Consider the following 118,655-nt stretch of genomic DNA (forward strand, 5'->3'; position numbering starts at 1 on the left):
ATTATTATTATTTTAAATCAATAAATAATACAATGGTTTAACAACCCTGTTTGTAAGCTTTCTAATGATGTCAACCTCAACCATTTATATTTTCCATTAATGAAGACATGAATGTGGGGTATGCAAAATGGGTCAACTTTCAGCATCTTTAGCGCCTGAATGTTTTGGCATTCAAATCCAAAAAGTCTCTTTCTGAGCACTTCTACGAATCACAAATATGTATGGAAGGTTTCGTTCAAATCAAAAGGGCTGCTTTAAAAAAGTGATTGAATTCAAATGGATTTTCCCCTAAACAAACAGCAACTCGGCAATAGAGATTAATAGAGAGTAAAGGCGTCTTTTTGTAGGCACCAACTGACCAACAAAGCCTATGTCAAAATATAGTTTTTTTTTATAAAGACCGAAGATAAGGCCTGTGGTAAACATAAGCTTAGGAGATCATATATACGTTTTGTTCTATGCTATAATCTTCATCAGCTAACATCACTTTTTGTGAATTTTGAAGAATTTGTGAACTTCTTTAAAGTAATAGACTAAGGCTTCATAATTCAAAGGTCATGTGAACTGACTGATGTTATATCATAGAACAAAACATATAAGATCTCAGAAGCCTGTGTTAACCTCAGACCTTATTTTTGGCATTTATTCCAAAACTCTATTCTTTCTGCCCATTAGGAAGGGCTGAACGAACCAGAGGTAAATCATTTCTGGTTTTTAGGACTTCAAGCTGGCGAGCTCTATTACTCGGCTGTTTGTGCACTGCAGCCATGATGGGTCAATACATCAACCAGGGACATTGTTGAGAAATGGCGACCAAAGTCAGCTGAAACTGGGACTCATTTTTCTCCCCTTCTGTAGCTCATTTATACTTTGTGATTTTGGCAACGAGGCCCTCTATCTACTTCCCCAGAATCAGATGAACTCGTGGGTACCATTTTTATGTCTCTGTGTCCAGTATGAAGGAAGTTAGAGGTACTGTATTTTTGTGAGCCAATGCTAAGTAGCATTAGCACATTGACTGGAAGTCCATGGGTATCTGCTAGCATGCTAGTAGCAAACCAGTAGATTTCCAGTCCTTAAACTAATGCTAGTTAGCAATTTCTCTAGCGCTACTTCCTTCAAACTGCATGAAGACGTAAAAATGATATCCACGAGTTCATCTGACTCTGGGGAAGTAGATAGAGGGCCTCGTTGCCAAAATCACAAAGTATCCCTTTTGGGTTAACAAGGTTTTCATAGGCTTCTTCATCTTAGGATGGAAGGCATGTAAATAGTACAATACAAAGCCCTGTGTGAATAGAATAATTGCGGAGTTGCTCCCTCCCTAATTTGCGGGCCCTGTGGTGGCCAGTGCTGTCACATGCAATAACATCCATGCCAGTTAGTGGCTCGAGCCGCTTCACTAATCTGATAAAGGATAAACAACTCTTTCAACCTTGGCATCTTCACTGTTCACAAAAACAAAAAGGAAAGAAATTGATGTATCAACATTGATGTATCATTGCTATTAATCCCATTGAACTAATATGTTTACCCTCCAGCTTCCACATTGACAGAGCTGAATATTGATACATTTTTGATAGTGTCATTCAAATCTGCAAGAAAAAAGTGGTTGATTTCCATGCTCTGCATTTCAAGTACACTACTTTTCAATTGATCTTGTATCTTGACTCTCCAATTATTAAACCTACCAGGGGATTGCTTTGTTTTTAGTTGATTTAGTTAATTGCTTAAAGTGTATATAGATCTGTATAATACAGTAATCACTAACTACTCTTATTTTCTCTCACACAATATATTCTTCTTTTTCAGACCTGGAGGAGTGACAGTGCACTATTCTCTGGTCTTTCAGACAATGTCAGAGGATGACACAGGGACTCCAGTGTCAGCTGTGCCCAGCCTGCGGGAAATGGTGACCAAGGCCTTGAGTGAAGAGGTCTCTCTGCCAGTGGATCTACAGTCATTAAACTTTCAACCAGGTAGCCAAATCACTGTGAATAAGTTGTTATATTTGTGAAATACATGTTTTGCATCATTGTTGTACGTCTTTCCACAGTAAAAGGGATTCCACCAACTACAACACCAGTTGAGGAAGCTGTTGAGGAAACGATTGAAGATGTAAGTACTGGCTTATTAATCTAGACTAATGGTAAAATACCATACTTTGCATCAACATGCCTTTTTTTGTCTGTTTCATCAACAGTCCATTGAGCCAGCTTTCCACAACGATCTGGACATATCCACAGATGAGCCAGAGATTGCCATGGAGAAGCCTCGTCTGGATGTTCCACTTGGCCCTGTGGAAAAGGAAAATGCGCTCATCACCTTCCTGGACTCTACAGATATTCCAGAAAAACAAGAAGAAGCAGCACCACCAGAGAGAGGAGATGTGCCCTACATCTACAAGGACGCTAGTGATGAATTAGTGGAGAGTGAATCTGAAGCAACAACTGAACCAGAGGAAGAGGTGCCATTTATCACACACATGATTGAAACCATTCAAGCCATTGATGAGGGAACTGGTGAACTTGTAAGAGACTATTTCCCAACCTCTCCTGCGGAGGAATACCCAGAACCACCTTTTGGTAATTTAGTCCCTACTAATGGGTACCCTGTTTTACCCCATGAGGATTTGGATATTACCTCCGCCCATGAAATAAAAAGTATAGAAACTTATGCTCCAGCTAAACTCCTTCCTAACTTGATATCAGAGGAGGAGGCTGTTGTTGAGAAGGAGGCTGAGCCTACTCCAACCACTCAGATGAAGCTTACCACAGTCATTGCCACTGATGAAGAGGTATCTAACCCTGAATTACCTGTGACGACTCTCTCAGCCATCACAGATCAGCCTGCCACTGAAGCAATAGAGGACTTTGAAGTTGAGGATGATATTATCCATATTCCGATTGAAGGGGAAGAGGTTGAGGAACCAGAACCTGAGGAAGAGGTAGTTGGGATCTCGGAACCTGAAAAAGCGATAGTTGTGGAACCAGAACCTGAAGAAGAGGTATTTGAGGAACCAGAGCCTAATGAAGACGTAGTTGAAGATCCAGAACCTGAGGCAGATGTAGATGAGGTCATGGTAGTTAAGATCTTGGAACCTGGGGAAGAAGTAGTTGAACCAGAACCTGAGGAAGAGGTAGTTGAGATCTCGGAACCTGAAAAAGAGGTAGTTGTGGAACCAGAATCTGAGGAAGAGGTATTTGAGGAACCAGAGCCCAACTTAGTTGAAGATCCAGAACCTGAGTCAGACGTAGATGAGGTCTTGGTAGTTAAGGTCTTGGAACCTGAGGAAGAAGTAGTTGAGAACTCGGAACCTGAGGAAGAAGTAGTTGAACCAGAACCTGAGGAAGAGGTAGTAGAGATCTCGGAACCTGAAGAAGAGGTAGTTGTGGTACCAGAAACTGAGGAAGAGGTATTTGAGGAACCAGAGCCCAATGAAGACGTAGTTGAAGATCCAAAACCTGAGGCAGATGTAGATGAGGTCATGGTAGTTAAGATCTTGGAACCTGAGGAAGAAGTAGTTGAGAATTCTGAACCTGAGGAAGAAGTAGTTGAACCAGAACCTGAGGAAGAGGTAGTTGAGATCTCGGAACCTGAAATAGAGGTAGTTGTGGAACCAGAATCTGAGGAAGAGGTATTTGAGGAACCAGAGCCCAACTTAGTTGAAGATCCTGAACCTGAGTCAGACATAGATGAGGTCTTGGTAGTTAAGGTCTTGGAACCTGAGGAAGAAGTAGTTGAGAACTCGGAACCTGAGGAAGAAGTAGCTGAGGAACCAGAACCTGGTGAAAAGATAAATGAGGTCTCGGAACCTGAAGAAGAGGTAGTTGAGGTCTTGGAACCTGAGGAAGAAGTAGTTGAACCAGAACCTGAGGAAGAGGCAGTTGAGGTCTCGGAACCCGAGGAAGAGGTAGTTAAGGCACCAGAACCTGAGGAAGAGGTAGTTGAGGAACCAGAGGAAGAGGTAGTTGAGGAACCAGAGGAAGAGGTAGTTGAGCTCTTGGAACCTGAGGAAGAGGTAGTTGAGGAACTAGAACCCGAGGAAGAGGTAGTTGAGGAACTAGAACCCGAGGAAGAGGTAATTGAGGAACTAGAACCCGAGGAAGAGGTAGTTGTGGAACCAGCAACTGAGGAAGAGGCATTTAAGGGACCAGAGCCTGAGGAAGAAGTAATTGAGGAACCAGAACTTGAGGGAGAGGTAGTTGAAGAACCGGAGCCCAAGGAAGACGCAGTTGAGGAACCAGAACCTGAGGTAGAGGTAGATGAGGTCTTTGTAGTTGAGGTCTTGGAACCTGAGGAAGAAGTAGTTGAGAACATAGAACCTGAGGAAGAGGTAGCTGAGGAACTAGAGCCTGGTGAAAAGGTAGATGAGGTCTCAGAACTTGATGAAGAGGTAGGTGAGGTCTTGGAACCTGAGGAAGAAGTAGTTGACGAACTTGAACCTGGGGAAGGGGTAGTTGAGTTGTCAGAACCTGAGAAAGAGGTACTTGAGGAATTACAAACTGAGGAAGAGGTTGTTGAGGTCTTGGAACCTGAGAAAGAGGTACTTGAGGAAATAGAACCTGAGGAAGAGGTAGTTGAGCTCTTGGAACCTGAGGAAGACGTAGTTGAGGAACTAAAACCTGAGGAAGCGGTAGTTGAGGAACTAAAGCCTGAGGAAGCGGTAGTTGAGGAACTAAAGCCTGAGGAAATGGTAGTTGAGGAACCAAAGCTTGAGGAAACGGTAGTTGAGGAAGAGGTAGTTGAGGAATTAGAACCTGAGGAAGAGGTAGTTGAAGAACCAGAACCTGAAGAAAATGTAATTGAGGTTTCGGAACATGAGGAAAAAGTAGTTGAGAAAACAGAAGAAGAGGTATTTGAGGAACTAGAACCTGAGGAAGCGGTTGTTGAGGAACTAGAACCCGAGGAAGAGGTAGTTGAGGAACTGGAACCTGATGAAGAGGTAGTTAAGGAACCAGAGCCTGGGGTAGAGGTAGTTGAGGAACCAGACCCAGAGGATGAGGTAGTTGCAAAACCAGAACATGAGGAGGAGGTGATTGAGAAATCAGAGCCTGAGGAAGACATAGTTGAGGAACCAGAGCCTGAGGAAGAGGTAGTTGACGAACTAAAACCTGAGGAAGAGGTTGTTGAGGAACCGGTAGTTGAGGAACTAGAACCTGCGGAAGAGGTAGTTGAGGGACTAGAACCTGAGGAAGAGGTTGTTGAGGAACCAGAGCCTGAGGAAGAAGTAGTTGAGGTCTCAGAACCTAAGGAAATGGTAGTTGAGGAAGCAGTAGATGAGGAACCAGAACCTGAGGAAGAGGTAGTTGAAGAACCAGAAACTGAGGAAGAGGTAATTGAGATCTTGGAACATGAGGAAAAGGTAGTTGATGAACCAGAGGTTGAGGTTGTTGAAGAACCAGCATATGAGGAAGAGGTAATTGAGGAATCAGAGCCTGAGGAAGACATAGTTGAGGAACCAGAGCCTGAGGAAGACATAGTTGAGGAACTAGAACCTGAGGAAGAGGTTGTTGAGGAACTCGAACCTGAGGAAGCGGTAGTTGAGGAACTAGAACCTGAGAAAGCGGTAGTTGAGGAATTAGAACCTAAGGAAGTAGTAGTTGAGGAACTAGAACCCGCGGAAGAGGTAGTTGAGGAACCAGAGCCTGAGGAAGAGGTAGTTGAGGAACCAAAGCCTGAAGAAGAGGTAGTTGAGGAACCAGGGCCTGAGGAAGAGGTAGTTGAGGAACCAAAGCCTGAAGAAGAGGTAGTTGAGGAACCAGAGCCTGAGGAAGAGGTAGTTGAGGAACCAAAGCCTGAAGAAGAGGTAGTTGAGGAACCAGAACCAGAGGATGAGGTAGTTGAAGAACCAGAATATGAGGAAGAGGTAATTGAGGAAACAGAACCTGAGGAAGAGGTAGTTGAGGTCTTGGAACCTGAAGAAGAGGAAGTTGAAGAACCAATGCCTGAGGAAGAGGAAGTTCAAGAACCGGAGCCTGGGGAAGAGGTAGTTGAAGACCCAGGACCCGAGGAAGAGGTAGTTGAGGTCTCGGAACCTGAGGAAGAGGAAGTTGAAGATCCTGAACCTGAGGAAGGGGTAGTTGAGGAAACACAGCTTGAGGAAAATATTAGTGAGCCACTAGCTGAAGAAATTAAAATCATCCAACCTGTGGATTCTTTAGAGGACACTCTATTTGGAGGGGAAACCTGGAAACCTGATCCTGTTGAAGAGGACAATATTGTCCCAATAGAAGACCAGTCAACTGATGAAGACATGGAGGAACTGTTGCCTGAATACCACGGGTATGAGGACAACTATCCTGAGGAAGCTGTTGACACTGTGGAAGAAACAGGTGAGTAATGTAGGTTATAAAGGCTGTTTTTGACCAGTAAAGAACAGATAACAGTCATATATAATTAAACATTTTCAACGATGAATTTTGTTGCTGGAAGAGTGCAGTTGCATCACAACTAATAATTACAGGCCGGTCCAGGGAGGAGATGTATTAATGGTCTATATTTGGGCTGAATGCTGTGCTGCCTGCTGATTAATATTTTTTTCGTGTTTATCATTTTGTATGCAGTAAACACAAGGCTTTTGACAATTCATTCATTACCAATGCTTATACCGCTGAGAGATACTTTATCAAATGATGCTGATTGATTTTTATAAAATAAATCAGACAAATATTATTCACTGCAAGCCCCCGGCAGAAATGAATGGCTCGCCTGGAACGGTTTCATTCCAGCAGTCATACAGGGAATGAAGCTCCACATTCAGTATAAAGCAGGATAATGTATTATGTATTGGACAGTTGGCAGGCATTTGCAGTATGGGTAAAACACACTTGTGATGGTTAGTGACTTATTGAAATATCCTCTCCTATTACAAAGATGACACAGCAGAGGTCAGTGAAGTGGAAGTGGCTCCCTTGCCAGAGGAGAGTGAAGAGAAGATAGCAGAACCCATCCCTGACTCTACGTCAACACCCCCTGCAGAATCTGACACTGTGCCTGTGGTAGATGTAACAGAGTCTCCTTCAGAGTTAGAGCTGATGGTGGAGCATACTGAGGAGCCTGAGGTGGTTGTTATCGATGAAGAGGCTAAAGAGGAGGTCGTAGAGGACTCAGAACCTGAGGACGAGCGTGTGCAAGACCTTGCAGACGAACTTGATCAAATGGACCTGGTAAGCACAGAGCCCATTAACCTTCCAGAGGCCAGTGGATACTCATTGGCTCCTGAGGAGCACCCCGTCGAGACCACAGCTTCTCCACCACTGAGATACCTGACCACTCCCACCATGACCACGGCGAGTAAAGGCAGGGAGCTGGTGGTGTTCTTCAGTCTACGGGTCACCAACATGAGGTTCTCAGATGACCTCTTCAACAAGAGCTCTTCAGAATACAGATCCCTGGAGAACACCTTTTTGGAACTGGTGAGTGAGAATGAAATATGTTCATAAAGGGGGGAATTCCGACCCAAGTTAAGCGTGTAAATGGAGCATAATTCTCTTTACACGTATTCTGACCTTGAACTTAAGCATGAGAATAGCATTCTATTCATCCGCTATTCGTTTGGGGTGGAGATTAAGGAAATGAAGGTGTGAAATGAAAGAAATTAAGGTGTGGCGGAAGTGTGTCTACAGATATACTGTATTCTGACCTGGATTTAATTCCCTCATAATTCCACAATCTTTATGCGTGATGAAGCGATGAATGAGGTCGAGCAACCTGTCTGTTCCAAGTGGAATAACATCTACTTTATTGTTTTTCAATAGAAATAACATTCTCCATGCACTGTAATTTACAAATTGATCAGCGTTATTGATAAGAGCTAGGTAAATTATTAAACTGTTTGGATAAGGGGATTGTAAATATCAATGACAATTGTTTTAGATCTATTTTACCTTATGATCACTGGAGACAAATGTGAAACCAGTCGTACAGTACGGAGGCAAACTGTAACATAACATATCACCTTTTCCACAGGGACATTTATGAAATACTGGCCTTATAACCTTGCAGGGATGACATTTCGAGACCCAAGCTATAGGCTTCTGTAGCCATTAGCAAATGACATTATAACACCAAACCTACTCAGTTGATTTATGATTTGCAGAAATGTTTTAATTATATGTTCGAAATGTTACAATTTGTATTGTGTTGAATATTCCCCTCTATCGGTAGCCTATTTTTCCTCAGTCACCTTTGTGTGGTTGCTCCTGAGGATCGCTTGCCATAGTGGATCATATTAGGCTAACGTATTACGAGCTGTGCAATCATTTGGGACATGTAGCCTATTCGAATCCTTACTTGAACACAGACCATACGTAGCAGTTTAAACCTGGAGATTGGACGGTTGTCATCACAGTCCCATGATTAGTGAGGATTATTAAGGTAGATTTATAGGACTACCGCTTCACCCCTATTGTACTCTTTTCTCACCTTCCAATATTTAACGGATTGAACAATTGAATATGTCAACTTTCAGGATGAATACTGTAATTTTGATTCACCAAGATATTTAGTCTGTAAAGATTCTCCAAAACTCTTTTTTATTATAATTCATAAATATTTTCCTAACCCTAAATAATATACAAGATCAGAGTATGTTTTTGCCGGACGGTAATGACACAGCCTGGGATCGAACTCCAGGCTGTAGTGACGCCACAACACTGCGATGCAGTGCCTTTTTTTTTAGCAAATGCATCAATTCAGCTATGTTCATTTTTGGAGTGACGTCTATTTAAGAGTGACGTCCATATTAAAGGCCTGCACTTTGCATGACTCCTTTTTCCTCGGACTAAACTGACCTGCCTGCTTTAACGTTGAGCGAATTTAGCAACGAGTCATGAGATGGCAGATTTAGCATACAGTGCAATGACTCAGCTTACAGTTAAATACGTTGTAGAAGATGAGGGCTGCCATGTTGACAACCGAGCACGTAGACACTGGTCTGGTTCCTTTTGACGTGACAAGATGTGGGAGAGAGAGAAGGAGCAAGAGAGAGGGAGATGAAATATTTCATATGTCAAACCAATTTTTGTTGTTGCTGTCATTGACCCCATAGCTTCATCACTAAAAGCGTGCTGGTAACCCCTCATCCTCTCCACATGTACAGACTCCAATGGAATCGTTTGTTTGGGCTAATTTCAGGCTTAAAAAATAACGCTATTTGTAAATTGAAGGGCCAGACTCTCTGAGAAGTTAATGGATTTGAAATGGACGGCTCATTGTAAACATATGCACGTTCTGTATGTGTATAAATGAATGATAGAGCCATTATGACCAGCTGCGTCATAATAACATGATACTTCAACACCAAATGCTCCATAGAGCCTGATCTGATCTATTCTATACTGCACCCGTAGAGCCTTAACTAGGCAACCTTTAAGGTGTTTCAACTCTTGAGGATATGTATTTTCAAAAGATATGGCACTTCACTCACAATTTGTGCATAATTAACATATAATTGCAGAGTGGGTCATGCTCTCTGTTTGTCTAAAATGGTAGCTTTGAATCCCTTTGACAAAACCAAGAAGTGAGAAAAACTATAAGGAAGATTGCTGTGCTGACAACAAAAGTCTGATGAACTGCCAAGCTCCGAGATCTCAACCAGCATCAAAGCTGTCCTAAGTTTTCCTCCAAAGATCAAAAACTATTCAATGTGCTGCCTGCCAGTAACGGTTCTACATTCAATATTTCCAATTGAAAGAAATCACTGAAGGAAAAGTTTTTTTGCCCCCGAACTTGTCTGATCAGGAGCCGACGAATTACATCCTTTTAAATGGTTTATTCAACTCCGAGGGAAGGTGCTGGCTTAGACCTGGCTTAGACCTGGCTTAGACCTGGCTTAGACCTGGTTAGACCTGGCTTAGACCTGGCTTAGACCTGGCTTAGACCTGGCTTAGACCTGGTTAGACCTCAGACCTGGCTTAGACCTGGCTTAGACCTGGTTAGACCTCAGACCTGGTATTATCACTTCATGGCTTTGAATAATGGGACACTGCCACACCGGTCACAAGTAGAAGATTTTAGTAAAAGGGCTTCGTTACACTTCAATAGTGTATAAAAACATCGGGAGTAGCGGGTAGAACTCTTTGAACTACCACATGGTTATTACGGACAGTGATTAAATGTCACTGTTATGAGAAAGTCATTCAAGTCAGTGAAGGCCAATAATCCCTTTCTATGCCTAAGAAAAAAAGTTAAACACATTGAAATGTCAATTGAAAATAATTTGTCCTCAACGCTTTAGTCACTTTTCTCTTCTGTTTCTGTTCAGCTGCTGCCTTACCTGCAGTCCAATCTAACAGGATTCAAGAAGCTAGAGATTCTTAACTTCAGGAATGGCAGCATTGTGGTCAACAGCAAGATGAAGTTCACCAAGTCAGTGCCATACAACGTGACCCAGGCCGTCCACTGTGTCCTGGAAGACTTCTGCAACGCTGCAGCCATGAGACTCAACATTGAGATTGACAGTCACTCTCTGGACATAGAGCCTGGTACGAGACGAGGCCCGGGGTTGTGTCCCAAATGGCACCCTATTCCATATATAGTGCACTACCTTTGCCCATAGGCAGGGCCCATAGGTAGGGCCCTGGTCAAAAGTAGTGCAATACATAGGAATAGTGTGCCATTTCAGACTCAGACCATGTTTCACTGCAGTTGCACTCATTTCAAGATGTTTACAGAACATAAGAAATATACTGTAGTAACAGTCTAATGAATGACATTTTGCATTGGAGACTTTTACAGCTTCAAACAATAAAGCAGTTTTATCGTAGACTATAAATTGTTGAGAGTGTAAAATCTATAGAATGCAATGGGCCATCATTGCTAGACTTTTCAATAACTAAAGTGCTAAACCTTCAAATTAAATTCAGACAAAAACAGAGGGGAAACCTCATTAAAATCGAACACGTTTTGACCACCTCCCTGAGAAACAAAAGAGGAGAAGACAGCGTCACAGATACTTTGGTATTTGATGGAAACTGATCCTAACATTTCCCCTTCCTCATTCTTTTTGAACAGCCGATCAAGCAGATCCCTGTAAGTTCTTGGCGTGCAACGACTTCTCTCACTGTGTGGTGAATCGGTGGTCACGGGAGGCCGAATGTCTCTGTGACCCGGGGTACATGGCTATGGACGGCCTGCCCTGTCAGAGTATCTGTGTCCTGCAGCCGGACTACTGCCAGAACGGGGGCCGTTGTGAGATAGTACCAAGGCATGGAGCCACCTGCAGGTACCTTTAGAATACTTCAACTATCTGAACACATAGGAAGCATTGCAGTAGGTTTCTATACGTGTACCAAGATTTGTATTAAAACATACATTTTTACTGCTACCTAATATTCATAATATCCACTGTCATCACTTGTTTCTCTCACCTGTTACGTTGTTCTACTTGTTTATGTTGTTTACTTAAAGTGTTGCGAGGGAAGCAACACAACATGACAATGGAACACCACAGGCAACACTACACATCCTCTTCATGAACTGTATATTATGTGCTCTAACCAAGTGTCTTTCACCGCTTTAGATGCCCAATAGGTAAAGTCTGGCACTTTAACGGGGAGCGCTGCACTGAGCTAGTGGCTGTGCCAGTAGACCCCTTCCTTTTCATAAGCTGCTTTGTGGGCTTCCTGTCCTTTGTTTATGCCGTGATAGCTCTCATGTCATTCATGTACACACAATGTAGACGGACCAGAGAGACAGTGACTTTGGCGTGAGCAAAAGTCTTTTCTTCACTGTATGGTACATGTACTTAGCTGTACTATATGTATTCTTACTTCTACACTTGCTAATATATATATATATATATATATATATATATATATATATATATATACACACACACACATACATACATACATATACACTCTGGTTAGAGGTAACATACATTTTGTTTTGAGAGCAGCACTGGTACTGTAGTCTTTAATACTAGTGGACTTCAGTGACGTTATCTTGACGCTATAAGCTCACAGCTCGCAGTCATCCAGACAGCATCATGCTGACACTGGAACCTACAGAAAACATTTCTGTATAATCATTTTTTCCCTTAATATAATTTTGTTTAGACCCGATTAAACATACTCACCTTCTGAAAAAAAGGTTTTATTTTTGGGGATTAAATCTTTAAAGTCACCACCACTCAAATCTTGGTTCTTATTTAACATACACATTCAAAACTAATCATTATGTCTTTACTGGTATATGCTTAAAGATGTATTTCTGTATGGGGGCAACTTTTTAGTGTTTATTCTTCAGTAAAGCCCATATCACAAGAATCAGAAACGTCCAAATATCCTTCACTAACTATGCTACCACTTAACTAATCCCTCGGCACAGTATATGTAAAAACAGCGATAAAGTACTTACAGTGACAAAGTACTTACAGTGACAAAGTCGTGTTCAAGCAAAGGTTGAAGTGTCAGTGGCTTTAGTTCCCCTCTGATCCAGTTAGTTCCATGTGAGAGCAGCTTTTCTGCTTGTCTGGGGATTTGAGGGCTTCAACCCTACAAGGAACCAGTCAACCCACCCACACAGACCTAGATTTGCCATCTCCCATTAACACAGTGTACATCCAAAATGGCAACCTATTCCGTATATTGTACTAATCTAGCTCCTAGACCAGACAGCACCACAGACAGTCAACAATATCAAGTCTTAGAACATCTAAAAGGTTCATACGTTATTTAGCTTTCCTGTAATCTTATTGTAACTAGTTTAAGATTTCTCCAATCAAAGATAAAGAGCAATTTTGTCTCAGCAAATTCTGTTCTATGAAACCATTTTATTTAGACATTTTGAATTTCTTGAGATGCAGCAGCTCGTTTTCAAGGGTGGCTCCCCCCCAAATAAGGTAACACTTTACTTGACACCTAGTATCATAACAGTCATAACAGCTGACATAACCTGTCATATGTTCATGACACATATTTAGACCTGTTGTGACATATAGTACAAGTCGAATGTTTGGACACAACTACTCATTCAAGGGTGTTTATTTATTTTAATGATTTTCTACATTGTAGAATAATAGTGAAGACATCAAAACTATGAAATGATACATTTGGAATCATGTAGTAACCAAAAAAGTGTTAAACAAAATCAAAATCAATTTTAAATTTGAGAATCTTCAAAGTAGCCACCCTTTGCCTTGATGAAAGCGTTGCACACTCTTGGCATTCTCGCAACCAGCTTCATGAGCAATGCTTTTCCAACTGTCTTGAAGGAATTCACACATACGCTGAGCACTTGTTGACTGCTTTTCCTTCACTTTGCGGTCCATCTCATCCCAAACGGGTTCCGGTCGGGTGATTGTGGAGGCCAGGTCATCTGACACAGCACTTCATCACTCTTCTCCTTCGTCAAATAGCCCTTACACAGGCTGGAGGTGCATTTTGGGTCATTGTCTTGTTGAAAAACAAATGATAGTCCCACTAAGCCCTAACCAGATGGGATGGCGTGGTGTATCTCTGCAGAATTCTGTGGTAGCCATGCTGGTTAAGTGTGCCTTGAAATCTAAATAAATCACTGACAGTGTCACCAGCAAAGCACCCCCACACCATCACACCTCCTCCATGGCTTCACGGTAGGAACCACAAATGCGGAGATCATCCGTTCACCTACTCCGTCTCACAAAGACATGGCGGTTGGAACCAAAAATCTCAAATTTGGACACATAAGACCAAAATAACAGATTTACACTGGTCTAATGTTCATTGCTTGTGTTTCTCAGCCCAAGCAAATCTTTTCCTCTTATTGATGTCCTTTAGAAGTGGTATCTTTGCAGCAATTCGACCACGAAGGCCTGATTCAGTCTCCTCTCAACAGTTGATGTTGATGCGTCTGTTACTTGAACTAATTTATTTGGGCTGCCATTTGAGGCTGATAACTCTAATGAACTTATCCTCTGCAGAAAAGGTAACTCTGGGTCTTCCTTTCCTGTGGCGGTCCTCATGAGAGCCAGTTTCATCTTAGCGATTTATGTTTTTTTGCGACTGCACTTGAAGAAACTTTCACAGTTGACTGACCATGTCTTAAAGTAATGATGGACTGTTGTTTCCCTTTGCTTATTTGAGCTGTTCTTGTCCTAATATGGACTATCTTCTGTACAGCTCCCCCTCCCTTGTCACAACACAACTGATTGGCTCAAACGCATTAAACTTTTACAAGGCACACCTGTTAATTGATATGCATTCCAGGTGATTTCTCATGAAGCTGGTTGAGAGGATGCCAAGATGTGTAGAAATGCTGTCAAGGCAAAGGGTGGCTACTTTGAAGAATCTCAAATATAAAATATATTTAGATTTGTTTAACAAATGTTTTTACTACACAATTCCATATTTATTCAATCATTTTGATGTCTTCACTATTATTCCACAATGTAGAAAACAGTAAAATAAAAATGTTTTCACTGGAATGAGTAGATGTGGCCAAACGTTTGACTGGTACTATATATATTGTGTTATTTTATGGCTGATTATGACAACATAAGAGTGCCCAAAGAAAACCTACCACTACAAAGCAAAACATTTTATTACACCATAGCCTACTTGTCCACAATATTTTTTATATATATAATTTTCTGAAATTGACCATATTAAGTAATCATTGTAATTGCACACACATTAATGTCAGAGATGCACCTACCCCAATGCTCTGTTGCTGATGACTGAGATGAATATGAAATCATATTGCAGGAGCAGGACAACACACCCTCTTTTATGATGGTCATAATACTTCAAGAGTGTCATGAAGTGCATTTTTCTCAGTCTAAGTGACACAGGATGGCTATAATGCTTCCTGACAGTGCCATAAAGGTCATTTTCTTAATCCAAGTAAAGTGACAGGATGGTCATTATGCGTCATGACAGTGTCATAAAGTGTATTTTCTACAAGTTATTTAAAATATGAAAAAAACATGACTTTAAAGAACTCATTACAACAACAACAAAAACGAGTAAACAAACTTTCAAATGAAAGGAAACTTCTTGGCAGGAAAAAAAGCATTTGAATAAAATGTGGGTTTTGAAACGTATGTAGGTGTCATAACCAGACATAAAATAACGCAATATCACAATGTCTAAATATATGGGCCATGACAGTGTTATGACCATATAATGACAGGTTAAGACAAGTTGTCAGCTGTTATGTCATTATGACATGGTTATGACCATGTCATAATGTGTTATGATGCTAGATGTCAAGTATAGTGTTACCCTAGAACTAATAAAAACTACTGCTACAACTATGAATAAAACAATGCTAAGTAGCTATAATATACAGTTGAAGTCGTAAGTTTACATACACTTAGGTTGGCGTCATGAAAACCACTCCATACATTTCTTGTTAACAAACTAGTTTTGGCAAGTCGGTTAGGACTTCTACTTTGTGCATGACAATCATTTTTCCAACAATTGTTTACAGACAGATTATTTCACTTTATCACAATTCCAGTGGGTCAGAAGCACTGTTGACTGCCTTTAAACAGCTTGGAAAATTCCAGAAAATGTGTCATGGCCTTAGAAGCTTCCTATAGGCTAATTGACATAATTTGAGTCAATTGGAGGTGTACCTGTGGATGTATTTCAAGGCCTACCTTCAAGCTAATTGCCTCTTTACTTGACATCATGGGAAAATCAAAAGAATTCAGCCAAGACATCAGAATTTATTTGTAGACCTCCACTAGTCAGGTTCATCCTTGGGAGTAATTTCCAAATGCCTAAATGTACCACGTTCATCTGTACAAACAATAGTACGCAAGTATAAACACCATGGGACCACGCAGCCGTCATACCGCTCAGGAAGGAGACTCATTGTCTCCTAGAGATGAACGTACTTGTGTGTGAAAAGTGCAAATCAAACCAAGGACAACCCGCAAAGGACCTTGTGAAGATGCTGGAGGAAACCGGTACAAAAGTATCTATATCCACAGTAAAACGAGTCCTATATCGACATAACCTGGAAGGGTGCTCAGCAAGGAAGAAGCCACTGCTCCAAAACCGCCATAAAAAAAAAACAGACTACGGTTTGCAACTGCACATGGGGACAAAGATCATATTTTTTGGCCATAATGACCCTCGTTATGTTTGGAGGAAAAAGGGGGAGGCTTGCAAGCCAAAGAACATCATCCCAACCGTGAAGCACAGGGGTGCAGCATTATGTTGTGGGGGTACTTTGCTGCAGGAGGGACTGGTGCACTTCACAAAATAAATGGCTTTATGAGGAAGGAAAATGTGGATATATTGAAGCAACATGTTAAGACATCAGTCAGGAAGTTAAAGCTTGGTCGCAAATGGGTCTTCCAAATGGACAATGACCCCCAGCATACTTCCTAAGTCAAGGTATTGGAGTGGCCATCACAAAGCCCTGACCTCAATCCTATAGAAGATTTGTGGGCAGAACTGAAAAAGCGTGTGTGAGCAAGGAGGCCTACAAACCTGGACTCAGTTACACCAGCTCTGTCAGGAGGAATGGGCCAAAATTCACCCAACTTGTTGTGGGAAGCTTGTGGAAGGCTACCTGAACCGTTTGACCCTAGTTCAACTATTTAAAGGCAATGCTACCAAATACTAATTAGGTGTATGTAAACTTCTCACCCACTGGGAATGTGATGAAAGAAATACAAGTTGAAATATTCACTCTCTACTATTATCCTGACATTTCACAATCTTAAAATATAGTGGTGATCCTAACTGACCTAAGACAGGGAATTTTTACTTGGATTAAATGTCGGGAATTGTGAAAAACTAAGTTTAAATGTATTTGGCTAAGGTATATGTAAACTTGACTTCAACAGTATACATATTTACAAATATCTTCATGGAAAAAGAGCTTTCTTAAATTCACTCATTTTAATGCTTGATTTCAATAGGTAAATTATTCCAGTCATTTGGGCCTTTGTATCTGGAAGATCGTGATGTACCCTTGGAATGTGGAATTGCTGCCGTTGTCGAAAGGAGTCGTGCGAGTCTTGTGACGTTAGGTGTTCCTTAATATATACAAGGAAATGTAAGTTGATACACTTAAAAAAGAAATTGGTACCAATGCAGTCATCTCCTGTTTGGGAGTAATAGACAGTTTAGTTATTCATACATTGTGCAATGTGTCTTATAACGGCATCCAAGAATGAATCTGCAAAGATTGTTATAAATGACATTAATTCGTAAAGTAAGGTGTTGGTTGTGTTTTGATAGTCACCATAGTAACCCAACTGCTGCTTCCTATCCTTGACTAAAGTCTTTCTAATGGATATAAGAAAACAATTCTTACAGTAGATCTGTATAGTAACCCAATTGTCTGATGTGGAGTGTATTCTTTGCCATGTACTAAACAGCATATAGGACTTTGATTTAAAACCAGTGTTAATATCTTGGAGTATTGCTTGGATCTGCAAAATATTTTAACCTGATGTATAGGGAGCTCTGTAATAGCATATATGTGAGCATGTGTGTTCTGACAAATGAGGCAATTCAATTATGAATACTGAGCCTTGAGGTTGTCAGTCCAAGAAGTTGTGATTTGTGTCTTATGAAAACAGACACGCATGGAACCAGTTTCAATTTTTGTTGTGAAACCAAATGTTTATTCTATTAAGATAGAATAATGAAATAAATCAAATGCTTTTTAATTTATTTTTAAATAGCACCAGGTAGTTTGCCTTGGTCAGATGAAAAAGGTCCATCACTATGTTTCACTAATGCTGTAGTTGTAGAACGGTTGGGTCTAAAGCCAGATTAAAATTCAATGTATCTAGTACTGATACATTATGGAATGTATACATTTCTCAAAGACGTTTGCTATTGAACAGCAATGTAGGCGTCCAATCAGGATATATTTGAAAATGATTGGTCTATAAGCAACGTGAAGGTAAAGTACTCTGTTTTCGCCAAGAGGATATACTGCACCATATTTCACTTGGTGTCCTTCCATCTCACAGGTCTTTATAATGTACACTAGAAATTCCTGACTAATACATCTTTACAGAAAAAACCTCGTTGCGCTTCACCCCATGTGACTTTGCCCCCTGGGATTATGGTTTTATTTTTTGCTGCTTCCTTTGCTCGTTTTGTCTCAATATCAGTTCTCTTATTATTTTGTAGATACCCAGAAAAGTATACGTCTTCCAGGCCTGACAAATTAAGAACATCGAGTGTTGAATGACAACCCTCCGTATTGAGGTAAGGACTTGTTAGGTCATTTGTTCTCTCTGGACAACTTTGACTTTCATTTGACCTCCATTTCTGACCCAGACAGAGAATGCCAAGGTATCAAATTACATTATCGCAACAAGAAAGGAGAATCAAACCATGACGTTATTATTCAAACTGTTCCATTATATTTAGATAGTTTACAGGTGGATCTCAAATGGATTTAGAGCGGAGTGCATTTCTACACGACAGTAAGCCGGACAGACAGACAAACACTTCACACAGACAAACTAAACGTAGCAAAGGGAAGGCTTATCCCATGTTATTCACCTCTTGATGGAGGAGAGGCGGATTGTCAAGCCTGTTTATGAGCAGAAGCCGTTGTTGCTTTCGGAATGTAGGCTTTGTCGGTAGTCTGGCTTTGTGATTAGTCTGGCCTTCTTTGATCCTCTTTCCGGGTCAGTGTTAGTTGAGGAACAGGGTCAAATTGAATTAAGAGTTAAATGAAAGGAAACGGAATGCAGAATTGAGTTTGTCTAACTTTCATTCAAAAGATAATACAATTCAAAGCATCAGACTTGGGTTTATACAGTATCCCAGTTAGATTAATAATACACATTTTAGCTTGCACTGTACAGTCTTTGAGAAAGGTAACAACTGGAATCTGTGTCTCTCTTTTTTTAGACTTGGCAACTGCAGAAGAGACACAGGAATGTTAATAAACGATAGCTAATCGCAGATGCAGATCACGGACAATGTTGTGATTGCAGAAAGACATTGACCTGTTGGCTACTGATGGACAGACAGGCACTCAGCCAGACAACCCCTTCATTTGACCTTTCCAAAGCCTGTGTTCCACCAGAAAGGATACTCCCATTTTCTGTCAAACAGACATTCAGGCGAACTCTGGACAGCCGTACTCAGCCATTGTCATCAGTGAACAAATGACTCGGAAACGACAGATGAATGTCAAACGGATGTTATCATTTTGCTATGGCATCCAAGGACAGCCAACTGCTTTTATACACATGTGCTGACATTTATTTTAGTAGTGAAAGTGTTAACGTAAAATGCCAGACGCAAAGTTACAAGAAATGTTTTCCTCATAATGAGGTACTTATGTTGCAACGTTGTATAGTGAATAACACGTACTGTACACCTGTGTGGGTGATGTTAATTATACATCTGTCTCTGTAATAATGTAATGGTGTTTCCTCAGTGTTGTAAAACTACTGTTCTGTACATGTCGGGGAAATGAATTGCTCACCATCTTCAATAGGGCTTTTTAAAAACTATTTCCTCACAGAACTCTATTTGTGTTCCTGTAGCATTGAGTAACAGAACGTAAAACACGAGGAGCAATACCAGTTGAGTGAAAGAATGCGTTTATTTCAACAGTTAGAGATCAGCATTAGAAAAAGTGACAGTGAAAAGGCAGTATTTGAGGAATGATTGTAACGCGTGGAGAGACAGAGCATATCGAAGCCAGTCAGTAATTGGTTGTACATCACAAGAGATATTCCAGGAGACCACACAGTACGTACAGTAGTATACTCTGGTGTTCAAGTCATAAATAAATACTTAGATCTAAACTGAAGACATGCCTCAGACACGCGCATGAGTGGATAGATCTCATGCATTCAAACAACCACGACGTCGCCTTTTCGCTTGTGCAGAGCGTCAAAGGGAATGAGATGAAGCGCTAGAAAACAAACCCCAGACTAACAATCAGCCTTACCTGAAGAGAGTAGTTCTAGTCTCCCAAGAGATTGTCTCTAAAACACACAGTACTGTACATGACAAAGGCTGTCCTTCTCGTAGCTTTGTTGAGGAATTATTGCTTCATTTTAAAGTAGTTATTTTTTTCAAGAAACACGAGTCATGCGCCCAAACCCTTTGATTTTAGAGTAGAAAGATTTTTTGAAAATAAATGAGTACATTCCTGTAGAAACATTACTCTCTTTGTATCATAAAATATCCTGTACGTAAGTGTCTATTGAAATATGAGATGATATATCCAGGAGAGGGAAGACTAGCTGAATACTGTATCTGAGCTTGAGGTCTTCTTGACCCCTCCTATTTTATTTCTCCATTCAGTACGACTTGAATGCTATTTGAAATCCTAGAGTATCTCAAGATTTGTATGGTTCACTTCTGGTAATCCACATCATAAATTAAATTTGATTAGCACATTATTTTTCTCCTTAAGACAATATTTGGAATATCATAGCCTTGTGTGGACAACATAAAACAATGCATTTAAATTTCAACCATGTGGCTTTAGGAATGAATGGTTGGGGAATGTGAAAATGAAAACTTCTTTCTTTAGCTTTCTTCCGTTCTTTCTCTCATTAGCATACCTAAATCACACAAACAAAAAGTAAAGACTGAAGGAACAAAATCGACTCAATTACATTCTGTCTGAAAGTCAGAGGTAAAAATAAAAAAAAGAAGTTTACAGTATTATCAAATATAATAATTTGAAATGAATATGAATTTATGTGCAGTTACTGAAAATAATCCTTAGAAGAACCTGACGCTCAAGTATAACTGCCTCACATGAGAGAACATCATCATCATCATCATCCCGCCACCACCCCCAGAATGCGTTGAAGCCCATTTCCACCCATGGATCAAACATCTCTATTGTGCAAGTATTGTCCTGTAATAACTACATGAACAGAAAGTATTGGTTTAGGTGAGATCATCAAACAGCTGTTATTAAGACTGCAGAGAGAAAACGATGAGATGTCAGGTTAAACCACCAACACAGTAATAAACATCTACGGTTTAATACTCTTAAAACTCTTATTTGGAGGCGCAGCTTTGAAAACAGTCCCTACTTTCAGCAAATGACCCTGTTAAAGTCGTTTTTATTTATAAGGCCTCGTAGTTAAAGTAGCAGGAATATTAAAGAAAGACCTCACATTTGCTCAAGAAACAAAACTAGATGTAATTAGTGTCTGATTACTCTGCATAGGTTCACTGCAAATTCCTCTGCTCCCACCAACAAATAATAACCAACAAGAGAATTGAAAGCCGGCAAGAACATGAAGAAAAAAAAAAATGGACAATGAACAAAAAGCAGTTCACTTATGACTTGAGTACCTCCAGTCAAAACATGGTACAGTATGCTTGAATGCCCGCCGTGTTCGGTACAGTAGCTAAATGCATTCTTCCCTTTGCTGTAGTGAGATAGAGGCCTGTGGTTTGGGACAGGGGATTTAGCGCCAGGGTGGAGGTTTCCCCTACGTACAGATCTAGGATCAGCTTCCCCAATCCGAACCATTAGTGGGAAAATGAAAAACTGACCCAGAATCAGTGACTCGGGGGAAATTCACCCGACACCATTTACTTGAGGAGGCTCTGCAGCATGGCTGTGGCATAGGTGGGACGGGCCTGTCGGCTCTCGATAGCACTCCGGAGGTACTGGATGCCCCCGCAGCGCTCCCAGATCTCCTCAAACTGCCGGGGCAGTATCTCAGCTCCCCTCTTCCTTGTCAGGCCGGTTTCCTCCAGGCTCAGTTCACACATCTCCATGTCATCTTTCCCTACAGACACACAGAGAAAACAGCAAAACAAGTTTTATGAGGCAGTAACAGTATGAAAAGAACAAACAGGCACATGCGCGCACAAAACGCACACAAAGAAACACCCCTCCCCCCCGGGTCAGGTTGCTGACCGACCTGCCACCAGCAGGATGGGTTGCTTGTCCGGATGCAGCTCCATCTGCCTGGCGATCCAGGGCCCGTCAAAGTGGGCATACCACCAGCCCTTCTTCTTGTTCTGGGGGTCCTTGTACTGGTCCCCGGGCCTGATGAAGGGGATGCGGAAGTAGCGCTGCTGCCTGTTCATGGCCACCTCATGCTGCCTGGCTGGGACGGGTGGGGCTGGGTTCGCCTGGGCTGTTGGGCAAGGGGTTAGTTAGAGAGGCTAATGATGCTGGCTGATTGCAATGGTAACAGAAACCAATAGGGATGGGAAGGAACAGGAACAGGGGGGGGGGGGGTGTCAGTATTAGCAGAGAGCAAATCAGTGACAAGCGGCATGTCAGATGTTTGTTAGAGCCTGCTCGTATCAAACCATAAAGAACACACATTTGCATATTCTACGCAAAGTGGAGCATAAATAACTAAGGGAATACATAGGCCAAGTGATTGAAAGGGGTGGGAGGCTCTATGGAGAAAAGGACCAGGGAAAGACGGGGGTTGGTGCAGTAGCCTCAGTCCTGTTGACAGGCATGGTACAGTACATATTTTCCTTTAGTTTAGAGCAACCTCTCCCAGGCTCACTGCCACCAAAAACGGATCCTTTACTAAAAGGTGAGAGCCGAAAAGGTTGTGCCGTTAACTATGAGGATGACACTTTGCAACCAACGCCATTGCGGTACAATTAACTAGAGAAACAATGGCCGCCCACTCATTCCCAACACCTTTCAGAGAGTCCTTCCCTCGTATAAACAGTTGATTTTGTCCAGAGAAAAAGCTTGTAAAAAGCTGCAACCGAGAGAGACTGACAGAATTTTTGGTGGGCGTTTGTTCCAATGACGTGTACACAATCTCTACGTGAATACACATCATTCCTTTTGACCATACTCCTTGACATACGCACTATATGGGAATTATTTTCGTTGCAAGGATGTCAGTCGATTTGTACGGCCAGCTACTCATTGTCTGATGCACTTCAGTGAATGAGAGGGTCTGAACTGACAGGAAAATGAGAATATACAGTAAATGTGCACCCAACAATCTCCAAGGTATAAGTACGTGTTGTGTAGCAAATCCCCTGCTTTCTGCTCCAATGACAAGTCAACTGCTAGGTTTCTCTCCCAATCAGCAGGCAGACGTGCTACACCGTCATACTCCCAAAAAAACGATGAGACAGTTTCCCAAATGGCACCCTATTCCCTTTATAGTGCTCTACATTCATGTCATTTAGCAGACACTCTTATCCAGAACAATTAAGGTTAAGTGCCTTGCTCAAGTGCACAGACAGATCTTTTTTACCTAGTCTGCTCAGGGATTAGAAACCAGCAACCTTTCGGCTGCTGGCCCAAAAGTAGAGCACCATCTACAGAATAAGGTCCCATTTGAGAGGCAGGCACACATCCATCCAAACACCAGTTAGCCTAAGTGCCCTGAATGATTTTAGCTCCAATTGTCAAGCGTAGCCACATAACATTTGCAGCAACATCAATAACAGCAGCCATTTTAACACTTTGAAATCTCTTTGTGCCCATCCTCATTCTCTATCAGCTCGAGTTCGACATTTGAAAACACCATCCAAATCGAACACTGCCTTGTAAAAAAAAACGAGAAGTCTGTAGCATCTCATACAACAGCCTACACTTACAAAGAATTCCAGGTGCACTTAGTTGAAACCCCTTCTGTTATAAAATAACATGCACACCAAAGACGATGACATTTAGAAAGAAACCAGTTGCTGTAAGATTCCTCACGCCATCACCAAGGTTACGTCCCAAATGGTACCCTATTTCCTATATAGTGCACTGCTGTTGACCAGAGCCTTATCCCAAAACAGAAAGTAAAACCCTTCCACACAGGCGAGTAGTGACCACCACACACAGACAGCACTCCCCTCCATTTCCCCATGGTTAATAGAGGGCTTAGCACTGGGCTGAGGTTAGTGGTGCTACTACATCATGGTGAACCACTTACGTGCTTGTCTCACATGAGGTGCGAGATCTGAAAGTAAACATACCAGGTTACACTTACAAACACATGCAGTATGACACAGGTATTAAACAAATCAATGCAAGACAATATTATGGAACTACAAATTCATTTCCTAGAAAGACCAGGCTATTTTGAGCCGATCACCAATATCAATGCCTCTTCTTCATAGATATTAATGATAGTGTTATTACCATGTCTTTACATGTATTTACTGTAGCCATGGCCTAAATGGGTGAGACCATAGGCATGGAAGTACATTCACAAGCAAAACCATTCAATTGTAGGTTACATTAAGCTTGGAGCCTGAAAATATGAGCGCTCTCCTCAGCCTCTGCCTTGTTAATGTGTCAGAGAGCAGGTAGGCATAGCTGGCACTGTGCTGTGTCTGACACTACGGGCTTTATTTGAACAAACCTAACGCAATGGTAAATCTAAGCAGTGGCTGTAGTGCTATTGGTCCGGGCAATATTGTTTTGTTTGTTGCTATTTTCACAGCCGTTATTATGCGCGCAATAGCTGGCAGTGGCGCGAAAGGGCTGGGTTTTGATGAATAAACAAGTTGTGACGAAGGCTTGGTCACTCACTAGCCAATCATGGCGTTCCATGCCTTAATACCGCATGCGTTATGGATAGGCTACTTGGCTAATGCATGGCCAGGACAAGATTGACACCAGATGTATTGCTGTTGAACCAGCTTTTGTTATAGTAGGGTAAGGGTAGACTACTAATGGTTTTAATTATTATATATATTTTTTAATTAAACAAAACGGAAAATAACAAAATGTTTCTAAATACTAACGTCACCGGATTATCTGATCTCTCATTCCATGACGGGTAATTAGTCTACAGGGAGGGGTTTTACGCACATCCAAAATAATAATAAGAGGCGCTGGCTAAAATAATGTAATAGCCTACATAGATTTTTAAAAAAAAGTGATGTCCGCTCACAGTTTTGCTGCTGCCAAACTTGATCTTTGAATAAAACTTTGGTGATCAAGATTCATTTCTAAGAAGTTTCACAATCCTCACAACAAAAATGGGGGAAAAAAAGTTTCTAAATAGGAGATTCATGGGCACAAAGCACATCTCTTGCTCCATGTGTATGTGGGCACTATGCATCATGGCTGGATAGGCTGAGCTTCTGCTGTCAAAATCCATGCCATAACCAACCGCGTTACCGCTAAAACCAGCTTTCGGTTGGTCTTAAAATATCCCCACCAGCGCATACTGAAAACAGCACTTTGGCGCATATTTTTAAGAACACAAATCAGATATTGCTACCCCTCCAACCTCAGCGCAAGCGAGCTCATATAAGACAGGTAAATTACCAATCCTGGAGCTAGGGTTTGAAAATAGAAGAGCGTTGGGATTTAACAGGTCGAAATTGCAAACAAGCACACGTTTGACAATAGCGCGGTCTTAACGCCAGATGAAAATAGAGCCCTAAGTGAAAGGAGGAGAGGTGGGGGCATAGCTACAGATCCTAGAATTACACATGTCATTCTATGGGGGCTGTGTATGTGGTATGCAGCTGTCTAACAAACAGCACATACAAAGTGGATCTGCAATCTGCCACACAGGAAAAATAGCTGTTTGTTGTCATGGCGACTCCATGTTTTGTACATGGAAAGGACCCATTTGCGGCTCACAGAGTGAGACAGCATGGGATGCTATGGAGAACAATAAGAGAAAAGGTCAGGCTGGAGGATGAGAGCAGGCACCAACAGGATGTGTCCCAAATGGCACCATATTCCCTAGATAGTGCATTACTTTAGACCACGGACAACATGGGTCTGGTTAAAAGGAGTGCACTATGTAGAGAATAGGACACCATTTGGGATGCAGACACAGTATCAGTATTGCAGTAGAAAATATCAGTAGGGGACTAGAGGTCTGATATTGGGAGCAGAATATAAAACAACATGTATGCTTCCAAATCACGACTATCACAGCATGGAAAGAGACCGATAATAAGACGCCTACATTGATGTTGTACTGTATAACACTGTCTGAAACACCCTGTGGGTTGGGGACATGGTGGCCTGTGGGGTCCCTTACCGTAGTCGGTGACTGATTTGGGGGCCCTCTGCTCAGTGTTGCCGGTGTCGTTGCCACGCTTCTTGTTCTTTGACTTCCAGGCGTGATAGACCTTTAGCCGGCGGTGGAACTCCTCTCGGCAGGCAGCCAGCAACTCAATGTCTGTGGGTGGAGAGGGAGGGAGAAAGAGAGAGGAAGAGCTATTAGAGCATGGCAGGTTCCAAAGTTGACCAGCACCACAAAGGACAGAGCTACACACAGAGATGGAGGACGACCAACAGAGAGACGATAGCTACAGCTAAAAGACTTTCATTACTTCAACAACAATTCAAAAAGCCATAAAAGACTAAAAAGACAAGACAGCATTATGGGTTTGTCTTTCTACGTCTTCATGAAATTCTAAAACAATTGCTGCTAGGGTTAAAACGCATTTAAAACTGTCATCAGCAGACCCGCTAAGTGCCTTGGTAAAGTTGAATTCACAAAGATGGCTCCCTACCTACCAGATAAATGAGTCATTTCACTGTCAAAAAGGTCTCCCTGTAATGGGCACACTACTTAATATCAGCATGCCTGATTGCTTTGTGAATACTTTCAATACAAATGCGTCAGCAACCCCAGATACCCCATTGTTGGGCATTTTTGGTAGCACATAAGACACAGGGCTTGGGGAGCAGAGAATGAATGAGTCTGCGCCCAAAATGAAAGGGTTCCCCAATAGGGTCAGGGGTGACTTAACACCCCCCCCCGTTGTTGGACAGAAGACTAAAATCCCCAGGAAATCAGAGTAGTGTTCCTAATTTAGGAAATCTGTTACTGAGTATTCAAGCGTGTAAATCAATAATCAAGGTTTGAAATTATTATGTTTTGGTCAAATACCCGTTTTGGCTTCTTGTGGTCAATTTGCAGTATACAAATTATTTATAACCATCTGCTCAACTACAAAAAAATGGCCAGAGGATTAATGTAATGGAGGATCCCTGCCCTACATATTGCACAACATTTGACCACTGGTACACCACTGACTTTCATGTACAAGGAAGTGATCAAATAATAACGTAGGCATTAATAAATAACCATGGAGCAAGTTAAAGCTGGAAAATCACAATTCACTTTTAGACCGAAGCGAACCAGACTCAAAAAACAGTTTGACAGTTCAATATTGCATAAGGTTCGTTAGGAGTGACACTGTCTCAGCAAAATGTCCCAGTCAAGATTCTTAACGTCAAAATGTCAGAGTCAAGTTTCTAAATGAGCTTCACCCAAACATTCAACACGGCTGACTTTCTCACCACAGGATGTGTTAATGGCGTCCCTCAGTTCGGCATACTTCCACTTGCTGAGCTCGTACTTCTTGGTGCCAGCAGCAGCAGCTTTGGTGGCCTGAACCTGTGGGCCTCTGGCAGCACAGAAACAATCAAGACAGTGGGATTACAACCAAAACCAGAGCAGGCTCCGGGGTGAAGTTTCCCCTAGGTACAGATGTAGGATCGGCATACCCTCCCCCAATCCTTAACCATCGGTGGGAAAAATTCTAAACTGACCCAAGATCAGCGTCTAGGGGCGACTTCACCCTACACCAGTGGAGCAAGAATGACAGGATCCATAACGAGAGAGATCAAAGGTCATAATCACATGACATATTGCGATTTTCATTGGAGGAGTTGAGAGCAGGATGATGTGGGGTGAAATGTGAGGTTTGTCAGGTGAACTGCAGCTAGACAAGAGAAATGTAACAAGCCCACACCAGTAACAGACTATTCACAACCCAACTGTATGGAGCTGGAACGGCTCAGAGGAGCCCATCTCCTGTTTCTGTAGCGTGAGGCAGCTCGATGTGCAACTGCACCTACTGGACAGGATGTTAGTCCATCACAGGGCCTCGCCCCTCATTTTTCTCCATAATGCGGAGTGCCAAACAGACACACATTGGGTCCCTTGTTTACAGTCTTTGGTATAACTCGGCCGGGAATCGAACTCCCAACCTCAGGCAGGACACTAACCACAAGGCCACTGAATTGGTCATGGAGCTGCTCCAGTGCTGCTTTATTCTGTTGAACAGCCATTTAGCACTGTATGGGACAGTTTCCCTGACACAGATTAAGGACTAGGCTTAATCCATGTCGGGGAAATTGGCCCTGTGTGTCTTTCTACTCTCCAGCTGTGTGGCTGTTTCTTGCTCGTCTGATCTGTGGTCTCCTCCTCCTAACTGCTGACAGGGCTAATTACATCCTGGCTGGGATTTGCCCCTTTTAGACTCTCTGGATCTGAGGCTGGAGCGGGCCCTGGGCCACGCTCTAATCCTATTGGCTGACTGAGCCTCTCCAACCAGGGGAGCGTGCCTCGCACCGTTGGCGGCTATTCCGGGTACCCAGAAGCACGCAGCCCCAATCGACCTTGGGCCAGCAGGCCGGGGCACCTTCTGCTCCCACTTCCTGTGGCCATGTGTCGCAATGAGGTGTAGTGGGAGGCGGCTTGAACCAATTAGTAAACAGACAACGTAACAGTGCCTGCTGGGTTTGTGGTCGACGGGCTCCAGCAAACATCTCTCATTCAGTCATTCTGACGGCTGGCCACATGGCGCCAGCTAATTGGGATCCCAATAAAGAAGAGCTCTACTACAGTGCGATATCAGTGGGCCAGGAATCAGGATATAGCAGACTTATATAATGTGCGAGTAACTAATAGTTGGAACAAACATATGAGGCCACCATGATTTACTTGGCTAAAGTTAAGTGATCGTCTGAGATTTAACTTTAAAAAGCCACTGGCTGATTTGAAACCCAATCATCCATCCATTTGCATGGTGAGGAGCCCTACCCCATTGTGTAGGAACACTCAACAAAGGTTCATTGTGTGGAATTAGGAAGAATTAGCCTAAATGATGATACATATCTACTAAGAATATTAGTATTGATACGCGGAATCACACGTTTTGATCCAGAGATTTGATCGTAACGATTACCTGAGACTTAATTCATGGAATTGAAAGGATTTCTACCCACCTAGACAGAAGCTCAGACATTTCCTTGGCCATTTCCTCCCTAAAAGGACATGATGAGCCCAGCATAATAAGAGTTAGAACCACTTTCAATACCAGCCAACTGTCACATTGATTGCAGTTGTAAGACAGGAGAAAGAAGGCGTGTAAAGAGAGAAAAGGTGTGTGCAGGTGCAGCCAGGAATATAATGCACTCTCCCTCCCTCCCTGGAACACTGCTGGTTTACTGGTCACTGTATCATCTAAGCAGGTCTCACATTGTGGCGTGACATACAGAGGCTGATCAGGCAGGCAGTAGCCACGCGGTTAAGAGCGTTGGGCCAGTAACCGGAAAGTTGCTGGTTTGAATCCCTGAGCAGACTAGGTGAAGAAAAAAAATCTGTCTATGTGCCCTTGAGCAAAGCACTTAACCCTAATTGCTCCCGTACGTCGCTCTGGATAACTGTCTAAATGACTCAAATGTAAATCCGTGTGTGTGTGTGTGTGTGAGATCCTTTCCGCATCAGGCCGTGTGAACAGCCCAGTGCTCAGCATGTGAACTGTTGCAGCTATAAACAGAAACGCTTAGCTTCACTTGCAAATCTGTGGACGCTACCAACAAACTTAGATTTGATCTACAGGGCCACTGATTAAACTCACAACTCTGATGTTCTCACTCCTGTTGTTTTAAGGATAAAAAAATATTTTAAAAAAGACTAGCACTTCTCTTCCCGGTTTGTGCACTCTCAGGTGACGTAAAACTGAGAGAACGTGTACATTCTAATAGCTATGCTCTGCATATAACATGTATTACTGTGTTCCCAAGCAATTTCTTATTACCGGATGAGAGAGAGCGTATTTCCAAAGAAACCTTTTAAACTGACAGGAACAGTGGCTTGTAAAAGAGAGTAACCACATTGCAAATCCATTATGACCCTTCAAAACACCCTTTCAGAGTGCACATCAGCATGTCTTTGATTCACAACGTGACACATCCATCAACACGTAGGTTAGTGAGTTGGTGCAGTTCAGGGGCTTGTGGGAATGCGGTGGGGAGCAGAGGTCTAGTTGGCAGATGCTGCTACAGCACACAGTGGAATAGATTAGTAATATCAAGATAACGGTCAGTGCAGTCAGCCTAGCCGTTGCTTTTCCCACAATGCATTCTTTTCAGCCTCAAGGCTAAAAAAAGAAAGAACAAAAAGCATGCAAAAAGAAGTGCAGATCCTTATAGTTCATTAATAGAAAACATAACGTGTGATATTCTACGTGCACCTCGTCTGAATTTAAAAGAAGAAGTGCAAGTGTGCTGAAGGTGATGTTTAAAAGGAACCTACATGGACATGCCCTTGAGCTTTGGAGATCCACCAGCTCCACTGCAACAAGAGAATGATGAGGATTACAACCGTACACAATACAATGTGGAATTGGAAGGCGCTTCCTTTTCCTCTTTCTTTGATTGGTTAAAAGGACAGATCATTCCTCTGGTAATAATTTGAAAATAAATGGAGGTGATTGATAGAGTGAGCTCAGTCATGTCTGGGAATCAAATTCGGAGGTCAAATTCCTGGTACACGTAAATGTACTTGGTGAATAAAGGTGATTCGGAATCAATCAAGTCAGCACTAACTGAACTATGAGTTGGTTTAAATATCATACTTAGCCTAGCATCAATCAATGGCTGTGTTTGCATGTAAGAGGTAAGGTTGGTTTAGCTGGCAGATTGCTACAGCATGCAGGGTAGTTATGTTTCACTGGTCAGGTTAAGGTTGGACGGGGGGGGTGTTTAAGGGGTTTAAATCTTGGTGTCTTACGTAGCGCTCTCTGGGGATGATGGAACCCCTGAGGTGCCGTTACTGGGAGAAGAGAAGAAGAGAAGAGATTGGTTAGGCAGGCCTACAGGCGGTCAGAGTCTCTCCCCAGGTCCAGAGTCCCAATCAAGACCCATCTCTGGGGACCCTCTCTCATCAGAGGGTAACAGATGGTCTATAGAGGTGTGTTAGCGGTGTTAGTGAGCTGTTACCTGCGCAGGCCTGCGTCGTTCTGGCTCTCCTCTGGGATGAGTTCAGCCTCGCTCTGGGCGATCCTCATGGCCAGCTCCCTGTCGCGTCTTTCCTGCTCCAAGATGTTCTGGCGCACCGCCTCCTCCTCTCGCTCAGCCTCCAGCTGAACATCCATCTCCGCCTGCAGAGACAGTTTACTTTAATATACGTGCTCACACACACAAGCACACACCAGGATGTTGTAATGCACAAGCACAAATACACAAAGTACAGCATCCAATAACACACCCAAGGCAGCGTAGAATGAGCCCTGTGGGAGTGAGGCGAGTCAGAAGACAGCCTCATTTCCTCTGTTACGCTGAAGGTGGCATGTGGTTTTGTGATGGACCCAGTAATATGATGGATGGTCCTGCCTGCACCATGTCCTTATGAGCACATTTTCATTAAGTCACTCCTTGCCCAAGCCAGGCTCATGAAGGGCACCAAAGACGCCTTGTATGAAGATGACACATATAAACATGGGCATGACGTTTTACAGCCCTCTCAAAATAGCAGCTGATCGCTGCAGGCTCGGGATGACTGCAGGTTCACAAGATTGGGTGATACTCCCTTTGGCACCTTCAAAACCGCCCTCCCGGTCTCGTCCTCACAGTCTACATCTGCTCCCCCCACCACAGTCTCTATACAGTCTGTCAGGGACATAAGCACAGAGATGTAAAGGAGGTGGCTATATGTGTGGCAGGGCCTGATTAGACTCGTTACACATCCACTAATGAGCCTTTCCCCTGACTGTCGATCCCTGAGGGACTGTTAGCTGTAGTCTACAGGAGCTGGCCACCATCCAGAGTCAGGAGATAGGCAGACTTCAGGCATGCAACTAGGGAATGGAGTCCACAGTACCAAGCCAAGCACATGTATATTTTGGTCAAGTTTTCTACTGGGCAGGGTTGAAAATATCACCACATTTTTTTGGCAATAAGATCAATGGAGAACTTGTGTTCAAAGAAACCAGTGGTGGAGAAAGTACCCAATTATCATTCTGGAATAAAAGTATAGATGCCTTAATAGAAAGTTACTCAAGTAAAAGTCACCCAGTAAAATACTACTTGAGTAAAAGTATAAAAGTATTTGGTTATAAATATACTTAAGTATCAAAAGTAAATGTAATTGCTAAAATATACTTAAGTATCAAAAGTAAATGTAATTGCTAAAATATACTTAAGTATCAGAAGTAAAAATCACTTAAAATTCCTTATATTAAGCAAATTAGGCGGCACCATTTTCTTGTTTTTAAAATATATGGATAGCCAGGGGCACACTCCAACACTCAGACATAATTTACAAAAGAAGCATGTGTTTAGTGAGTCCGCCAGATCAGAGGCAGAAGAGATGACCATGTGTTGTCTTGATAAGTGTGTGAATTTGACACTTTTCCTGTCCTGCTCAGCATTCAAAATGTAACTTTTGGGTGTCAGGTAAAATGTTATGGAGGTAAAACGTTATGGAGTTTAAAAGTACAATGTTTTCTTCAGGAATGTAGTGAAGTAAAAGTAGTCAAAAATATAAATAGTTTAAGTACAGATGCCCCCAAAACTACTTAAGTAGTACTTTATGTAACAGTATAACTTTAGACCGTCCCCTCGCCCATACCCGGGCGCGAACCAGGGACCCTCTGCACACATCATCAACAGTCACCCACGAAGCATCGTTACCCATCGCTCCACAAAAGCCGCAGCCCTTGCAGAGCTAGGGGAACTACTACTTCCATTTCACATCCGTTACACTTACACCACTGAAAGAAACGCCATTCAGGAAGACAACCGCCGAGTCATGAAGGTAGTCAAATTCCACGTGACCATTTAGTTCTGGTAATTAGACTTCTCCAAGCTCTGATGCTGCTGCTGGTCATTAGTAGTCTACCAAACTTGCTACCTACCTGGTAGTCAGCACTCTATTGTCCCTAATCACTCTGACATCAATGCAAATGTAATCGAAAATCTAATCAAACTTCATGAGCTCATGTTGTGCAGCATTTCTATAGGCTATTTGTACGGGAAAACAGAGTGATGGCCTCTATTAACTTCTTCGATATAGGGGGCGCTCTTAATTTTTGGATAAAAAAACATTCCCGTTTTAAACAAGATATTTTGTCACGAAAAGATGCTTGACTATGCATATAATTGACAGCTTTGGAAAGAAAACACTGACGTTTCCAAAACTGCAAAGAGATTGTCTGAGTGCCACAGAACTAATGCCACAGGCGAAACCAAGATGAAATTTCACATGAAATGCCCCAGATTTTGAATGCGCTGTGTTCCAATGTCTCCTTATATGGCTGTGAATGCGCCAGGAATGCGCCTACACTTGGTTGTTTCCCCAAGGTGTCTGCAGCATTGTGACGTATTTGTAGGCATATCATTGGAAGATTGACCATAAGAGACTACATTTACCAGGTGTCCACTTGGTGTCCTCCGTCTAAATTATTGCGCCAGCTGCATCCACTTTTCCATTTGGTTCAGAGGGGAAAGGCAACTGCCACAAATGATTTATCATCGAATAGATGTGAAAAACACCTTGAGGATTGATTCTAAACAACGTTTGTCGATATTATGGAGTTAATTTGGCGTTGTAATGACTGAATTTTCGGGTTTTTTTCTTAGCCAAACGTGATTTCTCCTACACAAATAATATTTTTGGAAAAACTGAACATTTGCTATCTAACTGAGAGTCTCCTCATTGAAAACATCCGAAGTTCTTCAAAGGTCAATTATTTTATTTGAATGCTTTTCTTGTTTTTGTGAAAATGTTGCCTGCTGAATGCTAGGCTTAATGCTATGCTAGCTATCAATACACTTACAAATGCTTGTGTAGCTATGGTTGAAAAGCATATTTTGAAAATCTGAGATGACAGTGTTGTTAACAAAAGGCTAAGCTTGTGAGCCAATATTTATTTCATTTCATTTGCTATTTTCATGAATAGTTCACGGTGCGTTATGCTAATACGCTCCCGGATACGGGATTGCTCGACGCTAGAGGTTAATAAAAAGAGGACCCCATCAGCTTTCTATCGGCTAGGCCTACTATATTTATTTCAACTTTCCTAATAGTAAGTACATTGCTTATCTTTACAACAGGAGTATAGCCTACCTGGCTGGCATGGAAATGAATCACGGGAAAAGTGTCCTCAATTCATTGTAAGTGCATAGATGACACGCATTTTTTCCGTTGCCCCTGCTTCGAGATTGGACCATTAGCACGCACCTTTCTAAATCCCCAAAATGTCATATTATTTAGTATATGTAAAGACAAGAATAAATCAAGAATAGTCTGATGGGTGACAATTAGCCTATCACTTATGAATGATGTCCAGCACAAGGGAAGAAATGCCTTTTTGTTGCAACTTTTTCTAAATCAAACTGTGTTCGAATACCCATATTAACATACTGTATACGACGTACTTAATGAGTATATACTATTAATTTCTTTAGTTTTCTGTAAACGAACCGTATGCTTTCAGTTGTGCTGTTAGCCTGTCAACCTGAAGTTGATGCTGTTGCTATGCAACATCTTAATAGCTAGTTAGCATAACAAATTACATTATACGACTTCAGGTGTGTTCTTAAATTCAATCTGGAGTGCCAGAGTGCGCTCATAAATTCAGAGCGTTTGTCAAATTGTCAGTTTGTAAATTTGGAGCGTTTCGTGCTCGGAGCGCACACTACACTGGACGCTTGGGTTTATTTGAGCGTTCTGACCTTACAACCGCAGTCAAGCACCCAAGCTAACGTTGGCTAGCTTGCTACTTCCAGACACAAATGAAACCACTGACCATTTTACTCGCCCTAGCAGAGTTGGTTAGACAGTTTATGTTATCCAGAGCGTCGGTGACCAACTGTGATGGTGGCAACAATTTAATTACGCTTTTTTTACTGGACGTTTACTGACACCGGCCATATTCAACCGGTGTTGTGCGCTCGTAAATTCATTATTTTGCACTGTCTGGTACACTCAGACAAGAGTGCTCTGAAATCGGAGTAGAGAGCCAGAGCGAATTAACGAAAGCACCCGAATGTCCATTGAGAACGCACCACGACTACACCATTTAGCTAAGAATGGGAATAATCAAGTCAATAAACGTTGGGTAGCTAGATGTCCTATAGTTAATATACTGGCAAGTTTGATGTATAAGTATAGTAGGCAACTAACGTTAGGTATCTAGCTAACAACAGGGTATCATTACAGCAGTATGTACCTACGTCGTTCGTAAGGACAGTGTTGCTAACAAATTGTCAGCCAATATAACGCGTAAGATAACTTACTTGAAAAGTTATTACTTTTACGTTCAACATTTAACATTCTTCATAATTAGTTAAAGCAATGAATTTGTATCCGCACCTGTATTTCGACTGCACATTTTCCGCTATGTTTTCAAATCTCGAAACGAAGGGGCCCTGAATTGCATTATGGGCCCTAAAGTACGGAAATAGTGTCCTCTGTGTGTATACTTCATATTTTGGCCAATTTAGTACGACAACGGGGAACTTTTGGCATACTAATTATATCCATAGTAGGACCAATAAGCATACTATATACTCAATTCACATCACACGTACTACGGTTAGTATGAGTATTCGAACACAGCTATAGCCTCACAGTTCATGTAGCCTATATGTTTTGATAAGGTTTGTATCACAACGAAAGTGGCCAAATAACTTCTTAAAATTAAGCACAAATCCGCTTCATATGGGGCGTAAAGCCTGGCAGACAGGCATACATAAGCAGCGCATGAGTTTCAAGTTTAGGGAAGATAATTTACACCATAAAACACCATGCTTTATAATAAAAGCATGACTTGCATAATCACATGTGGTCACTTTTGATAATGGTGTTTTCCTGCTAATGGAACATAAGCGCTTATAGCCTACTGCCATGCTGTGCTCATGTGAAGAAATAGCCTAATAATTTATCAACGTTTTAAGCTAAATGTTTGTATCTGTTGCATCAGTCACATTGCATATTTTGATACTAGTTGTTGTATTAATTTGAGATCCATTGCATCCCACAACTGTCCCAGACTATGTTTGGAATATTTATTTCTCGCAAAGAATATAATAGGTCAACTTTTGTACTATGGAGGATAGTTGATTGACATAGGCTAGTGCTTTTGCTGTTAGTAAAGGCCTACTCATCTTGTTGGCTGAAGTAAATGTGGGCAGTTCTTTCAATATCTTCAATATGCACCTCGGAATTGGATAAGGACACATGCAATTGCGTCCCCGATGTGTCTGTCTTCACTTGTAACCTGTGTGAAAGATCCAATTACGTGATGGAGAGCCATGTGAGTGAGAGGTGCTTTGGAGCTCGCAGCACTCAGGGAGAACGGCACAACGTAGCACTCCGGGCAAAGGGTACAACAGCCACTGGCCGCAAAAGGCATGTATTTTTTAGGGGGCATTACGGACACAGCGGATTCCGCATTGAAATTCTAGGCATTATCAAGTGCTTGTCAAATTGTGAATGAGAGACTGAAGTGTGTACAGCCTGCTCTGGTCTTTCAAGTGACTTTTTTCAAATCATTAGAGTCGCATTATGCAGCCTTACAATGTATAACAATTCAAAACATATAGCCCAACATTTGTAGAACCAAATTTACATTAATAACTCTAAACTAAACAAAGAAATAGGTACTCCTATATGCTAACTGCTCAACACAAAATAGCCGCATGTGCGCACTCCCTCAAATAGTTTGGAGAAAATATATTTTTTTTTATTCAGCTTTGTTCTAAGCAAATCTTGTCTGGTAAATTAACTAGTGTAGCCCACAGCCATTTTGGCATTGCCAGATCAGGACCTGACATAAGGACAACTCAGAGTATGCTATTTCTGTTCTTCTGAAATAGACTCTTCCTATCATGCTTCTTTAGACCTGTCGAAAATAAATAATGGATTTATTGTGAAAGTAGAGGCTATATTCCATGGATTTATTCAACTTAAAATGTAGATGTTCCAAATGTCTGCATCAGTGGCATATAGGCCATGATATGCTAAATGTGTTTATGTTAATTAAATGGTAAATTACCGTGAGAACGACAGTTATTTGCTTGACAATCACCAGCTGACGAAATTTCGTGACCATCACAGCCCTGTTTCATGTAGTTATTTCCTTCCAAAACTCAAATATCTGCAGTGTAAATCATGCATATTCATACCAACGTGTACACGGAAGCCAAATGTGATGTTAATGAGGTATCTAAAGGTTAAAAAGGCTATTTGAGTAAGCACCAACCCTGTCCCTGGCTCAGGGTGGGCTCTAGGCCAGACACTGATTTAAGAGTGCAGTTTTCAGCAATAAAAGCTAAAAAGCCTGTAGATTATCCAGGGTCAGATCTCTGGGGCGCTTTCGTGCTATCCCTCTTCAGATGGACAACATGGGGAGCCAGATGGACAGTATATAAACATCAGAAGTCTAACCATCTCCACGGAGCTCGAGAAAGAGCTCGTGAGAGAGAGAGTGAAAGAGCTCAAGAGAAAGCTCAAGAGAGTTGGAGGATGGGGAGAAGAGCAGCACAGAAGTTGAGGGAGTTCATCTGCCAGAGAACATTAAGTAAAGCATGTACGTACGACACTCTGCGAAAGACATTGACAAGGAGAAAACAACCATGGAAGAACACTGCCATTAACCTGAAGCTTCCTCTCCTCTTCTTCCCTCTTCTTCCGCTCCTCTTCCTCATGTTTTCTCTTCAGCTCCATCTCTGCTTTCCTGAGGAAGAGGGAGAATAAGAAAGGCTGTTAGGGACTGGTGTCACAGAGAGTCATAAAGGTTGAACTTCATCAATACTGTAACATACAGCAGCTCCTCAGTACTAGTCAAGCTCATACAGTCTGTAGATCAATACTTTATTCATCCTGGTAGGACACTGCTACAGAATTAAGGGACGTGAAACAGATGAATCAATTCAATTGGATTCAACCAATAAATAATCACTGGATTAAAAAAATCCAACCTACAGTAAGTGACCATTGGAAGAGCCCTGATAATTGCATTACGACATCTATGACTTTATCAAGGTCCTCTGACATGGTCATGCTCAAAGTGCCTCCACAGTAGGTAGGCCTAATTATTAGACCATATCCATGACGGTGCCCTTCAGTTACCAGGCATATAAAGTTGGCAGAGTCGTCGGAGGTCCATAAAGTTTTGGTAGTCGTCTCTAATGCCTTAAATTAGGATCTAGTGACAGATACAATAGGCCATTAGTTCTGCTCAATGGTTTTATACACCAATGAAAAGAGGGGAGGACACTAAGCATGACTAATGTATCTGACAACCTCTGCTCTCTTTTCATCCCTCCATCTCCCTCTACTCACAGGCGCCTGTCGTCTTCTTCCTGCTTGCGGCGCTGCTCTTCCTCCTCCCTCCTATTCTTCTCTCTCTCCATCTCTTCCTGGATCTTCTTCAGTCGCTCCTTCTCCTCCTCCTCCTTCTTCTTGTTCTGCATGGCGGTCAACAGTTGCTCTGACCGGGTCACCAGGGCCTGGTACTCATGGTCGATGTCCATGCGGGTCATGACTGTAGTCTGAGGAGAGAGTAGAGTCCCGTGAAAGAGGCATCAGCCAAAATTTGATTGAATTCAGTAAAGACCAAGTAAGAACAAACATGGGGTGCAGTATCCACCCAATCCCTACATTGAAGGGGGAGTAGGACATCTGTACAGGTAAGGTGTGAGAGAGATTTCATTTTAGCCTCGAAACCAAACAAATACACAATGCAAATATTAAGCTACTCCTCTCCATTATTTTGTATTAAATTGAGCAAAATCTTAGCCCCTACACACTTAATTTTCACTCCCTCAGCTTTGGGACACTTTCGCAAATGGAGTGCCGAGAGGAAGGGACTGGTTTGGGATTCAGCAAGTGTCTCCTTGCAGCAAACAGAAATACGATCTGGAACACCTTCCCAGACCATCAAGACTCACGCCTCAACTAATTGGACTTGATGGCACGGGAGGGTATTCAAGTTCATATTTCTGTTGGGTGCCATCTCCGTCCCTGAGCACTAACACATTCATCCCAATCAGAGCCCTACATTTGTGACTGCTGGCATTTACAGAGCTTCCACAGACAGTGGTGTAGGTTTGAATTAGAGGCAAACGTATTACAGCAACACACTGCTGCTGATGAATATTCATACACATCTGCCGTCAAAGTAACCTTTTATCAGGCCCTATTCTGCTCCGCAGCTGTGGGCCTGTGTTTGATGTGTTTTACTACCACCCGAGGACACGGATACAGAGCGTCTCCTCACTTGGTTTTCATAACCCAAACATCCGTTGAATTATGCTTTGTCTACGACATCAGACTCTGAAGTCACACTTAACAGCATTTGATGTTAGTTTCACCTTAAAAGGCCAACTACTCTACAATGAAAAGTTTAACTTTTAAAAGGCTAACAAATCAGTTGGACACAAAGGAATGAATTGTTTAACACTTTTTGTACTATCAACTGTAAACATAATGACAGAGAAGGCTGACATTGTACGTGTTCCTACCCAATTGTGTTTTTTTGTTTGCAACTTATATATTTTTTTTTACATAATGTTGCTGCTACAGTCTCTTATGACCAAAAGTAACTTCAGGACATCAGAACTGCGATTACTCAACACGATCTGGCAGAATACTTTCTTCCCTTTATCGAGCCCAACGTGAATGACATACTGCTTTCCCGGGAACAGGCCCAAATCCCCGTCATTTGCATATAGAAAAGGCAGAGAAAAAGGGGCCGGAGGACATGCTGCCTTATGAGAATTCGCAGGCGATTGAATAAACCCCTGCCTTCCATTCTGCTAGCAAAGGTGCAAACTTTGGAAAATAAAATCGATGACCTACCCAGAAAATTAAACTACCAACGGGACATTCAAAACTGTAGTATCTTATGCTTCACGGAGTTGTGGCTGAACAACATAATCAACATACTGGTTATACGCTGTCTCGCCAGGATAAAACACCGGCGTCTAGTAAGTCAAGGGGCGGCGGACTATGTATTTTTGGAAATAGCTGTTGCACGATATCTAAGGAAGCCTCAAGGTTTTGCTCACCTGAGGTAGAGTATCCCATGATGAGCTGTAGACCACACTATCGACCTAGAGTTTCTGTATTTTTCAAAGCTGTCTACATACAGAGGCTGGCACTAAGACTGCACTCAATGAGCTGCAAACAGGAAAACGCACACCCAGAGATGGTGCTCTTGGTGGCCGGGGAATTTAATGCAGGCAAAATTAAATTAGTTTGACATAATTTCTAACAGCATGTTAAAAAAAAATTCTAGACAACCTTTACTTCACACACAGATGCGTACAAAGCTCGCCCTCCATTTGGCATATCTGACCATTATTCTTGTCCTCCTGATTCCTGCTTACAAGCAAAAATGAAAGCAGGAAGCACCAGTGACTTGATAAATAAATAAAAAAGTGGTCAGATGAAGCAGATGCTAAACTACAGGACTGTTTTGCTAGCACAGAATGGAATATGTTCTGGGATTCCTCCGTTGGCATTGAGGAGTACACCACAGTCATTTGCTTCATCAATAAGTTCATCGATGACGTCGTCCCCACAGTGACCATACGTTCATACCCCAACCAGAAGCCATGGATTACAGGCAACATTCACACTGAGCTAAAGGCAAGACCTGCTCGCTTTCAAGGAGTGGAAGCTTATAAGAAATCACACTAAGCCCTCCGAACAATCAAACAGGCAAAGCATCAATACAGGACTAAGATCGAAACGTACTACGCCAGCTCGGACGTTCGTCGGATGTGGCAGGGCTTGCTAACCATTAAACTACAAAGGGAAGCACAGCCGAGAGCTGCCCAGTGACACGAGCCTTCCAGGCGAGCTAAACTACTTGTATGCTCGCTTTGAGGCAATTAACACTGAAACATGCATGAGAACACCAGCTGTTCCAGAAGACTGATCACGCTCTCCACAGCAGATGGGGGTAAGACCTTTAAACAGGTCAACATTCACAAGGCCGCAGGACCAGATGGATTATATGTACTGCGAGCATGTGCTGACCAACTGGCAAGTGTCTTCACTGACTTTTTCAACCTGTCCCTGACATAGTCTGTAATACCAACATGTTTCAAGCAGACCAACATGTTTCAAGCAGACCAACATGTTTCAAGCAGACCAACATGTTTCAAGCAGACCAACATGTTTCAAGCAGACCAACAGTCCCTGTGCCCGAGAACACTAATGTAATCTGCCTAAATGACTACCGACCCGTAGCACTCATCTTTATCCATGAAGTGCTTTGAAAGGCTGGTCATGGCTCACATCAACACTATTATCCCACAAACCCTAGACCCACTCAAATTTGCATACCACCCTAACAGATCCACAGATGATGCAATCTCAATTGCACTCCACACTGCCCTTTCCCACCTGGACAAAAGGAACACCTATGTGAGAATACTATTCATTGACTACAGCTTTGCCTTCAACACCAGTGCCCTCAAAGCTCATCAATAAGCTAAGGATCCTGGGACTAAACACCGCCCCCTGCAACTGGATCCTGGACTTCCTGACTGGCCGCCCCCATGTGGTATGGGTAGGTAACAACATCCGCCACGCTGATCCTCAACACAGGGGCCCCTCAGGGGTGCATGCTCAGTCCCCTCCTGTACTCCCTGTTCACTCCAACACCATCATTAAGTTTGCTGATGAAACAGACCAGCCTGATCACTGACAACGAAGAGACAGCCTATAGGGAGGAGGTCAGAGACCTGGCAGTGTGTTGCCAGGGCAATAACCTCTCCCTCAATGTGATCAAAACAAAGGAGATTGTTGACTACAGGAAAAAGAGAACAGAGCACGCCCCCATTCTCGTCAAAGGGGCTGTAGTGGAGCAGGTTGAGAGCTTCAAGTTCCTTGGTGTCCACATCAACAAAAGTAACATGGTCCAAGCACACAAAAACAGTTGTGATGAGGGTACAACAAAACCTATTCCTCTTAAGGAGACTGAAAAGGTTTGGCATTGGTCCTCAGATCCTCAAAAGGTTCTTTAGTTGCACAATCGAGAGCATGGTTGCGTCAATGCCTGGTATGGCAACTGCTCGGTCTCTGACCGCAAGGCACTACAGAGGGTAGTGCATATGGCCCAGTGCGTCACTGGGGCAAAGCTTCCTGCCATCCAAGACCTCTATACCAGGCAGTGTCAGAGGAAGGCCCTAAAAATCGTCAAAGACTCCAGCCACCCTAGTCATACTGTTCTCTATGCTACCGCACGGCAAGCGGTACCGGAGTGCCAAGTTTAGGTCCAAGAGGCTTCTAAACAGCTTCTACCTCCAAGCCATAAGATTCCTGAACATCTAATCAAATGGCTACCCAGACTATTTGTATTGCCACCCCCCTCTTTTACACCGCTGCTACTCTGTTGTTATCATCTATGCATAGTCACTTTAATAACATGTACATAATACCTCAATTACCTCGACTAACCGGTGCCCCCGCAAATTGACTCTGTACCAGTTACCCCCTGTATATAGTCTTACTATTGTCATTTTACTGTTGAAGTTTAATTACTTGTTTCTTTTATTCTTTATTTATTTAACCAGGGAGGCCAGTTGAGAACAAGTTCTCATTTACAACTGCAACCTGGCCAAGATAAAGCAAAGCAGTGCGACAAACAGTTAAACGTACAGTCAATAACACAATAGAAAAATCTATGTGCAGTGTGTGCAAATGTAAACGAGTAGGGAGGTAAGGCAATAAATAGGCCAGAGGCGAAATAATTACAATTTAGCATTAACACTGGAGTGAGATGTGCAAGTAGAGATACTGAGGTGCAAAAGAGCAAGAGGATAAGTAAAAATATGGGAATGAAGTAGTTGGGTGTGCTATTTACAGATGGGCTGTGTACAGGTACAGTGATCAGTAAGCTTCTCTGACAGCTGACGCTAAAACTTAGAGGGGGAGATATAAGTCTCCAGCATCAGTGATGTTTGCAATTCGTTCCAGTCATTGGAAGCAGAGAACTGGAAGAAAAGGCAACCAAAGGAAGTGTTGGCTTTGGGGATGACCAGTGAAATATACCTGCTTGAGCACGTTCTACGGGTGGATGTTGCTATGGTGACCGGTGAGTTGAGATAAGGCGGGGCTTTACCAAGCAAAGACTTCTAGATGACCTGGAGCCAGTGGGTTTGGCGACAAATATGTAGCAAGGACCAGCCAACGAGAGCATACCGGTCGCATTGGTGGGTAGTGTATGGGTCTTTGATGACAAAACAGATGGCACTGTGATCGCAAATTGGATGCAGTCTGAGTAGAATGTTGGAGGCTATTTTGTACATGACATCACCGAAGTCAAGGATCTGTAGGATTGTCAGTTTTATGAGGGTATTTTTGGCAGCTTGAGTGAAGGAGGCTTTGTTGCGAAATAGGATGCCAATTCTCAATTTAATTTTGGATTGGAGATGCTTAATGTGAGTCTGGAAGAAGAGTTTACAGTCTAACCAGACACCTAGGTATTTGTAGTTGTCCACATATTCTAAGTCAGAAGCGTCCAGAGTAGTGATGCTAGTCGGGCGGGAGGGTGCGGGCAGCAATCGGTTGAAGAGCATGCACTTAGTTTTACTAGCATTTAAAAGCAGTTGGAGGCCACGGAAGGAGTGTTGTATTGCATTGAAGCTTGTTTGGAGGTTTGTTAGCACAGTGTCCAAAGGGCCAGATGTATACAGAATGGTGTCGTCTGCCAAGAGGTGGATCAGCGAATCACTGGCAGAAAGAGCAACATCATTGATATACAGTGAGGGGAAAAAAGTATTTGATCCCCTGCTGATTTTGTATGTTTGCCCACTGAGAAAGAAATGATTGGTCTATAATTTTAATGGTAGGTTTATTTGAACAGTGAGAGACAACAACAAAATCCTGAAAAACGCATGTCGAAAATGTTCTAAATGGAATTGCATTTTAATGAGGGAAATAAGTATTTGACCCCCTCTCAATCAGAAAGATCTCTGGCTCCCAGGTGTCTTTTATGCAGGTAACGAGCTGAGATTAGGAGCACACTCTTAAAGGGAGTGCTCCTAATCTCAGCTTGTAACCTGTTTAAAAGACCTGTCCACAGACGCAATCAGATTCCAAACTCTCCACCATGGCCAAGACCAAAGAGCTCTCCAAGGATGTCAGGGACAAGATTGTAGACCTACACAAGGCTGGAATGGTCTTCAAGACCATCGCCAAGCATCTTGGTGAGAAGGTGACAACAGTTGGTGCGATCATTCGCAAATGGAAGAAACAAAAGAACTGTCAAATCTCCCTCTGCCTGGGGCTCCATGCAAGATCTCACCTCGTGGAGTTGCAATGATCATGAGAACAGTGAGGAATCAGCCCAGAACTACAGGGGAGGATCTTGTCAATGATCTCAAGGCAGCTGGGACCATAGTCACCAAGAAAACAATTGGTAACACACTACGCCGTGAAGGACTGAAATCCTGCAGCGAGGTCCCCCTGCTCAAGAAAGCACATATACATGCCCGTCTGAAGATTGCCAATGAAGATTGAATGATTCAGAGGACAACTGGGTGAAAGTGTTGTGGTCAGATGAGACCAAAATGGAGCTCTTTGGCATCAACTCAACATCTTTGGAGGAGGAGGAATGCTGCCTATGACCACAAGAACAACATCCCCACCGTCAAACATGGAGGTGGAAACATTATGCTTTGGGGGTGTTTTTCTGAAGGGGACAGGACCACTTCACATCAAAGGGACGATGGACAGGGCCATGTACCGTCAAATCTTGGGTGAGAACCTCCTTCCCTCAGCCAGGGCGTTGAAAATGGGTCGTGGATGAGTATTCCAGCATGACAATGACCCAAAACACACAGCCAAGGCAACAAAGGTGTGGCTCAAGAAGAAGCACATTAAGGTCCTGGAGTGGCCAAGCCAGTCTCCAGACCTTACTCCCATAGAAAATCTGTGGAGAGAGCTGAAATCGAGTTGCCAAACGTCATCCTCGAAACCTTAAGGATGCTGCGAATTTTCACAGTTTTTTGTTAAAAATCGCGTAAAATTTCAACGTCCTGCTATTCATTCAAGGAATATAGTATATGCATATGATTAGTATGTATGGATAGCAAACACTCTGAAGTTTCTAAAACTGGTTAAATGATGTCTGACTATAACAGAATGTGTGTCGGAGTCAAAATCCCAAGGAAATCTGTTCACAAAATCCACAAAAAAAAATATCAATCCGCCAGTCTCTGTGTTGTCTATGGCAAGGTAAAATAGATAGCGACCGGTTTACAGTTCCTACTGCTTCCACACGATGTCGCCAGTGTTGTGAATTGTATTGAAGTTAATCCTTGGTCAAATGAGTAATATGCACATCCTGTCGTCAAGTACACAGCAGGAAGTTATGAAAGGGAGAAAATAGAAGACGATTTCCAAACTTGCTGCTATTGAATAAAGATTGCCCCGTGATCAATTTGATCGTTTATTAACACCTAAATTGAACTGAACCCTGTGGCACCCCCATAGAGACTGCCAGAGGTCCAGACAACAGACCCGCCAATTTGACACACTGAACTCTGAGAAGTAGTAGTTAGTTAGTGAACCAGGCGAGGGAGTCATTTAGAAGCCAAGACTATTGAGTCTGCCGATAAGAATGCGGTGATTGAGTCGAAAGCCCTGGCCAGGTCGATGAAGACGGCTGTACTGTCTTATCGTTTAGGACCTCGAGCGTGGCTGAGGTGCTCGGAAACCAGATTGCATAGTGGAGAAGGTACGGTGGGATTCGAAATGGTCGGTGATCTGTTTGTCAACTTGGCTTTCGAAGATTTGATTTGTACAGCATTGTTGGCTAGGGGCTCGTAAGTAAGCATTTCACTAAGGTCTACACCGGTTGTATTCGGAGCATGTGACTAATACAATTTGATCATTAACAGAACCATAAAAATGAAAAGCCCATATACACGGCTCTCAGACAAGATGCATTTCTTCTCAAAATGCAGATCACAGCCCATGGACTGAGGCATCCCATTAAATCCAGCCTTGGCTCTGATGAAAAATACCTCCCATCTTAAAAAAAAGCCACGATGCCAATGGGTAGAGAGAGAAAAGGTCTGATTCAAATATACAGTATAGCTGCCAAAAAAAAACATCAGATCCTGTGAATAAATAACAAACCCTGTATCGTGCTACTCACAAAATGAGAGAAAATGAACAACAGGGGAGTGATTTACAGCAGTCAAAGCTGCCCTCATTTAAAAGTCTTGAGGTTCCCCAGAGGTTCATAGTCTACACTGAGCCTGTCATAATTGCACACCATCTGGCTGGCTGAAGCCTGTTATTAACAGGTAGAGATTCCCTCCAACAATCCACCATGTGTTAAATATTCCACACTGGGATGAATGTGTTATATAAGCGCTATGCCTGCATCCCAAACAGCACCCTATTTCCTGTATAGTGGACTACTTTCGACCAGGGCCGGTCAAAAGTAGCGCACACTACAGGGAACAGGGTGCTGTTTGGGACAAGCCTTTGACGTTGAGCGGATTCGATGCACATACTGGCGTAATGACATTCAGAAAACACAATGTTGAATGTAGAGAAATAATGAATTATGAAATATCTTGACAAAATACTATTTTTGGAGCATTTGGATAGAAGTTTGACATTCAAAGAAGGAATGATGAAACAGAAAGGTGAACAAACATGTTTGATGTCTGATCTCCCTTTAGCAAACTTAAAACAGCCTTTTGTTTTTGGTTTCTTAGAACTGACAAGAGGAGAAAGAAGGAGTTGTATAGAGGTTTTCAACGTCGAAACGTGGAGAATTCATTTATTTGGAAATAGAGAGTTTCAACTAACTTGACGAAATAGACTTTTGTTTTTGGATTCATAGACAAGAGGAGAAAGGGGTTATGTAGAAGTTTGACTTAAAAAAGCAGAAAGGAGAGGTTTCATAGAACTCAGAGAGGTTACAAGGCTAGGGGTGTATCATCTCACAGACCTTGATTTTGACCATGGTTGCATTGATGGAGGCATCCAGCTCTTGGATCTGCTTGCTCATCTCCTGCTTCCCCTCCTTCAGGCCAGCGATAACCTTGTTGAACTTATCCATCCTATTCTTCAGGTTACGAACCTTCACCAGCCCATCGATCCTGTACCATACGCACACAGTTAGTCAAAGACAGTTGGTTTTCAAATAATTACAAAAAACGCATAGTAACCTATCACACTGGCCTAGAAGCTCTGGGCCCGGTTGTATAAACCACCTTCAGGGTTTACCTTAAGGAATAATGTTTGTAATATCAAATCTCTCCTTAGGTAGGGGCATACTTAAGGGGTTTTATAGTGGTTTGAAGGCATGTTTGGCAGAAAGAATATCTGGCTACCATGGACACAACCTGATTCACTCACTAAACGTCTCGTCAAAGAGATCTACAATCAAGACCGGACAACCAAATTGCTTCAGAAGATAATAAACCATGTTTCTTGTTACTTTTTATATGGCTTTCTAGTACGTCAAGCTAGCTTACAGAGTACCTATACCTAACGAGCCAGCTAGCTTTGTAGCCATGGACTGTGCACCTTCCACTGTTTAGCTAAGTAGCTAGCTGGTTGATGTTTTCCTTTGGGAACCAGAAGAGATGAAAGCAACATTCCCCTCCACAAATACTGTGTACATTGATATCCATACTGGATGAAGGGACCTCACGGGTACAATTAACTTCCACTTAATTTAAGGGTGTGGGGGGGGGGGAACTTCACCTTAAAACGTTTGGTGCATCTGATTTAAAGTTAAGGACAATTAAAGGGAAGGGGGAAAGTAACTGAAGGTGTTTCATGCAACCGGGCTCTGTGGTAATCAGTACAGATCTCCTGGAGAATTACAAAGGTAATAAGACTGTGGCACCAGCTGGTACAGATAAGACGGTCTCCGTGGAGATGCATGCATCATGTGCTAAGCAGCCTGGCACCCCTGAGCTGTGAAAGTGCAGTATAATGAGGAAGAGAGCGGTATTAGAGGATACCCACCGGGGCTTGTGCTTCCTCCTGCACAGCCACATGCGCACCGTCTTCTGCATCTTGATGCAGGCACTGGCGCGGTACATCATCTTATTCCTCACTGTGGGAGACATGGAGCGTGAGAAAGAGAGGAGAGAAAGAGAATGACAACGAGAGCCCAGACATGTGGCGCGCCCCTGCTAAATGAATATAGGGGACACGCTGCACAGTACACTCCAGTGGTAATTCACACAGAAAAAGCAGACGATATGGAAATGTTGCCTCAGTGAGAGGTAAATCCAAATGGGTTAAAGACTATGTGGACTGAGTGCATGTTCCAAATGGCACCCTATTCCCTTATTAGTGCACTACTTTTGAACAGAGCCCTATGCACTACCTAGGGGATAGGGTGCCATTTGGGACACAAACAAGGAGTGTAATTTTGAGTACCATCCACCTTTTGCACTCAGAAGACTCAATTCGTCAGGGCATGAACTCTACAAGGTGTCGAAAGCTTTCCACAGGGATGTTGGGACATGTTGACTCCAATGACTCCCATAGTTTTGTCAAGTTGGATGTTGGTGGACCTTCCTTGACACACGGGAAAACTGTTGAGCTTGAAAAAGCCAGCAGCAGTGCAGTTCTTGACACTCAAATCAGTGCGCCTGGCACCTACTTCACAGTTCTAAGGCACTTAAATATTTTGTCTTGCCCATTCACCCTCTGAATGACACACGTACACAATCCATGTCTCAAGGCGTAAAAATCCTTCTTTAACCGGTCTCCTCCCCTTCATCTACACTGATTGAATTCACCTCGTCAGTCCATGTCACGGAAAGAGCAGGGGTTCCTCATGTTCTGTACACCCAGTGTATACTGTCTGGGCAGGTAATTGATCATATCTGAAGGACTGAGGTGAACGGTCTGCCAACACGTCCCCACAGCACATTAGAGTAATGGAGGAAAAAGCAATATCTTGGTCCAGGATGAAGAGGTTTAAAGTGACTGATTTGAGAGTTTTATGAGGCGGTCTGATTATATCAGAGGATATCGCCACACAAAACAGATGGCCAGAGCCAGTTGGCGTTTTATGGTCAGAATTGGGTAGGAACAACTGGTGCAAATTACTTTAAACCATTTGTCTCCTAAAACACGTGTTCACAAAACATATCAGCATAGGCGAGCTGATCTATGATCAGGTCCCCCCTGTCCATATAATTTTATTCATTATGACTTAATTGGGAAAACTGTCCCTAGATCAGCACTCTTACTCAGAGACACTGAGAATACAGGCCCTGGTGTATAATGGTGATGTGGTAGGTAGCAGGATGTTACTCACATTTGATGACAGAGAGGGAACACCACTGGACCTTCTTCCAGCGGCTGCAGATGAGCCACTGGTTGACCTTCTTGACCAGCTCTGCCAGGTGGTCAGGGTCAGACTTCATGATCTGATCAAACTCCTTAAACTGAGACAGGCGGACGGAGAGCGAGAGAGGAGGCAGACACGGACGGGGGGGAGAGAGAGAGAGAGAGGAGGCAGACACGGACGGGAGAGAGAGAGAGAGAGAGAGAGAGGAGGCAGACACGGACGGGAGAGAGAGAGAGAGAGAGAGAGGAGGCAGACACGGACGGGGGAGAGAGAGAGAGAGAGAGAGCGAGAGAGGAGGCAGACACAGAGAGAGGAGGCAGACACAGAGAGAGGAGGCAGACACAGAGAGAGGAGGCAGACACAGAGAGAGGAGGCAGACACGGACGGGGAGAGAGGGAGAGAGAGAGCGAGAGAGGAGGCAGACACAGAGAGAGGAGGCAGACACAGAGAGAGGAGGCAGACACAGAGAGAGGAGGCAGACACAGAGAGAGGAGGCAGACACGGACGGGGAGAGAGAGAGAGAGAGGAGGCAGACACGGACGGGGAGAGAGAGAGGAGGCAGACACGGACGGGGAGAGAGAACAGAGCAGTCAAAGGCACTTTCCCCTCTAAAACAGCCATCAGTATGCGGATGACAATAGCGGGTGGATATATTAATTCAAAGGCATAACAGCAGTTCCTGTCTGGTCAGGGTCAATAGAGGATAACATATTGATTTACTCATAAGCACCAAACAACAGAGCTTCAATGTGAAATGCCAAACAGCACATTTAACATCACTGACCAATTCATCTGGTGCAGAAATGAATACCCACAGTGGCTTATTAGATGGCTTATTAACAAAATCCCTTTCCCCTCACAGTCAAATGACTAATGTGGATTCCTTTGAAGTGGATTCAGACAGAGGAACATCGTAATGATGAGAACCAGCGCAATGACAACAGCAGAGCCAGATCGTGGAGTTCTCACCTTCCCAGGTCTGAAGAACACTCTGGTCAGCCCAAACTTGTAGTCGTTCTCGTTCAGACCCAGCGCTTTGAATAAAGCCTGCAGCGCAAATACAAGACGTCAATACATGTCATATCAACATGTCCAAACTGTGTATGTAGAGGAGCCCAGAGCAGGGCCAATGTGTGTGTGTGTGCGCGCCATGAGGAACTGACCTTGCAGAAGAGTCTTGGGTCCAGGCGAGTCAGCTTGGCAGGCATGTACTGCTTGTACATGTTGTAGAGCTCATGGAATGGCGCTCTGGAGGGGAAGCCTCCCTGCATGAGATCTAGCACAGACACCATTCCTACACATAGACATACATAGGGGTCACTCCAGGCCAAAGAGAGAACACAACATCTTGGCACTTGTAACTAATGGCATCTTTATTGTCGAAGGGGGATTTTTTTTCCCCTGAACGATGCATCAAATAACCTTAAAGAATCAAATGTTGCACCAGAAGTTGAGGCGTGACGCTCCATTTAAATGTATTTTAAAACCATAGTTAAAGCTGCAATCTTGTCCTGTTCAGTCAGAGGTAAACTTCAACACACATTTCTCCGACTCATTCTTCCAATGTATCAAACTAACGCTTGCTGACTCCGCTCAGTCCATCACCCTCTCAATAGTTAATGCACTACCATTTGTACTTAAACTCAGAGCTGGCACAGAGTCTCACCCTTTATCTGTGGGATCACTAATGAGTTTGTGTAGATTAAAAAAAAATATATATATATAATCTGGCACCTCCAAGGACACAGAAGAAAAGCATGTCAAATGCAAAATGCAAATTTACCAGGAGAATGGGACATTTAATTTGCCTAGCAGCCTTTAGTTTAAAAGGTCCAAGAAAGAGGAAAGTTCAGAAAACACTAAAGTAGAACAGCTCTTGGCTGTTGTCCCCAGCGGGGCCCCCCCACATAAAACCATCTAGGTCTAGGACGAAGAGGATTGCTGTGGAACTGGGCACTGTTAAGTTCAGGTCACTGGTAGGAACTTGTGATGAACAAGCAGAAACGTAGATGCTATACAGTCGCTCGTCAACTGTAATTGTGTGCCAAATTCTGGAGAGAAAAGAAAACTGAGTTTTCAATAAACGCATGTGAAATCACACCGGTCATTTTGCATTTGATTGCTTTCGGGCAGATTCAAAATCCACATCTGTAGTCATGTCTCCCAGTGTAGTTGTACGCAAGTTAAATATAAACAAATTAATAATTAACGCTTTACAGTACGGTAGGGAAACGTATCGTCATCCAACACCAATGTCGAGTGTGTGTTAAATCGCACCCTATTCTCTTTATAGTGCACTACTTTTGACCAGGGCCCATAAGGACTAGGTTGCCAAGTTGATTAGTCCTTCTCTTTAGCACTATATATAGACCGACCTGAGCACTGCAGCTGGGAGAGGATCTGGGCCCCTTCAAACTGGTGGCTAACCATCTTCAGATTGGGCTTGATACAACGGATGAAACTGGAGCCCTGGGGGGGGGGGTGACAGAGAGAATCATAAAGACCCTATTCAATTGCAGTGTTTCTATATGCAATTTCAAGCTGTTAAGCCCCGACAGCAGCCACACTGAAGATGGCCACAGCGCACTTCTTTGGTGACCCAGATTGGTTGGACATCGGCTTAGGCATCAGACACTTTCAAAAGAAAACATTTCCCTGGGAGATCGATAGTTATATTATAGGAGACCTGATCTCAGCTCAAGTTAGATGCCCTGTGAGTGGGGTGAAGCAGTAAATTGTTGAGCACTGTAGTAAATACTAACCGTGCTGCGAAGCTTCTCCAGTAGAATGTTCAGCTGGGTCTATCGAGGTAAAAGAAAAAAAAGAGAACCTTTGTTTAGTGACACCGACAGGCCTGTCTAGTCTAAGACGACATGAACACATGCTTACTAAGCGTGCTCGCTCGCTCTCTGCCTCCAGCTCACCTGCCCAAAACTCAGAATCAACAGCTACTTAATAAGCAACAGTACAGCCGTGAAAACCACGCGTTTTATTGTTGAAGCGCATTGAAAACAAGAGATTCTGTTTTAATGTAATTCATGCAAACGGATCTAAACACAACCCCGGTAGGACCACAGGAACAGACAGAGGAACGCATTGTGGGATGGCAGACAGACAGAAAGACAACCCACTTGCTGGCCCCGCTCAGTCAATGTTCTAGAGCTCTTGTTGCAAATCCCCTGTAACGTTCCCAACTGGTCCAGGTTTCTCAGAAATCCCAGTTCAAATGAATTCCTGGGTTTCAGGAATTATCCAACCAGTATTTCTGGAAAACCTGGGAATTTTGCAACCCTCGTCTGCAAAGAGCTGTGTTTAACAGAATGATTGCTCTAGGGACCACCAGTGGGAACTTTAATATTCTTACACCCACCCATAGAAAGTGTTAGCAGCTGATTTTTATATCTCACCTTGACAGGTACTAAACTGCATCAGTGATCAGGCCTTAGTCAAGCGCAAAGACTTCTGATCTATATCACTATTTCTAAAGTAGCTGCCTTATTTACAGTAGCGGCATCATTTACAGTAGCTACATAATATTTACAGTAGCTGCTTCTGCAAACTGGAATGCACATAATGGTCATTGATCCTGTCAGCAAAGACTGATCTGATCCTACAAGCTATGGATCTCGCAGTTGCAAAAATATTGACACTACACCGGCGATACTGATATGAATAACTTTGATTCATTGGAATTGAAAGCTGCCAACATCCAAATATCATTAGCAAGTGTTTGCCATGGGCTGAATTCAGATTCAAACCCAAAGTATGCATGTTGTGTTGCAGGGGACAAATTGTGGAGGGAGGCAGCACAGAGACTAGACTGGGGAGGGAGGGGAGAGGGGGTGGAAGCGGTTAGCTGGAGAACAGCAGGGCGTTCACTGCATTATTCACTGATGCATTGTGGGACTCGTCACACACAACAGCACAAGACGAGTTGCCTTATTTCCCTGGCTGTTTCTACGAGTCATCACGATTGATTTTTACCCACCCCCTACGTTTCTGCTTTTCCTGTCTGTATTTCTCCCTCTCACTACACAACTTTAAATCACAGCTATGATGGGGGGGATAGGCAAAGGATGGAGATACAAAAGGAGGAGGAATGAAGAACAGAGCAGAAAGGGAGGTGGAACAGTGGGAGGGAGAGGCATTAGGAAGAACACCACAGGTAACAGGAGAGAGAGAGAGAACACGAACTCTGTGGAAACTAAACGAAGGGTAGATTCAAATCAGACAACACCTTCAAAACACATTATGCAACCGAGAATCCTTCAAGCCCTCTAAAATTGCAATAACGTTTTGTTACGCTCTTTGTGCTCTTAACCTTTCTGCTTCTCTCCACTGTCTAGGTGCAGTGCAGTTCCGTGACAGCTAACAAGAAATGTCTATTAACATGACAAAATATTTCCCTCAGATTTCACTTCATAATTATTAATATAATAACACTTCTCACAGGATCAATATCACTCAGCATAGAGTAAGGAAGAACATGACTGTTATGACCATAAAGTAAACATGTAGCCTTGATTCTACTGTTTTGCCTATAAAAACACCGGATTAACATACATGAACATAGGCAACGGTGGGTGCATCCCAAATGGCACCCTATTCCCTATATGGTGCATTGCTTTTGACCAGAGCCCTATGGGCCCTGGTCAAAGTAGTGCACTATATAGGGAATAAGGTGCCATTTGGGATACCGACCATGTTAAGCAGCATAAGATTAAAGCGTGGTCAGAATAAAGCGTGGTCAGAATAAAGCGTGGTCAGAATAAAGCGTGGTCAGAATAAAGCGTGGTCATAGAAAGCGTGGTCATAGAAAGCGTGGTCATAGAAAGCGTGGTCATAGAAAGCGTGGTCATAGAAAGCGTGGTCATAGAAAGCGTGGTCATAGAAAGCGTGGTCATAGAAAGCGTGGTCATAGAAAGCGTGGTCATAACATTCGTCGTCACCTTGAATTTGTTGCCGACGCTGATGAAGCTGAGTTTGCCTGCCTTCTGTTTCGAGTCCTTGGCGTTGTTGGAGTTCTCAAAGAGCTCCCGGATAAACCGGTCCTTAGACTCACTCACTAGGCACTCCAGCGACATGTGCAGCGCATCATTGTTCTTCTCCACAAACTTGGTCTGCAATTCAGAGAAAATGTACAACCTTGAAGATGCAGAAGTACCCCGTTCCGAAAAAGGCTACTCTGCTTGGGAAGATAAGTGGGGCACTTAAATCAAAATAAACATGCTTTGAGTTCCACCTGCTGGGTTTTGTGCAGGTTTCAAAGCAGGAGAATGTTTGGTGGGCGATGCTGCAGTATAGGCCTACCACAAGGCTATGGTGGATAACATAAATATACATGATAAAAATCATTAAAAGTGTAATGTTTTTTTTTTGCCTTCAGACATCATGCTGAGTCATTGTGTGTGAACTTGAACGTACTGTCTCATAGCACACCGCTCCTGCAAAGTGTCTGACAATGAATCCCTCGTCATCCCTCACGTTCCTGTGGACTTGCAGCTTGGATTTCCTGGGCACCTGAGGGATGCATCACACACACACACCATCCATTTTAAATAAGTGAAACAAATACAACCACTGAAGCATGACCTTTCAAATGGCTAAAAAGAAAGTGCACACACACCCTATAACAGACAGAAAGGACATGAATCCGGATTAAAGTTAAAACTCACGGTTAGTCGGAAGTGGTTCTTGTGCTTGTTGTGTACGGTCTCTGCAAAGTGCTGGTCGCTTGGCTGAGGTAGACGATTCTCTTCATCCAGGATGTCCAAGATGCCCACCAGCTTGGCCTCCACAAGGTCTGTAAACAGACAGAGGTCAAAAGGTCAAGGTATCCCAAAATGACTATATCCCATCATATTTCAGTTTGAGCGATACTGTTGCTTCCTGTATTTCCTTAGGGGTTTCGTCTTTGTATAGCCCAGGGCTGGATTACCAAATGCGGTAGTCCGGCCATGCCCAGGGCCACTGAATAATGTAGAAGGACTGAGAAGCTCAGTTCTGGTGACTTTAAAAAAAGAGGGACATTCTACTACAAAATTTAAATAAAACGATGCTGCCACAACTTAAAATATAATGTCCACCTCCTATGAGCATTGTATGTGCTGTATTGACCATGCACACTGAATGCAAGTGTCTCGTTTTCAAGGAACAAATGCAGACTCAAGTAGAAAACTATAAAAATGGAAACACGGCAATTCACGTTTAACAAACCAAACATTCAAATACCGTTACAGAATGTAAAGAAACCAAAACTGGTCCAAGCATCAATACCGGTATTATGTAAAATACAGTATACCGCCCAGCCCTACCAGCACTCAGCTCGGACACCCATGCATAACCCACAAGACATGCCACCAGAGGTCTCTTCAGAGTCCCCAAGTCCAAAACAGACTATGGGAGGCGCACCGTACTACATTTAACTCTATTCCACATCAAGTAACTCACATAAGCAGTCAAATCACATTACGGAACAGTGAGGAACTGAGTCACACACACACACACACACACACACACACACACACACGCCTGAATTGTGTGTTGTGGTTAGTAGAGCTGGAGGGCACACACTTAATGTACTGTGAAATTTGATGTAAAATGTATTTTAAAGTGTAAAAATTGTATCATAATGTATATTACTGCCTTAATGTTTGCTGGACCCCAGGAAGAGTAACTGCTGCCTTCGCAGTAGCTAATGGGGATCCATAATAAACACAAAGCTGGGATCCCCCTCTTTTTAACCTCTTACATCTATGGGGGCGCTACTTCATTTTTGGATGAAAAACGTTCCCATTTTAAACAAGATATTTTGTCACAAAAAGATGCTCGACTATGCATATAATTGATACCATTCGAAAGAAAACACTCTGACGTGTCCAGAAATACCAAGATATTCTCTGTGCGTGCCCAAGAACGTGAGCTTCAGGCAAAACCAAGATGAGATGGCATCCAGGAAATGACAAGGATTTTTGAGGCTCTGTTTTCCATTGTCTCCTTATATGGCTGTGAATGCAAGAGGAGTGAGTCAGCCCTTTGTCGTTTCCCCAAGGTGTCTGCAGCATTGTGACGTATTTGTGGGCAGATCATTGGAAGATTGACCATAAGAGACCACATTTACCAGGTGTCCGCCCGGTGTCCTGCGCCGAAATTGGTGCGCAAAAGTCACCTGCCAGTATTTTTCCATGCGATAAAGAGAGGAAAGTAAGCTTCCACGAACTGCATATCAATGAAGAGATATGTGAAAAAACACCTTGAGGATTGATTCCAAACAACGTTTGCCATGTTTCGGTCGATATTATGTAGTTAATCCGGAAAAAGTTTTAGTTGTAGGTGACTGAATTTTCGGTTCGTTTCGGTAGCCAGACGCAATGTAGAAAACGGAACGATTTCTCCTACACACAGACGCTTTTCAGGAAAAACTGTGCATTTGGTATGTAACTGAGAGTCTCCTCATTGAAAACATCAGAAGCTCTTCAAAAGGTAAATGATTTTATTTATTTGGTTATCTGGTTTTTGTGAAAATGTTGCGTGCTAAATGCTACTCAAAATGCTATGCTAGCTTTGCATACTCTTACACAAATTAGTCAATTTCTATGGTTCAAAAGCATATTTTGAAAATCTGAGATGACAGTGTGGTTAAGAAAAGGCTAAGCTTGAGAGCAGACGCATTATTTTCATTTTATTTGCGATTTTCAGAAATCTTTAACGTTGCGTTATGCTAATGAGCCTGAGGCTTTAGTCACAAACCCGGATCCGGGATGGGGAGTTTCAAGAAGTTAACTAAGGGCCATTAAAAGGGCTTTATGAATTGTTCCTTTTATTGACAGAATACATGTTTCCCTCCCAATGACACTTGCAACTTGAATGTGCCTTGAGGAATATTTATCTTGCATTCGAACGCACAACAAGCCGACTAGGTCAATAGATATAATATTTTACTATGGAGTTGTCAGATGTCTCTATTCATTAGTCATTTTGTTTGCAGAGGAAAAGTCTGCTCTTCTAGCATCTTCAAAGTAGAACATGAAAGTGCGCCTTTCATGTTCCATATATTTTTGTTGTGGCGGCAATGTTGCCGTGGCGCAACGTCACAGCAAAATGATTGCAGAGGAAACACTGCACTGAAGGTGTAAGAGACACAGATCTCCAAAAGTATTGGGACAATGATCCATGTTTTGTTGCTTTGTCTCTGTACTCCAGCACTTCAGATATGAAATGATACTAACTATGAAGTGCAGACTGTCAGCTTTAATTTGAAGGTATTTCCATCCATACCGGGTGAACAATTTAGAAATTACAGCAAACCCTTTTGTACAGTGCCCCCCCCCCCCATTTTAGGGGACCAAAAGCATTGGGACAAATTCAGTTACTGTATATGTGTATTAAAGTAGTCCAACATTTAGTATTTGGACCCATATTTGTAGCACACAATTAAATCAAGCTTGTGACTCTACAAAACTTGTTAGAGCGTTGGGCCAGTAACCGCAAGGTTGCTAGATCAAATCCCCGAGCTGACAAGGTAAACATTGTCGTTCTGCTGGAGTTAACCCACAGTTCCTACTCATTGTAAAGATGAATTTTCTTAACTGACTTGACTAGTTAAATAAAAAAAGGTAAAACATAAATACAAAAACAAACAAAAGCGCAAATTGGCATATTCTCAGGATTTCGCAATGCTGCAAAAGCACAGGCATTAGAATCACAATAGACCGTCCCTTAGACGAATACACGGATTCAGTGACTGAGTTCATCAGGAAGTGTATAGGAAATGCCTTACCCACTGTGACCATTAAAACCTACCCGAACCAGAAACAGTGGACAGATGGCAGCATTTGCGCAAAACTGAAAGCGTGAACCACCGCAATTCAACGGCTCAGGCACGAGATGAATGTGGCAGGGTCCACAGACAATCACGGACGACAAGGGGAAAACCAGCCACGTCGTGGACACCGACGTCTTGCTTCCGGGCAAGTTAAAACACCTCCATTGCCCGCTTTAACACAGTGCTACCGACGCAGCCCGCGACCAAGGATTGTGGGCTCTCCTTCTCTGTGGCCGACGTGAGTAAGACGTTTAAGCTTGTTAACCCTCGCAAGGCTGCCCGACCCGGCATCCCTAGCCGCGTCCTCAGAGCATGCGCAGACAAGCTGGCTGCAGTGTTAACGGACATATTCAATCTCTCCCTATCCCAGTCTGCTGTTCCCACTCGCTTCAAGATGTCCACCATTTCTTGGGTACAGGAACAAACTGAACTAAATGACTATCGCCCTGTAGCACTCACTTCTTTCATCATGAAGTGCTTTAATAGGCCAGTTAAGGATCATATCACCTCTACCTTACTGGACACCCTAGACCCACTTTAATTTGCTTACCACCTCAATAGATCCACAGACGATGCCATCACCATCGCACTGCACACCACCCTATCCCATCTGGACAAGAGGAATACCTCTGTAAGAAATCAGTTCATTGAGATATATCTATCTATCAGCATTCAACCCAATAGTACCCTCCAAGCTCACCATTAAGCTCGGGGCCCTGGGTCTGAACCCCGCCCTGTATAACTGGGTCTTGGATTTCCTGATGGGCCACCCCCAGGTGGTGAAGGTAGGAAACAACAGCTCCACTTTGCTGATCCTCAACACAAGGGCCCCACAAGGGTGCATGCTCAGCCCCCCCTTCTATACTCCCTGTGACTGCGTGGCCACGCACGTCTCCAACTCAATCAAGTTTGCAGATGACACAACAGCAGTAGGCCTGATTACCAACAATGACGAGAGCCTACAGGGTGGAGGTGAGGGCACTGGGAGGGTTGTGCCAGGAAAATAACCTCTCACTCAACATCAAATAAACAAAGGCGCTGATCGTGGACTTCAGGAAACAGCAGAGGGAGCACGCCCCTATCCACATCGACAGGACTGCAGTGGAGAAGGTGGAAAGTTAAGTTCCTCGGTGCACACGTTACTGACAATCTGAGTGTCAGGGGATAATTGTCAGACTTCAGTCACCCTAATCAGACTCATCTCTGCTACCGCACGGCAAGCAGTACCGAGTCTCGAACCAAAAGGCTCTTTAACAGCTTCAACCCCCAAGCCATAAATCAAATCAAATTTTATTTGTCACATACATATGGTTAGCAGATGTTAATGCGAGTGTAGCGAAATGCTTGTGCTTCTAGTTCCGACAATGCAGTAATAACCAACAAGTAATCTAACTAACAATTCCAAAACTACTACCTTATAGACACAAGTGTAAGGGGATAAAGAATATGTACATAAGGATATATGAATGAGTGATGGTACAGAGCAGCATAGGCAAGATACAGTAGATGGTATCGAGTACAGTATATACATATGAGATGAGTATGTAAACAAAGTGGCATAGTTAAAGTGGCTAGTGATACTTGTATTACATAAGGATGCAGTCGATGAAATAGAGTACAGTATATACGTATGCATATGAGATGAATAATGTAGTGTAAGTACCATTATATAAGGTAGCATTGTTTAAAGTGGCTAGTGATATATTTACATCATTTCCCATCAATTCCCATTATTAAAGTGGCTGGAGTTGAGTCAGTGTCAGTGTGTTGGCAGCAGCCACTCAATGTTAGTGGTGGCTGTTTAACAGTCTGATGGCCTTGAGATAGAAGCTGTTTTTCAGTCTCTCGGTCCCAGCTTTGATGCACCTGTACTGACCTCGCCTTCTGGATGATAGCGGGGTGAACAGGCAGTGGCTCGGGTGGTTGATGTCCTTGATTTTTATGGCCTTCCTGTAACATTGGGTGGTGTAGGTGTCCTGGAGGGCAGGTAGTTTGCCCCCGGTGATGCGTTGTGCAGACCTCACTACCCTCTGGAGAGCCTTACGGTTGAGGGCGGAGCAGTTGCCGTACCAGGCGGTGATACAGCCCGCCAGGATGCTCTCGATTGTGCATCTGTAGAAGTTTGTGAGTGCTTTTGGTGACAAGCCGAATTTCTTCAGCCTCCTGAGGTTGAAGAGGCGCTGCTGCGCCTTCTTCACGATGCTGTCTGTGTGGGTGGACCAATTCAGTTTGTCTGTGATGTGTATGCCGAGGAACTTAAAACTTACTACCCTCTCCACTACTGTTCCATCGATGTGGATAGGGGGGTGTTCCCTCTGCTGTTTCCTGAAGTCCACAATCATCTCCTTAGTTTTGTTGACGTTGAGTGTGAGGTTATTTTCCTGACACCACACTCCGAGGGCCCTCACCTCCTCCCTGTAGGCCGTCTCGTCGTTGTTGGTAATCAAGCCTACCACTGTTGTGTCGTCCGCAAACTTGATGATTGAGTTGGAGGCGTGCGTGGCCACGCAGTCGTGGGTGAACAGGGAGTACAGGAGAGGGCTCAGAACGCACCCTTGTGGGGCCCCATTTACATTGATGGCCCCCCCCCCCGTTTGTTTTACACTACTGCTACTCGCTATTTATTATCTACGCATTGTCACTTTACAAACTACCTTGACTAACCTGTACCCCCACATCGACAAGGTACCGGAACCCCATTTACATAGCCTAGTTATTGTTATGTTGTTTTCTTGTTACTTTTAGATAAAATAAAATGTTCTTTACTTAATTTAGTAAATATTTGAACTATTTCTTGAACTCCATTGTTGGTTAAGGGCTTGTAAGTAAGCATTTCCTGCTAAGGTCTATACCGGTTGTATTCGGCGCCTGTGACAAATAAAATTTGAATTGTAACCACCTGCCCCTCCAGGACACGTACAGTACCTGATGTCACAGGATGGCCAAAAATATCATCAAGGAGAACCACCCGAGCCACGGCCTGTTAACCCCGCTATCATCCAGAAGGCGAGGTCAGTACAGGTGCATCAAAGCTGGGACCGAGAGACTGAAAAACAGCTTCTATCTCAAGGCCATCAGACTCACCGGCTTCCACCCGGTTATGTAACCCTGGACCTTAGAGGCTGCTGCCCTATATACATTTAGAATCACTGGCCAAGAATACATGGAAAAATAGTCACTTTAATAATGTTTACTTACTGCTTTAATCTCATATGTATATACTGTATTCTATTCTACTGTATTTTAGTTAATGCCACTGACATTGCTCAATCTAATATTTATATATTTCTTAATTCCATTCTTTTACTTTTAGGCGTGTGTATTGTTGTGAACTGTTAGATTACTACTGCACTGTTGGAGCACAAACATTTCGCTACACCCGTAATAACATATGCTAAATATGTGTATGTGACCAATCAAATTTGACATCAGTATTGACGCACAGACAGGTTTGGGTTTTTACTTTACCTTCTATAGCGGTATTTCAATGTTTGGTTTGCTAAATGTGATAAAATAAACATGACAGTGTGGCATATTTATTAGGGATTAGCTGCTGTCTTCCTGGGATCCAGCAGCATTAAGGCAGTTGGATACAAATATTACATTTCAAAACACATTAAGTGTCTGCCCTCAGGCCCCTACTCTACTATCACATATCAACACAAAATCCATGTGTACGTGTGTAGAGTGCGTGTGTTGTGTAACAGGTCCGTTTTTATAGGTCACTCCGCTACTTGAGTCGTCCGTATCCCCCCCTCTCTTTCCCTGCCCCTAGTCACTCAAGGAGCGCAGTTGTTGCTTCGACCGCGACACCACTCGTCTTTCACTCTTCAGTCTGCATGGTCAATGCAGCAGATGCAACAAAGTGTTGACAACGATGCCGCTTTCCACTTGGTATCTTAATATAAATCCACAAGGGTTCTATAATTGGGGCGGCAAGGTAGCCTAGTGGTTAGAGCATTGGACTAGTAACCGAAAGGTTGCAAGTTCAAATCCCCGAGCTGACAAGGTACAAAATCTGTCGTTCTGCCCCTGAGCAGGCAGTTAACTCACTGTTCCTAGGCCGTCATTGAAAATAAGAATTTGTTCTTAACCGACTTGCCTAGTAAAAGGTAAAATAAAATAAAAAAATACTACTATTAGTTTGTGTTTCTTACTGTGTGTAAACAGCTAGTTTGTCTTTTATTAGCAAGTGGCGGCAGGTAACCTAGTGGCTAGTGTTGGACTAGTAACCTAAAGGTTGCAAGGTCGAATCCCTGAGCTGACAAGGTAAAAATATATGTCGTTCTGCCCCCTGAACAAGGCAGTTAACCCACTGATCCTAGGCCGTCATTGAAAATAAGAATTTGTTCTTAACTGACTTGCCTAGTTAAATAAAGGTTTAAAAAAAATCTAATTAAAATAAGTGGCTAAAAAAAATCGTGTTAGCTGCTAATCGCAAGTAAGCAAGCTAGCTAATACATTTACTGAGTTTTTAACTGAGAAAACATAGCTAGCTAATACAGCCGGATACCAGTCAGCATTTTGTTTATGCAACAGTATCTTCTAAATCAGACAGGAATATTTTAGCTAGATCAAGTTAGAGAAAACATTAACGTAGCTAACATCTAATTAGGGTCCGCTGGGAAACCCTGACCAACACTTCCTAACCGGTCACAATAACTCCCAGGCTTTTTCATGTCAAACACTATTCAAAGTGCCCATTATTATATTATAACTCTAGAATTAAAATAATAATTAGATATATTTTCATGATTGCAACAGTTCACCCAAGTATTTTGATCGAAATCACAAATCAAATAGCAATAGCAACATTTGTTTAAAAATAAAGCCTACATTTTTTGCCCATATCTTGCAGCCATTCGTGGCACGGTGGACATGATCTCAAAATAAGAGCAAGAAATGCAGACATTAATGAAAATTACATTTGTTTGAAGTTTGATTTAACAGTATAAAACAACCAGTATTGAGAAACATTCTAAGTGATTTCAATGAGTCTATGTGTTGCCATGCTAAGGTCATGCACTACTTAAAGCAAATGTATAACCTGTTCTATTAAAAAATATAAAACTACAAAAAAAAGTTAAATATTGTGTTATAGGGTTGGGCGTTTCTGGCCAAAATATTTGATGGAACAAAAAGTAAAATGTCTTCTCAGAGAGTGAGTCTACAGGGCATGCTTTGCACCAACGGCTGATTCTCTTAAACGCAGACCCAATTCTATCTAGCGTTAACCCCGGTCACCTCCATTCCACTCTCTGGTATCCTGCCGCCGTACCCCACACATATCTCAAAGAGAGGGGTTTAGGTGTGCTCTGCAACATAATCAATCTACCTCCCATCAACTGCTTTATTTCTGTTGACCATGAAACATAACTTGGGATCAGGGTCAAGAGTAGTGTGTTCAAAACCTTAACCTCAGAGAAAACAGCTATTCCACCTTCCCACGCAAACGGAGGCCAAAACACATCTTCAGTCAGAAGAATATTGAACGGCGACACGTCGAGAAAAAAACATGGGGAAACGCTGGAAACTAGGCGGAGGATACGGTATGTCGGCTAAACCGATGAAATGATGTGCATGTAATGATACGAAGACGAGACAAACCTATGCAGTCCTGATTGTCGACATAATGGACCTCATTTACTCCGAGACCCTCCTTCTGATACAGCTCTTGTTCCTAGAATTCAAAACAGAACGGTTCCAACAACAAGCATTGGTCATTTATAATGACACTCAGAAAACAATTTAAGTCTGTTTACTTACACTACCGTTCAAAAGTTTGGGGTCACTTAGAAATGGGTTTGTTTTTGAAAGAAAAGCAATTTTTTGTCAATTAAAATAACAAATTGGTCATAAGTAGTGTCGACATTGTTAATGTTATGACTATTGTAGCTGGAAACGGCGGATTAAGGAATATCTACATAGGCGTACAGGCCCATTATCAGCAACCATAACTCCTGTGTTCCAATGGCACGTTGTGTTAGCTAATCCAAGTATATAATTTCAAAAGGCTAATTGATCATTAAAAAACCCTTTTGCAATTATGTTAGCACAGCTGAAAACTGTTGTTTTGATTAATGAAGCAATAAACCTGGACCTTCTTTAGACTAGTTTAGTATGTGGAGCATCAGCATTTGTGGGTTCGATTACAGGCTCAAATTAAAATCGGCATGGCCGCTTAATTAGGGCCGATTTCAAGTTACCAAAATCGGTAAATCGGCGTATGGACGATTACATTGCAATCCACGAGGAGACTGCGTGGCAGGCTGACCACCTGCATATTTAGTTAAATTCATGTTAGCAGGCAATATTAACTAGGGAAATTGTCACTTTTCTTGCGTTCAACACAAGCAGAGTCAGGGTATATGCAGCAGTCTGGGCTGCCTGGCTCGTTATGAACTGTGCGAAGACCATTTCTTCCTAACAAAGACTTACTCATTTGCCAAAATTATACATAATTATGACATAACATTGAAGGTTGTGCCATATAACAGCAATACATAGACTTAGGGTTGCCACCTGTTCGATATGGTACGGTTCTGTATTTTCCAGAACAAAACGTTTTGTTTTTGATAGGTCATTAATAGTGTCAAATCTGCAAACTAAGGCTCATATTTGTGTGTTTATTAGAATTAAGTATATGATTTGATATTTGATAGAGCAGTCTGACCGAGCGGTGGTAAGCAGCAGCAAGCTCTTAAACATTCATTCGAACAAGCGCTTTCCTGCATTTGCCAGCAGCTCTTCTCAATGCTTGAAGCATAGCTCTGTTCATGACTTCAAGCCTATCAACTCCCGAGATTATAGGGAGTTGCCAGCCTAAAAACCTCTTACCTGGAAATATTGACGACTCATGTTAAAAGGAATCACTAGCTTTCATATGTTCCCATTCTCTAAACAAGGAACTTAAACTTTAGCTTTTTTACATTGCACTTTTACTTTCTTCTCCAACAGTTTTTGCATTATTTAAACCAAATGAACATGTTTCATTATATATTTGAGACATAATTGATTTTGTGTTATATTAAGTTAAAATAAAGGTCTTCATTCAGTATTGTTGTAATTGTTATTATTACAAATATATATACAGTAGAAGTCAGTAGTTATTTTGCATACACTTAGGTTGGAGTCATTAAAACTTTTTCAACCACTTAAACTATAGTTTTGGCAAGTCGATTAGGACATCTACTTCGTGCATGACAAGTAATTTGTCCAACAATTGTTTAAACAGATTATTTCGCTGTATCACAATTCCAGTGGGTCAGAAGATTTAAAAAAACTAAGTTGACTGTGCCATTAAACAGCTTGGAAAATTCCAGAAAATTATGTCATGGCTTTAGAAGCTTCTGATAGGCTAATTGACATCATTTGAGTCAATTGGAGGTGTACCTGTGGATGTATTTCAAGGTCTACCTTCAAACTCAGTGCCTCTTCCGCTTGACAACATGGGAAAAATACAAATAAATCAGCCAAGACCTCAGAAAAAAAAATGTGTAGAATGTCCACGAGTCTGGTTAATTCTTGGGAGCAATTTCCAAACGCCTGAAGGTACCACATTCATCTGTACAAAACAATAGTGCGCAAGTATAAACACCATGTGACAACGCAGCCGCAATACCGCTCAGAAAAGAGACGCGTTCTGTCTCCTAGAGATGAACGTACTTTAATGCCGAAAAGTGCAAATCAATTCCAGAACAGCAGCAAAAGGACCTTGTGAAGATGCTGGAGGAAACAGGTACAAAGGTATCTGTTTCTACAGTAAAACAAGTCCTATATTGGCATAACCTGAAAGGCCACTCAGCAAGGACGAAGCCACTGCTCCAAAACTGCCATAAATAAAGCCAGACTACGGTTTGCAACTCCACATGGGGACAAAGATTGTACTTTTTGGAGAAATGTCCTCTGGTCTGATGAAACAAAAATATAACTGATTGGCCATAATAACCATCTTTATGTTTGGAGGGAATAGGGGGATGCTTGCAAGCCGAAGAACACCTTCCCAACTGTGAAGCACGGGGGTGGCAGAATCATGTGGGGGTGCTTTACTACAGGAGGGACTGGTGCACTTGACAAAATAGATGGCATCATGAGGGAGAACAATTATGGCTATATTGAAGAAACATCTCAAGACATCAGTCAGGAAGTTAAAGCTTGGTTGCAAATTGGTTTTCCAAAAATGGACAATGATCCAAAGCATACTTCCAAAGTTGTGGCAAAATGGCTTAAGGACAACAAAGTCTAAGTATTCGAGTGGCCATCACAAAGCCCTGACCTCAATCCCATAGAACATTTGTGGGCAGAACTGAAAAAGCGTGTGCAGGCAAGGAGGCCTACAAACTTGACTCAGGTACACCAGCACTGTCAATAGGAATGGGCCAAAATTCACCCAACTTATTGTGGGAAGCTTGTGGAAGGCTACCGAAACATTTGACCCAAGTTAAACAATTTAAAGGCAACGCTACCAAATACTAATTGAGTGTATGTAAAGTTCTGACCCACTGGGAATGTGATGAAAGAAATAAAAGCTGAAATAAATCTACTATTATTCTGACATTTCACATTCTTAGAATAAAGTGGTGATCTTAACTGACCTAACACAGGTAATTTTTACTAGGATTAAATGTCAGGAATTGTGAAATACTGAGTTTAAAATGTATTTGGCTAAGGTGTATGTAAACTTCCGACTTCAACTGTAAACAAATAGGCGGATTAAATCGGTATCGGCTTTTTTTTTTGGTCCTCCAATAAAAATAAATAAAAATCGGTATCGGCGTTGAATTTTTTATTTATTTTTTAAATGGTCGACCTCACAGCGTTACGTGAGATCTTCAGTTTCTTGGCAATTTCTCACATGGAATAGCCTTCATTTCTCAGAACATGAATAGACTGACGAGTTTCAGAAGAAAGTTACTTGTTTCTGACCATTTTGAGGCTGTAATCGAACCCACAAATGCTGATGCTCCAGATACTCAACTAGCCTGAAGGTCCAGTTTTATTGCTTCTTTAAATCAGAACCACAGTTTTCAGCTGTGCTAACAATTGCAAAAGTGTTTTCTAATGATCAATTAGCCTTTTGAAATGATAAACTTGGATTAGCTAAAACATGTGCCATTGGAACACAGGAGTGATGGTTGCTGATAATGGGCCTCTGTATGCCTATGTAGATATTCCATATTTTTTATTTTAAAAATCAGCCGTTTCCAGCTACTATAGTCATTTACAACATTAACAATGTCAACACTATTTCTGACCAATTTGATGCTATTTTAAATGGACAAAAAAAAAGAAGACATTTCCAAGTGTCCCCAAACCTTTGAACGGTAGTGTATATAAGATTTGCTCCATTAGAATAGAGAACAGAGACTCAAATGTATTCAAATAAAGTCTATGAGGGCAGAAGCTTTGTCTATTATAGCTATCCAGCAATAATACATTACGTTAGCAAGTTCACTAACCAATAGAACTGAATCTTATAAAAATCAAGGTTTCCTTTTGCTTGTTGCAAACATCTGGCCTCGTTCTCAGTTCATCTTTCCTAGATTTCTCACATCCTCTCCCCTTCTCAGGATGCATTGGAGAAGGCCCAATGGGAGGGACCTTGGTCATTCCCCTCTAACACAGTTGACGAGGAGGCAAGGCAGATAGGATGGTAGGAATCACAGAAAGGCAACTTGAGATTGAGCTCTTGGACAGCTGGGATGTCAGCTAAGTCGAGACGGGGCATCGGGGTCTACAGACAGTGGAAGAAGCTCTTACCTCTTTCAGGATGCGTTCGTTGAAGAACTGCTGCAGCTTCTCGTTACAGTAGTTGATGCAGAACTGCTCAAAGCTGTTGTGCTCAAAGTACTCTGGAAGAGGAAATTAAAAGACATTAAAAAGACACTTCAGCTGTAAACCACCGTCTCCGACTAATGAACTCTAGCATGCGTGTGCAATGTGTGGTTTGTGTTATGTTGTGTATAATGTCCATGGCGAAATGTCTGTTTGATGTCGTTTTTATGGACAATTATGCAGCAAAACCATTTCCCGCCTGAGGGATAATAACGTTTAGTGCTACATCATATATCACGTAGATATAGCACATAGAGGGGATACAGACCGAAGCCTGCGATATCCAGAACCCCGATGAAGTTGGCGGAGGAGTCGAAGGGGAAGCACTGGTTGACCCTGGTGACCACGTGGTCAAACAGCCGGCTGTACACAGCCTTGGCCAGGGCGTCCCGCGCGTTGTTTGCCTGCTCCACTTTCAATGGCACCCTGGGAGGGAGAGACAGAGAGAGCACATAATTCCTCCTTCTAGCACTGATCCTCTGTAGCTCCATTTTGCAAGCGCCGTACCCTGCAATGTCAGCATAGCGGGTTCGATTCCCAAGACCAACCATGTCTAAAACGTATGCAAGCATGACAGTTGCTTTGGATGAAAGCAGCTGCTAAATAGCATACTGTATGTTATAATTGAATACTTGCCTTTTCTGCATGCAAAGTACATTTAGGTATATCTAATCTAAAATCCACCATGTAGTCCGCACAAGGGGAAATTGGATTTGTCACCGGCAAAGAAACATAGCGCTAAGGCAGCGACACGCATACAAGAGACTTGAGCAATGGCGGCTGGTGAAATCAATAGCCTAACAATTCATAGAGGCAGAGTCAGTTTAAATAATCTTATGCATTCATCACCGTGGGTCTGCAAAAATACTGAGGGTCTGCTTGGTTTCCCAAACGGATAATTGGGTTATTGACATCTTGGGGAAAGAGTGATTGTGGTGTGATAAAGAGCCATGACAATGAGAGAAAGTATAAGCGTCAAAGAGCTCTGAGAAGGTACTGCGACGTCCCCAGAGCTCGGACTGCGGTCAAGTGCTCAGCTGAATAATCCGAGAAGACCGAGAGAGACACCATGACTACCAGGTGGACTGAAGTTTCTCGTCAAGCTTTACCTTCGCTTCTTTGTCATGCACTTAAAAAGAAAACTCCACTCAAAAACTCTTTTGGTATTTTTCTTCATTAGTCCACAATGTTTTGCATGTCAAGTGTAAGCTATTGGACTTCAAGATGCAAAGTGTCACTTGTCACATCAAGATGATGTAAAATGAATCATGACGCAGAAAGAATCATTGTGATTAAGTGGCAAGTGACACTTGCCTTCTAAAGCTTTTCCTTTCAGGTGGAAGAGAACCAGGATACTGCTGTACAAGTAGCAATTCGCCATTAAGTACTGAGAGCACTGCTATGTCCAAAAGACACCTCTAATGTCTTGAAGTGAGAGTTGATTTAGAGATTCTCCTCACATACACCTTCATCCCACACAAACTCTTCGGGTAGGACTTATCCATTATCTCGTCCCCCCTGTGGATCTCCATTTAACACATCCCACAAGACAAGAACTCCCCATTATGATACCAGCATCACACCACCTCATCTTACACCTTTGCCCCCTTAAGCTCTCAGTACACCTGGGCCCTCGCTCGCCCTCTCAACCACAAACCATGTTTCATTTATATTCTCCCAGCCAGTGAGAAACTAACAGTCCACAGCTAAAACATTTAAATACCAGGGTTAAGCCCTGGTCTCTCATTTACAAACCAAGAGGTATGAAATGCCAGAATACTAACAGTAGCGGGGGATGTGTGTATTCCCTATGAAGCTCGAGGTTATCCACCTTGCTCAATGATCTCCACAAAATTATCTCCGGCAGCATGTTATCAGGATGTTGAGGGGCACACATCTTATTTAAATCACCGTTAAGAGTCTGGTACTGCACTGCGCATATGGGCAGGTTGAGAGAGTGGACTGACCCCACCTGGCTTTGCCGAGATGCCGCGTCCGCCAGTGAATTCACCGTGGTGGGGTCATCACGATTAACACCCCCCCCCCCCACACTCTGCCTCGCACATAAACACCTTAAAAGCTAGTCCCTAAACAGGCTAACATTTAGTTACGGCTTTCCCCCTTACATAAGTCATAAAAATAGGCTGCTTAGTGGTGGAGCCACAGACAGAGAGAGCCGGTTGAGATCCTTACCCACCCTTTATAAGTCACTTAATGTAACTGTACTCACACATTGCGATTGCTGCTATTAATTAAACAAATTAAAACAAGCCACGGCACACCACTAATTAATTGCTTAATATTACGCCCTCAGAGGCTGTGTCCCAAATCACACCAGATCCCCCACATTGTTCTTTTCACCAGAACAATATGGGCCCTTGTCAAAAATAGTGCACTATGTAGGGAATAGAGCAGGACTCGTATAAAGCAGCAGTTAAAGCTTAACTACTGTGGTAAAGTGTCTCTCTCTCGCCACAAATGAGACAAACATTAGTGAGGGAGGACATAAGGGTAATTGCACATAGCGACTGGCTTGGCATTCAGGCTGGCGAGCTGAGGGAGCGCCAAGCTGCCCATACAACAATCACTGTCAGGCATAAGACAGGCTGGGCCACGGCTAAATGCACACAGGGCCTTGCCATAGATCAAGAACCAGGAATGCATCCCAAATGGTTCATTATTCCCTATATAGTGCACTTCTTTTGGCCAGGACTCATAGGGGTCTGGTCAAAAGTAGTGCACTACAGAATATAGGGAATAGTGTGCCATTTAGGACACATACAGGGACTAGGGAAGGGCCCGTAATCATTCAATAGTGGCTAGTTCCTATTTTTACTCAGAGGCACAGCACTACTGTTAGTGACAACTGCAGCACACACACACACAAATACAAATGCGCACACACATGCATCTGTTGGTTCCTATGGTAACTGGCATGTGACCAGTAAGGCATTTGTTAACAGAGCATGAGGGCTAATCATGTGGACCTGACACCATCTGCACAAAGACAAGCTTTCCAATACAAATAGAAATATAGGCTAGAATCACCATATTGACACACATACTGTCTCACATCGGAGCGTTAAGGAATTCAAACACATGTCACATGCAATTAAAGAACACAGGCGCTACCTGTTATTTTGCCTGTGCCCTCATAAAAGGCATGGTTCCCAAAAAAACACCCTATAGGTCCTGGTCAAAAGTAGTTCACCATATAGGGAATAGGATGCCATTTAAGATGCACCCGCAGTCCTCTCTCCATGCAAGGCCGTTGAGGATAAGGTAGTGACTTAAAACAGAAATGCTATAGCGCTATACAGTACCAGTCAAATGTTTGGACACCTACTCATTACAGGGTTTTATCTTTTCAATTTTAGAATAATAGTGAAGACATCAAAACTATGAAATAACACATATGGAATCAGGTGGTAACCAGAAGTGTGTTAAATCAAAATATATTTTAGAATCTTCAAAGTAGCCACCAGTTGCCTTGATGACAGCTTTGCAGACTTGGCATTCTCTCAACCAGCTTCATGAGGTAGTCACCTGGAATGCATTTAAATTAAAAGGTGTGCATTGTTAAATTTGTGGATTTTTAAAAACTTTATTTCTTGATGCGTTTGAGACAATCAGTTGTGTTGTGACAAGGTAGGGGTGGTATACAGAAGATATCCTATTTGGTAAAAGACCAAGTCCATATTATGGCAAGAACAGCTGAAATAAGCAAAGAAAAAAGACAGTCCATCATTACTTTAAGACATGAAGGTCAGTCAATCCAGAACACTTCAAGAACTTTGAAAGTTTCTTCAAGTGCAGTCGCAAAAACCATCAAGCGCTATGATGAAACTGGCTCTCACAAGGACCATGTCATAGTTTAGATGTCTTCACTATTATTCCACAATGTAGAAATTAGTTTCAAAAATAAAGGAAAACCCTTGAATGAGTACGTGTCCAAACTTTTGACTGGTACTGTATGTAATAATAATGTTCAAAAAGTCATTATATGGTGACTTACTTGATAACTGTTCCTTTGGCGCCCCCTGCTGTGGTGAGCATGACCCTGGAGGTGAGGCTGACTCGCAGGTCCGACTCTTCCAGACCAAGCAGCTCAGCACAGTACTCCACAGTCTGGCTCGACTGGTTCTTTATGGTGCAGCCACCTGGTGGGCCAGACATACAGAGTGGTTACGTTGTAAGTAGCTAGTAAAAGTTGTTAGCAACGTTGAAGGATGACGGGTAGAATGAGGTTGGCGGTTAGGAAGAATGTCAGTGATTTTATTGAAGACTGAGTAAGCTCTGACCCTGGATAAAGATGCATACAGTGATTGCACATATTGTACAGTACAGCACGGTCTTGACATATGGCATGGATTACAGTTCAATACTGCCCATATCGATACTTAACATCCATTCCGGCCATAGAGTCATTGATTCTGACCGACCGTCAATAAGGAAACAGCACGATCAGTCTGATACTCTTGCTAGCTGCGGGACTATTGCGTTTAAAAAAAAAAAGAACTAGCTACGTACAGCAATCCAGCTTCACCCTAATCTGGTCTCAATAGTATTAGGACAAAGCCTACAAAACAATCTCACATGATTTATCAGCACAGACGTAACCTTTTTGCCAATCTATTTCATAATGAAACAGGCTTCATTATTCCCGAACCATAGCACCCCATCACTGCCTAACGCTATGCATTTCATTAGTCTCCAACCGTGCCATGGTTGGACAAGAGGTAGCTACAGATTTTACGCCAACGTGATATAACCACAAGGTTTTTGGTGTCCATTTTCTGGACATTACAGGAAAGCCCCGTACAAACCGCCGCCATAGATTTTTCAGCTAACCATTTCCTGGCGGTACTGTCTTCATTCGCTTATAAATGGCCGTTTCCAGTTGCAGGTGGTTCTACAAAAACCAGCAAGGAGGTTCCTCGCCATTTTAGCTTCTCAAATCTAACATTTCCCAGCATCTTCGCAGGTACTAGTTGTTTCTGCGACGCGGCCACGTGTAGAAGATGACACAGTGCGACCAAAACAAAGATCTACAGGCACGTAAGAGGCACATCTCAATGGACACAAAACATGGATTTATTACTCTTTCAGAATGTATGTTTTTTTTGTAGAACCACATGCAACTGGAAACTGACATTTCTAAAAGATACTTTCTTTTTGTCCAAATCGAGACATTAAAATTGCCAAAAACAGGTTATTTCAAAATGATATGGCGTGGTTTGTGGGGCTTTCCTGTAACTGACACCCAACAATCTTTGGTTATATCACATTATCTGGCATACAGTCTGTAGATTGACAATCAGCAGGTGAGTGGGAAAGTAATGAGCTAAAATAGCTAGTTCAAGGGCGACACAGGATAAGGAGAACTGTTTCGGGAGGAGACAAAAGAGGGGATAATGGGAACTGTTTAAGGGTGACAGGAAGAAGGGGGACAATTGTAGGGGTGACAGGAAGGAGGTGATAAGGGGGATGTTTGGCCGGGGCGACACGGGAAGGAGGGGTACAGTTTGGTGGAGACGATGGAAAAAGGGAGATAAGGAAGACAGTTTTCCGTGCGACACCAGAATGCGCTTCTCTCAAAAGGAGCTGAGGCAGGATATCCTGTGTTTCATGTCAGGGACAGGGAGCAGCGGGACGGTTCCCATCCTCATGATCATCATCTTCTCTGACTGGACTCTTTGCTTCAGGTCACTGTAAAAACGCGCCACGGGAGACTCCCGCTGAGCACAAACTACTCGTTTTAAATGCTGCCATGCCGTGCCGCTCTCCCTCTCACAGAGGGGGGAAAAAGAGAATTGAAAGGCAGTACGTTCGAGTTTCACTCTGATGTTCAAAAGGAATGGTCTATTCGCAAAGTGTGACCTTCCTCCGGGTCGTCGGAAACAGCATGTTGTGTAATGTGAAGTCAGTGGGTGGAGGAGAGCCTAAGACATTCACATTGTAATGAATCAGTCTTGCCAAACGAAAGAATATACTTGCCCTAACAACAATAATAAAAATCTGAGATTATTCTGTATGATATTATTATAACCGTTGGACTTACAAAGAGCGACAAAGAGACATGTGAAACATTTCATCAATTAATCCAATGCCTTTGTATCAATAATAAATTATGGGAGGAGAATGACAAGTCCCAAGTGCCCTTGTGTCGGTGGCTCTTTGATAGTGAATAAAAGACATTTCAGACTACAACAAGAGGCCACATGGGCCTTTAGAAGAAAGCTGAAGATTAAAGTAATTGATCACAGAGCAGAGTTTCCTGGGGACAACAGAAAAATGGCGCACCTACTGCAAGGACACAAAAAAAAGAGTTGTTTCTGGTCGCGGCCCCTCATGATGAGTTCAGATTTTGTGTCCCCCCCCCAATCAAAATGTCCCATACCTGGACTAGACAGATGACTTATTGAGGCAACACCACACAAATGAGGAAAATGCAAAAGGTATCTGCCAGCTCTCTTCCTCAGCATCCCTTAGACGTCCTGTCCTGTGTCCTGGTGCTTTACTCATATTGTCACTGCACTGAAAGAGAGACAGCTGTGTCTTTGTTGTTGGTTAGTGTACCAAATTATGAGTGGGGTGATATACTCTGACATCTTATAAGCCAGCCATCTGTTAAGAAAGCTTGCAAACAAGCATGCAAAAACAACAATGAGGAGTCAGTGAGAGAGAGACCGAGACCCGGCTCACATGACGTGGAAACTATAATGAGCGCTGAGAGGAAGGGAGAGAGAGACCGAGACCCGGCTCACATGACGTGGAAACTATAATGAGCGCTGAGAGGAAGGGAGAGAGAGACCGAGACCCGGCTCACATGACGTGGAAACTATAATGAGCGCTGAGGGGAAGGGAGAGAGAGACCGAGACCCGGCTCACATATTGTGGAAACTATAATGAGCGCTGAGAGGAAGGGAGAGAGAGACCGAGACCCGGCTCACATGACGTGGAAACTATAATGAGCGCTGAGAGGAAGGGAGAGAGAGACCGAGACCCGGCTCACATGACGTGGAAACTATAATGAGCGCTGAGAGGAAGGGAGAGAGAGACCAAGACCCGGCTCACATGACGTGGAAACTATAATGAGCGCTGAGAGGAAGGGAGAGAGAGACCGAGACCCGGCTCACATGACGTGGAAACTATAATGAGCGCTGAGAGGAAGGGAGAGAGAGACCGAGACCCGGCTCACATGACGTGGAAACTATAATGAGCGCTGAGAGGAAGGGAGAGAGAGACCAGACCCGGCTCACATGACGTGGAAACTATAATGAGCGCTGAGTGGAAGGGAGAGAGAGACCGAGACCCGGCTCACCTGATGTGGAAACTATAGTGAGCCGTGAATGAGTGAGAGACAAAGTGAGAGTGTGAGAGAGAAAAAGGACAGTCAGACAAACAAAGAGACGGACAAAGACCGACAGACACCCTGCTCACCTGATGTGCTCCCTGCCTCCTCAAAGTCAATGTTGCCTAAGTGCAGCACCCCGGCCACCACTCTGAACAGGTCCAGCTTCTCAGTGTCGTCCAGGCCGATCTTCTTCATGGCCCCGCACATCCTGTTGAAGTCCCCCTGGTCGTCCAGCAGAGGGTCCTTCAGGGGCCCAGCTTTCAGGTGCTGAGGAACCACGGGGAGAGGATGGTTCAGTGACCAGGGTCACAAGCTCTTTACAGAAGGGGTACTGTCTCAAAGATTGAAGGCTTGCATTGTAGCCGTGTTAATGGTGTGCCCCAACGTCAATAAAATGACACACAAAACATATTACCCCATAAAGTAATAAAAAATACCATCCATCTCCCTCACTGGCACGACTTTTTGTTTAGATCCGAGATGAGGCAATGCTATTGGACTTTAAGCTAATTGGGCTCATTTTTTAAATGGAATTAGCACATTAAACCTGCATGGAAGACAAAGTACATAACATCTCCTGCTCGCTGCGGTAGGAAGAGGAGCAAGGATAGTAAGGTAGAGCCCACACCTGGAAAACCAGCAACACAAAGAAGAATGTTACAGTACAATGGTATACTGGCAATGCTATAACAACATACAGTAGCTTCAAACACCAGATTAGAATGGCAGATAAATGGCTTTCATGATAATTGGGCTTCCCTAATATAAAACTGTTTTTTTTTTAAAGACGTACATTTGAATGGGTTTGTGGCTAATGAGACACGCATACGAATCCATCTCATCAGTCAACTTAACACTTGAATTTTTTTTTTCATGAAAGCAATAAACTGACATTCTGTAACTGAAGGTGGTTGCACTGGTTTATGAATGAACTCTAAGGCAATGAGTAATACGTTTCTGCATACAACAGTACAGAGCAGACATGGCCTTGTAAACAACAACCATAAGTTATTGGAGTGATAGGAGTGTGTAAGAGCGGTTTATTCTCCTCCACAGTCAAATTGATGGCCTAAGGTGATATGAAACGCAAGCCATTACAATAATGGAAACCAAGCAGTTTATTATAAGCACAATTATACAGTAGCTGCTTGGCTGCATTTCATGTACCGAGTAAAAGTTCCTTGGCTCCAAACTTTCCAGTAAGTTTTGGATATCAAATAGAAGGAGAATATTGCCCCGAGTGCCAGTTTATTTATTTAGGTTTATTTGGCAGGGACGATGCACAACAAAAAAATACATCTCAGAGCACTCAAATGGTGCGTCCCACCAGATTTCGCTAATAGCTACTTCGCATCTGTAGTCCTCGACTACGCCATTAAAAAAACCCATTGTACTCTGACATTCTGGTCCAACTTTCCGCTGGACACAAAATATGTGGTCCTTTTGACCTCAAGTCTTAAACTCCAAAGAAAAATCCCATCATGCACTTAGAAAGCATGCAAGGAATCCACCACACTCAGCACCAATGTGAACCCAGACAAAAAAAGAAAACTCCAAAATTCACATCATAAAATATAAAAGAAATAATCCTTGTAACAGCACCAAATTATAATCACCTGATCATCCTGTATTATATAGAGCAGAAGCAGTGCAAAGAGACATACAACCTTGATCAACAACAGTGACAGTAAACATAGTATAAAATGAGGGGTCCGTCCCAAATAGCACCCTCTTCCCTAGTTAGTGCACTACTTTTGACCAGGCCTCACGGTGAATAGGGTGCCATTTGGAACACAGCCAATGAGCATAAAGGCCTTATTCAGCATCGGTCACAACATGATTCTCTCTATAATAGGCCAAACCCAGCATTTATCATGAACAGGTGCCTCCTGTGATCAAAAAGGTACAATCCTCCATGATCATATAACAAGCTGACACACCTCTCTGGAGACTGTCTTCTCCTGGTGTGAACCTAAAAAGGGGCCAAAGGTATCACCTACATATACGGTTCATACCCGTCTAAAAGAGTCATCTGAAAACCATCTGCTTAGGTAAAACAGACGCTGAAAAAAAATCAGCCCAAAAAGTACTCAATTTGTTTGCTTACTGTGTAGTTAACTCTAGAATTGAAGTCATACTGATTGTATGGTTTTAACCTACATGGTAGTATAACCACCAGTAAAACATATGGCATCAGCAGCACAATTACAACACATGATATTATCGGATTGAAAAGGTCCACACTCATAGCCACGCTATTTTCTCCCACTGATGTCCCTGACTACATAGAATGGGTTAATCATCAATGTCCCTCAAGGGGAGAGGGAGAGAGGAATACTGTTGTCCAGGGCATTTCAGAACAATAATAATTCATTACACTTGTGAGTCCTGAAGGGATGTTGCAATAATGGAGAACTTATGCATAATTCATCAAAGTGAGAAGGCAAAGCAAGGAGCTCATTTCGACTGAGCATAAAGAATTCTCATTGATACGGTACTTTCATCTATTCAAATGGGTGCTCATCTCATTGGCTTCTTTCTTAATTAAATTGTTTGCCTCACATCTCAGATAGTGATAAAATGAAAATAAAACAATTTGTAGGCAACTGGTGGGAGTTCTAAAACTTGTAAAAAAATATGTTTAAGTGTCTCGTTCAGTTAAAATAAAAAAATAAGTCACTACATCATTGCATCCGCAGACCAAGAACAATGATCGTTATTTGACTGAGCAGGTCGTTTAGTAAAAAGGTAAAAGACATTGTGACAGATTCAGTGAGCAAGATCGGGATGAAAGAGTACGTTCTGTTATTTTCTCTCAGCACAGACAGTCGTGCCTAAGTGCATTTCCAGTTAGTTCTGGAGATGACAAACCATCTGTCATTAGACAGCCAAAAACTACGCATCAGTTTGAGGATTTTCCTTTGTGGTTGTCCAGATATCTGGGAATACCCAGAGTAGCTAAAGACAATCAATATGGAAGGAACATGAAGAAGAGAAAGAGATTAAGACATGCACTGTACCTCTGGGCTCTTGCGGTTCTGAAGAATCTGTTTGTCGGTGTCCTTGTTTGCAAAGAAGCGAGTGCATCCTCTGTTCAAATACTGCAACAGAGAAATATAACAATCAATAGAAGATGGCATGGATCAAGATACTGCTGTATGATATATATGCAACAATTTCAAAGATTTTAGTGAGTCACAGTTCATAAGGAAATCAGTCAATTAAAATAAAATTAGGCCCTAATCTATGGATTTAAATTGACTGGGCAGGGGTGAAGCCCAGCCCAGCCATGGGTGGGCCTTGGAGGGTTCCAGTCTGGAAACAGGCCCAGCCAATCAGAATGAGTTTTTCCCTACAAAGGGATATATTACAGACAGAAACACACCTCAGCACCCTCTCAGACGTCCCCGCTAGTAAAGAAGCCGGATGTGGAGGTCCTGGGCTGGCATGGTTACATGTGATCTGCGGTTGTGAAGCCAGTTGGACGTACTGACAAATTCTCTAAAACGACGCTGGAGGTGGCTTATGATAGAGATATGAATATTAAATGATCTGGCAACAGCTCTGGTTAACATTCCTGCAGTTAACATTCCAATTGCATGCTCCCTCAAAACTTGAGACATCTGTGGTGTTGTGACAAAACAGCACATTTGTGGCCATTTATAGGCCCCAGCACAAGGTGCACCTGTGTAATGATCATGCCGTTTAAATCAGATTTTTTTTATGCCACACGTCAGGTGGATGGATTAATACATATGCGCTCAATTTGAGAGAAATCTTTGTGAGTATGGAACATTTCTGGGATCGTTTATTTCAGCTCATGAGACCAACACTTTACATGTCACGTTTATATTTTTGTTCAGTATAGTTATAACTGGCCCTAAATCTTTTGGATATCCCATCAACCTTGGTACAGGATGGTTTGTCAACACATCAAAAAATGCATTAGCAGTAATATGGGAAACGATGACTTTTGAAAGCCATTGGTAAGTAATACAATGCCTAGTAAAAGTCTATACACCCCTTAGTCTTTACATTGTGCTGCCTAAAAATTACATTAAAACATTTTAGATTTTTGTTCCTACTGATGTACACAACCTACTCCACATTTTAAAAAATGAAGTTTTTTGAATAAGAATCTTTGCACAACATATATACATCATTCTTGTCAAAATTGCTCAAGCTCAGTACATTTGGTTGGGTGTCATTGATGACAGAACCATTCAATCATTGTCTCTGAAATTCAAGCACAATTAAGTCAGGCCTGAGACAGGACCAATCAGGAAAACTCAGCACATAGAGTCTGGTGTGTCTTTAGCATTAAAATGTGTGTAATTGTCCAGCTGAAGAATTGGACTCGATCCCAGGTTAAGGTTTTCAGAAGACTGAGGCAGGGTTTCCTCTAACTTTGTCTGGGCTTTGCTACTTTCAGGTTTACTTTTATCCTAACTAACTCCCCAGTCCCTGCAGGAGATCAGCATACCCATAATGAAGTCTTATTGTTGTTTTTTTACACTCTGCTCCAAATCATCCATTCTGTTAGCAACAAGGCTGTTAAGTAATACTGCAAAGAAATTTACTTCATTAAAAACAACAGTCTTGGGTCAAATCATGTACAACAAAACAGAGTGAAACACTCTGTATTTTCAAGTAGTGTAATGGCAGCATCATGTCATGCATATGCTTGTCACTGGCAAGGAATGGAACATTTTTCAGGATAAAATATGTTAAGGAGCAAAGCCCAGGTAAAAAGTGAGGAAAACCTGCCTGAGTCTTCCGAAAAGCTAACCCTGGGATAGAGTTTGATTTGTTATTGGAACAATACATTTTTAAAATTACACACTGTACCAGTCCAAAGTTGACACCTACTCATTAATGAAATAATACATATGGAATCATGTAGTAACCAAAAAAAAAAAGGTTAAATTAAAACATGTTTTATATTTTAGATTCTTCAAAGAGCCACCCTTTGCCTTTGACAGCTTTGCACACGGTATTCTCTCAACCAGCCTCACAGGGAATGCTTTTCCAACAGTCTTGAAGGAGTTCCCACATATGCTGCGGTCCAACTCATCCAAAACAATCTCAAATTGGGTTGAGGTCGGGTGATTGTGTAGGCCAGGTCATCTGATGCAGCACTCCATCGCTCTCCTCCTTGGGCAAATAGCCCTTACACAGCCTGGAGGTGTTGGGTCATTGTCCTGTTGGTCCCACTAAGCCCAAACCAGATGGGATTGTGTATCGCTGCAGAATGCTGTAGTAGCCATGCTGGTTAAGTGTGCCTTGAATTCTAAATAAATCACAGACATTGTCACCAGCAGAGCACCTCCACACCACATCCTCCATGCTTCACAGTGGGAACCACACATGTGGAGATCTGTTCACCTACTCTGCGTCTCACAAAGATGCGGCGGTTGGAACCAAAAATCTAACATTTGGACTAAGACCAAAGGACAGATTTTCACCGGTCTAATCTCCATTGCTCGTGTTTCTTGGCCCAAGCAAGTCTCTTCTTATTATCGGTGTCCTTTAGTAGTGGTTTCTTTGCAGCAACCACCAAGGCCTGATTGACACCGTCTCCTCGTAACAGTCGATGTTGAGATGTCTCTTACTTGAACCCTGTGAAGCATTTATTTGGCCTGAAATTTCTGAGATTGGTGACTAATGAACTTATCCTCTGCAGCAGAGGTAACTCTGGGTCTTCCTTTCCTGTAGCGAACCTCAGAGCCAGTTTCAACATAGCGCTTGGTGTTTATGACTGCACTTGAAGAAATGTTAAAAGTTCTTGATATTTTCTGTATCGAGTGACCTTCATGTCTTATAGTAGTGGACTGTCATTTGCCTTTGCTTATTTGAGCTGTTCGTTCCGTAATACGGACTTGGTCTTTCACCAAATAGCGCTATATTCTGTATACCACCCCTACCTTGTCACAACACAACTGATAGGCTCAAACGCATTAAGGAAAGAAATTCCATAAATTCTTTTAACAAGGCACACTTGTTAATCGAAATGCATTTCAGGTGACTACCTCATGAAGCTGGTTGGGAGAGTGCCAGGAGTGTGCCAAGCTGTCATCATGGAAAAGGGTGGCTACTTTGAAGAATTTAGATATAAAATATATTTTGATTTGTTGATTAACACTTTTTTGGATACTACATAATTCCATGTGTTATTTCATAGTTTTTATTTCTTTACCATTATTCTACAATGTTTCTTTACCATTATTCTACAATGTTTAAAAAAAACAAAAAAACTTGTGAGTAGCGGTGTCCAAACCTTTGACTGGTACGGTATGTCAAAGACACACAAGAATGGCTTTCCATGAGGTGTTGAGTCAGAGTGGTCCTGCCTCAGAACAGACTTAAAAAAAGGTTTGATTGAATATTGCTGTCCATCAATGACTCAGCCAAATTGATTGACCTTGAGCAATTTACACAAAAACAATGGATAAATGCTGCCCTGAGAGTTGTGCAAAGTTAGAAGTTCATAAAAATAAAATAAAAATTACAGCTGTAATGGTTACGAAAGGTGCTTCCACCAAGCATTAACTCTGGTGAGTGAAGCGTCGAGCAACAACTACATTTGTTTTTTTTATTTAATTGGAAACGTTTCGATAATTGTTGCTCAACTTTGAAAATGTGGAGTAGGACAAAAAAAAAAAATGAATGTATTCCCTTTTGAGGGTTCATGTGACGGCAACAAAACGTAGCGATTGTATTTCCACATCACTGTCTCTATTTCCATGTAAGTCTGTGTGGCCTGCACAGGCGTTCCACATGATAGATTACACTTCGCTGTGAGCGGATTTGCTGTTTACTTGGGTCTTGATCATTTACCATTCGTTCATGGCAAAGAGTGTATTTGGGACAAAATACGTTATTTCTCTCCGTAATTGCCTTTGTGCGACTTTTAATGACTTCTCAGTCGCTTGCTCCCTTCCTGCCTGTCACTAGAGATACGGGCCTGATGAGCGCGACGACAGTGTCCCAGGTGGGCAGGAGAGAATAACAAAACAGAACCCGGTTGCTTATCTTGTTTGTAGGAGACGAGTCATTTTCAGCTGGCCAGATGGAACGGAACAAAGACTTTAATTACAGAGATAGGCCTTGAGGAGGATTGTACATGTCGCTCTCCTCCTCTTCCCAGCCCTGTGCTCTACACTCCAGACAGGGTATATTCAGTAACACAACACAAGGCTATAGAACATAACAGACATCTTACAAAGCTCCACACAGCCCTGCTGCTAACCCCACTGGGTCTCTGCTGTGCACAAAAGTAATTGTGATCAATACATAAAATGTCATTTTCCGTTTCCTGATCATCAGAAAAATGGTAGGACAGATAAGACTATTCGAGGAAGCAAGGGACCACGGTCGAGCAGAAGTACCTGGCTTACTGCCCAGAATGCTTCGCAGGGGAGATAAATCACAGAAATACAGGGAAACTATGGCCAAACGCAGTACTTAAAATGACACAAATAAGAGTCTGAAGAAAATTCTGACATTAAAGTGATGCCCAGCTGAAGAGAGGGGAGATGTAGGCTACCTTTGGAGCCACGCTGAAATGATGTGTCTGCAGCAAGTGAGGTACTGAAATCCCTTCATTTCCCTGCAACTTCCTTCCTGTCGAGCTGCTCAAACTCTGTTTCAATTCCATGCGATGCTAATCTGCACTGGATGTGAAACAGAGCACATGGGTTGTCTGGGTGCTGATAATTCGATATAATTTCTAACGGTCAATAGTAAATGTCGAAGTTGAGATTTCGCTGCATCCCTCAGTTTGACTATCTCCATTATAGTGGATGCGGTTCCTGTCAGGAGCTGGAGTCAAAGCACTTCATCTTCCTGAGCAACTACTGGTGGTCTGCAGGGGCGTGCAGGTAGTTCACCATTATTTTGGAGTATTAATGCTATTCTGCAATTTTACATGAATTTCTACAATGACAATTGTTTATAATAATATTTTTTTAAATAAAATAATATTAATAATGCCTTTAATCTATTACATTCCTGATAAAATATCTTGGTCAATTTTAAGAAATGTGGCAGTTGATCGCAATTTGGTGGTCCTCAGAACGGAAAAGGTTGGGAACCACCGGGCCTAAAGAGCCCTGGCGGGGAACTTTAAAAGAGGGGACCAATATTGGACAAAGCAGGAGGGGAGTTTGTACAACTTCCGTAAAAAACCTGCCAGTTAACTACAACATAATTGGGTGTCTTAAAAGAATCTCATCCTCCTGACAGGGATCTTTAGACCAATGACGGACAGAAATGGCAGGCACGGAGTAAGTACAACTTCTCTAAACAACTGCCAGCTAATAACAGCAGAATTGGGTGTCGATAACACTGAGTCTGAGGGGAACCAGACAGGGAATTTTAATAAAGGATGAACGATAATGGACAAGACAGGAAGAGAGTTTGTACAACTTCTCAAATAATCTGACAACTGACGATAACAGAATTGGCTTTTGTTTAATTAAAGCGCAATGAAATTGATTGTTATATTTGTGAAGTTTATGGCAAGAAAATAAGCCCTTCTTAAAGGATGGTTGAGACTGCCATCTAGTGGTCTCAGAGGTACGGCGCAACAATAAAAATTAATCCAAACAAGTATCGTGACTTAACATAAAATGCTATGAAAATGTCAAACCTAAACACCAAAACGAGTGAGTTTCCTTAATATTAACGAGGAGCTGTTGAGCTGACTGCTTGAGGTGGAGGAGCTGAGTCCTCACTCCCTCACACTGAAACGAGGGTCAAGTAGTGTGTTTGAGGGGATCGCCCTTAGCGAGGAGCTGCGCCGGTTCACGAATCTCAACCGCACGATGACTCATTATTTGAGATGCAAGATGATTTGTAGATCAGCGATTCTGCGGAGCGCCTTACTCAGGTTGATCTTCTTGAGCGCACATGGCTCCAAGGAGCTAGCAAAAGGTGAGTGAGTTTTAGGCCGGCTGATAGGCCCCACTTACCCTGAAGGCATCTGGGGATTCCAGATGGAACTTGGTCCTGATGTCCTCGGAGGCCCCGGCACACAGCCGGTAGAAGATGTGATAGTTCCTCTCTTCCTGGCTCTGCTGGCAGATCCTGGACTTCTCCAGCAGGTAGTGGGACACAAAGCCTCCCACCACAGTATTCTGATCAGACAACACCAGTTCAATTAGCAGCAGAAGTAGCCAAAGCAAATGCTCAAAATTATTTTAACAATTTCAAATAGTATTTAAAACACTATTATCATGGTGTTGTCTGTTGACAGTGCTGCTGCTGTACCTTTTCGTTGAAGTGGATCTCTACAAACTTCCCAAAGCGACTGCTGTTGTTATTCCTGACAGTTTTAGCGTTTCCAAAAGCCTCCAGCAGGGGATTGGCTGTGGGATTGATAAAAATAAATCAAATCCATACAGTGTGGTATTAAGTCATGCTGCTGGGAAGTGAGATTTTTATGTACCTTCAACTATTCTCTCATCAATATCTTGACCTGTTCCATAGGACATTGTTAAGTATCTACAGGGCAGAAAAAAAAACATGTTAGAGTTAAAATGTGAATATTCTGACTGCACTTCTTTACACGAACCAATAGAAATAGCCTGCCAGATCAGACTGGGGTACGTCCCAAATAGCACTTTACTCCCCTATATAGTGCACTACTTTTGACTAGTTCTGGAAAATAAATGGTGCACTACATGAGGAATAGGGTGCCATTTGGGACAAAGCCGGTCTTTTGACGATGCAGAGAACATCATGACTTTACCGAAGGACAAACTTGGTGTTTTCAGTCTTTCCGGCACCAGATTCCCCAGACACGATGATGGACTGGCTCATCTTCAGCACCCTCATGTCCCTATAGGCCTTGTCAGCTGACAGAGACATCCAGCCATTAGACAGTTCATTTACACTCTCCTTTACCTCTGACACAAAGAAAAGTATCTCAATGGGATCATAAATGAAGTCTACGGTTGCAATAGCCATGCAGAAGGTACAATGAATGCTCCTTGTACTTCTAAATGATTAGTGTTTACATCAGTAACACACACACATCATCCAAATGGGATCCTCAAGATGGATGGTTGCATTAGTAAAGTCAAACTGTACATTGAATGTCAACTGGAAATGGGTCGTGAAATCACACTGAAAATATGCCAAGACACAGGAAGGCCAAAAAGATCATCAAGGACATCAAACCACCCGAGCCACGTCCTGCCCCCCCCACCACCACCACACACTATCATCCAGAAGGAGAGGTCAGTACAGGTGCATCGAAGCTGGGACTGAAAAACAGCTCTCTCAAGGACATCAGACTTAAATAGCCATCACTAGCCGGCTACCACCCGGTTACTCAATCCTGCACCTTAGAGGCTGTTGCCCCATATACATAGAATCACTGGTTACTTTAATAATAGAACACTAGTCACTTTAATAATGTTCACATACTGTATTCTATTCAACTTTAGTCAATGCCACTCAGACATTGCTCGTCCTAATATTTATATATTTCTGAATTCCATTATTTTACTTTTAGATGTGTATTGTGATTGGTTAGATAACTGCACCGTTGGAGCTAGGAACACAAGCATTTCACTATGACCGCAATAACATCTGCTAAATGTGTGTGACCAATAAAATTTGATTTGACAGAGCATAAGTGTATTGTGAAAATTACTATAGACTGCCCTCCAGTGGACAAATGTGAAAGTGTAATGCATTGTCAGCCCAACAGTGGCACAGAGACAGCGGTGTGCCTGCATCCCAAATGGCACCCTATTCCCTACATAGCGCACTGCTTTTGACCAGATCCCAATGGGCCCTGGTGAAAGTAGTGCACTATATAGGGAAGAGAGTTCCATTTGGAATGCAGCCTGTGTGTTCCTTCCTCCCTCGTACTCACCGATAGCGTAGACGTGGGGCGGCAGGGTGCCCAGGGACCTCCCATGGTACTGTTTAATGGTCTCTGGAGCGTAGAGCTTTGGGAGGTCAACATACGGGTTCACTGCAATCAGGATATTGGCTACAAACGTCTGGGAGAAAAAACAAAGGGAAACCTGAAGTCAGAAATACTCTAGCACAGAAGGTAGTTTTTAAGCAAGATATGGTACTAGTGCTGAGCGATTAGTGATTTTTGAGTTCAGTACATTTTTTAAAACAATATAATGCACCATACATTGTGGGTTGAATGATGTAACACAGAATAAAACAATAAGTCCCATGATGGTAGTGACTGCCCATAACGGCACTTATGAACCATCATTTATTCACATTACTTAACTATATTTTCTTAATGTATATTAAATTCATTTTGTTTTATGACTTTATTATTTCATTCTATGTCAGCATCTCATCTCTATAATGTTAGTAGTTCTTCAACATAAGGCATACTGAATGCTGAATACCAACTATCAAAGCACTTAAATCATGTAGAGATACCAAGCAAAGCAACACGTTCTGTCTCTTTTCTCCCTCTCCATGTCTGCCCCACACAGACCGGACACGTAGGCATGCAATGGATTATGGTTATTGTAGTTAATATTTCTGCCATGTTGGAAACCACAACTCCCGACTACTTCGCACAGTTCAGGCGTCAGATTTCTCTCTAGAGAAACTGCGCATTGAGCTCACAGGAAAAAAAAAGAACATGGAATTCAAATAATTTAACTGATGTCAGCAAATTAGTTGTTTAAAAAGCAAAGAAATTACCAACATTTCAGTTAAATGCTCAATACACATCAAATGCTTCTGGGGTAAAGACTTCTGATATAACACCCAGCTTTTCCTCAAGTACCTAACAAAACATGTCACATCACTGCTAAAAGGAATTGTCTCACTGCATATCAGCCAAACACTTCCATAGAACACAGCAAGGCAGTTTCTCACTGCAGCCACCCGTTGAAAGACAAGTGTCCCATGACTCTCCTCTCCCCACCAGCTGGCATCCATGTCCCCTAGCCTGCCTGCCTGGCTGTCACCTCAGAGGACCTAATTAAGTTCAGTGGGGAACAGGATAGTGCTCTGCTCCCTGGCCAATTACAAAATGGGTAGACAGGGGCCAGCAGGGAGACTGATGACAAGCGCTAGCTGTGTGTGTGTATATGTGTTGTGTCCCCTCCCTGATGGACGGTGTGAAGGCCTTGTCGTTGTCACTCTGGGCTGCCTATCAGGGGGCTGCTGGGTGGGAGGGTAGTTACAGTGACACGCGCTATAAAGGTGTGTGTGCGCGCATCAATGTAACGGCCCTCGCTCCCATCAGCCACCGGACATGCAGCCCAGAGTAACAACGATAAGGCCGTCACGCCGTCCATCGGGGAGGGAACAGACACATGCAGTAAAGTACAGCAGGCGTAGAGAGACAGAAGTGGCTGAGGCGACAGGGCTTTAACATGATAAATGAGAGTGTTCGATCGGCCTTGCCACTACTGGTTCAACCTGTTGGAACAAGACTGATGGGGAAGACAGCAGGATACACACTACCGTTCAAAAGGTTGCAGTCACTTCGAAATGTCCTTGTTTTTGAAATAAAAAGCAAAAAAAGTGTTCATTTAAAATATCAAATTAATCAGAAATACAGTGTAGACATTGTTAATGTTGTAAATGACTATTGTAGCTTGGAAACGGCTGATTTTTAATGGAATATCTACCTAGGCCCATTTTCAGCAACCATCACTCCTGTGTTCCAATGGCACGTTGTTAGCTAATCCAAGTTTATCATTTTAAAAAGTCTAATTGATCATTAGAAAACCCTTTTGCAGTTATGTTGGCCTTCTAGGCAAAGTTCCTCTGTCCAGTTTGTGTTCGTTTGACCATTGACCTTAACATTTTATTTTTATTGGCCAGTCAGACACGGCTTTTTCTTTGCAACTCTGCCTAAAAGTCCAGCATCCCGGAGTCGCCTCTTCACTGTTGATGCCGAGACTTGTGTTTTGCAGGTACAATTGAATGAAGCTGCCAGTTGACTTGTGAGGCATCCGTTTCTCAAACTAGACACTAATGTACTTGTCCTCTTGCTCAGTTGTGCACCGGACGCAAAACTTTTGAACGGCAGCGTAAATATACAGGTTCAGTCTGTTATAAAAGTACTTACATAAATTTTGTCTTTACTATACCGCACGCGGATGTTGTTCAGTAGAGTGGCTTCATTCAAGTACATCAAAGAACCTGAAAAAACAGTAAATCACAAGCTGTCAAGAAGAGAATGGATCAAAATGGAAAACACAATGTCACAAAATGGCATTCCTAAATCCTCAGTGGATTTTTTTTTTTTGGGGGGGGGTTCAGGGTTGTAAATTGAGTTTATTACTTCATATAGTGCTGCAAAACCACTTAGGTGCCCATTAGGGCAACTTTATGTAATGGTAAGAAACATAAAAACCTTGTGCTGGAGACAGCAGACTTCTTGTAAAACAATAGCAGTGTTTGTGCTATAAACTCACAGTTGTCTTCCACATGCTTGTTGACATCATCCTCAGCTGGGAACACTTGGTTGATCTGGGCCGTAAAGCTCTGTCAAAACAAGATGGACGTGAAACAGGATTGAAATCTGTTCAATTGATGCATTTCACCATGCTGTTCCTGCCAATGCATTAAAGTTGAAGAGTAGTTCAACGAAGTACATAAATAAAAGTATGTGGCCTAAAATACCAAATAACGCACAAAGGAGAGACACGAGTAAATAAACCCATTAAGTCTTTGACTCCAATCAATGTGCCTGCTTTAAAAAAAACACACGTCAGTAACCTTTTCCAAGTCTGTTAATGTGTTCTTTCAGCAATCCCCAAGTTTCCCCAACGGTCACTCAAAAATACTGACTGTTCAGAACGCCATTGCTTCAAAAAGCCCTGGTGTATGCAGCAGTGAGTGACACGTCAAGGGACAATTAATTATTTGGAGGCAGAAACAGGATCTGGGAGTAACTAGTGAGGCGCTGTGGAGACTGGCTGCAAGCTGCAGCCCCTCCCCTATTCAGGCCCATGGTTGTCGGACAGCACCTCCACTGCAGAGCACAGCCACCATGCATTATCAGTACACGTGCATGGCCCAGAACAAACAATACGGCTAGCTACATGTTCCCATAGGCAGGGCTTGAGATGTGAGGTTGGTGTGTTTACCTTTAAAAGCACATGCTAGGAGTTAAACACATCTGGCGAGTACTATGGGTTATTTCAGAATCAAAAGCACACTGCAATTGCAAGTTAGCGTGACTCCGTATGTGAGAGCGCACTAGCAGTTCAGCGTAGTTGATGAGTTTCCTTACTCAATCTACCAATAGGTTCTGTTCTTCGCGAGGCATTGGAAAAACTCCCTGGTCTTTGTGGTTAAATCTATAATTTGAAATCCACTGCCCGACTAAGGGACCTTACAGATGTAGAGATGAGGCAGTGATTCAAAAATCATGTTAAAAACACCATTACTGAGTCCATGAAACTTATTAAGTGACTTAAGCAAATGTTTACTCCTGAAATGATTTAGTCTCGCCATAACAAAAGGGGTTGAATACTTGACTTAAGACATTTCAGCTTTTCATTTATTTCGAAAACATAATTCAACTTTTGACATTATGGGGTATATTTGTGTAGGGCAGTGACTAAACATGTCAATTGAACACATTTTTAATTCAGGCTGTAACACAACAAAATGTGGAAGAGTTCAAGGTGTATGAATAGTTTCTGAAGCTATGCAGTGAAGTCATGTTTACGGAACTATGAACAAACACAGTGGACTACTTGGATAACCAAAGTTAGTGAAAGGATGGCTGGCTGCAACCTTCTCCTTCTGCATGGATACATTCTTCTTACCCAATTCGGAGAAACGCCAACTGTTTTAGCGCCGAATGACGATGGTATCTTCTGACCGAGGGCGTTTTGGTAAGAGCCCAGACGCTTGCTGTAAACATTAACACGCAACACTTGCGCTACTGTTTTAGAAACATTAGGAAGGTATCTTTCATATCAGCGAGAATATAAATATTATATATAAAAATAAAAAAAGTTAAATTACTACACACCTTTATAGGGTTAGTGTTCCCACCGGGACATATCCCAACGTTACAGCGCTTGCTTACGGGAAACAGACAAAAGACAGAGGCCTGTGCTAATTATCCATCTAGTGTGCTCCAAGCGTCACCACGGAAGTGTAGTTGTTAGATGGACACACACAGCCTTATGGATCTGTGCAAAACTGCTACAGTAAAAGTGTATATTTTTTATTTGAAGGGTTCTTTCTCGCAGATGAAAGATAAGTGCCATATGTTGTTTTCGAAAGCCGTATCGCAAGCGATTATTATTGACGTTTCTAAACATTAAAGCGCATGTGAACTACAATCCCGACGCTGAGTTAACTGGTAAAAACTGTAGGGAGAAGGCAGAATGCAGCCTGGAGTTTGAGAGCTACATTCTCCTGGCCTACCCCTAACACAGCACCAGCTAAAAGCCTTCTGCAATTTTACCTGGTCCATTCCACACGTGGCAAAAACATTTCTTCATCAGGGAAAAAAAAAATGTACATGTTTAACAAATATTTTAGAAGTTCGTTTGGGGAACATATGTGGGGTGACCTTAGGTGGGTCGCAATGTGTGTAGCTAGCTAGGCCAAGCCAGACATAGCATTGCGTCCCAAATGGCACCCTGTTCCCTACATAGTGCACTTCTTTTGACCAGCGCTCTGGGCACTATGTAGGGGATAGAGTACCATTTGGGACACAACCAGCCCGTGCCAGCTCCCTCCTGCGGGCCATGGGGACCTGTTGGTATCTCCTCTTCTGGGCCAGCAATTTAGGTATCGTCTCAATTGGCAAGCTATTCCCTATTTAGTCCACTACTTTTGAAAGTATTGCACTATACAGGAAATAGGGTGCTATTTGGGATGTGTCCTTAGTGTCTCCAATAGAGGCACTGCAAGAAGGTTTTAAAACAGCCAAGAGTGGAGATGCCAAGGTGACGTACAGTCAGTTCATTCTTCCTGCACTGACATGTGCCACATTCTGGGCCCAAACTGGCAGGATTCCAAAGCACTGAGCCACATGGAGTGACTTAAGGCAAGAGTAAAAGGAGAGTGAGGTGGGGAGGGACGGACGGTGAGGCAATGCCCCCTTGAATTTAAATACGTCCCTCACCCCTCCTCCCTCTCTTTTCACAGACACCAAGTCAGAGCGAAACAGTGAAAAAAAACTGCATCCCTATTCCCTTTATAGGGCACCCATTTCAAACAGGGCTCTGGTCAAATTGAGTGCACTATATAGGAAATAGAGTTCCATTGGGGACACATGACCTAACGTTGTGTGCCACAGTCAACCATTGTGGCTCAGGCTGTGTGTGTGACACAGTGTCATGCACTGAGCAGCCCCTCTCCTGACAGCCAGCCCCCCCCCCCAGGGGTCTGCCAGGCTGCATACACCGCTGCTGCTCTGAGCGGGCTGGGTGTGGAGGAAGGGAGCTGTAGACTGGCACTAACTGGCTGCTGCAGGAACAGAAGACTCATTGTGCCCCTCAGACTGCCTGTTACAGTACAGAACGGACCATAAATGCCAGAGAACGGACACATCCGTTACAAATGACTGGAACACACACACAGCTTCCTTCATAATAAAAGATCTGACGGAGTCTGATGATTTATGGGACGGATGTAAACACTAGAAGTGAGCAAATTGAGGACGATGTTCACTTCATGACAAATTCACACAAGGAAGTTTGAGTTACCATAGAAACTGGGTTTCGCTAACGTCAAGAGCTTTAGCGTAATACATTATCTAGTGAATTAGCAGTGGCGTCGAAGGGAAAACCTACTTGACTAGGTAAGAGCCACTTTACCTCAGACACTGGGGCTTAATTTTGTACCAGTGAAGGGTAGGATCTATAAACGACTAAACTACAGCCTCTGGGAGATTTGAGGTTTCACTAGTATGTTAGCTATTGGAGGGTCTTCGTGTCAAGATATGTTTCCGTTAACTTCTCCAGCAATTTTTGGTCGACTTTTAAAAGTTAATAGAAAATAGATGTGACAGTTGACTGTCGGTACAAATAATTTGAAAACTATTTTACAAAAACCTAGTGTCAAATAAAAGTGTTTGAAGTGTTTCCATTATCCAATTAGGCGAGGAATCGGCAACTGGCAGTCCCCCTTTTGAAGGTCCTCGGATCAATTCCCTGCCCCACCCAAATTAAAAATACATACCCTACTTGACCAAAAGTATGTGGTCATCTGCTTGTCAAGCATCACATTGCAAAATCTTGGGCATTAATATGGAGTTGGTCCCCTCTTTGCTGCGATAACAGCCTCCACTCTTCTGGGAAGGCTTTCCATTAGATGTTGGAACATTGCTGCGGGGACTTGTATCCATTCAGCCACAAGAGCATTAATGAGGTCGGGCACTGATTTTGGGCGATTAGGCCTGACATGCAGTCGGCGTTCCAATTGAGGTCAGGGCTCCAGAGAGCACGGTTTCAATGCTCAAAAGTCCAAAGGCAGCGAACTTTACTCAACTCCAGCTGACGCTTGGCATTGCGCATGGTGATCTTAGGCTTCTGTGCGGCAGTTCGGCAATGGAAACCTATTTGATGAGCGCGTGTGGCCTATCCGCTTCACAATAACATCACTTAGTTGCGCGGGGGGCAGCTCAGAAATTGGACAAACTGACTTAAGTGGCATCCTATGAAGGTGCCACGTTGAAAGTCACTGAGCTCTTCAGTGAGGCCATTCTACTGCCAATGTTAGTCTATGGAGATTGCAGGGTTGTGTTCTCAATTTCATACTCCAGTCAGCAACGGGTGTGGCTGAAATAGCCAAATCCACATACACATATACACAGTGGGGCAAAAAAGGTATTTAGTCAGCCACCTTGGTCCCTCCTTGTCAATCATTAGTTATTCAAAATTTGTCACAATAAATTTAGAAGAAAATCCACCTGTCGAACAGATAAAGTTGATCTTTAGAGCAATTATCCTATAGCTACAGTTAACATGTCACAATGTTTTTTTTAGGGGGGGGGGGGACATTGCTTTTGTCACCTTAACCTGGTGCAATAGAAACCTGCCTACTGATGGCCACCACCACAATTACGCAAATTCTCCATGTGCAAAATGTTACAGCGATGGATGTCTGTTTTTGCGAGGGTGTGTGTATATTTGCAGGACATATGATCGCCTACCTTTTGCCCCTGTTTCAGCGGCTCGATGGTCAAGCTGTTGGCTCCTATGTCCACTATGGTCCCCAGCTGGAACCCATCTGCTGGATGGGGCGCCCACACCGGCTTCCCATCCTCCATTGGACCGCTTGAAGAGCACTGCAACACAAAAGGAAAGAAACAGGGGACCGTTAGAGGCCTTTCATATTCCTAAAGCCATGAAACAGTTATTCAATTTTGAAGAAAAAAAAACCCCACACTAGAACGAGGAGTGGGAGGCCTCGGTGCACAACTAAGCAAAAAGACAAGAACACTAGTGTGTCTAGTTTGAGAAACAGACACCTCACAAATCCTCAACAGGCAGCTTCATTAATTAAGTAGTACCCACAAAACACCAGTCAAAGTCAGCAGTGAAGAGGTGACTCCGGGATGCTGGCCTTCTAGTCAGAGTTCCTCTGTCCAGTGTCTGTTCTTTTGCCCATCTTAATCTTTTATTGTATTGGCAAGTCTGCGATATGGCTTTTTCATTGCAACTCTGCCTAGAAGGCCAGCATCCCGGAGTCACCTCTTCACTGCTGACTTTGACTGGTGTTTTGTGGGTACTATTTAATGAAGCTGCCACATAACCAGAATGGCTAAGTGTGCCTTGAATTCTAAATAAAATCAGTGTATCACCAGCAAAGCCCCTCCACACCTCCATGCTTCACAGTAGGAAACTGACTCAGCATCTCACAAAATAGTGGTTCGAACCAAAAAGGTCAAATTTGGAATCAGACCAAAAGGACAGAGTTCCACCGGTCTAATGTCTATTGCTTGTGTTTCTTGGCACAAAAAGTCATCTTCTTCTTAATGGTGTCCTTTGGTAGTGCGTTTCTTTGCATTAATTCAACCATGAAGGCCTGATTCACACAGTCTCCTCTGAACAGTTGATGTGTGTTACTTGAACTCTGAAGCATTTATTTGGGCTGGTAACTAATGAACTTATCCTCTGCAGCAGAGGTAACTCTGGGTCTTCCTTTCCTGTGGCGGTCCTCATGAGAGCCAGTTTCATCATTGCGCTTGGTTTTTGCGACTGCATGTTTTCCCATATGGATTGACCTTCATGTCTTAAAGTAATGACTGTCGTTTCTCTTTGCTTATTTGGAGCTGGTCTTGCCATAATATGGACTTGGTCTATTTTACCAAATAGGGTTATATTTGGAATACCACTCCTACCTTGTCACAACACAACTGATTGGCTTAAAAGGATGAAATAAATTCCACAAAGTAACTTAAGGCACACCTGTTAATTGAAATGCATTCCAGGTGACTACCTCATGAAGCTGGTTGGGAGAATGCCAAGAGTGTGTGCAAAGCAGTCGTCAATACAAAGGGTGGCTACTTTGAAAATATATTTTGATTTGTTTAACTCTTTTTTTTGATTACTACATGATTCCTTATGTGCCATTTCATAGTTTTGATGTCTTTACTATTGTACAATGAAGACAACAATAAAGAAAAACCCTGGAATGAGTAGGTGTGGGGACCTTCAGTCATTACCTCGAATCAATTCAGCCCTGTGCCAAGAGCTGAGTCTGCTTTCCACATTACCCTAAAAGGGACTCACTATTCCATAAATGTCCCTTTATCCAATCAGGCATAACAAAACATCAGTCTTTGCTAGTAACTTATTGGCTGGGCTGTAAAATTCACCTGCCCTTGTAAGTTCTACACATCACATCCTCATGCTGATTACTCGAGAGAGAGATAGGCTAACTCCATCGGAAATACTAGGTCTATAAAAGACAATTTTCTTTTTGTCTGTCCATAATATTTTGCTACACTTGGCCAATAACTTTGGCGTCTGTCTAACGTCACTCTGACCAGTCTATTGAGGACAAGGAAGTTCTCCCAATGCGAAGACACGTGACAGAGCTGATGATGCAGGATCATTTGAAGTCAAAGCTTAATGCCTGAAACCACATCAGGAGGTTGTGGGTACATAGAGTACTGCTACAGACCAAAAGGTTGCACGTTCAAGTGACAGAATTGTAGCATTTAAGCTAACACTTTTCCTAACTTTAAGCAATCTTTAAGCTAAATTAACCCAGTTAGACATTACCTCAACACATACTATACATGCCCATGCAGTACTCTCATATAGTCACATGAACCAAATGTGTTACTAGAACTGCCTGGAGGGTCGTTCCACCTCAAAAAGCACAAGAAAGAAGATTGACCTCCACCATCTCAGATTGTTCCAAAATCGTTCCCGTTATTAGAAACGGATAAGATTCTTGCAGCATTCTATTGAAATAATTTGATCTGAGAAATTAAATTGTTTGCACCCAAATTGGCACTTAGTTTAATATTATATTAATCCTCTAAATTAAATATAGTACCTAACATCCGATTTGGAGCTAACTTTTTTCTAACAATGACTTAGACATGAGGAATCCCAAGAAATAGTCAAGTCACCCATGTAGTATGCAGCTGCGGCTCTGATTTGTTTCTTCATCCTGTGTAAAATGTATTCTCAGTGAATTTGGAGAAGTTGTTTTTTTTCCCTATTCAGAGAACAGTGTTAGATTTATGTCCCCTCCAACACTAATACTACCAGCTCCCCCCCCCACACATTGTTAAAGTGATAGTTCACCCAAATTACAAAATTCATATTGGTTTCCTTACCCTGGACAAGATGACAGCAATCCATGATTTGGTTTTGTTGGGCACTTTCCAAATGCTAACTTTCAAGCACATGTCAAATTCAATGCAAGTCAATGGTACCTAAACTCAGCAAGGAAACCATCCTCTCCATGTAAACTGTTTATTTTCAGCCAACTTAACATGCAAATATTTGTATCAACATAACAAGGTTCAACAGGCAAACTGAACAAGTTCCACAGACACGTGACTAACAAGGGGGGGGGGGGGGGGGGTCAAAATCAAAAGATGCCCACACCAAATACTGACTACCAGCTGTATTAAGTACTGCAGCATATTTCCTCCTCACGGACTGCACCAGATTTGTCAGTTCTTGCTGTGAGATGTTAACCCACTCTTCCACCAAGGCACCTACGAGTTCCCGGACACTTCTGGGGGTGGGGGGGGGTGGGGTGGCATTGTCATGCTGGAGGGTCATGTCAGGATGAGCCTGCAGGAAGGGTACCACATGCGGGAGGAGGATGTCTTCCCTGTAACGCACAGCGTTGAGATTGCCTGCAATGACAACAAGCTCAGTCCGATGATGCTGTGACACACCGTCCCAGACCACGAAAGACCCGCCACCTTGATCCCACTCCAGAGTACAGGCCTCGGTGTAACGCTCATTCCTTCAACGATAAACACAAATCTGTCCATCACCCATGGTGAGACAAAACCGCGACTAGTTAGTGAAGAGCACTTTTTGCCAGTCCTGTCTGGTCCAGCAACATTGGGTTTGTGCCCATAGGCGGCGTTGTTACCTGCGATGTAAGGTAGGTCCTCACCAGACAACAGGCCTATAAGCCCTCAGTCCAGCCTCTCTCAGCCTATTGGGGACAGTCTGAGCACTGATGGATGGATTGTCCGTTCCTGGTGTAACTCGAGCAGTTGTTGTTGCCATCCTGTACCTGTCCCGCAGGTGTGATGTTCAGATGTACCGATCCTGTGCAGGTGTTAAACGTGATCTGCTACATCATGGCGGTGGCCCGTTCCTGTAGGTTCATGCTCTACAACATCCGCAGAGTACGACCCTGCCTCACACAGGAAGCGGCGCAGGTCCTAATCCAGGCACTTGTCATCTCCCGTCTGGATTACTGCAACTCGCTGTTGGCTGGGCTCCCCGCCTGTGCCATTAAACCCCTACAACTCATCCAGAACGCCGCAGCCCGTCTGGTGTTCAACCTTCCCAAGTTCTCTCACGTCACCACGCTCCTCCGCTCTCTCCACTGGCTTCCAGTTGAAGCTCGCATCCGCTACAAGACCATGGTGCTTGCCTACGGAGCTGTGAGGGGAACGGCACCGCAGTACCTCCAGGCTCTGATCAGGCCCTACACCCAAGCAAGGGCACTGCGTTCATCCACCTCTGGCCTGCTCGCCTCCCTACCATTGAGGAAGTACAGTTCCCGCTCAGCCCAGTCAACTGTTCGCTGCTCTGGCCCCCCAATGGTGGAACAAACTCCCTCACGACGCCAGGACAGCGGAGTCAATCACCACCTTCCGGAGACACCTGAAACCCCACCTCTTCAAGGAATACCTAGGATAGGATAAGTAATCCTTCTCACCACCCCCCCCCCTTAATGATTTAGATGCACTATTGTAAAGTGGCTGTTCCACTGGATGTCAGAAGGTGAATTCACCAATTTGTAAGTCGCTCTGGATAAGAGCGTCTGCTAAATGACTTCAATGTAAATGTAATGTAAATGCTACTGCAAGGACTGTCGGTCCTGTCTCCCTGTAGCGCTGCCTTAGGCGTCTCACAGTACGGACATTGCAATTTGTTGCCCTGGCCACATCTGCAGTCCTCATGCCTCCTTGCAGCATGCCTAAGACACATTCACGCAGACGAGCAGAAACCCTGGGCATCTTTTTTGGTGTTTTTCCCCCAGAGTCAGTAGAAAGGCCTCTTCCGTGTCTTAAGTTTTCATAACTGTGGCCTTAATTGCCTACTGACTGTAAGCTGTTAGTGTCTTAACGACAGTCGCACAGGTGCATGTTCATTAATTGTTTATGGTTCATTGAACAAGCATGGGAAACAGTGTTTAAACCCTCTACAATGAAGAACGGTGAAGTTATTTAGATTTTGACAAATTCTCTTTGAAAGACCTGGTCCTGAAAAAGGGATGTTTTTTTTGTTGCTGAGTTTATGAGCATTTACACACTTCATGTCCAAATCATCCTAATGCATAAAAATAAAAAAATGGAGTGGAACAACGATGTTACTTTAGATGACTTGGATATGAAGTGCGAAAACTAATATTAGGTACCATTTCTTGAAATGAATTTGTAACTCAAATGCAAACTTTTTTAGCATTTGTAACAGTGTCCAACAAAACCACCGCATAGATTGCTGTCAAATGAATCCTATAAATAAAAAAGCTTATTTGGGTGCAATGAATTATAATTTGATTTCTGAGAAATTAAGCTAACAGAATAAGGTTTCTGTAATACTTGTCTTATCTGTTTCCAACTACAGAAACAATTTCAGAAAAATCTGAGATGCTGGGCGTCATGGAAAGACACTGGAGCCATGCAGAGCAGAGCCAGGCAAGACTGAACCCGATACCCACCCACAGAAGCCTACACACTGCAACATCTGACAGTTTAGCTTCAGCAGAATTATTGAAGGTTCAATGAGCACCTAAAAATGCATGTAGGCCCATGTGTTCACAAGCAGAATTGTGGTCACATTTTAGCTCGTAGTCTAAAACTAAAGGTCCCATGGCAAAGGGCTCTCCTTCTGTATGTGTCAGAGAGTTCCATCACAGGGCAGACATCACTCATGCTCATCATCACATCCATTGGCATGTGAAAAAAATAAAAAATAAATCAGAAATGCAAACCAAGCACTGACTGCACATCTGCGAATGGCGGTTTCCGATGCAGCTATTAAGGATGGTGGGAAGGACTATCAGTCTAGCGTACAGACCGCATGATAAGTCAGGCAGATATCACATATGGCTGACAACAATTCCTCCCTCCTGGTAACTGAGGGGACAGTAAACACAGTGATCGAAGCCATCGGACTCTGTCTGCGTCCCAATACTCTCATCAGTGCCATTTGGGTTGCAGTCTCCGTTTAGATGATGGTAACACAGTAATAGTCACGCCTGATCATGTGATTTCAACATGCCTTTCTGGAGCGAGTACGAGTTGCTACTCTATTCAGGCAATCCATTAAAAGATTCCTGAACGCACTTTAGGTATGCCAGTCAATCTTCACAGCTCACGCATTGATCAATAAACTAATGTAAGGCACTCCGGAACATTTGAAATAGGTTGAGCAATGTGCATTTGAAGAAAATATGTTACCAATCCCTGGGCAGAGGAAAGGGCACGCCGAGACTTATTTGCCTGGCCTTGTGACAAGGGCTGCACCTTATTCCCTGTGTAGGACTAGTGCCCAGCCTGGCCTATATGGCTGTGGTAAAAAAATAAAATAAGTAGTGCACTATATAGGGAACAGGGTGCCATTTGAGACACAAAGTCCTGCTGTGATGTATTGCTGCATCATGGCAACTCTAGCACGGCGCCCGGGCAAACGCCTGGCAACTAAAGAAGACATTCTTTAGGGGTGGGGGGGGGGGGGCATGACACGCTGGCGCGACACACCTACTAGGACAATGCTTGTGTAACAAGGAGGTATTTGCTTATCAGCCCACGTCTCTTACAAATTTACATAATAACCAAAGAAATTTGAGGAAGACCTCAATGCCAGTAATTGGTTTCGGACATGAACAACTTGAGCAATGCACGGCTCTTTTTCAGTAACATTCAAAATGTAGGCCTAACTCAAAGAAGCTCAGCATACAACATAGAAAATGACATGGGAACTTAAGGGTTGACTTGTGGTTCAGCTCAACGAAACCACTAAATCTTGCTTTACTGGCATAATGAGCCCAGCTGGAGTCAGGTACATTAGCAGCAACAAGGCGACAAACGCACTACCGTCATGCAGAGTTCGCACAGTCTTATGCCATCATGATGAACCAGTTGCATCAGTGATTGTGTTGTGTGTACACGTGAAATGTCAGCTGCCCCCAAAGTGTCTTGTGAGCGCACGACCACAAAATGTAAAATTCTCAAAGGTTTTAGGGAGGAATCTGCACCATTCTGACAGAGCTGGGTGTTTATTATCAGATGTATTAGGTAACAAAACTTGGCTTATTGGATATTAAATGTTAATGTTAGAGCAGCAGTAACCAAATTAGGGGTTGCCTGATATGAAAATGAGGTTGCAGGAAAATTTCCCAAATCCAGAGAAACTAATATATACAAAAGACAATATTAGTTTTTGTGCATCTCAAAAGTCATTGTAAAATGTGGTTACCCTTAACGAAAATTATTCAAATCTAAAAGAATCAAATTAAACCAACCAATGGGAAAAGGCCACTTGACCGTTGCCCTTGGAATCATTCCTACAGTTCATGGCTAGGCTCGCTACGAAACACTATGACAGAGACTTATATATTACCGCCCAAAATGTATATGGTGAAAATAATGTGTGGGGAGGCAGAGGCACAGAAGCTCACATCAATACCTTTTATCAGATATCAATTCTTCAAGTGTTGCCATTGCTGGCAATCAACTTAACAAGTCAAGAACTCCATAGCTTACTCTCTCCAAATGGATGTTAACTGTGAGGAAGGCTAAGACTCCCATGCATTGACCTCTGTTTGCTATACATCTCGGGGGAATACTATTCACAAGGAAATATTGTTCGTCTCACAATTCACAAGCATGAAAACAGCACAGGGGATGTTCAGTGTGCTGCGTGGCTATATTGACGAAAAACAGATCCCATGGGGTTGAACGGTGGGCTTCCTCAACAGATGGAGCTCCAGCAAAGGCGGGACGGCATCTGCACTCTAGTTATGAATGGTGTCTCCCTCTGTCATATGGACGCACTGTATGATACGAGAGCAACTGTCGGCAAGAGCTTATCACAGAACTGAGATTTACTACAGCAGGTAACTTCGATTGTAAACCACATCCACATTGCTATGTGGAGATGTGGGATCAGAACATGACGATGTTCTATTTCACGCTGACCAGGCTACACACCAAGGCTTGGTGGTTATCAAGAGGGAGGGTTGAAAAGATTTCACATTAAGAGGGGAACTGTTGTGATTCACAATGGATGTAAAAAAAAAAAAATTAAAAAAATTGTGTAATGAAAAGTGTCTCATTGCCTATGTAACAGACATATTTGGGAAACTGAAATAACTGAACACAAGCATGCAGGGGAAACAAAAACATTCGACAGATGAGTGATCGATTCAGTGGAAAGAATGTCTTTCAAAAGCAAATCATGCTTTTGAAAGAAAACAGCAGAACAGCATCAGTAAGTAACGCACACGAGTGGTGACTGCTCACCGCCAACGTTTGGCAGAGCACGTCGGGACCTACTTCCCAATCCGTTTGACTGATCCTGGCTCAGTTGTCATGCAGGTAAGAGAAATAAAACTGTTCGAGCGGTCATGTGACAGAATGTTGCAGACAACGCATTCACGGGACCCTGCGGAGGGGTTTGGCACCTGATTCAAAGGGAATACCCTGCCGCCTTCCTCTGAGCATCAAAACTCACGGTACCCTTCGCCAGCTCATATCTGTGTGATGTTGGGTTTAGTGTGCTCGTCTGCAGAGATGAGGTGCGTACTGTTGACCACGCCCCGACTTTGCAAAACTCAGACATTCATTAAGCACACTCATCTCATTAGTTGCGTAGAGATAGACATGTCAGACTAATTTGCATTTGACAGTCATAGCCGGACATTAAAAAAGTGATTGTGAGTTGAGAAGACAAATCAGAAATACTGTTACATGCTGACCACTTGCGTGTGCCATGTTGATTCGGCCCACCCACACTAGACGCGATCAGGACACGCAAGATGAAATATCAAAACAAACTCTGAACCAACTATATTCATTTGAAAAGTATTAAACATTTATGGAAATAGCTACCTAGCTTGCTGTTGCTAGCTAATTTATCCAGGGATATATAAACATTGGGTTATTTTACCTAAAATGCACAACCTTCTCTACGCCGACAATGAATCCACGGATAAAAAGGGTAAGTAAGTTTCTAGTCATCACTCCTCCTCTAGTCTTCTTTGGCCTTCATATGGAGGTCGGCAACCAACTTTAAGGTGCATTACCACCTCCGACTGGAGTGGGGACCTCAGTTTATCTTTCAATCACCCACATGGGCATATGCTCCTAAAAACCAATGAGATGGGAGAGGCAGGACTTGCAGCGTGTTGAGCGTCTCAAATAGAACCAAGCAAGCAAAGCGGTCGGTGTGGTCAGCATATTAGAATGTTTTTCCATTAACCGCTAAAACAAATTAAACATTGGCTGTTAATCAAATGTCTTCATATGGTTGGGGTCATGAGAATTTTCATGATTGACGATTCAGAACATGAAAATCATGTGTCTTGGTAAAATGTATTTTGTTACATAGAATGTCATCACCAAAGCACGCTTTCACCCACTCTGGGCAGAGTGGGTGGACACGCTACTCTCGCTTTTCTGAAGATGCCACAATCTGTCAAAACAGAGGGAGGCAAATATGGGAGAAGAGCTTAGGGAGGATGCCACGAGGGGTGGGAGTGTGTGTGTGTGTTTGTTTTGGGAGACATAGCCAAGCCTATTCACTCTAACCAGAATGGTATTTAAGAAAAGGGACAGTTCTGTGAAGACAGTTAACCAGTGGTACTCATTTGAACGTTCAGGCCAATGGCAGCTGCTGGTTGAGGTTTCTTGTGTGTTTCTGAAGAGGAGCTGGAGATCAAGGCAGACTGAAGCCTTTCCATTCTAAAGAATCCTCTGCTAAGGTAGCAGTGCCAAATAGTTGAGAGGCAGTGTTTGAATGGGTTGTGAGTTATGCATGTCGGGCCTACTCTTCACTCGGCCACAGCGGGAACAAAACAGAGGATTGTTTGAGTATTGTCTGTACTGTCCGCTGCACACAGAGTTTACTGTCATGGTAAAGCAAAGTCACGTGGTGGAGAGACAAAAAATAAAAAAACAACAAAAAAAAGGAGGCTGCATCCCAAATGTCACCCTGCGCATTACTTTTGACCAGAGACTAGGGGCCCTGGTCAAAAGCAGTACACTGTACAGAAAATAGGGTACCATTTGGGACACAGCAGCTTCTGAACACAAAACCCTGTGATGGGTTTAGAAACAATGGGCCTAGAGGCTGTGTTGAACGTGCCAAGAAGAGCTGAGCCTTCAAAGCCTTGTGAATCTGCCTGCAAAGTCTCTTTCAATTTCTATGAGACAGCCTTTCTTTCTATGGCTATGCTTAGCTCTATAAATATAGCACATTACTGGTATGAACTATCGTTTCCTGTTTAATGTCTTTAACATGATTGGATATCAGATATAGATGATTGCAGCCTGCAAAATGTAAGCTAATGGTGGTATGAGCTCAAAATGTGAGAGGCCTACTCCAGCAGATTAGTGTGGACTTTAATAACACATGTCATGCTTAATAACTCTGTTAGAACTTGCATCACGGAGTAAGAGTCAGGTGGAGGTGGTTTGTCGAGACATGACCTATGACCCAGAGTGAGAGAGACTATAAAAAGGTATTGCTTCCATGCCCTGAAGGGTGCGTCGGTTTTCCCCAGAACAGTCTGTACATACCTGACAAAAACAGGTTTTGAAACTATAGGGCCTAATGATTTAAGTTAACACCTTACGGATACATCTTGTTATAACTATGTAGGGAATTCAATTTCTCACTGTCATGCTCACACAAAAGAAATGTTTTTCGTCAGAAAAGGGTTCCACCCAAAGAAATAGAATGAGTAGAACAGGTTCCAAACCTCTAACCTTGGCAATTGGTCTGGTAAACTCATTCTAAGGTTCCTGACTGCACTGCAGGTCAGAAATAGGGCTTTCATCCACGCCCTGTTAACTGGAGCTGACATAGGCTCAGCAGGAGAAGTTCCCCGATCCTGGTTCCAGCCAGTCTGGTCTAGGAAGGTAATGCCTACTAGGGTCACGTTAGGAAGGTAATGGCTACTACGGGGTCAAGCTCACCAGACATGAGTCTAGGGTTTAAAACAAGGGTTTTAAACTCAGGAGGTAGCCAACAGTAACTGAAGTCGGCCTGTATTACTGCTCATGTTCTCAATTTGACAACATTTCTCCAGTTTGTGTGCCCAGTGAGCGATTGACCCAGTATAGGCAACTGTACAAAAGCTGAAGCACTACTCTCCTAAAGCCAATCCTTGCCCAAACTAGGAGTGTAAAAGGATAAGAAGATTACCAGCTTTTTGCTATTGAAGTGGACAGGATCCTCCCCTCCTGAGTCCCCCCCTCCCTCAATCCTAGAGACTCCATTTTGTGAACTCCCTCCCAGTCCAGTGAATTTGGTTTTGATGAGGTCAGCAGATGCAGTGAATCCAAAGCCCAACTTCAACCCCTGTTATACAGCTTAAAGATTGACAAGAATCATCTTCCTCAAGTCTAACCCCATTAAAAAAAAAGTTTCTCAGAGGGACTCTACAACTTAAAAAGTTAAATATTGGACAAATTCTACAGGTCTAGTGGATCAAATCAATTCCTTCCTATTGGGCCTAATTTCTATTTCATACAGTTTTGGGCATACGGTGCATTCAGAAAGAATTCAGACCCCTTGACTTTACAGTTACATTACAGCCTTATTCTAAAATGGATTAAAATAGCTCTACACACAATACCTCATTATGACAAAGTGAAAACAAGTTTTTAGACATGTTCATTTTTTAAATAAAATTACATTTACATAAGTATTCAGACCCTTGACTTAGTACTTTGTTGAAGCACCTTAGCCAGCGATTACAGCCTCGAGTCTACTTGGGTATGAAGTTACAAGCTCTACAGATCCTCTCAAGCTCTGTCAGGTTGGTTGGGGAGCGTCGCTACACAGCTATTTTCAGGTCTCTCCAAAGATGCTTGATCGGGTTCTGGCTGGGCTACTCACGGACATTCAGAGAATTGTCACTTCTGGGTTGTATTGGCTGTGTGTTTAGGGTTGTTGTCCTGCTGGAAGATAAACCTTCACCCTAGTCTGAGGTCCTGAGCGCTCTGTAGCAGGTTACCAATGAACTCTGTACTTTGCTCCATTCAGCTTTCCCTCGATCCGGACTAGTCTCCCAGTTCATTCTGCTGAAAAACCATCCCACAGCATGACGCTTCCACCACCATGCTTCACTGTAGAAAAAGTGACAGGTCTCCTCCAGACATGACACTTCAAGCTAAAGAGTTCAATCTTGGTTTCATCAGACCAGAGAATCTTGTTTCTCATAGTATGAGTCCTTTAGGTGCTTTTTGGCAAACTCCAAGCGGGCTGTCATGCGCCTTTTACTGAGGAGTGGTTTCAGTCTGGCCACTCTACCATAAAGGCCTGATTGGTGGAGTGCTGCAGAAATGGTTGTCCTTCTAGTTCTCCCATCTCCACAGAGGAACTCTGGAGCTCTGTCAGAGTGACCGTCGGGTTCTTGGTCAACCTCCCTGACCAAGGCCCTTCTCCTCCGATTGCTCAGTTTGGCTGGGCAGCCAACTCAAGGAAGAGTCTTGTTGGTTCCAAACTTCTTCTATTTAAGAATGGAGATCACTGTGTTCTTGGGGACATTCAATGCTGCAGAAATGTTTTGGCACCCTTCCCCAGATCTGTGCCTCGACACAATCCTGTCTCAGAGCTCTACAGACAATTCCTTCAAACTCATGGCTTGTTTTTTGCTCTGACCTGTGGTGTCTTATATAGACAGGTGTGTGCCTTTTCTAAATCATGTCCAATCAATTGAATTTACCACCATTGGACTCCAAATCAAGTTGTAGAAACATCTAAATAATGATCAATGGAAACAGGATGCCCCTGCGCTCAATTGAGTCTCATAGCAAACAGTCTGAATACTTATGTAAATAATGTTTATTTTTATAAAATTTGAAAAACATTTCTAAAAACCTGTTTTCGCTTTGTCATTATGGGGTACATTTGTGTTGACTGATGAGGGAAAATCTTTTATTTAATCCATTTTAAAATAATGCTCTAACATGACGTGGAAGAAGGGGTCTGAAAACTCTGAAAGCACTTTAACAATTGTCCAAATTCAATCCAACTTTAATCCACAAAAAGATTAACAAATGTTTTGCCCCTAATGAACTGAGCAGCATTTCTGCCAGAGCATAGACGAGAGGATTTAATCCTGATTGCACTGCACTAGATATAGGCTACATCCACTGCTATTATTAAAAAGTCAAACGGACTAAAAAAGGGCCAAGGTGGCTTACAGATCACACATTATTACCTGAAATTAAAGTATCAGTAAAACATTTTAAATGAGCTTAACATGTTCAGTGTCAATTCACTTCTAATGTGCCCAGCCTTATTGGCACCACAGCTTCCAGCAGCTTTTAAACTCCTCTGGCAAGAAGCCCATCACTACTCAAGTTCATATTAAAAAAGTACTCTTATTTCCAATCATGCTTCGAGTCGTGCGCCATAATCTTTGATTCCATCGTCACATACAACGATTCGTGCCAATCTTCCATTGACATACTGTATGCATAGGCTAATTTTGGTGCGAGTCACAATAAGGATTCCACTCACTGAAAACGAGACAGAACTGGGGCCCTGTCTGTGCAGTCGGTCTTTTGTCAACTAACCCCTAAGATAACTTCCTCTACCGCCAGTCCCTCGAGACATACAGACAAAAATCTCTTCCCCACAATCTTGTCTTTTCAGGCGTACAGTAATCTCTTTGCTGTGTGAACACCACTGATTATTCTACGGGCACATCCCAAACTGCACCCTATTCCCTTTAAAGCGCACTACTTTTGACCAGGGCCCATAAGTCTCTGGCCATACGTAGTGCACTCGGGAATAGGGTGCCATTTGGGACTCAGGGACTCTACAGATGCCCACAATGAATAGAGTGGAAGCCTCAGTGGCGCCACGGTCGGAAGACACTCCAATAGCAGAGGCACACTGCCAACCAAAGAACCAGGAGAGGAGTCCCCACTTCCCCCAGAGGCAAATCAATCTCATCCAACTAAAGAGAACATGGAAAACACATGGAGATACTGACTGGAGCCAAATGGGACTGGAAGGAAAACCGTGGTGGCCTCTCACACACACACACGGCCCAGGAAACTCAGACCGACAAACCCACAATAGGGTCTGGAGGTCCCAAGCTGCTTATCCCACTGTTTCTTAAAAGCACTAGTTGAGTATCAGCAGAGGTACAGGACGGATAGCAACACAGTGGAGAGCTAAGTTTAGTAAAAAGCTATACATGATTAAAGGCGATAGAGACACGTGAATAATGGATGCTGTGGCGAAATGCTGATTTAGTTATTTTTAAACAGTGAACGCTGAATGCTCATCCCATGGGCGAGGCAAAACCTTTTCCACTACTCTATCTATAGAACCAGAATATTTCTGCGTAGAAGAATAGCCTAATTTTTTTTTTTTTAAGTTCCTCAATTAAAAGCACCGGCCTATTATGTCACAGGGTTGGGATAAGGGAGCTGATGGAATAATATGGGTTCAGTTCACCTTGAATAAGCTTTACCCATACATAGCCGACAAGACTTGCCACCAGTGGTCTCTTCACCGTCCCAAAGTCCAGAACAGAGGCTAGGAAATGCACAGTACTATGTAAAGCCATGACGACATGGAACTCATCCACCCTGGGTAACTCAAGCTAGCAGTAAAACATGAAATAAATTGGATGAAACACCTGATGGAACCACACGGATTGTGGAGACACACAACTGTAAATATTTGATCAATATAATACATTTGTAAAATTGGCGCAATTTAAACATGTATAACAAAGTCTTGTATGATGCATTGTTTTATTATGATGTATCGTTTCATTCCTGTTAGGACCGCAGGAAGAGCAGCTGCTGCCGTGGTAGCTAATGGGGGATCCTAATAAGGGTTGTCACGATACCAGTATTGCGATACCACGACACCGGATTTTGCATGGCATAAAAGGAAAACGTAAAGCAGACTAAATTCTTTGGTTCATTAAAGTACTGTATGTAAAATAGTGTACCATAGCCTGGAAAAGAAACATGTGACTCAGGGTGACAACATAAGGCCGCTTGTTCCCACAACTTTTTTCAAGAAATTCAGTCCGCTTTTTTGTTTGTTACCTTGCCACGATACCTCAGAGTATCGCGAAAACCCTAATAAATACTGTGCAAAAATATAAAAACACAACATGTAAAGTGTTGGTCCCATGTTCCATTAGCTGAAATAAAAGATAGAAATGTTCCATATGCACAAATTCAAATTTTGTGCACTAATTGCTTTACATTTCTGTTAGTGAGCATTTCTCCTTTGCCAAGAATTCATCCACCTGACAGTTGTGGCATATCAAGAGGTGGATTACGCAGGTGCAACTAAAACATGCAGTTGTGTCACACCTCAATGCCACAGGCGTTTCGAGCAGATGTCAGTGTGCCAATTGCACTCTCCTGCAGGAATATCCACCAGAGCTGTTGCCAGAGAATTGAATGTTCATATCTCTACCATATGCCACCTCCAGAGTCATTTCAGAGAACTTGGCAGTACGTCCAACCGGCCTCACAACTGCAGACCAGGTGTAACTCATGCCAGCCCAGGATCCCCCACATCCAGCTTATTCACCTTCGGGAATGTCAGAGACAAGCGACCCAGACAGCTGATGAAACTGTGGGTTTGCACATCCTAAGATTTTCTGCACAAACTGTCAGAAACCATCTCAGGGAAGCACATCTGCATGCTCGTCATCTTCACCGGGATCTTGACCTGACTGCAATTCGGTGTCGTAACCGACTTCAGTGGGTAAATTCTCACCTTTCACTGCCACACTGGAGAATTGTACACTTCATGGATGAATACCGGTTTCAACAGTACGAGGGAAAATGGCAGACAACATGTATGACGTCATGTTGACGAGCAGTTTGCTGCACAATTTCTGAAAGCTGAAAATGTTCCAGTTCTTCCAGACATGTCACCATCCATTGAGCATGTTTGGGATGCTCTGGTTGGACAACATTCCACAGGCCACTAACAACCTGATCAACTTCATGCCAAGGAGATGTGCTGCGCTGCATGAGGCAAATGGTGGTGACTATCATTATTTATTTTTTAAAGGCATCTTTGACCAAGATGCAGATCTGTATTCCAAGTCATGTGAAATTCATAGCTTAGGGCTTAATTAATTGACTTCATGAGGAAATCAGTCAATTGAACTGTTAACTTAGTAAAATATTTGAAAAACACTGCCTCTATTTTTGTTCAGAATAAATACCTAATGAGCCTTCAGGGATGGCAATGGAAGGGATCAATAATGCAGTCATATATTACAAATGGAAACTCCTCATGCTCGAGTCAACAGCAACTTTTTAGTCTAAACTCATAGCTTAGAGCACTAGCTGGCTGCAGACAGTGAAAAGAGATGGAAATAAATGGATTTAATAGGCCTCTGTCTAGCCTGCGTGTTGTGGCTGTGTGTTACTAGGTCTATTCAGCCTTGGGCACTGGTAGAAAAACTATCGTGCTGATACTCAAATCCCCAGATATTGCCAAGATTACACACTTCCTAACAGCAACAACACTAAAACATACGGGTACTGGGCAATTTCCATGGTAACAGAACCACAAGGAGACAGATTTTTACCACCTTACACAAAAAACATCCACAGAAAATTGCCAAAGAACAGTGCATATGGACGTGAACATCTCCCTCAGTTTCTTTTTTTCTTTTGACACCAAGTTCCCCAAAAACTCAAAATGTCTACACTGAATTAAGATGTCAGCAGAAAGAATGGGGTGTCAGATATGACCCCTATTTTGGTACAGTAAATGAAGCGGATTAACACCTGACAAGTGAATGACATCGTGAGTCCCTGATGTGTACTATACAGAAATGCACACTTATAGATATGGGATGTGTTCACTGTGATGCATCCTAAATAAGTACACAAAAAAAGGTAGAAACAGGCCATAATCCTCCTTTTGCATGTATTATTTGACACATTGGCTATTATTCTAACACGAAACAAAAACGGAGATATTAGTTGGCAAGAGTCTTAACGTCAACATTATTGGGTTGAGGCATTTCTAATATAAAACAGCTACCAGAAAGTCTTACAAGTGAAGACCCCTACTCCATCTGTTAAACCAGAAATCAAAATGGCTTTGCTTATTCAAAATCTTTAGATTGGAAAAAAATAAGTATTTATGCCTTCATGAACTTCACATGTTGGTGCTCATGGGTCCTTTTACATGGAAATGACCTACGTTAACTGTAGCGTGCACTGTAGTCTAAACCATGTAGGCTATTGTCCTTACAGCAATAGTACAGACTATCTGGTACAGAGACACACAGATAGAGGCTAACGCCATTTCTGAGGGCAGCCTTGGCTTGAGGTTCCAAAAGTCAAAAACTTGTGATCTCTGGCATCCGGGACGAGGTATAATGCAATGTATGTTACACTCCCTGCCTTAGTCATGTCTGGGTTCATTTGCATGCATGTTGCCAGCTAAATCACGTAAGGCATTAAGTTTGGCAATAAGGACAAGTTCACAGCTGAGCTATGGAAGGATAAAAACAAATGAACGGAAGAATCGAGCCCACAACCAAAACGCAACAGTCTGAGGTGGTAAGTGTCATGCCATATGTGCCATGGGCAGTACAGAGGCTCAGCCATTTGGTTTAGGAAGTGAAGAAAGAAGTCATATAGATATGTGACAGATGGGGGGGGGGGAAAGTGTTAATTAGAAAGATGAATGCAATTCCACACTTATTCACATTGCGAATATGGTCATATTGCCTATGACCTCTAGGGGGCAATGAATCTATCTACCGCAGTCCGTCTGAATCTCAAACTGAACAAGTCGCCCATAAGCCCTTTATCGAGTGGGCACTTGCTGTTTTGTTCGATGGTGATCACAAGTCCGCAAGTGTTTGGGCCAAAATGATCATGGAGACGATGCACACTCGATGTCACGACTGCCACTTATCAATATTTCAAAATCCATTCGCTAGCATTGCTTCCCGCAACCCGTTGTGCATGCCTCACTCGCTATGAAACACAGATACTGGGGCAGAAACAAACTTGCCCTGAGAAAGTTGTAAAGTATAAATCAGTCACCAGTGATTTAGTTTGCTGTAGCCTGTCCGCTGCTAAGTAGATTCCCTAACAAACACAGATGGAATTTTAGCTAGCTAGCCAAGAACGTTGGGCACTGCACTGATAAACAGCATGTAACTTGTCACTTATTTACAATTGTTTGACAGCTTGCTGATGAAGTTGTCGATATGTTTCCAAAGCAACAATCAATATGTTGTAACATTGGGCCCACTAAAAAGCACAGGCAGCAGTATTGACTCAGGGCAGAGCAGGCTGTTTCGCTACTGTTGCTTGCCTTTCTCTGCCATTTTCCCAACGATTACGTGCAGAGTGCTTTATATCCATGGCAAATCATTTGAAAGATGTCTCCTACTAACGTTACAGCATTGATGTGTTAAGTATTCGCCTGTTAGTGGAAGTTGTCATAACTGCGCTGGGATTTTTTATTTTCTGGAAGAAAAAGTTGTTAGGGATTTTTTAATTTTTTATTAACATTAACATCCCAATTGGATTTAAAGATGAATGTTTACACCCCTAAACATCTTCAAACCAGAACATAATTTGTTTTATGTGCTAATAGCACAATGAAAGAAACTAAATACTTTCCTTTTACAGCTCCAACCTCCATTGCCCCTCAATCTAAGTATCTTGTCCTGTACAACAAAGCTAGTTTGGTGGACTTGTGATGAATGTGTGCGCGCACATACAACAGACACAGCACCTGGAGAAGAGGCTCGATAGCCTACACCGCAAACTGTGTAAGGTGACACTCCTCATCACACTAAACTGAGACTTCAGTCTGATCACTGGGACATGACTAATTCAGCTCACATTACACTAATTACAAAGGTGATGGGGTCTGGAACCTTACATAGGAGCATCATACCATCCAGAAACACGATCCATTTGTGCAGTCCCGTCCCCATTCTGTCATCACTGGCACCCACCGCACTACTGTGGTGGTTAGCCTTAAATCTGCTTCGGTTATGGGTGGAGTCAATGTCTGCGTCCCAATTCGCAACCTATCCCCTATATAGAGCGCTACTTTTGACCAGGACCCCAGTCAAATGTAGGGCACTATCAAGGATGCAGCCAACGCCTGATGAAAGGGTCACAGTAACCCTGGCTAGGCCAATGTGTGGGATGTTGTTTTAGGAAAACATCTCCAAGTTTCACAATCAACACACAGACAGTAATCAAATAAGTAACCAGCGAGATTGCATTTTACAGCCTCAAAAACCTTGTGTTTTATAGTGTACGTGCAGCGCCAGTAAATCGAAAGGCCTTCATACAGGGTATGGCGCCATACCATATCCCAAGGCCAAAATGTAAAAGTAGGCTACAAAAAAAGTAGACTAAAATCATTCCAATCCCAATTCAAATGAAACGGCTGTTAAGCATCTAGCTGGCTGGCTTTAGGACCACACGGAGCATTGCCTGGAGAGAAGTTGCCAGCCTGCCACGCCTTTCATTTAAAAAAAAAAATTTAAAAAGCAGAGATGGGGCCAGATGGCTGACCAGCAAATTGAACTGTTTAGGCAGTGCGCCGATTGCTTGAAATGTAACACGGCATTTGAACTTGGCCTTTATAAGCCTCAACCAGATGTTTTAAGCACTGGTTACTTTCAATAATAATGTCAGCATTGGAGGCGTGTCCAATAGGCTAGTGGCTTCCCCTAAAGTAAATTGAATGAAATGTGCCAAGATTTCCTAGATGTCTATACACAAATAAATAGAATCAGTCAAAATAATACACCGGAGAGCATGATTTGGCCACAGAGGATCATTAGTCTTTTAAAAAAGTGACCTGTGGATTGTTTTAAGCGCGCAATTTGGGCAGCGCTCGCCGCAAATCGTCTAGCTAATTGTTGTGTTGCAGAGGTCAATGAAAAGCAGGTAAATAGACCTAGCTCAATTGTAGGAAAAAAACTGTTTGTGTAAAGATAATACTAATCTGTCTCTCGTCATCTTACTTCTCAACTCCCAATTGAGCGCACAGTAGCCTATCTTACTGGCACCGGTGGAAAGCATCTGCCATATCCCAGGGAGTGCATGCATATTCACTGTCTTCCTCATTGGATCAGGGCCACTGGGAGGTTTCCCAGCTGAACTGACACCACTGCCTTCTTATGAGGCAGGTTAGCTTTAGTGAGAACGGGCCTCCCCTTCCTCCTCTGGAGGAGCCTCCACTGGGTCTCGCCATTATGGTCTTCAGAATGTAAACAAAACAGGTTAGTTCAGGAGCTGGGTGTTGAAGTGAGCATTTCATGAAAAGCACTTTTAAGTTTTAATTCCCTCAACATTTACTAGCAGGATGTCACAGGTACTACACCTCTGTGGTAAAACGCAGCAGTATCACTGTGACATGACTCATAGCAATTCACTCTCGTAAAACCAGGTAGAGAAATGACCAAAGATCATAGTCCCTCGAAAAACGATGACAAATCATGTTCTGTGGAAAACGTCCCTCCACAAACAGTGGGACCAATGGAAAATGGTCAACTTGAAACCTCTAGTTCTTTCCATCATCAGTGGTCTGTCTGCCTGGTCTCGTTGTCAGACCCGAGAACAGCGTTGATTACATTGCACACACTGAACTCTTACGTAATCATTAACAGAAAGGGTAGAATTTTCAGGACAGTTGGCTACACATGTGAAAATAACATAGGCATTAGTTATTGCGATCATAACGAGAGCACGCACACCTGTGTGTCCATATGACATCTCTGTTTCTATTTTCAACAATGTGTACTGTAAGATATATGCGGGCCTAAGCCCATACTTCATTAACACTGTGGACAATGAATACACAAACCGGTACACCACGGCCAGGGGACAAGTAAGGGCTCCATTAATCCTCATGGAGTCGCGTTGGTGATGCACGATTGACAGGATTCTATTGGAATAAAACTATTGTTTGGGAAGGTTATAAAACAACCGTCTGGCATGCTCTACAGCTGGGAAAACACTGAACTGAAGAGTGGTGTAACGAACCAGTGATTCCCACATTGTTCTGTCCTGGAGTGTTTGTCAAATGTCGAATTTTCCAGATATATGTTCATATCATTCGAAACCTGTAGTTTTTTCTGAAAGGGAGCACTGCTTTCAGCGACAATGGCAACACAATTCCACATTCCAAGATGCAGCGTTTACGGTTTTCGAAAGGAATGATACATTTGATGTCAATCGCGTTCTGTGTTGACAGCCTCCATTGGCATCAATGTAGCCTGCTAACGTTAGCCAGCTACGGAAAACTACCACCATTTCCAAAGCCTTCAACAATTACATTGGATTCAGTTTGTGGAGGAAAAAGACAGTCGCGGACGTTACCTACCTCGTATGCGTTTCAACCTGTGCAGTCGGACACTAATTGTCTATAAAACATGTAAAGTTTCCACGATAGACTGCCGGGTGCAGATCCAACCTCCGAGCTCTCCCAGAGCTCCCCTTCCTGCAGCAGCACCCTCCGACTCCCTCAGAAGTCCTGGTGTGTATTCATTACGATAACCATTCACCGTTTAAGAACCAACCGGAAGCAAAAGAGAGCAAAATGAGAGTTTCTATTGGACAAATTCAAGTAGGTTCCGCCCGTTTCGTTTCGTTCGCTTCCGTTTAAGAAACGTTTTGCAACAGAATAGGCGGAATGAATACACCCCAGGGAATTGCTCGTGACGTCATGAGCATCACACGCAGTAGCATCCATTGACCATTGGGAGCGCTTAACACTGAGTGTCAGTTGAACACATTTAAAATTCTTCACCGAGTATACCAAACATTAGTATCACCTTCCAAATATTGAGTTGCACCCCGACCTTTTGACCTCAGACCAGCCTCAATTCGTCAGTGCATGGTCTCTACAAGGTGTTGAAAGCGTTCCACAGTGATGCTGGCCCATGTTAACTCCAATGCTTCCCACAGTTGTGTCAAGTTGGCTGGATGTCCTTTGGGTGGTGAACCATTCTTGATAGACACGGGGCACAAGAACTGCCAGTGTGCCTGGCACCTACTACCATACCCCATTCAAAGGCACTTACATCGTTGGTCTTGCCCAATCACCCTCTGAATGGCACACATACACAATCCATGTCTAAACTAAAGGCTTAAAAATCTCCTCCCCTTCACCTATACTAATTGAAACAGATTTAACAAGTGACATCAATAAGGGATCACAACTTTTACCTGGTCAGTCTATGTCATCAAAAGAGCTTAAAGTTTTCTATATCCAGAGTATGTATCCCTTAGCTTTTTAAAACTGTCTATGCATCGACTGTTATGTGGCTCAATAGCCATAATTATTTCCAAGCAAGTATGCTGGGTTGCTAAGAAAAGGGAAGACAGACAGCATTGCAGACCAAGTTTCCACACAACACCACGACTTGGGCATCATACATTTTTGAGTGACCTAGTAACATTAAACTGGTGGAGTTTTCCCCCCTAAAGAAGTCATCCAATACCAGATTGAAAGCTGATAGCTACATCTCATTAGAGAATCACCTGAGAGGAGGCCAGGGCTACATCTGCTTCATGTTTCTCTACACACAGACAATGGGACAAAATGGTGCCTCAAGTGTACTCATATCACCTCACCGGTGGGTCCCAATAATGTCTCATGTCTCCTGAATTGTTTACTACTTCCCATAATTCTAAAAGCATTGGATTGGTGGAGGCATTGGCTAATGGTAGGTTCCACCATGTTTCTTATTCCACTAATTTACTTTAAAAGGTACAGGGAAGTGAACAAGTGCACACAATGGGAGGAAGGAGAGCCTACCAGATGAGCTAAATGACTTCTTTCCCCCCTTCGAGGCAAGTAACACTGAAACATGCATGAGAGCACCAGCTGTTCCGGATGACTGTGTGATCACGCACTCCGCAGCCGATGTGAGCGAGACCTTTAAACGGGTCAACATTCACAACGCTGCAGGGCCAGACAGATTACTAGGATGTGTACTCTGAGCATGTGCTGACCAACTGGCAAGTGTCTTCACCGACATTTTCAACCTCTCCCTGTCTGTCTGAAATGCCAACATGTTTCCATGGGCAACCTGCCCAAATGACTACTGACCTGTAGCACTCACATCTGTAGCCATGAAGTGCTTTGAAAGGCTGGTCATGGCTCACATAAACACCATTATCCCAGAAACGCTAGACCCACTCCAATTTGCATACCGCCCCAACGGATTCACAGATTATGCAATCTCTATTGCACTCCACACTGCCCTTTCACACCTGGACAAAAGGAACACTTATGTGAGAATGCTATTCATTGACTACAGCACAGCGTTCAACACCATAGTGCCCTCAAAGCTCATCACAAAGCTAAGGACCCTGGGACAAAACACCTCCCTCTGCAACTGGATCCTGGACTTCCTGACGGACCGCCCCCAGGTGGTGAGGGTAGGTAACAACACATTGGCCTTGCTAATCCTTAACACGGGGGCCCCTCAGGGGTGCGTGCTCAGTCCCTTCCTGTACTCCCTGTTCACTCATGACTGCACGGCCAGGCACGACTCCAACACCATCAATAAGTTTGCCGATGACACAACAGTGGTAGATCACCAACAACGACGAGACAGCATATAGGGAGGTCAGAAATCTGGCCGTGTGGTGCCAGGACAGCAACTTCTCCCTCAACATGATCAAGGATAAGGAGATGATTGTGGACTACAGGAAAAGGAGGACCGAGCACACCCCCATTCGCATCGACAGGGCTATAGTGGATCAGGTTGAGCGCTTCAAGTTCCTTGGTGTACACATCACCAACAAACTAACATGGTCCAAGCACACCAAGACAGTCGTGAAGAGGGCAAAACAAAACCTTTTCTCCTCAGGATACTGAAAATATTTGGTATGGGTCCTCAGATCTTCAAAAGGTTCTACAGCTGCACCATCGAGAGCGTCACTGCCTGGTATGGCAACTGCTCGACCTCCGACCGCAAGGCACTAAAGGGTAGTGCGTACGGCCCAGTATATCACTGGGGCCAAGCTTCCTGCCATCCAGGACCTCTATACCAGGCCGTGTCAGAGGAAGGGCCAAAAAAATGGTCAAAGACTCCAGCCACCCTAATCATAGACTGTTCTCTCTGCTCCCACACGGCAAGCGGTACCAGAGCGCCAAGTCTAGGTCCAAGAGGCTTCTAAACAGCTTCTATCCCCAAGCCATAAGAATCCCGAAATCTAATCAAATGGCTACCCAGACTACTTGCATTGCCCCACCCCCCTTTACACTGCTGCTACTGTTATTTCCATGCATAATCATTTTAATAACTCAACCTACCTCAATTACCTCGACTAACCCATACCCCCTGGATATAGCCTCGCTATTGTTATTTTATTGCTGCTCTTGAATTATTTGTTACTTTATTTTTTTTTTTTTCTAGGTATTTTTCTTAAAACTGCATTGTTGGTTCAGGGCTTGTAAGTAAGCATTTCACTGTAAGGTCTACCTACACCTGTTGTATTCGGCACGTGACAAATAAAACTTGATTTGATATATTTGGGACATAAGATATAGAGGGGAAAGCACACATATTACGCTCCACACCTGGTGAGGTGAGCTAGTTCATTGGCCACCTTGCATGACGTACATAAGAAATGCAAATCCAGGTTGTGCTGGAGGAAATGAGTTTTTGTTTGTCTATTCACCATCCCACTAGGGCATGAAAAACAAGGCTAGCTGTGCAAACAGCATTATGGCCTATACACCATGGAAACTATGGTGACTGGCAGAATAGGTCTGGATGCACTTGACATTTCAGAGGGATAATAGATACTGTTCGTCCCATTGCAAAGGACAGTGCGAGGATGCATTGATCCTACTTCAGCTTCTAAAATATTTACACAACATTGTCTGTGACCATAACCGCAGTAAAGACTTTAAAAGGCAGGTAAGGCAGCTCCAGGTTATTCACTCCTTGTCTGCATCCCAAATACAGTGCACTACTTTTGACGAGAGTACAATGGGCCCTAGTCAAATGTAGTCCATTATATAGGTGCCCTGGTCGGAAGTGGTGCACTATAAAGGGAATAGGATGCCATTTGGAAGGTAACATTGGTTTCTAAGAACCTGTTGGGAGGGAAGGTCGGAATGAATGCAGCGCTTCTATGAACTCAAAATGCTACACACGGAGAGGAAAGCCATGCTATTTTAACATACTTGTTCTTCACATACAGTATATTTAAGATCATTGTGATAACTGAAAAAAAGTAGATCATTTATTGTCTTTAAAAAATAATTAAGCCTATGAATATGCCGTTAACTGCCAAAATAAAGGACACACTTGAGTAAACGAGGGATACAAAGTCTATTGAAAGCAGGTGCTTCCACATAGGTGTGGTTCCCGAGTTCATTGTGCAATTAAAACATCCATCATGCTTAGGGTCAAGTATAAAAATGCCAAGTTGCCCATTATTTTAGCTAGCATGGCTAGAAGATATCCCATTGACTTTGTCTCAGTCATAAGGGCCAGGTTTAAAGTTATTTATCTGGATTTC

The 118,655-nt window shown here is 42.9% G+C and overlaps 2 protein-coding genes across 7 annotated transcripts in view; one reads left to right on the top strand and one right to left on the bottom strand.

The window, feature by feature from the left end:
- LOC135557152 (titin-like) overlaps positions 1-11,714 on the top strand; it is a 95,902-nt gene extending 84,188 nt beyond the window's left edge. Inside the window, exons 12-18 of the mRNA XM_064990362.1 lie at positions 1,813-1,979; positions 2,057-2,118; positions 2,204-6,335; positions 6,877-7,418; positions 10,268-10,487; positions 11,017-11,227; positions 11,525-11,714. Coding sequence (XP_064846434.1) covers positions 1,813-1,979; positions 2,057-2,118; positions 2,204-6,335; positions 6,877-7,418; positions 10,268-10,487; positions 11,017-11,227; positions 11,525-11,714 — 5,524 coding nt within the window. The remainder of the gene's footprint in view (positions 1-1,812; positions 1,980-2,056; positions 2,119-2,203; positions 6,336-6,876; positions 7,419-10,267; positions 10,488-11,016; positions 11,228-11,524) is intronic.
- Positions 11,715-19,508: 7,794 nt separating this feature from the next.
- LOC135557415 (unconventional myosin-VI-like) lies at positions 19,509-114,651 on the bottom strand. Of its 6 annotated transcripts, XM_064990659.1 has the most exons (36): positions 114,496-114,651; positions 93,381-93,515; positions 88,672-88,741; positions 88,323-88,396; positions 86,136-86,265; positions 85,002-85,107; positions 84,699-84,754; positions 84,521-84,618; positions 84,223-84,387; positions 78,271-78,351; positions 75,337-75,517; positions 71,909-72,053; positions 68,162-68,319; positions 67,819-67,910; positions 63,667-63,739; positions 54,911-55,038; positions 54,660-54,755; positions 54,185-54,355; positions 51,998-52,036; positions 51,611-51,704; positions 50,399-50,529; positions 50,205-50,282; positions 49,203-49,332; positions 47,894-47,984; positions 46,866-47,016; positions 38,225-38,433; positions 37,538-37,616; positions 30,877-31,037; positions 30,668-30,709; positions 30,191-30,229; positions 28,879-28,917; positions 27,166-27,272; positions 25,895-26,035; positions 23,819-23,845; positions 21,827-22,045; positions 19,509-21,691 (listed from the first exon to the last, which is right to left on the bottom strand). In XM_064990659.1, the coding sequence occupies exons 2-36, from the start codon at positions 93,495-93,497 to the stop codon at positions 21,492-21,494; spliced, it is 3,918 nt and encodes a 1,305-aa protein (XP_064846731.1). In that variant the 5' UTR covers positions 93,498-93,515; positions 114,496-114,651; the 3' UTR covers positions 19,509-21,491. The 6 variants fall into 6 exon arrangements, with proteins under 6 accessions (XP_064846731.1, XP_064846733.1, XP_064846732.1 ...); XM_064990661.1 differs by lacking the exon at positions 28,879-28,917; XM_064990660.1 differs by lacking the exon at positions 23,819-23,845.
- Positions 114,652-118,655: the final 4,004 nt, after the last annotated feature.

This window comes from Oncorhynchus masou, chromosome 16 (assembly GCF_036934945.1).
Source record: "Oncorhynchus masou masou isolate Uvic2021 chromosome 16, UVic_Omas_1.1, whole genome shotgun sequence".
Lineage (NCBI taxonomy): Eukaryota > Metazoa > Chordata > Actinopteri > Salmoniformes > Salmonidae > Oncorhynchus > Oncorhynchus masou.

Excerpts from the sequence above, each read along its gene's own strand:
- LOC135557415 (XM_064990659.1), bottom strand. The coding sequence starts at position 93,497 with ATGGAGGATGGGAAGCCGGTGTGGGCGCCCCATCCAGCAGATGGGTTC. Across the intron at positions 85,108-86,135 it reads GCCCCACGTCTACGCTATCG|CTGACAAGGCCTATAGGGAC; the intron begins GTGAGTACGAGG and ends TGTCTCTGTCAG. Across the intron at positions 47,985-49,202 it reads TTCCCTCTCTGTCATCAAAT|TGAGGAATAAGATGATGTAC; the intron begins GTGAGTAACATC and ends TGTCTCCCACAG.